We start from the raw sequence: 143,756 nt of genomic DNA on the forward strand, positions 1-143,756 counted from the left end.
GCTTTGAGAGCATGAGCCTGTTGATTGCCTATTGCTGTCTGCAGAGCAATAAAGCCTCAATTAATCATTCCCAATCCTTGTGTCTGACTGATTGGTTAAGTGGACCCAGGAACAAGCCCCATCCACATCACTACCTTAAGGTTTGCAAGCACAGGAATGAAAACTAGGAGCATGCCTGGCTCTTCTTCCCAGGCTGGGCTCTCCTCCTACGCTACTGGTGCTCATGTGAACAGGCCTAGTATAGAAATATTAATAACCATAATGATATTTTTTACTCTCCCAGCTCTTACAATCATCCACCTCCTATCATTACTATTTTTAAAAACATGCCTCACCCTCAGCAGCAACACTATTGCTGGGACTTGCTCCCTTCCATAGTGTGGGAATCAGGATATCATTACAGAGGGTTATTAGTGTGAGGCCAGTGCTACTATGGGAGAAAACTTTCTTCTGGAAAAGCCCAGCCCAAACAAGTTGTAACGTGTCTTATATCAGCTCCCCCTCAGTCCTTCCTTCCTGCCTGGAATCAGAAAAAGGCCCTTGAGTGGTGAAGCCATCTCTCTTTGCTTCTGGGCCACACTAGATGCCACATGCGAGATCTGTGAAGAAGATATTCTCCCCCCCCCACTTCTTTTAATGGGAAATGCAATTCCTCCCCTGTTTAGATTGGGCCCAGGGTGATGCTGCTGCAAGAGTAGGCTTGAACTCTTTTCCTGCCCCATTTCCCCAGCTGAAATGTTCCCAAGAAGCAGGCCCGTAGCCAGCTGGTGGCGTGGTGTGTGCCTGCCACACCAAAAAATTCTCTTTCCTCCCCAGCCTCATGGACTCTTGTCACTGAACATTTTATAACCTGCCTCCCCTGACTTCTGCAATTCCCCCCCCCCCCCGCAAAAAGAAAGGCTGGCTACAGGGCTGCCAGGAAGCTACTTGCCTTGCGTGCTGGAGTGAAACGCAGCTTGGCAAAAATAATATCAACCAGGAAAATGGTCTGTGTCTGAGAAAGTGTCCTGCCCCTTCCCAAGAGCCCCGGTCCTGATCTGAGTGCCCTCTTGTGCCTGCTGCATTGATATGAAATGGCAGGAGATCAGAAATGAATCTCTGCCATCTTGTATCGTTGTGGCCTCCCTTTCTTCCTTCTGTTTTTTGAAATAGAGAGAATATAGGCTTGCGTGTTCATGCTCCCTATATCCGTGCATCAAATGCAGCCCTCCATATAGCCCATGTATTTTAAACAGGCTGTTCTTCAGACTAATGACCAGTTCATGCAACTCATGAGGCCCATTCACACATTATAGTCAACACTTGTATGACGAGTATACAGTGTACACAGGTAAAGATCTGTGCACAGGCACACATGTTATGCTGATCCCAGGTACAGAAGTACACTTCCTATCTGCACCATGCATTTGAAGGGCCTATATCCAGTTTCATTTTTAAAATGAACACAGGTACAAGCATTCACACAAACACATGTATGAGTGTACAGACATCTGAACACTTGTGCAGCATAATAATGTCTGAATCGAGCTGTACAGAAGCATGTTTTCAAACAGGCTTGTTTCCCATCTTTTGGGCAGCTTACCACAAATCCAAATTGCTGTTTAGCCCACAATATTGATAGTAGTAGTCGTAGTTGTAGGAATGGACTGTGATTTTGTGCAGAAGAACAGATTGACTTTTATTAGAGAATGTTTAACATATGGTTTACAAAAGCAACAGTGAATAGAATTTCCCGATAAAACAAGGCCGCGTACTAACAAATGTATGGTTGCAATGGTAGAGAGAATATAGCACTGTACGCGAGTTCCTACAGGTTTGGGTAGAGTCCGGTTAAAAGAGTTCAGTGAGAGGAATGTCCAAAAGGTCCAAGGGAGCGACAGATCCCGGCCTCACCTTGCATGTGGCCGGCAGGGCCGTGCCAGTCTTCTTCTGCCAATTGCAGCCTCTGGGCATGGGTCCTTGATGCAGGGCAGAGGGTCTTCTCCAGGTCCAGGGGGTCCTCCAGGGGTGTTGTCAGCAGGAGTTCCTGGCGTGGTCAGCCGCTGTGCTGGCATGGTTCGTTTAGCATGCAGATATGTTATAGATCACGTTCCCGAGGCGGGAGGTTACATACATACGTACATACGTGCAGGTCAAGACAGCCATAAGAAAATAACTGTCCATCTGAGTTAGTTGCGAGCTGCAAGGCATCGCCAATGGTGATGGCACCTCAACTTGTGGGTGGGAGGTGGCACATTGTCTGGGGTGTCCTCTGGGGGTTTCCAGGTGGTCTGGTATCCTCCTGCAGGGAAAAAAGAAACCGCACAGGGCTTGTCCGCAGTTCTGGTGGAGCTCCTCCCTACCAGGGTAGAGTGGAGTGTGTGGTGGCTTCTCCCCCCCCCCCTCGGGGGTGTAGCAGGGCAAGCCATAGGTGACTCCCCTCCTCTGGGTTTTAGGAGGGTGAGTTGTTTCCCCATGGGATGTGGTGGCTTGGCTTGCCCCCTGTGGGCGTAGCTGGGCAAGCCATGGGTGGCTCCCCTCCTCTGGGTTTAGGAGGGCAAGCCGTTCCTTTGAGCGCTCAGTGGCCCCTCCCCTCTTGGGTTAGGGGAGCGGGCTGGTCCGGCTCCCCCCCCCGGGATGTTGGGGGGGTGCGAGCTGGCTCCTGGTACTGGCGGTGTCCCGAGATGTGTTCTATGTAGATGTCTCGGGACCACCGGATGGCGTCAGACACCATCAGTTTGCGCATGAGCTTGGCGTAGCGCTTGCCCACACTGCAGGCTCTCAGTACTGGCTCATTGGCGGGGTCCCAGCCCCCCAGGGCCCCAACCAGCAGGGTGTGGACGGAGACCTCATAGCCTAGCTCCCTGAGTGCCCGTGCGAGTGGGGCATACTTCTGGTGCTTCTTCTCTCTGGCCTCCGTCATGGCTGCTTTCCAGTTTTCAAAGGGGATGGTGACATCAACCATGATGATTTTCTCCTCCTCCTCATCACGGACCACAATGTCAGGCCGCAGCTGCCTGTCTGTCCCGGGCACGGTTCAGTTGACAGAAAGTGTGCCTTTGGAAGCGGGGATGGCCTTGGCCAGGTGGTACAGCACTGCGTTGTGCCGGTGCTGCCAAGCAGCTGAGTGGGGTGGGCAGCAGCACAGCATGTGGGGTAGAGTCTCATTGGGGTGGCCGCAGCGGCAGCAGCGCTTGTCTCTTGTGCCTCTTGTCTTGACTGCTCCGTTCAGGGGGACCACGTTGAGGCGGGCGCGATGTACAAAGCGCCAGTCTGCAAAGCGCGTGAAGTCACCTCGGGACATGAAATGGTTGCTGGCGTCCCATATTATAAGTGTGCTGCCAGAGGAACACACCCCTCACACAATTAAGGGATGTCCCCAAGTGCACTGAGATGTCCTCCTGTGACATCAGGGTGGGCGCTCTCTCAGTGCATCCCTGCCCTTATTGCACGTGGCCCACTGATGTTTCAACTGGCCGTGGTTTTCAGGAGCTTATAGAGCTCTGTTGTATAAGGGGAATGACCTTAAGTGGCGCAGCAGGGAAGTGCTTGACTAATAAGCAGAAGGTTGCTGGTTTCAATCCCTGCTGGTACTATATCAGGCAGCAGCAGGGGCGTAGCTAGCCCGCCGGTGGCCCGTGCGCGGCCGCCCCGATAGCCCTGCCCCCTGCATCTGATGTCAGACGCAGGGGATAGCCACGCCCCCACATCTGACGTCAGACGCAGGAGGCGTGGTCCGGCTCCCGAATGGAGCCTTGAGGCTCCGTTCGGAAGAAGCAGCTTAACTGCTGAAGGGGCCGCGTGGCCCCTTCGGCAGTTAGACGAAGGCTGGTGCTGTGTTCGCAGCGTAGGAAGAGCCACTTCTGGGCTGCGTTGCGAATGCAGCACCAGTCTTAGCTCCTGAAGGGGCCGCGCGGGAAGAGCTGCTTTGCAGGGAAGAGCTGCTCCTGGCCGGCGCTGCGAAAGCAGCACCAGCCTTTGTTTAGCTCCCGAAGGGGCTGCGTGGCCTCCGCTCGGGAGCTAAACTCCCGCCCCCGCGTCTGACGTCAGACGCGGAGGGCATGTCAGGGCCGCGAATGGCGGCTCCTGATTCGGCATAGCCCGGGTTTTTTGAACCCGTTCGCCCAATTATAGCTCCACCCCTGGGCAGCAGCGATATAGGAAGATGCTGAAGGGCATCATCTCATACTGCACAGGAGGAGGCAATGGTAAACCACTCCTGTATTCTACCAAAGAAAACCACAGGGCTCTGTGGGCGCCAGGAGTCGAAACTGACTCAATGGCACACTTTACCTTTACCATATTAACAATAGGGATGTGCACAGAACCGGCGCCTGCCGGTTCGAAGGTGGGGGCATATCTTTAAGGATGGAGGAGGGTGCTTTTACCCTTCCTGACACGTTCCCTCCACTGGCATTGCCTTTTAAAACTGTCTGATGGGGCTGCAGCCTATCTCCTTGCCCCCACGGTGCCTCCTTGGACGGGAAGTAGCCGGACGTGCGCACCGGGCGCTTCCGGCCACAGGAGGCATGGGGCAGCAAGGAGGTATGCTGCCATGAAGCGGTAAGAGCACCCTCCACCATCCTTAAACATATCCACCTTTGAACTGGCCGAACTGCCACTTGAACCGGTTCAAAGGCCTGTAAAACGGCCTCCGAACCGGTTCGTGCAAATCCCTAATTAACAATTAATAACAATAAAGCCTTAACCAAACTGGATTGCATTTCAGTTCCTTTCACACAAGCACCAATGCAAGACCATTGTCACTGAGGATTAGGGGAGTTGTAGACAACCATATCTGGGAATCCCTGTGACTTGACAGCACACTTTACCTTTACAGAATGGGAGCGGTAGCCATCAGAAATTCAAGGATTGCTCAAGAGTTGTGGAACAATATGCTAAGACCTATTGTCCCAAACAAATGGAATTTAATTGATTCTCATAGCAGGCAAAGTATCAGTTATTGGTGAAACACTGACAGGTCTCTCTTGAGAAAGAAGATGCATGGGATAGACTAGATGTCATTCAATTTTGGTACTGTTATGACACCTAGTGGCCAAAAACCAAAAGGATGCTTAACTTGAGCAAAATCAAGGCTGCTCACACTGTATATCACTTGCCCTCTGGACTGGAAAGTTCTTGGACTCTCTCAAACATTATGCAGTGACAAACCCAGGCTTGCCATCAATAAAACATTTAATAGGTGTTTCCTAATAAATGATGCTAGAAAACTGGAGTCCAGGAGTCTCATTTCAGAATAATACAGTTCACTTACACTATTCCTGTTCTGCCATCCGTTTCTGCAAATAAAACCATTTTGATTGACTGCAGTTTGGCTGCAGTGACTGTCTATATTTTGCTTTTTAAAAAACCTTGCTGGCCGACATCTGGACTAATGATGCGTTTGTGTAAATGTGTTGCACAAGCACAGGGTTCCGAACTGGTGGTACTCCAGATGTTGCTAAACTACAACCACCATCACCCCCTGCTACAATTTATTTATTTAGTTCAGCAACAACTGTAGTACCACTGGGTGGGAACCCTTGCACTAGATAGTTGTGCTAAGCCCAGAGCTTGTGCTGTAGATTAGCGTTGCACTAGTGCAAATATGGTTGCACTCATGCAGCATAGCATGAGCAAGGCCCACACCTCATGTTTTCCAGGGAACTTTTGTGTAAGAACACAATTTCCAAAAAATGCCCATGATTTAGCGTAGCTACGTAATCTTCCAGCATGAGCACAACTTTGTTGACTGTGCAAGTGCTTTGGTAGTCTGGAAATCAGCTGCTACGTTTTTGTTATATCTTGTTTAGCATTATTGTATGCTGTGTCTCTTTCATATTTTTTTTTTTGCGACTATGAACTTTTGCTGATGCCCTTCTTCAATATATCTGGAAGCTTGACCAACTGCAGCAGGTTAATCAGCATAGACAGGGAGAGAGCATTATTGAAGATCGGTATTGTGAATCATCATTGTGTTAGTTCACCCACCATTATGTTCATTTTATGTATGTATGTATGTATGTATGTATGTATGTATGTATGTATGTATGTAGTTAGTACATTTATATACTGCCCCCATACAAAAAGGTCTCTGGGCGGTTAACAATATAAAACCAATTAAAACATTAACCTAATTAAAACAGTTTAAAATCCAATAAAAACTCCAAAACCAAAGCTTTAAAACTATAAGCTAAAAGCCTGACTAAACAGGTATGTTTTTAGGTCCTTCTTAAAAACATTCAGAGAAGGGGGTGCTCTACTTTCAATAGGAAGTGCATTCCAGAGTCCGGGGGAAACCCTAGAAATGGCCCGGTTTCAAGTCACCATCAACTGAGCCGGGGGCAACTGCCCCCAGCCCGCCCCAGATGATCTTAACAGGCGGTGGGGTTGATGAAGAAGAAGGCGCTCTCTTAAATACTTTGGACCCAAGCCGTTTAGGGCTTTATAACCAGCACCTGGAAACTTATTGGTAGCCCATGTAATTCTTTTAAAATGGGTGTAATATGCTCTCTTTGGGCAGCCCCGGAGACCAATGTGGCTGCTTCATTCTGTACCAACTACAGTTTCCAAACGACCTACAAAGGCAGCCCAATGTAGAGTGCATTGCAGTAGACAGGTCTGGATGTTACCAGCATATGCACCACTGTTTTAATTAATATCACACTACTACTGAAGGACCAGGGTTAGCACAACCTCGGTAGTACTAAAGAGGAAGGCTCAAAGATAACTTTTCAATATCTCAGTATTCAAGCTAAAATTTAGCATGTTTAAGCCCCATTGAGTTTGGTGTAAGAGATACAAGTGCACCCTTAACGCTCCCATTGGAACTAAAGGGATTAAATGTAGCTCTTACATTCATGTCATGAGCTGGGGCAGCATTTTAAAGGCACAGTCTGTGACCAGTTTATGTAAAACTTTAAATGCAAGAGAGAAGTGCAGTGGGTGCACCCCATAGCTCAGCTATGACCTCACTGTTAACTATTTTTATATACTTGCCTGTTGAGGATAACACTTTATGCATCTGATCGATGAAAGCACATACTGAACTAAATTCATTCATAAGGTGCCACAAGACCCAAGGTTGTTTTTGTTGCAGCAGATGAGTTTTACACATTTCCTTCCCCCTCAAGGACACCCAGTGTCCATTTTCCAATGTGAAACACAGAACAATGTCCTGAATGTGTATACATTCATGTTTCATTTCAGTATCTCAATTTTCAAGGGAGATGCTGCATCACGAACAAAACCAAGAAATGGTTTTCATGTCACTTTTCTTGGTTGCTTATGCATTCAGTCAGCATGTGAAGCTGCCCTCTTCAAAAACCATTTTGCAATTCACTTGAATTGGTCGCAAACTCCAAGTTAGGAAATGAAGCAATTTTAACATGTCGGATGCAGACATTTCCTTCTCACTTGCTGCCTTCAGGCGTAATACCGAACCGCTGGTCCAATGGGCCCACAGTTCCATGCCTCCCCCCAACCCCGCTTTCCCATCCGCATCTGGATGAAATGGAGAGTGATCTAACTGCAGTTACGCTGACTGAAGAGAGGAGGGGGATCTGGCAGCCAGGCTGCCTTCCTTAAGGAAGGACAGCCCTGGAAGCCAGAGTGAGGGAGGAGCTTCCTCCCTCAGTTCCAGTTCCATGAGGGGGAAACTGCAGTGCCAATGTTTAATACTGGCATAGCACAGCTGGAGCTGAAGGGAGCAAAACTCCACTCTGAACTGAAGGTTGCCCACATTCGGACATACGGCTACGGAAACCGGAGGTGAAGTGACCTCCAGTTTCCTGTTACGTCTGAATTCAGCTACTATTTCACTACAGGAAGTATCGCCTTTTCGACTGTATAGCACAGATGGGTTCCAGTTTTTTGGTTTTTTAAAATGAATTTAGTTGTGCAGTGCTGATCTCTGTTTCTGGATTGTTCTCTTACATCACATTAGCCAATACTTTGTGCTTGTTTTAGACAAAGTAAAAGCTAAAGCTCCTCTAACAACTGTTTTATAGTTTTCAAATCACCACGTACCCACGTACCCACGTCACATAACAGATTGAGGCATCAAATTGTGTGGCATCAATATTTCATTGACACCGTTTACAGCCCAATCTACTTACTCTTACTTGTGAGCAATAACCTGACTGATATGAATGGGACTTACTTCCAAGCAACTGCACATAAGATTGAAGCATTGAGAATTGTGTCTTGAACACCAGAAGTTCTATTGTTTCCATCCGGTTGTCAGAAATCTTCTCCCTTCCTTTGACTCTAGTCCCATTTGAACCCATCATTGAGAAATATCTGCCCCCAATTTGTGCTTGTTCTTAGTGCTACGTACTCTGGGGACCCAGATCTATGTAATGGAGCCACCTCCATAATATAGGTCCAACTTTTATTTTTTTATTTCATCCCATGACCTGTTTCCTCTAACAGGGATTACCTGATGCTGTTGACTACAACTCCCGTAATCCCCAAGTCAAAGCCATTGCAGCTGGGGATTCTGGGAGCTGTAGTCAACAACATCTGGGAATCCCTGTTAGAGGGAACACTGCCTAGTGTCCATCCTAGCAGAGCATCTTGTCAGTGATGAAAACACACAGACATTTCAAGCTGCTCTGTTCTGAGTCAGACTACTGGTCCATTCAGCCTAATATCGTCTTCTCTGACTGGCAGCATCTCTCCAAGATCTCAGGCAGAGGTTTCTCTCACTTCTACCTAAGAAACTTTTAATTTGAAATTATAGAGAATAGACTTTGGGACCTTCTGCATATATCACTGAGCTATGACTCTTCCTTTCCCCTCCTCTGCAAAAGCACACACTTCTCAGTGACTGCTCTACATTAGAAGGCATTCCACCACACCTGACCCTAACTTGGGGAGGGGGCACACCTGAACACTAACACACTTACCTACCTTCTGTGCATGATTCATAGTGAAGCTTGCTTATCTGTTTGAATAGCTTTTAAATCAAGGAGTTATTGATTGATTTGATTTGATTTGTATACCACCCTTCCAAAATGGCTCAGAGTTCTTTCTTCTTTCTGCAGAGCCTTGTTCCCTTCACACTATCACCCTGATCTGCAGTGATCCATTCACGGGCAACTAATAATGCACACAACTTATAGCCAGTCTCATCCACCTGTTGCTTCCAAGTGCAGATCTCTCTTGCTGGACCAAGTGACCAATCTCAACAACTTAATTCTGCAGTCCAGTGAGCATGAGACTCATTACTCTTTGCGGTGCTACAAACTCTGCTAGGTATTTTTTCATCCCAGATTGGCATTCCAAAAAGTTTGGAAGCTGGTATTTGATTCAGGGGTGGGGGGGAAGTGTCTATAAGAAAGCCAGCATGGTGTAGTGGTTAGAGTGCTGGACTAGGACCGGGGAGACCCGAGTTCAAATCCCCATTCAGCCATGATACTAGCTGGGTGACTCTGGGCCAGTCACTTCTCTCTCAGCCCAACCTACTTCACAGGGTTGTTGTGAAAGAGAAACTCAAGTATGTAGAACACCGCTCTGGGCTCCTTGGAGGAAGAGCGGGATATAAATGTAATAATAATAATAATAATAATAATAATAATAATAAATTATTATTATATATGCTATGCAAAAGCAGTGGGAACTATGCTGGCCTGTGTTTGAAATCAAACACATTTGCCCAATGCTGAATATCATTTGGATCAGGTTGTAGCTCAGTGGTAGAGCATCCACTTTGCATGCAGAAGGTTCTGGGTTCAATCCCTGGGATCTAAATATAGGGCTAGGGAAGACTCCGGCCTGAAACATTGGAGAGCCGCTGCCAGTCATTGTAGACAACAGGAGCATAGAATGGGTGGCAGCAGCTCATGTGCAGCTGCCACCCCCCCATGTCTGACATCAGACGTGGGAGGTGTGGTCTTCCTTCCAAATGGGGCCGCGCGGCCCCGTTTGGAAAGGCGATTGGCCTGTGCTGTGTTGGGCATCATGGGCCGGAGCGACTCTCTCTGCTTTAAAGGCAGGGAGAGCCGTTCCGGCCATGCTGCCAATGCAGTGTGGGCCAATCTCTCACCTAAACAGGGCCACGCGGCTCCATTTGGGCCAATTTTGGCCACGCGGCCCCATTTGGGCCAAGTACGGGCCAATTTTGGCTCCAAACAGGGCCGTGCAGGCCTGTTGGGGACCGAAATAATGCCCCTGCATCTGATGTCAGACACGGGGTGGGGGTATGTCTGGGGCCACGCTCGCAGCCCCTGATTGGTGGCGGCCTGGGTTCTTTGAACCCGTTCACCCACTGGTGGCTCCGCTTGAATACTGAGCTAGATGGACCAATGGTCTGATTCGGAACAAGGCAGCTTCCTATGCTCCTTATGGGAAGTTCCTTCTTCACCTCTGTCAAGCAGCTGAGCCATGGACAGCAGTCACTAGGGGATGCAAGTCAAAAGCCAGGGTTGGGAGACAAAGTCAGGCAGATGGTCTGGAGTTAGTCAGTCAAAGCAGGAGTCAGGAACAAGCTAAAGTCAAGCCATAAACAATCAGGAGCCAAGGGGTCCAGCAGGTAATTATAAGTCAAGAGCAAGCCAGAGGTCACATTACGTAGACAAGAGAAGTATTAAGACCAAAGGTGCACCTAGGAAATTTTGGAGCCTGGACCTAAAGGCCTTTGGAGGGCCCCCCTCCCCTGCAAATTAAGCATCACCAGGCAACCACACCATCCGGGACAGTCTAAAGAGGATTTGGGAGCCCACAAGGGCTGTGGAGTCCCTGGACCTTGGCCCCAAAGTCCAGGGCTAAGTGCACCTCTGATTAAGACAGCCACCCCAGGAACAAGGCAACCTTGATACTGAGGCAAGGCCTGCCTCAGCCAGGAATGCCTCTTATACTTCCTGCTAGAGAGAAAGACCAATGACTGATCCCAAAAGGTGGGGCTTCTCCAGGGCTTCAGAATCTTAAGAGTCTGCTGTAATTCAGCTGGCTACCACAAGGGGCAACAATGTGCAGGGCTTCAGGGCAGGCAGAGCAATGGGACGCAAGTCATCCCCCAGTCTCAATGGGAGTTCAGTCAACCCCTGCCGCCCCGTCTCAATTACCTATTTTTCTTTGCGACTTTCAATCTAATTTTTTTGTGTGCCAAGGCAACAGCATTATGGTCTTTGGTCAAGTGGAAGTGGAGCTTGTGGGTAAAATGTCTGCTTCCCACAGGCATCACCCTGTAGGAAGTGGCCATGTCACTTGGATGGATATTGGAGTCTGTGTCTAGTTCTGTGGCTGCCATGTTGTAATGGGAATGGACTGGGGCTTCTGAGCAACTTAGGTTGGGCTCTGAGTAGTATTTCATTTCCAGGTCAGAGGTCGGGATGCCCCTTGAGGCTGAATGTGGTTCACTCTGGGAGAGTGGGTTGGTGGAAGGGGGTGTTTGCCCAACAGAGTGCTGGCTACTGGTGGATGCCCCAGTGGTTGCTGGGTAATACCATGAGCTTAGAGGAGTGGCTGAGGAATGGGTGGGAGGAGGGCTTTCAGACTCTGGCAGTGCCACTGACTTCTGGCTAGGAGAGATCACTATGGAGCTGTGTGGAGTGACCACTTCCACAGCGCTCTTGAATGTCTGCAGCACACGTTCATTCTTGTGCTTCTCCTTCTTCTGCCGTGACTCCTCCAGCCGGAGCTGTCGGCGCTGGTCACGCACCATCTGGTTCCGTGTATCTACCAAGCCTCTGCAAAGCAACAGAAAGTGAGGGGAGGGGAGAAATAAAATGAATAGAAAAGAGCAAGCTGAAGGGCTTTATGGATCTAAATAATTTATCTTTTCCCTCTAGGAACATAGGAAGCTGCTTTATACGGAGTTAGACTATTGGTCCATCTAGCTCAGGATTGTCTACACCAGGGTTTCTTAACCTTGGGCCCCCAGATGTCATTGGACTACAACTCCCATAAACCCCAAGCAAAAGCCATTGCACCCGATGATTCTGGGAGTTGTAGTCCAACAGCACCTGGGGGCCCAAGGTTAAGAAACCCTGGTCTACACAGACTGGCATTCAGCAGCTTCTCCAAGTCTGCAGGCAGGAGTCTCTCTCAGCCCTATCTTGGAGATGCCAGGGGGGAACTTGGAGCCTTCTGCACACCAGCACGCAGGTGCTCTTCCCAGAGCGGCCCCATCCCCTGAGGGGGAATATCTTACAGTGCTCACACATGTAGTCTCCCATGCAAATGCAACAAGAGTCGACCCTGCTTAGCAAAGGGGACAATTCATGCTTGCTACCACAAGCCCAGCTCTCCAACTCCAACTAGTGAGTCAGAGCCTGTTACTGGCATGCTTTTCCTTGGACCTCCTGTGGTTTTTGGCTTCTCTGCTGGTGCTTTGGTTCTTGCTGCAGGTACCCTAAAGATATCAACATGGCAGAAACTGGGTCCATCTGAGAGATCGTTTTGCACCATGTGTATTCAGCAACAGTGATGGTCTTAGATATTTTCTCACTGGCCTGAAGTGAAAAGTCAGAATTAGGCCCCCACCTCCACCCTTTCTGAACAGAAGCCTTTTTTAGCCTACTTTCCAGTAGCCTTATGAAATCATGGGGCATTCTGTGTGTCCATGTGTCCATGTCCCTATCAACTTCGCAACGCCTGAATCAGTATGAACCAAATCGGGTACAGTTGCAGGGACACATAGGGGCACCTCAACAGCGTAGTTTGTGATGATATCATCCATCCCAATCCAAGATGGCGGATGCATAAACTTTGGAGGCACAAGTGGGCTAACTTGTGAACCCCCTAACTAATTTGAACCAAATTTGCTACAGCTATAGGGACACATAGGGATGCCTAAATGGTGTGGTGTGTAATGATGTCATCCACACCAACTCAAGATGGTGGCTGTGTGAACAACTGAGGCGCAAGTGGGCTAATTTCTGGACTGCTTAACCCATTTGAACCAAATTGGGTACAGTTGCAGTGAGTGACACACAGTGACACCTCAATGGCATAGTTTGTCATGATGTCATCCACACCTCAATGGCATAGTTTGTTATGATGTCATCCCCACTGATTCAAGATGGCGGATGCATACACTTTTGAGGCGCAAGTGGGCTAATTTGTGAACTGCTTAACTGATTTGAACCAAATTTGCTGCAGCTGTAGGGACACATAGTGTCATCAACCCCAATTCAAGATGATGGATGCATAAATGTTTGAGGAGCAAGTGCACTAACTTGAGGACTGTCTAACTGATTTTAACCAAATTTGGAACTGCTGTAGTGAGTGACACACAGGGACACCTCACTGGTGAAGTTTGTAATGATGACATCTACCCTGTTTCCCCGAAAGTAAGACCTACCCCGAAAGTAAGACCTAGCAGTAATTTCTGATGTACCGCTAATTGCCCTAGTGCATTTTTGGGGGTTAAAATTAATATAAGACACTGTCTTATTTTCGGGGAAACACGGTACCCTGATCCAAGATGGTGGACACATGAACATTTGAGGCGCAAGAGATTTAACTTGTGGACCTCAATTTGCACCAAATTTAGTCCAGATGTAGAGACAGTGAAAGTAGGCAGATTAGTTCTTACTAGAACAACTTGTTTATTTTGGTATGTGATAGAGATAGAGGTTGGAATCCAGAAAAATGCTGCTGCTTTTGGAATCTGCTTACTAAAAAAGACCACTTCCTATCATTTTACGGTAATGCAGGTCCTGATCAGGAACTATAAAGCAAGGAAACCGCAAGATGAAAACAGAGTACTGGATGCAGATACAGAATCAGACACAGAAACAAACAGATACAGAAATCTGAAGTGATCTTTGCCTCCTTCCAACAGTCCAGTGCTGTCATCTTCTCACAGTTTACATACGTGAACAGATGTGACATGGAAAAAAGCTTTGAGAGAGCCTTACAGCAGCAGGCTAGTATTAACTCTCCTCTGCAGCATATTCATGACTAAAAGGTGGAAAAGATTTGCTATCGATATGTTACATCCTGGAGTTCTATAGGAAGCTGACTTCTACTGAGTCAGATCATTGATCCATCTAGCTCAGGATTGTCTATACACTGACTGGCAGTGATCCTCTAGGGTTCCGGCTGAGTATTTCTCAGCCTTACCAGGTGATGTCAGGAACCAAACCTGCAACCTTCCTTGTACAGAACAGATGCTCTTCCACTAATCTATTATCCTTCTGCTTTTTGCTGCCTTCATTTAAGAAGTGAAGAGAATCACTGGTTCAAGTAAGACTAAAGTAAGACGTTAACAGAAAATAAGAAGAGTGTTGCTGGATCAGGCCCAAGGTCTATCTAATTCAGCATCCTGTTTCATACAGTGGCCCACCAGATGCACAAGCATGCCCTCTTTCTTTTGTCGCTCTCTTGCAACTGGTATTCAGAGGAAGTCTGCCTCTAAATTTGGAAGTAGTCTATAGTCATCAAGACTATTGGCCATGGGGCGTGATTTAAATGGATAGACCTGTTTGAATTTGTCTAAGTGCCTTTTAAAGCTATCCAAGCTAGTGGCTGTCACCACATCCCATGGCAAAGAATTCCATAGATTAATTATGTGTTGTGTGAAAAAGTACTTCCTCTTGTGGGTCCTAAATTTCCCCGACTTCAGTTTCATGGGATAACCGCTGGTTCTAGTGTTGTGAGAGGGGGAGAAAAACTTCTCTCAGTCCAGTCTCTCTCTACGCCATACATATTTTTAAATAAACCTCTATCATGTCTCCTCATAGTTATCTTTTTCCTAAACTAAAAGCCCCAAATGTTGTAGCCTTGCCTTGTAAGGAAGGTATTCTAGCACCCTGATCATTTTGATCACCCTCTTCTGCACCTTTTCCAGTTCTGTGCATTCCAGTATTCTGCCTGATAGTGGCTAGCTGAATATACAGGAAAGCTTGCAAACAGAGTCATCTGGGAGATAATCATCCCTTGTTGGTTATCTAATCTGGTAATCAGAAGTATATGACTATTTCCAATCATGGATGCTCCTTTCAAGTGATCATGGCAAACAGATACAGACAGTCCTATCCTTCCTCAATCCAATTCTTTCAAAAAGCAATTGATGCTAGTATGGCATCACAATAGCCATGACAATGAATCCCCCAAGCTCATTAAGCAGTACTTCATTTCTGCAGATCCACCTGCCAATTGGCAGATGGAAATCTCCAGATGTCACCCCAGAAAGGCCATCCTTGGCAATCACAGACAATTTGGGCCATACTGCTGTGCCAGTCTTCATAGAAGGGATGGCAAGCATCCCCCTATCGAGATCCTTTAATCACCACTGGAAGCTTAGCCCGAGCTAATTGTGAACTCCAGCATAGTCACTGTAATCAGCAAAAGAGGGAATTCACCACACTAGAAACAACAGGGCTAATTAATTCAGACACTACACTTTTAGACACAAAGCATCAAAGATATTTTGTGCACATTTTAAAAAGTAGTGTGAATGTGGCAAAAACATAGGCCCATTCACATGTTATGTTCAACCCTTATACAAAGAGTATACAGTGTATACAGGTACAGATCTGAACACAGGTACAGTCATTCACATATACTGAACGCAGGTACAGAAGCACACTTTCTATCTGTACCATGCATTTATTGTTAAAATTCATATATGTATATACCGCCTTTCATTAAAACAATCCCAAGGCCGTTTGAAAGGCCCATATCCGGGTTCACTTTTAAAATGGACACAGGTACAGTCATTCACACATATGAGTGTACCAGACATCTGTATGCTCATACAGCATAATGTCTGAATAGGGCTCTTGTTTGCAACCATCACTTGTCAGGGAGACATAATTAGTTACAACTCCTTATTGAATGAATACTTAATGGAAACCTGAGATTACTTATGTGTAACATGCTGCAAAAAAAAAAAGAAGAAAAAAAAAAGGAATTATTAGGCCTATTATTTTGCCAGCACTGCTACATAATTGTGTGCAGTAACCCATAAATGGGGGAAAAAAATTAGAACTGACAGGCTATTTCTGCAACAGTTGTTTGTTCTAGGATATATCTCAAAGCATACCGGTAACACACTGGTGCAGTCCACAAGTGGCTCAGCCTAAAGAAATGGAGCCTCATAAAGAGCTAGAAATTCTCAGTGTTAGTGGTGATAAAGATGAATGAACAGCTGTTGGGGGTTGTTCTAGCACTGAAGTAGCTCCAGACACAGGGGAAATGCTGGCCCTCAGGCAAAGAGACTCCTAAAGGAACTGGCCATACTTTACCCACTACTCTCGCTGCCCAGGGACAGAAGGGATTGGAGTGGGCTGAAGCTGTGTGTGTTTTGGGGGAAGGTCGTCTGTGACTTTGGTTAAGTAAGTTTCCAAGCAAGGCCTAGAGAAGGAGCTATCTGAGGTTAGGAACATAAGAAGCTGCCATCTACTGAATCAGACCATAGGCCCATCTAGCTCAGAGTTGTCTACCATCAGCAAGGGACACCAGGGATTCTCAACGTTGGGTCCCCAGATGTTGTTGGACTTCAACTCCCATAATCCCCAACCAAAGGCCACTGTGGTTGGGGATTATGGGAATTGAAGTCCAATAACATCTGGGGACCCAAAGTTGAGAATCTATTGTCTTCACAGACTGGCAATGGCTTCTCCAAGGTTGCAGGCAGGAATCTCTCTCAGTCCTATCTTGGAAATGCCAGGGAGGGAACTTGGAGGAACCATCTGCTCTTCCCAGAGGGTCTCCACCCCTAAGGGGAGTATCTTACAGTGCTCACACAGCAAGTCTCCCATTCATATGCAACCAGGGCAGACCCTGCTTAGCTAAGGGGACAAGTCATGCTTGCTCTGTTGGATCAGACCAAGAGCTCATGTAGTCCTGCTTCCCACAGCACCCACGGCAAGGTACTCTGGGAAGTTCTCAAGCAGGGCTTGAAGGGAATAGCCCCCTCCTGCTATTCTTCCCCAGCTACTGATAATAGATTGCCACTCAATGTGGAGGTTCCATAGCAGGTTTCCCCGATAACTGGGCCAGGAGCGTAACTAGGGGAGAGTTGGCTTGTGTTCTCCCCTCTCCCTGGTGTCCCCTCATGCACACCAGCCATGCCCCTGCATGTGATATCACAAGCAGGGGGTGTGGCCAGCATTCGGAAGGGCCTGCGTGGCCAGTCGTTTCCCAGCCAGTATCATTGTCGGCTGGGTGTTTTGTTCTCTCCCCCAGCAAGGGCAAGAACATCTTCATTTTCTACCACGTTTTCAATTTTATGGTCCCACCAGTTTTTGGCTACAGGTAGCTTGTATTTTTTGCAGATGTTCCAGTGTATCATCCCTGCTACCTTGTCATGCCTTTGTTTGCAGTCAGTCTGTGCTATCTTTTTGCAACAGCTGATTAGGTGGTTCACTGTTTCATCTGCTTCTTTACAAAGGCGGCACTTGCTTTTTGTTGTGGATTTTTCTACTTTTGCTCTTATTGCATTTGTTCTTAGTGCCTGTTCTTGTGCAGCCAGTATTAAACCCTCTGTTTCTTTCTTCAAGTTGCCATTCTTAAGCCATTGCCAGGTCTTGGTGATATCTGATTTTCCACTTATATTGTGCAAATATTGACCATGCAGGGGCTTCTTTTCCCATTTTTCTGCTCGGTTCTTGACTTGTTCTTTCTTGTAGGCCTGCTTTGTTTAATTGGTGTTGAATAGTTTCGCATTATTGACCATTTGAAGTGCATCAGCTTCACTGTCCTTGATATATTCTTCAAGGCCTCTTTTCTCCTCCTCTTCTGTTTGATGGACTTGCAGCATTCCTCTTCCACCTGAGCTGCGAGGGAGGTATAGCCTATCTACATCACTGCAGGGGTGCAGAGCATGACTGATGGTCATTATTTTCCTGGTCTTACGATCCAACGTCTCTAGCTCTGCCTGGGTCCAGTCTATTATTCCTGCAGTGTATCTGATAGGTATAGCCGAGGTGTTGATGGTCTGTATGGTGTTCCTGCCATTGAGTTTGGACTTTAGGATTTTTCTAACTCTCCTGGTGTATTCACTTCCAATTTTTCTTTTAACTTCAGTGTGTGCAATGTTATCAGCCTGGAGAATGCCCAAGTATTTGTAAGGTTCTTTCTCTTCCAGGTTCTTGATGTTGCTTCCATTGGGCAGTTCTATTCCTTCTGTGTTTCTTATTTTCCCTCTGTTCATTTATTAATGCAGCACACTTGTCTAGTCCAAACTCCATTGCTATATCGCTACTGAATATACGGACAGTGTTTAGCAGTGATTCGATTTCTGACTGGGACTTTCCATACAACTTCAGATCGTCCATGTACAGCAGATGGTTGATTTTACTAGATGTTTTAGATGTTTGGTATCCGAAGCCAGTTTTGTTTAGTATTTGTGAAAGTGGGGTCATGGTGATTACAAACAACAGAGGGGATAGTGAGTCCCCTTGGAAAATGCCTCTTCTAATGCTAACCTGTCCAAGTACCTCGCCATTGATTGTTAACTGTGTACTCCACATGCTCATTGCTTTTTAATATAAATATCTGAATGTTTTTGCTGACACCAGTTGTTTCTAAACATTTTAGTATCCATGTGTGAGGCAATGAATCGAAGGCTTTCTTGTAGTCAATCCATGCAACACTTAGATTGGTTTTTCTTCTCTTGCAGTTTTCTAAAATCATCTTGTCAATCAGCAGCTGGTCTTTTGTGCCTCTGGTGTTCGGGCAATTTCCTTTCTGTTCAACTGGAAGCTGTTTGTTAGTTAATAAGTGTTGCATCACTTCATCTGCTATTATTCCAGTTAATAATTTGAACATGGTTGGCAGGCAGGTTATCGGTCTATAATTACTTGGAACTGCACCTTTTGCTGGGTCTTTCATTATGAGATGAGTTTTCCCAGTTGTTAGCCATTGTTCAATATCACCTCTTTGCAAAATGTGATTGAACTGTTTTGATAGTTATTTATGAAGGCTTGTTAGGTGTTTAAGCCAAAAGCCATGCAGTTCATTGTCGCCTGGCGAAGTCCAATTTTTAATTTTCTTTGCTCTTTCACTGATTAATTCTGGTGTTATTATTAGATCTTGCATTTGTTGGTTACATTTTTCGACCTCTTTCATCCAGCCTGCTTTTTTATTATAATCTATTGGATTGTCCCATAATTTCCCCCAGAATTGCACTCTTTCTTCTTTATTTGGTGTTTCTATGTTTCTTGCAGTTTCTCCTTCTATGCTTTAGTAGAAACGTCTCTGATTCGACTGGAATTGGAGATTCTGCCTGTGTTGTGTAATTCTGGCTTTTATTTCTGTTGTGTAATTCTGGTTGCTAATAATAATAATAATAATAATAATAATAATAATAATAATAATAATTTGATTTGTATACTGCCCTTCCAAAATGGCTCAGTAGTCATCCATGTCAAATATCCCTTGATAGACCTGCCCTCCATGGATTTATCTAATCCTCCTGTGGCCCGCTGGCAGTTGTCCCACTCAGTCAGAAGCATGAGAAGAACCTAATGGAGACCTACTGGCCCACCTTCTGCACTCCTGACTGGGACAAGAATGAATGGGCAACCCCAGGAAGATGTTAATGAAGAGGGGGATCTGGCCTTGCAGTATCACCTGCAGCTGCCTTGCTCTTCCCACTACAGCCTGTAGAGCAAGCGGATGCTCAACAAAGGGCAATCAAATGATGCAGCAAGGTGGAGGTGGACAGCCCAGGATTCACCACCCAAAGGGAAATTGCTCACCACCTCCAGGGAGGCAAAACCTTGCAAGGGAGTCTGGAAGGAAAAGTCAGGAGATGCTTGCTGTGAAGGGCAACAGCAACTGCTGGAGAAGGGGAGAACTGTGAAGAAATAAGCCATCTCAAAGAAGATGGGGGGAGGAGAGGAGGAGGCAGCGGTGGCGGAGGAGTCCGTCAACGAGAAAGGACTGGAAGAACCCTCAGGCAGCAAGGCAAAGCAAAGCACCACTAGCTGTAACCTAATAAAGGTATTGTTGTATCTGTGGTCTCTTCAGGACACTTTCCAGATCACACACTGTTCAGCAGTAAAATGCTCCGGCTTAGCAGGATTGTCTTGAAAACGTAAGTAGCTTGCACAACCTTCCCACAATGGGAAAATATAGCTCTTTTTTTTTTTTTGCGACACACATGCAACGTTGTAGGGTTCAAATGCAAGGATAAAATCTGAAAGAGGCATTGGAAATGTGGACGGCACCTTGCTGACAGCACAGGGACTGCAATGTCGAAACACAGGCAGTACGGAAGCACACTTAGTGGACAGCAGTGACACTGTTGTAGTGTGTAATCTGGAAAATGCCCTGGTTGTCCCGTGCTGCCATCATCACCGCTTGTGGCAGTGAATTCCAAGATGACTTTCTCTGCACTGGGCTTGCAAATGAACTCTTCTTTCTTTTGGATCCACTCCCCTTTGCAAATGCACGTCACACAATCCCAAACTCCCTTCCTTTTGACAATAAAATTCCTCACCTGCTAACCATCTTTCAACTAGAAGAGGCCTTTTAAGCTCCACCCTTTCCTGACTGTTTTTCCAGGCGGCACTTTCACACTAATAAGGTCTTTTTACATGGAGATGTAATTAGCAGATCCAGTTCGATTTGCCACTCAGTAATTGCTAGACTCACTCTCCCTTTTGGGCTGTTGCCTTGAAAATTAGTATGTAGCTTTACTGAAATAATCTGGTGTGACATTTCCAGCCTTCCAAGATGTGTTGATGGAGCAATCAAAACTGTTGACCCTTGCCGGACGAACTGTGCTACACATCTCATCTGGCAGGGGGTGGTTTGTGGATATTATCTCTGTCAATCAGCCCCTTTGCTATCTTTAATCAAAAGTTATGCTTATGGAAGCTTCCTTTCTTCCCGGTTGGTCAAGCCCAGGCCTGCTCAACGTAGGCCCTCCAGATGTTTTTGGACTACAACTCCCACAATCCCCAGCCACAGTGGCCAATAGCCAGGGATTATGGGAGTTGTAGGCCAACATCTGCAGGAGGGCTGAAGTTGAGCAGCCCTGGTCAAGCCTCTTTGCCTTTTCAGTGATGGCCATGACTACTGGACTAATCTTGATTGTCGACAGGGTGCCAAGGCAGGATGCTTTCCAGAAGGTTGCTGGTTTGAATCCCCACTCGTATGTTTCCCAGACTATGGGAAACACCTATATCGGGCAGCAGCGATATAGGAAGCTGCTGAAAGGCATCATCTCATACTGCGCGGGAGGAGGCTATGGTAAACCCCTCCTGTATTCTACCAGAGAAAACCACAAGGCTCTGTGGGCACCAGGAGTCAAAATCAACTTGACGGCACACTTTACCTTTACTTAAAATTGCTCCTTCCCAGAGCTGTTATTTGCTCCCAATATTTGCAGCAAATAGTTGTGTGCAATAGCTTAATGATGGTGTTCTAAACTTGGCGGCTGCACCACAGCTGCACCACCACCTCACCAGCTGCCCTTCTTCCCTGCCGACCTGAGCCCCACGCCATGCATCCACCTCCTCACCGGCCACCGATGTGGCAGCTCACCTAATGCCTCCCCTACCTCCGGGCCTCCACCTCAATGTCCTCAGCTGCAGCCGTGGCTCCTAAAGCACCAGAAATTGCAGCAGCGGCTCTTAAGCTCTGCCCGACTACTGCGCGCTGTAAGTACATCACGACCCAGTGAGAGGTCATGACATCTTTAGAGCATGCAGTAGCTGGACAAAGCTTAGGAAGCTGCCGCGGCTCCTAGAACATTAGGAGTCACTGCGGAGGTGGCAGAGGTGGTGGCTTGTGGGAGGAGTGTCTGAGGGGTGGGGGAGGCAATGTGAGTGCCCCCTGGTGGCAAGCTGTTGGTGTACATGGAGCATATCCACTTAATTGTAGTGCCAATTGTAGTGGCATCTGGTGGGCCACTGTGTGAAACAGGATGCTGGACTAGATAGGCCATGGGCCTGATCCGGCAGGGCTGTCCTTATGTTCCACCCTTGGCTCTCTCTGTGTGTGTGTGTGTGTGGTGGGGGTCATTTAAAGCCAGAAAACAGCCTGAGGACAGTTAATGCTTCCCATTCCCATGCGCCGCAGTTCCGATCTGGATTGGGACTCCCTGGTTGCATTTGTTAGAAAGACAGCCTTCGTCATATGCATGCCTCTTAATACGGCATTTATTGTCATGTGCAGTTGGCCCTCAGTCTTCCTCTGCATTAGGTGATGATGAAAAAATAAAACTAAAGGCAGATTAAAAAATGCCAGAAGCATGGCTGGAGAGAAACAGTTTGTCACTTGTAATGTCAAGGGGATATGCAGTCACTTAGTGCCCATGTGAGACTCATGCAGCTGCATCCCACACAGAAACAAAATGGCAAGCAAGTGCTCGTGCACTACATCTGTTGCACTGGCCTGGTTCACTAAGAGGCTATTCCCACGATCAGCCGAAATCGGGCTAGGGGAGCCTAGCCCGATTTCGCCTGATCGTGGGACCGTTGCCTCCCGGCGGTTAACCCACCAAACAACCCCTCCCCTTAAACCGGGTTTGCGGAGCGAGCACTCCACAAATCGGGTTTTTAAAATCTGTGCTGTGGCTACTCATGAGTAGACTGGCAGAGGGGAGGCGAAAAGCTCACGCAGGGCATACTGGAGCTTCTGGGGGCCACATGGCCCCCGATCCTCCCAGCCCCCGCTGGCTCTGTCACGCAGCCGGCAGTCATATGGGTGGCTGCTGGCTGGTCATTTGCGAGGAGAGCGGGCTTAGCCCACTCTCCTCGCAAACCCCATAGAGGCTCTTCTCCGTGATCACGAGAAGAGCCTCATAGACATTCAAATCTAGGTTTAATCACAAGAGTGTGATTGTGTGAACCCATGCCAAGGTGGTTTATGGCCCAAGATGAATCTGAGATTCCCACCTAGCCATGGGTTCACACAATCATGCTAATGTTGGTAACACACATTAAACCAACATTCAGATGATTGTGTGAACCAGGCCCCTGGGTACAAACTCTAGAGTCTGACGTGTACTGTAGCCTTGAGGAAAGATGAACAGAGAAGCCTGCTGTGCACGAACCTGGGGTAAAACCCAGGTTTAGTTTCAGGGTTTATCAGTTTTGGCAACCCTGGGTTTGGGAGCTTGCCCCCTGTCTACATAACCAGCTAACTTGGGTTGTGTGTCACTAACCTGGGTTAGCGTCATTGTGCATCGAGGCTGTGTATATTTGTGTGTGTGTGTCCACACATATAAATATAAAGGAAGAGCCTTCTGTCTCCTTTTGGATTCACAGAAGTCAGCAGCTACCTGCAGTATATTTTATTGAATTTAGACCTTTGATTACTCAAAAGCTTCTCCACCTTCAGTTCTTCTCTCAGCCTGCAGTACTTGTTTCTTGGCTTCCTGCCAGCATTTATCCTTCCATCTTTCACCAGCTGACCTGACCTCTGGGCCTGATTAGACTTCTTCCACTTCCTCCTCCTTAGGCTCCTGTACCGGCTCCTGAACTTTATAACGACTAATTTGAAAGGTGAAAGAAGAAGAAAAATGAGGGTTTGGAAGAAAGAAAGAAAAAGAGGACTAAGCTTCTCTCCCTCTTCTCCAGACTGACCTGAATTTAGGCTACGGGAAAGAACTGACCATTTGGCACATGACAGCTCAGAGGAAAATGCTTGAAAGGTCTCTGTGTATTGCTTCTTAGCCCACAGTCATGTGCACCTGCTGCCGCATGTAGGATTCAGCTTTTGGCTCATAGGAACATAGGAAGCTACCATATTGGTCCATCTAGCTCGGTACTGTCTACACAGACTGGCAGTGGCTTCTCCAAGGTTACAGGCAGGAGTCTCTCTCAGCCCTATCTGGAGATGCTATGAAGGGGACTTGGAACCTTCTGCATGCAAGCATGCAGGTGCTATTCCCAGAGTGGCCCCATCCCCTAAGGGGAATATCCTACAATGCTCACATATTGGGGCTATTCTCACAATTGGGAAAAATCAGGCTAGGAAAGCCTAGCCTGATTTTTCCCGATCGTGAGAACCACTGGGTTCGGCTGCAAGCCCGGTGGTTCTTGAGTGGGTAACCTGCTCAAGAACCCCTCCTCTTACCCCGGGTTTGTGGAGCTAGTGCTCCGCAAACCCAGGCTATCTGGTCGTGAGTAGCCCCTCGGAGGGGAGGCGAAAAGCAGGCTCCGGGGTTCTCTCCAGTATGCCCTGCGTGCTTGTGCAAGGCATACTGGGGCTTCTGGGGGCCATGCGGCCCCTGCTCCCCCAAGCCCCTGCCAGCTCCGTCACAGAGCCAGCAATCGTGTGGGCAGCCAATCCGGTCGCCCAGGGCTCCCTCTCCGCTCGTGAGCGGGGAGAGGGCTTAGCCTGCTCTCCCCGCTCACCCTGCAAAACCGGGTCTCATGGATCGTGAGACCCAGCTCATTTAGTCTCCCTTTCAAATGCAAACAAGGGCAGACCCTGCTTAGCAAAGGGGACAATTAATGCTTGCTTCCACCAGCCCAGCAATCCTCTACCACTGTCTCAAGCACTCAAAAAGCTCCACTGTAATTGTGTCCCAAAGGATTAATGTATGTACTTTGTATGTACTTTCCTGCACATGAGATTGGATGCACACAACTAGCATACCACAGGTTTGGAACCTACATTTGCTGGCCATAAATTGAGAGTAGGCTTTACCATCTGGTGTTATGTATGATCACAATACCAATGGCAGATGGCATAGCATTAAAATATAGGCTTATGAGTGCTTTCGAATTAAATCTGATGGCTATTCAGACTCTTATAAAGTACTGGGGCCAAAGAGCAGGTTAAAATGGAAACATCAGAGCTTTAAAAGGAAAAGACAACATGTAAGTATACAAGGCTGTCCCCTACTTAGGGAGATAGCTGTCCCCAAGTTAGGAAACCAGCACCTACAGGCAGGTTTGGTCTGTCTACTAGGCAGACCAAGGCAGATGCCTAGGGCACCAATTCTTTGCGAGGGTGGGGGGCGGGAAGGAAACTACATGCCTCCCTTTCCCTCTCCAAGCAAGCACTGACTTTTCTGACTTGCTAGAAGTTTGCTCTCCTTCCTGGAAGGGGAGTGAGGGATGCAGGGGAGGAGAAAAACCAGCCTTGTCTTGCTTTGCTTTGCTTTTTCTCCCAAACCACTGAATGAACAGTCTGCACGGCTCAAGTTAAAGCCGGGGATCCACACTTTCCAGTTGGGGTGAGGGCAAAGTCAGATTTTGCCTAGGGCACTCCAAATCCTCGTGCTGACCCTGTCCACAGGTGATTCATCAAAGCCCAAGTCCAAGCACCTTCTGGAAGTATAGTGGCTGAACTGGTGGAGATCAGCTACTGGGGCTGAAGATACCACAAGGCTGCAACTTTTAATCAAGTTACTATCAGATGCCTTTAGACTGAATGGCTGACGTCCTGAGTAATGAAGCATGAATGCTAGGGAAGGAGATTTAACTATCGTGAATAGCTACTGTGGATTTTTTTCTTAGCAGAAGCATTGGTACTGCTGATTCTAAGTTCTGCTAATGTAGCTCCAGCCATCAAGTGCAGGGAGGGGGCATGATTTTTGCTGATCTCTCCTTCCCCAGAAATGCTCCATGCTATGTAAAGATATGTCCCTGAGCGTCTCACAGCCCTTAGGGATATATTTTTGTGTTGCACAGAGCACGTCTGGTGGGAGAGGAGATCAGCAAAAATCCTCCCTCTGTGCAAATGACTGCTCTGTGTTTATCTGAAAGTTAGCAGCTGCGATTGTGCTTTCTCCCCAGTACCCATACTTCATTAGTCTGAATGTCAGCCAATGTTTATTCTTTTTAACCTACCGTATGACTTTGGGATAGGCTGGACTATTAACCCTGAATGTATGAATGAATGAATGAATGAATGAATGAATGAATGAATGAATGGTGCCCCAAAGAGAGACGTGATGTTTCCTGATTCTCATTTCAGAAAGAAGGGGCTGACATTAAATAAGACCAGCCGATGCTGCACAGAGCATCTGTGCGCTCTTTGGTGCCGGTGGTTCCCCCTTCCCCTGCACCTTCTGCCCCAGTCTCCCCTGCTCTCCCCCAATCTTCTGCCCCAGTCTCCAAGGTCTGCCCACCCCAGCATCTGTGCCTTCCCTGGCAGGCTGTTCTCACCTTTCCCTACCTACTGGCCAGCAGTGCTTTCCTTCCCCGCCGGACACGGTGTGGCTTCACCGCTTGCCCAGCTGGGCTCCTCTCGGCCACCCTCTTCCTCTTCCTGGCGGGCTTTCCTGGCAGCGGGGCCTCTCCTTCTGCTTACCGCAGCCAGCCCGCCACCTCCTCACTGTGGCTGAGCCAGGCCAGGCCAGCCCCCGGCCGCTGCCGCTTCCATTACCATGGCTGGGCCTGCTGCCTCCGCCTCCCCACCATGGCCGGGCCTGGCCGTCATCCTCCAATGTCCTCCTGCCCAATGCCGGGAACTCTTGCAGCATGTCGTGAGAGTTCCGCCACAAAAGCCTTGCCACGTCTCCACACATGGCTGGCCAAGTGAATTAATTATATATAGAGAGATAGATAGATCATTCCTACAAAATCTGGAACTGCATTACACCAAAGAGATGTGCAACTATTTTTAAAAAATCACATTTAACTGCTGGTCCTTCCCCTTTTTAGAGCAGGCTTGCAGAACATGGACAATTTGAAAGCTGAGCAATAGGAAAAACAAAGGAAAATTCAAACATCTAGTTTAGCTTAAGAGAGTTCTTGGATTTGATCAGTGTCAGCTCCTGGCCATTCAAAACTGGAAATAAAAAAACAAAAAAGGAAAGAAAGGATAAAAAGGTGAAACCTTCAAAAGTCAGAATTTTTTACTCACCTGTAGTCAACATGCCCTGTTTGGGCATTGTCTAACTTGCGTATAAGTTCCCGAACCTGTATCCGGTCCAGAGGGATCTTCGATTGCTTGGGAAACAAGAACAAATTGACTTTTATTAGATAATGTTTAGCATATGGTTTACAAAAGCAATACAGCAGTGAATAGAATTTTCCGATAAAACACGGCCGCGTACTAAAGAATGTGTGGTTGCAATGGTAGAGAGAATATAGGACTGTACGTGAGTTCCTGTATTCTACATTATTCGGTGTTGAATCTGGTATTGGTGGTGGCATATTTCCTCCTCTGCTGGGAGCCTGCAGGGTTAGAGTGACTGCCAACTTGCCTATCTACCAGTCTATCTAGTATTAGAGAAAGACACCATGCAATGGTGCAGGGGCAGGGGAACGTACCAGCTCAGCCTAACTCAACTTCTCAACTCTCTTAAGATGGCCCATTTACAATACAGTAAATAAAATAAAATTTGCAAGAACCACAAGGTCCACCCTTGCTCTCTATTCCTCATTTCTTATCCATATTCATGATCTGTTCTGAATTTTAGTGTCAGTATCTAGCAGCTGCCATTACCAACCCTACTTCTAGACTTCAGCCAATAATACTGCTGCATCCAGCATTTTCCAATGTATGTATGTATGTATGTATGATGTATCTTGTCGATTTCCATTGGACTCAATGTCTCCATCCATAAAATCACAATCCCTGCAGATGTCTCACTCTTCCAGCACCTTCCCCCCTCAACCTTCACTGCTTTTCCTAACTGAAGAAATGTAGATCTGTAACCAGAGAGAAGAGGGTGGCTCTTGGTGTTTCTTAAGATGTACTCGTGAATGTGAGAAAAATTGAGCCTTGATTTCAACTCACACCCTTGCTGTGTCATTGTTTGCTGATAAATGATGGGCAAATGGTGGGCAAAATACAAAATGCTGGTTATTACCTACAAAGCCTTCAACAGCTTAGGCCCTGGGTATTCAAGAGAACGTCTTCTTTACCACTTTACCATGAGCTCCACTGCCTGATAAGATCATCTGGAGAGGTTCCTCTGCGGTTGTCGCTAACTTGTTTGGCAGCTACTTGTGAATGGGCCTTCTCCATTGCTGCCCCTGGACTTTGGAATGCACTCCCTGTTGAAATAAGGGCCTCCCCATCTCTGTCAACTTTTAAAAAGACACTGAAGACACATTTATTCACCCAGGCTTTGAATTAGATTAATGGTTTTAATTTTTAATGTTGGTTTTAAATTATTTTAATGTTAATGTTTTTAATGTTTAAATGATTTTAATTGTTTAATGGATTTGATGTTTTAAATGATTTTAATTGTAAACTGCCCAGAGATGCAAGTTTTGGGTGGTATAAAATATGCTGATAAATGATAAAATAAATAAAATAGATGAGTCACGTTTAGTCCTTTACTGAATGTAGCTGGCAGGCCATGTGATTTACCGGAAAATATAACATTTACGGAGTTTCGGACATTTTCCATAACATAATGTTTCTTTAGAACAGTGCTCAGTCAACACCAGGGTCCTCCTTTTGATGACTTGCTGTTGGAATCCTAGAAGGCACATCTGTACTGGCAGACACACACTAAAAACTGAACTCTTTTTTTAAACTGTTATGGCTTCCTTCCAACCAAGAAAACCATGGGAACCATAATTCTGGTACGAGTCTCTCTAACCAAACATTCTTAGCATCTATGTGGACATACAGTTCTCAGAGTTCTTTGGGAGAAAGCCATGACAGCTAAGCCATTCAAACTGTTTTAAGTCGCTAATATAAATTTGTCACCTGAGACTTACCTGCATCATAGCTCTCCGAAAATCTGCCACAGGAATTTTCATGTTGCCATCTTTGTCCATGTTCCTAAAGAAATCCCAGAGTCTCAGCTTATGTGCATCCAAATAATTCTAGGGATAAAAAAAGTAGGAAATGCTAATGAGACCAGAAGCTCAGTTAAATAACTTTCCACCCCAGTCCACTTCTTCTTGGATAGCATTATTTGTCTTTCTGGGTTACAGTCATTCCTTGGCAACTGCAGTTTTGAATATATATGAATGGGAAATTGTGACAGGTCTTGCCAATGGCGACCCTAGCATTAGCGGTTGGTGAGGTTTTTTAGTGATTTGGGAGGGTGGGGTTCAGTGATTTGGGGTGGGGTTCAGAGGTTCGATCTGCTCATTCCTCTCAGTGACTCTTGCTAACCCTTGCTGAACTTGCTGTCCCTTGACAATTTAAAATGCCTTTGAGCGATTTGCGGGTTGGGGGGGGGGCAAGATTTCCAGAGGTCCGATCTGCTCATTCTCTCTTGGCAATATTACGGGATTTTTGGTGATTTTTAGCATCCCTCCCCCTATTTTCCCTTTATTTTTAGGTCTTTTTGTGGCCAAGGTGCCCCTAACCCACGGTTACGCATCGACTTTAATTCAGTCAAAGGGTTAAAAACCCTTCCCCCCCTGCTCATAATTAGTCCACCCACAGCTTCTGTTTATTAGAGAAAAGTTAAGCACAGCCAGCCTTAATGACATGCCTAACTGATCATTGGGCTTCAGATTCAATTTCAAAGGCAGAGAACCTTGAAGATATGAGAGTGATGCAAGGTGAAATTTGAAAGCCTTAGATGAGCAGGAGATTCACCGTGAGATGCCCTGCAAAACAAGCATCTCTATATAAAATTTGCTTGCTTGAGAGATCATGCAGGATTTCTTGATACGAACTTGACACAGAACCTGATACAAAACAGAATATGCAGTGGTGTAGCGCTGCGGGACGGGCAGAGCCGGTACTTTCCCCCTTCCAGAGTCTCAGCAGGGACACAAGGCCCTTTGCTTTCTAAATGGGAATCAGATGCTGCTCTTGCTACTCCTGCTGTTTGTTACAGGGCAGAATGTTGGACTACAATAGATTTTATTGCCACTCTTGCTGTCTTCTGTTACAAGGAGCAACCTCCACCCTTTGTGGCTGACAATCCAGATTGCTCTTCTGGGCAAATAACCATATGAGGCTCAGGCTCAGTGTGAAACGGAAACTATCCTTGACTTCTTATAACAGAACCTCCCAAATCATCACAACTATCTAAGTGGGGTGGCAGCGGCCGTTGAGGGGTGTGTGGCTGACCGGGTGGGCATAGCTTTGGGGGATGTCGCCTGCACTTCTGAATTTGCGACTACACCACTGAGAATATATAAGCCACTTTGGGAACTTTTGTTGATAAATATTGGTAGTCATAGCTGTAGAGGAGGGGAACAAAGGTGGCGAGAGGTCTGGAACCAAGCCCTGTGAGGAACGGCTGAAGGAGCTGGGCATGCTGAACCTGGAGAAGAGGAGACTAAGGGGATATATGATAGCCATCTTCAAATGTTTTGAACGAAAGGCTTTTGAATGAAAGTATTGTTATTTTTCCCCTGCTGCTGCTTTGTGTAGCCCAGCCTGGGCTAGACTGCACATGTGGAGCACCGAGATTGCTCCTGATCGCAGCATTCCTGCCCAGCCTAACCCTGCTTTTTGTCCTGGCTCTTAGCTAAGGTTAATGGCACAAGTGTGCCCTTAACCCTGGCGCCGGGATCATGTGTTTGCTAGGGCTGCCAGAGCAGACACAGAGATGGGCACTTAGAACATAGGAATATAGGAAGCTGCCATATACTGAGTCAGATCATTGGTCTATCTAGCTCAGTATTGTCTTCCCAGACTGGCAGCGGCTTCTCCAAGCGCCCGTCTGACGAGGAAATCCCCCAAGGCACCACTGTCATTGTGCTGTGCCTTGGGGGATATCTGGATTTCCCGGCCTCTGTGGATCTGTGCAGCTGGGAGTAGTGCGGATCATGTGAGCATGTGGTGGTGTGTCAAAGACATCGCCAGTGATTGTCTTGAGGGAAGGTAAGCCGGAATGCTTTCTCCCCCCTGCCCTCCCCACTATTCACACATGCCTGTGTGAATAGCCTTCCACCAGATTACTTGAGAATGAAACTTTTAACCAATGCAATAGGCAGCCAAATGGGAGCAATTTGACTTTTTGTAATGAGACATATGGACAAAGAAGGTATTCCATGTCCTAAGTCAAGCTACCTCACTTGTATCTAATAATAAATCAGTGCACTAGGTTTTTAATGCATGCAAAAGACACCAATGACAAGAGATGCTCAGGACTAATTCGGAGGTTGTTCGAAGTGTGCAGTGCCTATGCATAGTGAGTGGCAAGGCCCACTGGGTTCCACACATTCTCTCTGGAGATTCTTTGGTGTTTGGCTGTATTACTTGGTATGAGTGTTAGAAAGAATCTGGCAAACTCCAGCATGTAGCCTTTTGAAACCCTCTCTAGTACCCATTGGCTGTTGGTAGATCAGGCCTAGATATCTGCAAAATCTTGAAAGATTGCTCTATGAATGATCTGCCTTCCAGAACTCAGAGCAGACCCAAGGGGGGAACACTAAGGTGAGCCTCCCCCACCCCGTCAATTTTTCTCTGCTCTCTCTAATTTAATTTTGTTTTTAAACAAATAATACTTTTAAAATTACTGAATTGCACTTAGGACCGATGAGGGCAATTCAACACCTGCTAGGCTGAAATGCAATGGAGAACAGATAAAGAAAAAGGCAATTGGACAAGTTTAGCCTGGCAGATTTCCATTGTTAGGCTAATTATTATTATTATTATTATTATTATTATTATTATTATTATTATTATTATTATTACATTTATATCCCGCTCTTCCTCCAAGGAGCCCAGAGCAGTGTACTACATACTTGAGTTTCTCTTTCACAACAACCCTGTGAAGTAGGTTAGGCTGAGAGAGAAGTGACTGGCCTAGAGTCACCCAGCTAGTTTTATGGCTGAATGGGGATTTGAACTCGGGTCTCCCTGGTCCTAGTCCAGCACTCTAACCACTACACCACGCAATAGTTGTTAATGATTCTTAATGACCAGTAAAGATCTGCACTGGGATATCTCCCTCACGCCCCGAAGGAATCTGAGATTTGAGCCTTCTGTGTGGTACCTGCACTGAGAAAGGCCTGGGCATTTTTCACACAGCAGGCTTTAACACTTACTGAGAGGCTTTACGGCTAGTTTGAAGTTGCCCCCCAAAACTGTTGCAAAAAGTGGATTTTTTTTTACCCTGGATATTACCCAGGTGTTGACTCCTGGCGAGCACAGAGCCCTGTGGTTGTCTTTGGTAGAACACAGGAGGGGTTTACCATTGCCTCCTCCCACTCAGTGTGAGATGATTCCTTTCAGCATCTTCCTATATCACTGCTGCCTGGTATAGGTGTCCCATAGTCTGGGAAACATACCAGCGGGGATTCGAACTGGCAACCTCTGGCTTGCTAGTCAAGTCATTTCCGCGCTGTGACTTTGGGGTAAATCTGGTCGATATATGAACACACCCCCTCCATTCCGGAGGAGATGTGAGTTAAAGGGCTTTAAAAGATCAATGTGAAGAACCTCTTGGAGAAGAGGTCTGCTGTTGGCCACTTAGTCACATCCAGCAGAATGCCCAAACAGAAACCCATGACACTCATGCAGCCACATTCCATACAGCAAACCTGGTCACACAGGAGAATCACATTGTTCCTATTAGCAGAAAATGTGCTTTGAGTGCTCAGACAAGATCATATTTCTGCAACACGTGTGTGGACAGACCAAGGCACACTTGTTGCTTCCAAAACCTGAGGGTGCAGCAAGCCCCATGAAGCTGTGGTTCCCAGCCTTGGGTTCCCAAATGTTTTGGGACAACAACTCTCATCATCCCAAGCCGTGATGGCTAAAGACTGGGGGTGATAGGAGTCGTAGTCCAACAATATCTTGGGACCAGGATGTCATTAAGGGGTGACCAGGATGTCATCCACTGGGGCACATGCCCCCAACGAATGTTTCAGAGCCCGGAATCTCATCTCCCTCCTCCATGACCATGAGTAAGTAAGTGCAGCAGTGGAGGCACCTGCATAGAGCATGGGAGAGGACTCCTAACCGCACCTAGCACTTCTGCTGCTAACATACATAATTATTCAGGGAGGGACTATTATTTGGTTTATGAAGGGTGGTGGCTGTAGGCCTGGGCTCCAGATCTTTTAACACAGCTGCTGAGGACTCAAGGTTGGGGACCCTTGAATCTCATCCCTCTTTGCAGTAGTATGCCAGGATGGGACAACCTCATCAGGACCAAGATAGCCTCACCTGAATCAGCTTCATAGCATCGGGACGCTGCTCTTGCTTCTTGGTAAAATGGCCTCCAACCCCTCCAAAGATGACATCTAGTTCAGGCCGTATCTCGCAGACTAGATCCAATAACTTGATGAAGCCTTCATTCACTAGCACATTCTAGAGAAGAGCAGAGAGCAGTTCTTTGTTCATGTCAAAAGGGGCTTTTATCACCCTGCATTTCCATTTTGTCAACAATCCCATAGTGGATGTCCTTTGATATAAACATCACACATTCTGAAACTCTTCTCTTTCTGGCTCTCATTTGGTTTCTTTGCCATTCATTGATCAGAGCTTCCAGTGCACTAAGTTTTGTAATCCATCTCTTCTGTGTTATTTTAAGAATATTGAAGTTGGGAAACCAGTGTTTCCCAACCTGTGGTACTCCAGATGTTTAACTATCATATCTGTCTTGGGCTCATTTCATTTGGGCTCAATGTACTGGTTTAAAGTACTTTGAAGCCGTAGATGGCTTGGGGCCAGGCTACCTGAGAGAGCGCCTTGCCCCATATGTCTCAATACGGTCCTTAAGATCTTCTTCGGAGGTCCTCTTCTGAGTGCTCCTGCCAAACTAGGTAAGGTAGGTGGCTACTAGGGAGAGGGCCATTTCAGTGGTTTATGGAATAGCCTCCCCAGTGAGGTTCACCTGGTTTCATCACTGTGTTCTTTTAGATGCCAGGTGAAGACCTTGTTGTTCACTCAAGCCTTTTAAATTTTAAATTTTGATCTGATTTTAACTGGTTTTATTTTTTTAAATAAGTCTTTTAAATTGTTTTGTATTGTATTTTGTATCCCCCCCCATTTTTTGGTCTGTTATGTTTTAATAAGTTGTGTGTTTTTATCTAATGTTTTAATATCCCGTAAGCTGCCCAGAGAACAATTTGTTATGGGTGGCTAACAACAACAACAAACAACAACAACAACACACTTTATTTATCATCATCGTCATCATCATCATCTATTATATTTATATGCATATATATATATATACATACATATATACATATACATATATATATATATATATATATATATATATATATATATACAGGTGAAACTCGGAAAATTGGAATATCGTGCAAAAGTCCATTAATTTCAGTAATGCAAATTAAAAGGTGAAACTGATATATGAGACAGACGCATTACATGCAAAGCGAGATAAGTCAAGCCTTAATTTGTTATAATTGTGATGATCATGGCATACAGCTCATGAAAACCCCAAATCCACAATCCCAGAAAATTAGAATATTACATGGAACCAAGAAGACAAGGATTGTAGAATAGAACAATATCGGACCTCTGAAAAGTATACAGTGTACTGTGCTTGATTGGCCAGCAAACTCGCCTGACCTGACCCCATAGAGAATCTATGGGGCATTGCCAAGAGAAGGATGAGAGACATGAGATCAAACAATGCAGAGACATGAGATCAAACAATGCTGGTCTTCCATAACACCTCATCAGTGCCACAGGCTGATAGCATCCATGCCACGCCGCATTGAGGCAGTAATTGCTGCAAAAGGGGCCCAAACCAAGTACTGAATACATATGCATGCTTATACTTTTCAGAGGTCCGATATTGTTCTATTCTACAATCCTTGTCTTCTTGGTTCCATGTAATATTCTAATTTTCTGGGATTGTGGATTTGGGGTTTTCATGAGCTGTACGCCATGATCATCACAATTATAACAAATTAAGGCTTGACTTATCTCGCTTTGCATGTAATGCGTCTGTCTCATATATCAGTTTCACCTTTTAATTTGCATTACTGAAATTAATGGACTTTTGCACGATATTCTAATTTTCCGAGTTTCACCTGTATATCTAGGCAATGTACTGTATATGTTGCTGAACTACAACTCCCATCATCTTTAGCCACAATAAATTGTAGCTGGAGATTATGGGAGTTGTAATTCAGCAACATCTGGAGTACCATAGCTTGCGAACCCCTTTATTAGACTGATTTGGAATTGAAGCTAAGACTTCATATTGCCAACCTGAATATTGCTAAGAACTGGAAAATAAAGAAGACCTGCCACCCTCCTGAATTGCTAAGTGGTATTCTTAAAATATGGACTATTGACACAATTACAAAGTTGACTTATTATAAAAAGGTGCAGCCTGCATCCCAAACTAACGTATTTCATGAAAGGTGAGCTTTGTTTGTGATGTTTTGGAACAGCATGTTCCGGAAAAAGCCCACCACCCATATATTTCATTGTTAAGATTATGGCTGTTGATGGCGTTTGAATTATTTAATATTTTACATGTGTTTCTATTTGTGTGTTTTCTACTTTAATAGGCCACAAAAGGCGTTTTTAGTAGGAGGAGTTAAACATTATAAAGTCAGAGGGCTATCTATATTTCTGAACTCTCCCAACCCTAGGATCTTCTTACTGAGATGTTGATTTCCTCTATTCTGGATTTGGAATTCTTTCGGACCACTGTGACAAGTGCAATGGCGCTCGTTACTGTCATGGGGTTGTGGGCCATCTGCAAAGAAATGAAATAATTGGTTTACAAATATGAGAACAATTTCACTTGCTAAAAAGTAATGTACTGCAAGTCACTATGGTCCTGGAGTTCTTGTTGAATCTAGAAGGTGTGGACTTGCTCAATTTCTGCCATGAACTTATTGGGCAAGTCATGATCCCGTGCCATCAACTATCCATCTGTAAAATGGGAAGAATAGAGACCTGTTTGACAGAGTCAAATCTCTTTGTTTGACCTCTTTATAACATCCCCTGGACCATATGCTGACATAGAGGGATTTCCTCAGCTTCAGCTCAGGAAGTTTGTAGGAGCACAGGAAGCTGCCATATTACTGAGTCTAACCATTGGTCCATCTAGCTTACTACTGTCTACACTGACTGGCAGCAGCTCTCCAAGGTTTAAGGCAACAGTCTTTGCCCAGCCTTACCTGAGGATGCCAGGGACTGAAACTGGGACCGTCTGTATGCAAAGCAGATACTCTACCACTGAGCCATGGCCCCATCCCCTACCTTCAAGATGCGAAGGTTTCCATTGACTTCTAATCCCTTGCAGAGCTTTACAGTCCCTTCGTTGTTGATGTGGTTGCTGCTGATGTCCAGTTCAGTGAGCACGTTGTTGACCTTGAGGGCTTCTCCAAGGGCCAGAGCCCCTTCATTCCCAAAGCCGTTCCATGCAAGGTCAAGAATCTTCAGTGTTCCATTGGCCTCCAGAAAGAGAAAGGGGGGGGAGTCAGCTATGACCACTGTATCAATGCTTCTCTATGAATCTCCCTTTCATGACGTACCAGTCTTGAAAGGGCAGTGACGGGATCAGCCCAGCCAGATTGTTCTTCTGGAGCGTCTTGAAAGGCAGCCTGCAAATCATTGCCTTGAAATGGAAAGCCATGCCTGGTACTGAAGGAGCAGGCAGGCATATCCTTCTGTTTTCTCAGGGCTAAACATGATATATTGCATTAAGCCTGTTGTAAATGGATGGGCTTAACACCAGGAAAAATGTCAAAAGTGACGCTTTCATATAAAGGAGCAGCTATGCAGCGGGGAAATGACTTGACTAGCAGGTCAGAGATTGCCGGTTTGAATCCCCACTGGTATGTTTCCCAGACTATGGGAAACACCTATATCGGGCAGCAGCAATACAAGAAAATGCTGAAATAAATAATCTCATATTGCACTGTAGGAGGCAATGGTAAACCCCTCCTGTATTCTACCAAAGACAACCTCAGGGCTCTGTGGTCGCCAGGAGTTGGCACCGACTTGATGGCACACTTTACCTTTGCCTTTATGAGGTCCTGATATGACTCAGGGTATTGGTGTGCAAGAAAGTGGGGGCTGGAGACTTCCCCTTGTGCCATTTCCCCATTAAAAATACCCCCTATGACCTCAAAGCAACTACCATATTTACCTGAATCCAAGACTAGGGGTTCCCCCCCAGTTCTTTGATGTTAGAAGTGGGGGGGGGTCATCTTAAATTCGGAATCCTCTTCCTTTCAAATAAATATAGGTATGCAGTGAATTTAAAATTCCTTAAAAAAACAACCACGGGCTAAATGCGGGTATAACTTGTATTTAACCTATGTTTTTAAAGGGGTCATCTTTAAAAACATCTTTAAAGGGGTCATATGAACATAAGAACAGCCCTGCTGGATCAGTCCCAAGGCCTATCTAGCCCAGCATCCTGTTTCCTAGAATGGCCCACCAGACGCCTCTGGGAAGCCCACAGGCAAGATGTGAGGGCACGCCCTCTCTCCTGCTCTTTTTCCCCTCAACTAGTATTGAGAGGCATCATGCCTCTGAGGCTAGAGGTGGCCTATAGCCATCAGTCCTATTCTGTTCAGGTAAATATGGTATTTGGAGACAAATATCTGCCTGGGTGTGGGTGACGGGGTTGCGATTTCCAATGGAGAAGGTGGCACAGGGGAAGTATCAACCTTCACCCCGTGCACTGTGGTCCAGAGCCAGGCTGAGCCTCCATGGCTGCTTTTTTTTTTTTTAAACATCAAAGGAGCACTCTCAGCTTACTTAAGCCACTCAATTAATGATGGGCTTAATTTGACATACAGTTTGGTCCACAGAGTGGTATTCAAGTAGTACTCATAACAGTGCCAGCAAACAATGCAACAGCTGGATTTTTTCTTGATGCCGATCCAAATGCTAGTGATAGAAAACTTCCTTTCAGCAGTGCCAGGTGGAGGGCAAGTGTGCATAGTTTACCAGGAAGGATTTTCTCACAGCACTGGTTGATCTTGGTTTTTTCTTCTCAGGAATGACCTCTCCCCAGAATGTCCCGTTGAGCCCAAAACCACAAATGGCGGGGAAGGAGAGACCCAAACAAAAGAGGAAAAGATATGTCCCCCAAGGGTCTCTGTTCTATGGTCTCCGAAACATTTCAGAAAAGTCCTTTGACAGGGGCTGTGTGCAACAAAATTTTCCTTTATTAAAAAATGATTAAAATGTACAATTATAGTCATTGCTTAAATATAACAACACCAATGTATATATGTCCCAAAACTACCATGGAATGGGTTACTACAGGTACAACAAGCAGGGCCTAAACATCATTTCTTTGGGTCTGGTACAAATTTGTAACAGACACCATTCCCACATACATGCATTCTCATGAGAAAATTATTTCTGAAATTACATTTTCTGCATTTCTGAACAATGCCTCACATTGGCTTTTCTATGTGCCCACACCTTCCTCTCTCTCGCTCTCTTTTTGCTACGTTTGTTTAACATCCAGTCTGATGAAAACTTGCTATTTTGTAAATTTTTGGTTCTTGGTCAGTCCTAATAGGAACCCGCCATTTACTGACTCAGACCATTGTTTATCTATCTCTGTATTGGCAACACTGTCAGTAGTCCTCCAGAGTTTCAGACAAGGGTCTTTCCTTGCCCTACCCAGAGGTGCATTTAGATAATTTTGGAACCTGTACCCCTTTGGAGTGCCCCCACCCACCGCTGCAAGTTAAGCATCATCCCCCCCCACACACACAGAGAGGCAGGATTTTTTAATATGTGGCTTCTTGAAGGCACAAACAACAACTGAACTCACAAGAATATAAAACAAGCATATTTATGCAAATTTGCATTAGCAGACACATTTCAACATGCAACCTAACACATATTCCTATCCCACATATTTCTTTCCCCATTCCCCCTCTGTCTCCAAAGCAGTAGTCATGCTTGGCTGCCCAGTGCAGTATGGGCCAGCAGCGTGGTGACCACATCACCCGGGACAGACTGAAGAGGATTGGGGGGCCCCCAGGGGGTGTGGAGGCCTTGGACTTCGGCCCAGAAGTCCAGGGGCAAGAGCGCCTCTGGCTCTACTTGGGGATGTCAGAGCAGAATAAACCAGTCTCTTGGTATCTTATTCCTACTGGAAATTTTACATTTCAGAAGAAATGCAGGAAAATTATGCCTACCAACATTTTTTGGCATTGACTGTTAGCTTCCACATTTGTTCAAAAACCAGGACAGCACACAGAACTAGTTTGATGGACAGAATCTGTTCTGTGTTCAGGTCTGGGTCTTTGGAAAAGGATGGATCAGATAGTGTAGCACTACTCCATCTCTCCTCTCCTAATATTTAGGAAAGCTTCCCAGTTTGCTTTTTTGGTTGGGCAACAAGGAGACTTTGTTGCTGCTGTTCTCTGCCACAGGCCTGGCTGCTTCAACTCTGCCTCATCACACACAGCCCTGCCTTGCTCCCAGGATAGTGGCCCCCTTCTGACTTGTCAGGGAGAGTCTGACAGATTCTTACCCTGAGGCCAGCACTGAAGGCAACAGCCCCTTTCATCCGCAGGTGATTCCAGCTCAGGTTCAGAACCTCTAGAGACTCATTGTTGGCTGAGGAAAAGGAACAAAGAAACGGGATGAGGTAGCGAAAGGATGCCTCTTCAGAAGCATCAGAGGGGCGGTGGGGTCTTGGAAATCCCAAACTAATATGAGTATGAGTTTTGAGATCAGTTACAGAGACCTTATTATTTGGCCTGCTGTTAATAGAGATTTGTTTGGGATGAGTACCAAGGACAGGGCCTTTTTTGGTGGTGGCACCAAGTTGCAGAATTCTCTCCCCAGAAAGAAGTCTTCTTCTTGCACCTTCCAGATGTTGTAGCCCTGGAAAAGTTCTCACAGGATGGAAGATGACATCACCTGAACACAGCCACAGTCTTCGTTTTTAAAGCTGTGGCTTCATCTCACATGTGAGCTTTTGACCTACTGAGACATCGTAGGTACCATACAAAAAAGGCCAGGGAGTCAACAAAACAATCTGACCTAAAAAGCGAGTGATTGGCCCAACTAGCAAAGAACATCCCCATTTACATGTGGTTAGCTACATCATCTCAAGTTCTCAGAATACATCGTGCCCTCAGGTATCTTGGGGGAAAGTATTTGGCACCGGCAGTTGGTGGCTCCGTAGAAATAATGATCACAGTTACCCAACATCTGCCCCAGTAGCTCTCCTCCCTTCTCGGCAAACTCATTGTGGCTGAGGTCCAGCTCAGTCACTCGGTAATTGGTCTGTGGAAAGAAATGGTTGCATGGACTATGAGCTCAGTTGCTGCTTTCAGACAAAGGGTCAGAGTTAATCATTTGACTTCCTGGTGTAGAAACCCAGGGCCCATTACTCCCTATGTACATTTGTGGAACACATCATTATGTTCCTCAGAGGTAAGTGTGATGACCAGTGTTCCCTGTATCAGGGATTCGCAGATGTCGTTGATTCCAAATCCCATCACTCCCAGCCAAAGAAGCTGGGGGTGATGGGAGTTGGAGTCAACAACATCTGATACAGGGAATACTGGTAATGGCACTCCAAGATGGTGCCCTATGTGCATGCAACCACTTTAGGACACCATGATGTGCCAGCATATCATATGAAGTGTCTATGTTGATATGGCACCATCTCAGATGTGTTCTTGCTGCACCCCTTGTCCTGCCCCCACACTCACTGCTTGTGGGGCAGGTCAACATGTTGTGTCCCATATACACCATCCCTGTAATTGCCACTCAATTTGCCTTTTGATGTGGCAACGTCAAAGGAAGTTCTATACATAGTAAGTAAACTCCTCTACTGGTTAGATCCTCAAACAGATGCATGAATGGGACAGTTGCTTGCTTGCTATCTTGTCCACCCCCGCTCCCCAGCACTGGTAGTATTTTGCAGGGTATGCTTCAGAATACAGGGTAGTTCACATGATCAATGTTAGGGTAGGAGAAACCTCCTGTGCACACTCCCATTTGCTGATCATCTGTCAGTGAAAAACAAGGTCGGAGGCTAGGAACATGATCATGAGCTAACCCCCAGCTGGGTGGGACAAGCACACCCTACCCAGGTTCTGTCCCCAGCTTCCTGAATGAGATAGAAGAGAAACAGTCCTACCCAGCTGGGGCTTCACACATCATCAAGCCTCCAGCCTCCAACTTTGTTTTTAACTGACACACGATCGTCAAACAAGAGCATGCACAGCTCCCGTATTAACCTAATGTCGATTATGAACTGTCTAGCACTGCAAATATCTGGAACTTTTTCACACTGGCTTTTAGTTTGCATTTCCTCCAAAATTGAGGTGTGCATTCACATATCCACCAAATTTACCCGGAAGTCCCTGTGAGCAATAAGGGAGTATTTCACACACAATTCGTATTTTTCATCGTGCATTAGAGTGTAGCCGTTTTTTTTATTTTTTATTGGCAACTTTGCACTTGCAGTAAAGCCTGCTGTCTGGGAAAACTCCTGGTTTAAGGATTACTTGATTCATACCTTATCCCAAGTTATTTCCCTGATGAGGGTTTACATCCAGATTTGAGGTGTTGATAGTGAAAGATAATGAGGCTATTCTCACGACCCGCAGAAACCGGGCTAAGGGAGCCCAGCCCAGATTCTGCAGGTTGTGTGCTGCAACGGGAGCCGTGTGGCTTCTGGCAGCAAGCCTGCATAATTGCCCCCCCCCAACAAGGTTAGCGGGGCGCATGCTCCGCTAACCCCATTTACCTGATCGTGAGTCGCTGTGGCGTGGCTCTGCAGTGTGGCAACTCACAAGGAGACCCCTGACAGGAAGGCAACAACAAACCTCCTGTTGTCGGGGGGGGTTCTCCAGAATGCCCCACGCACTTGTGAGGGGCATTCTGGGCCAGGGGCCCCCAATCCCCACTGCCCCAACCGGCTCCATAATCGTGTTACTGATTACCGATCCCAGGGCTAGCTGCCTGATCATCTGCGGGGAGAGCGGGTCAAGCCCCCTCTCCCCGCAAAACCTCTTACGGCTCTCTCCACACTGCTTGTGTGGAGAGCCTCCACATCTCATTAAAGATGAGCTGCTTGGGTAGGAGCCATGACAGAGGTGTGTAAAATTATGGATGGAGTAGAGAGCGCGGACAGAGAGAAATTGTGCTCCCTCTCTCGCAACAATAGAACCTGGGGCCATCCCAGGAAACTGAAGGCCAGGAAATTTAGGAGCAACAATATGGGCCTGCTTGGGTAAGAGGGATTTTGGTCAAGCAGCCCTTGTTGTGTGAATGACCTTTTTGTCTTATGACCTTACACACATTTTTGCCCTCTTCCAGTTCCAGACTCCTTCCACAGTTCCCCTGCTGATGGATTACTCACCATTAACGATTCAGAAAAGTATATTGCTGACTCGTCATTAAAGTTGTTTCCTAAAGATGAAAAGAGCACATGAAAACGACTGAGAGCTGTTTCACAGAAGACCATTTCCTACATAGATCTCACCTCCATGAAGGAACATTACATGCACAGTATATGCAAAGTACACACTGGGAAGGAGAACTGGTCTTGTGGTGGCAAGCATGAATTGTTCCCTTTGCTAAGCAGGGTCTGCCCTGGTTTGCATTTGAATGGGAGACTACATCTGAGTACTGTCTGCTATAAGATATTCTCTTTAGGGGATGGGGCCATAGTTCAGTGGTAGAGTGTCTGCTTGCATGCAGAAGGTCCCAGGTTCAATCCCGGGCATCTCCAGGTAGTGCTGGGGAAAGATTTTGCCTAAAACCTTGGAGAAGCCACTTGCAGTCAATGTAGGCAATTCTGAGCTAGATGGAGCAGTGGTCGGACTTTGTATAAGGCAACTTCCTATGTTCCAGTGTTCATATGTCTCTCTCACTTCACATATGCATGGCAAGATTTTTTTCATAATCAACTGGTGGAATTCTTTGCCACGAGATGTGGGGGACAGCCAACAACCTGGATGACTTTAAGATGGGTTCGGATAACTTCATGGAGGAGAGGTCTATCATCAGCTACTAGTCGGAGGGCTATAGGCCACTTCCAGCCTCAAAGGCAGGATGCCTCTGAGTACCAGTTGCAGGGGAGTGACAGCAGGAGAGAGGGCATGCCCTCCATTCCTGCCTGTGGCTTCCGGCGGCATCTGATGGGCCACTGTGTGAAACAGGATGCTGGACTAGATGGGCCTTGGGCCTGATCCAGCAGGGCTGTTCTTATGTTCTTAAGAAGCTGTGTGGTTTGGTGGTGGAATCCTGACATGAGTACATGTAGAGCATCATTTCATTCATCATTACCACACAAGTAGTGTATTCTGACATTTAAGAAGTATCTTGTGTGAATTGCCCATTGTGTCTTAGAAGAATAGTTGGAATCATACATCAAACCAAACAATGCAGAAAAAAGCCATGGAGTAAGATGCTTTCTGAAGGGCTTTCCATATTACTTTCCATATTACTTCTACTGACTGGGCAAAGAGATGCCTTTTAAAGTGCTGGCCCTCTTACACTCTGCAGGAGAGAGTAACCTTCCCTCTGCCTCACTGCATCCATCCTCTTGGTGGCTCTTGCTCAGGGTGGGTCAGAACCATCCATAACTTGGTGTGCAGGAGCCAAGCTCAATTTCTAGCACATTATTACATTAAAATTAAAAATATATTATTAGTTACGTGTGGATATATTCTCCTTGTCAATGGAAACATAGTTTGGACCAAGGATAGTGGCCAGAAAATAGCTCTTGTCCCTGCTCAGTCAGTGGGGCCCCTGGAGTGCATGCCAGCCCCAAACAAATGCCAAGTCGTCTCCTCTCCCTAAATTGTCCTTGCATTCAGGCTGCTATCCTAGGCATGCTCACATGGGGGTAAGCCTCACTGGGTACACCATAACATATTTCTGAGAAAACAGGCATAGGATGGCGCTGTAAGGCAGTTTCCAGCTCCTGTGCGGCTGCAGGATTCCTGGGGGCCAGTGAAATAGTCCCTGTGGGCCAAACCCATCTGCAACTGGTACTTGTGTTGTGCAGGCCTGCTCTTGCTGGTGTCTCCTTTGTTTTTCTTTCTTGAGTTTGTGAGCCCTTTTGGGACAGGAAGCCATTTTCTTATTCCTTTTGAGCCATTTTCTCATTCCTTTAACACTATGTGGACTTTTTGCTGAAAAGTGGTACATTGATATTTTACCTACGTGCTAAAAAATTATGCAAGGCATCTGTACCAAAGGTAAGTGAGTCAGTACATTGATCCATTAAGCCCAGTTTTATCCACTCTGACTGGTAGAAACCCTCCAAAGCTTTCCAAACCTGCTTCTCAAGAAACCTGGAACCTTTTATTAATTTATTATTGTTATTATTTACACAGTCAGACAGGTGTTATTGACTGGTTTGTTTTATCCAGACATCGAGTCCATCCCAAGGACCTGGGATGGCTGAATTTATTTATTTTTATTATTATTTATTTTACATTTATATCCCGCTCTTCCTCCAAGGAGCCCAGAGTGGTGTACTACATATTTGAGTTTCTCTTTCACAACAACTCTGTGAAGTAGGTTAGGCTGAGAGAGAAGTGACTGGCCCAGAGACAGTAACCCAGCTAGTTTTATGGCTGAAAGGGGATTTGAACTCGAGTCTCCCCGGTCCTAGTCCAGCACTCTAACCACTACACCACAGGGGCCACAGAAATCACCGTCAGCCAATTACAAAAAGCAACTTTACTGGGAACAGCCTATATTCTGCGACGATGTCTATAACAACAGCAACAACATTGATAATAAAATTCAGCCATCCCAGGTCCTTGGGAAGGACTCAGTGTCTGGATTAAAAAAACCAGTCAATAACACCTGTCTGTGTGAATAATAATTCAATTTCTATACCACCCTTCCAAAAATTTCTTATGGCGGTTTACACAGAGAAATAATAAATAAATAAGGTGGATCCCTGTCCCCGAAGGGCTCACAATCTAAAAGAAACATAAGATAGACACCAGCCACAGTCACTGGAGGTACTGTGCTGGGGGTGGATAGGGCCAGTTACTCTCCCCCTGCTAAATAAAGATAATCACCACGTTAAAAGGTGCCTCTTTGCCCAGTTTGCAGAGGTCTATCCTATCCTATCCTATATCCTATCAATCTATTTGCAGGCCTGAGGTATAACAAATGTAGATATTTTGTTGCCATCTACAGAAGCTAGTCAAACATGCTTTCAGTTCTCTCTGGACATCCAGAAGTACCAGCACTGTTGCATTGCCCTACCTCAGTCTTTGTTCATAGGTGTAGGAAGCCCACCTGCAAGCTGAATAGCCCGGATATTAGAAATATTATTGAAGAACATCCTGCAGATAGCTTCAGCTCCATCTGTGTCAAGACGATTATTGGAAATATTCTGGGAAAAACAAAAGCCAAGTGAAAAAAATAGGAAAGAGGAGAAAACCCTTAAGAGAATGAAGCTGCTTCATCCATTTAAAAATTAAAATTTAAATCATTTAAAAAGCAGCCTCCAGAATTTACAACTTGGAGCAGAACAACAGTGACAAGGAGAGAAAGTGTTTACCCTGTTAGCTCATTTCCCATTTAACCCCCCACAGCTACTTTTCTTCCCATGGAGAAAAATGTTTACCCTATTAGCTCTTCTTTTCCCATTTAAGCCCGCTCCAGCTACTTTTCCCCCCATGGAGAAAATACACTGCCCTTTTATAAACACTCTTGAAGAGCAGCTGTGGGGAAGTGGCAGGGGTCATTCTTAGCAAACATCAGAACAGGAAAGGATTAAGCAACCCTTCTGCATGGGTCCTCTGCTCCCAACTCAGTCTCCTGTAGCTGCAAAAAATGATGGGCGAAGGACCGTGGAGCTGCATGTCATATCTGTACCATTTCAAAGTCTTAGGGGCAGTTTTGACATTCAGTAGCATCATGTGGTAAGCCCCCCCCCATTGTACTGCTATAGGTTGGGGTCGCATGTTTGAATGCTCATCTGACTTAAAAGGAAGCAAACTAAAACTTTCTGCACATCAAAAATCAGCATGTCAAAGAAAAGAACTTAGCCTTCCCTTCCCCCTGGCATGCTATGTTTTTATGCTTATAACTCTGCAGTGTGGATGGTTCTTTTGCACTGGAGAACATTTAAACATGTAATTTGTTTTCTACCTGAGGGGGTACAGCCCAGAAACACTCTTATAACCTGACTGTGCTGCAGGCTTTTAACTAGCTCTTAGCTTGACATTGTCATCTGACATGTATGTCCATTGGGCAGCATCCAGACGAGTCATTCATAATTAACCATCATTGAAATCAATGAGACAACTTAATCATGAGCAGTGTTCCCTTTAACGGGGATTCCCAGATGTTGACTACAGCTCCCATTACCCCCAGATGTAAGAGCCTTTGGCTGGGGATTATGGGAGTTGTAACCAACAACATTGGGGAATCCCCATTACAGGGAATAGTGGTCACACAACTAACTTAAATCCCCATTCATTTCAATAAGAATTAGTCATGACTAGCAGTCTGGATGCTGCTCTCTAACTTCAATCCAAGTCTAACACAGGTATTGGATTAGGGTGGGAGGTGAGATGAGACACTGGGCGGGTTCACACAACCTGCAGAAAGTATGTAAGAGGGAACCAGATGTTCAAGGAAAGTGTACAGTCCAGGCAAGAGTCAGAAGTTGTGCACATTTTGTGTCATCTGAATGTCAGGTTCTGTAGTGACCAGCCTCCCCTCCCTCTAAAGAGTTAACTGGAAGTGAACCCTGTCTTGACTGACAGGCTGGTGAACTCCAGGGCTCAGCCAATCAGCACACCGGGTGGGTGGGACCTAGAGAGCTGTTGCCCTGAAGAAGGGCGTTCTTTGTTAGGAGAAGAGTGAGGCTGGAGGTGCTCAGGAGGACATGTGGCCATGGAGTTTGGCTGTAGGAGAATAACTCTGCAGATCCTTGAAAGATAGGAGGGCAGAAAACTTGAATTCTCATCAGAGTTTGGTGAGTTCAAGGAAAGGAAGCCTGGGCTTTGGCTTCAAGAAGATTAATTTAGGGGAAAGTTTGTTTAGTCAGACTTTGCGTTAGGGAAATTATATTTATTTGTTGTTGGTTTTTTTTGCATATTCCTGATATTATTCTATTATGGTTTACCTGTAATGTAATTGAAATAAGAAACACTAGCCTACGCCCATCCAACCTAGGGCATTGCAAAAGACTCTATAAACATTTAAGCATGCATTAAGGCAAACTATTTTTGTAACCCTACTAAGTATTCTTAACTGTATCTAAAAGCTAGAAGCCTCAGATGGAAGCAGTCTGTAGTAATTGAATAAATTACTGTTTTTTAAGTTCTTTTCTTTTTACAAGCCTCCCCGAGTTGGTTTTTTACTCAGAAAAAGGAGTGGCAGAATGGGATTTCTCTGGTGCCAACATGTCCTCAAACAGTCAGCAGATATCAGTTTTCTCACAATGTGTAGGCTTCCACTGGAAGGTTTTTGTATTTATCCGATAGCAAAAAAAGAGAGTTTTCCCTGGGATTCCACCCCAAGCCCAGAGAGATTCAAGCTCTGTCAGGAGAAGGGGTGGTGGCGGCAGCATTTTGAACCTACTGATAATACAGAAGAGTTTTAGGAGAAGCCTAGCCTGGCAGTGTGGCAGGGATGATTCAGCATTTCTTTCCCTAATGTGAGCTTGCTCTGAGACAAAGGCTTTAATCTGCTACAGGTTCCCTCCACCATCTGACATCCGCCCAACTTCAGATGTCAGTTACATATGTCAGGTGGCAAGAGGGAACCCAAAATTATCAACCTGACACTGATGGTTCAGATGACACAATATGCTAGCGTGCACTTTCAGGGAACCTCCAGTTAACTTAATCCACTTCCTCCTCCCCAATGACAAAGTGTGTTCTTGTGGTCAAGTTGTTTGTTCTCTGTCCCTTTTACTCATCCTGACGCTTATCTCCTGTTCTTGCTAAACCTTGTTATCTGTGGTCAGCTAGCTTGACTCATCCAGTTATATGGAATAAAATGTTCTTCATCAGGACAAGCACAGGTCAAAGGCCTAGCTGCTCTTGTGTGTTGATTCCTTTCAACCCATCATACTTTATTAATACATACTGATTAAACTGTGCACAGATCTATTCAGATTTTCCTTCAGTGGGTTCAGATGCCACAAAATGTGTGCAGCTTCTGGCTCAGGCACTTGTTGAGAAACTCCGGTTCTCTCTTGCTTCTCATGGGTCATGTGAACCAGTAGCGGCTGCTGTGGGCACTAGAGGTGCACCTAGGCAATTTTGGAGCCTGGACCTAAAGGCCTTTGGATGCCCCACTCCCCTGCAAATTAAGCATCATCATGTTCTGCTAGGCAACCACGCCACCTGGGACAGACTAAAGAGGATTTGGGGGACCCCAGGGGCTGTGGAGGCCCTGGACTTTGGGCCCCGAAGTTCAAGGGTAAGAGTGCCTCTGGTGGGCACCACTGGGGCCACTCCTTTAAGAGTAAATTAGGAGGTGCTTACCTCCACTACCACCGCACCTGAAAGATGCTCTGAGCAGCGGTGCGCTGCCCAGCACTTCCTGTGGCAGGGAATCAGCTCTGTCACTCACCTGGCGGAGGCCATTTGCATGGCCAGCAAATGGCCTCCATGTATGTGCGGCGGCCAGGTGAGTAGCAGAGCTGATCCCCCGCCACAGGAGATGCTGGGCAGCATGCTGCTGTTTGGATCAGCTTTCAGGTGTGTTGGTAGCAGAGGTAAGCTGCACCTCCTAATTTGCTCTTAAAGGTGCCTCTTGCTGCCACCCTGGTGGTGCCTGAGCTGGCCACTACTGGTGTGAACCTGTGCACTGAATTATATATAAATCTCCAGAATAATACAGGCAGCCCTCATTATCCATGGGGATTCCATTCTCGGCTACAGCAGTGCATAACGAAACCATGCATAATGAGACCTTGAGGCAATGGGAATTGGGGGGTTGGATTCCTGGAGATGGGGAAAAAAGGCTTTAAATGGCAGAAATAAAATAAGGTGTTGCACCGTACACTCCAGGTCTCCAGCTGCCCAGCAATGCCCCCCCCCCCCAAACTCCCAATTCCACCAATTTCCCACTAAAAAAATCACAGGATTTTTTTTTTTATTGAAGAGGCAAAAAATAGCTCAGTTCAGCAAAATGGTGGCCAGAAATGACATCAGAGGTCATTTCCAGAACTTACAATTCCGCCGATTTTCCATGAAAAATAGCATGAAACCTTTTTAAAAATTGAAGGAAGAGCCACAAAATGGCCCCGTTCAGCAAAATGGTGGCTGGAAATGACCTCAGAGGTCATTTCTGGCCACCCAGGAACCATAGATAGGTGAATTTTTACTATTTTTAAAACTACATATAATGAGGTTGGGTTGACATTGCCAGACCGTGGATACGCAAAACTGTGAGTGCTGGGACCATGGATAATGAAGGCCACCTTTATCCCCACACATGGGTTTGCAGCTCCAAATTAAATCTTATGGCCATACGAGAAAAATGCAATTGACAGAAAGATCATACAATAAAACTTACAATATAATAAATCATACAATAAAACTTTGGGTCCCAAGATATCATTGGACTGCAACTCCCTTCATCCCCAGCCACAATTGCCTCTGATATGGTAGGAATTGCAGTCCAATAACATCTGGGAACCCAAAGAATCATCCCTAAAATTAACACTGGATAAAGAAGAAAGACTATGGGTGGGTTCACATGGGGTGTCAAACCTGAGGTTCAGTGGCACAGCTGGAGCCCTGGGCAAACGCATGCACACATGTTCTACTACCAGTCTTGGGAAGGTTATGCCAAGATTGGGAATGTCATATGAACATATTCTGCCCTACTTGCAGTACGAACTCAACATCAGTGACTAACATCTGAAGCGAGGGACAGATGTCAGATTCCTTACAAGCAGGGTAGAATATGCCAAGATCTGTGGGTTTGTACAACACATCCAATCTCAGCATATACTTCCAGAAACTGTATGTAGGATGTATGTGTGTTGCCAGGGCTCCAGTCATTCCACTGAATCTTAGGTTCGGAACTACATGTGAACCCACCCTATGCTTGAGCTTGGGGCCAACGACAGCTTTGTTATCAGTGGAAGAGGGTTGCTACATTAGATGCAATTTTCAAATCAAGGTTCTTTTGTAGATAGTGGGAGAACAGTCAAATGGAAAAGGCATTTGTAATCTCTCTCTTTTTTAAGTTGAAGAAAGCAAGAGTGAGACACTCTTTCTGGACTGACATGGTAAATGATCGATCTTCTTTTTACTTATAGAAAGCCTAGTTAATATAATAAATATATTTAATAAATTTGGTGTGGGGCTTGATAAGTAATTTGGGCAGAGGCGGATGGAGTACTCTCTTTGTCCACAGACAACTTATTCTCTGGCTCGCACCAGATAAAGGGGCATATTAATGATATCTTGCCTGGTGTCACCCCAAATCCTGAATCTGGAATCAAATCAATGTTCTATTCATCGAGTTCACCAATACTGTGACTCGTAGTGGTGCTGACCAGGGTCTCAGACAAGGGCCTTTCCTATACCTCGTATCCCAGAACATTTAAGAGAAGATATAGGGGACATGGGTTAAAAGTGGAACTTTATAATTACAAAACATGTTTGACAACAGAGCAATTCTTGAAAAATGAGGATAACCGTGAATAGTTCACAGGGAAGGGACAAACAAGAAAAAGATTGCATAATACTTTGCATCATCATCATCATCATCATCATCATCATCATCATCATCTTAGTAGAATGGTTGCTAAAAAGCTCATTCTACAGTCAAGTATTTGCAAACAGCTTCATCCTCCATACAGGGAAAGATTGGATACCAGCTCCTGGATGTAGCAGTTCTCCCGTAGCATTTGCACCAAATATGTAGTTCCTTCCCCCAGAATCCAGTTATCCTCTAGCTCTAGGTGAGTGATGGTTGTATTGGACTACAGAAAGAAGAATTCAAAGAGAGTCAGAGGATTGCAAGCAGATTAGTTCAATGAACTGATGGAGAAACTATTTGGGTATTTCCAGACAAGGGGATATTCCATTTGAAAATGGAAGCTCTCTGCCCAGACCACGTAGCTCCCTTTCATGCTACATATTAGCAATTGTTAACAAATAATTCAGACAGCTGATTTCCTCCCTGTGCTATTATAGAGCGCCATCCACGATGAAAGTCGTGGCTTTTGAAACAACATAGGAGTACTACTACTTTACAAGTAGTTTGACTTTCATCCAAGGGCAGCTTCAGAGGGGGGAAAGCACCCTCCCAGACAAATAGTTTGCTTCCTCACATGTCTCCCATTTCTGTTTCAGAAATCTAATATGCAGGACACAGCTCAATCACCCATAAATGCACTTTGCCCCTTCTGTGACCCCCTCAGTTTTCTTCTGGTGCCACCACTGCTTTCATCACGGATTTCCTGCAGATGACCAGCAGGTGGCACCACATAATAGCACACAGATGAGGTCAGCAGTCTGAACAGACCCTTTACAACAGCTAATACATAGCAGGAAAGGGAGCTACGGAATCTGTTTACTGAGTAGGTAAACACAAACACAGCTTCCATTTCCAAATGGAACATCTCCTCATGTGGAAATAGCCTTTCTTAAGGCGGCCCTAAAGATTACTCTTCACAAACCATTGCTCACCATGCAACACACCACAGGCATGTCAGCCAAGCCAACACAAACTGTTTTCCGTGCCATGGAAATACACAATCAAATAGACGTGGTTAGCGGAGCGCTCGCTCTGCTAAACTCATCTAAGGGGAGAGGGAATTAGGAGGGTTTGCTGCTGGGAGCCACGCAGCTCCTGTGGCAGCTCACGACCCTCCAAAAGTAGGCTAGGCTCCCTTAGCCCACTTTGGGTGGATCGTGGGAATCTCCTCAGGGGCTATTCACATGTGCAGGCAAAAGTGGGCTAAGGAAGCCCAGTCTGGTTTTGCCGGTGTGCATGTGAACTGCCGAGAGTTGTGTGGCTCCCGGTACTGGTTTGGCAGCAAACCTGCTTAGGGAACCCACCTCTTAGCCTGGGTTTGGGGCATGAAGGCACCCTTAAACCAGGCACAGAGCTCGTGTGTCAGTGCCATGCAGCTCCGTGTGACACCTACATGTGAGTAGCCTGGCCAGTACTGGGAGGATCCTTATAATGCATCATGCATGGTGTATTATAGGAGTTCTGGAAGCTGGGAAGATGTATCTCAGCCCCCAAGCCTCCACACTGCCGGCAGTAGCTGGCAATTGTCTGGGGGGGGCGATCCCAGGAAGGAGCCCTCAGTCGTCTGCCAGGGAGGTCAGCATTTTAAGGCTCCCTCCCCTGCAGGTTGGAGCCCTTACTCACTGATCGTGAGAAAGGGCTCATGGTCTTATTGGTTGGGCAGCAGACTATACTACACTGACATCTCCTATGCGGGGATGTTTTTAACAGGATATGGAATATTTACCCTGACTCCCCCTGATTTCTTTAAGTTTAAAATTAACCACCTGGGGGCTAAAGTTTATGATTAGCTAATGTTAACCCCATACTTGCCAACTTGCCCCTATTCTCCCATTCAACTGAGTCGGAAAATAGGGACATGTTGGCAGGTATGTAACCCCTCCCCCATGCTATTTCCCTAAGCTAAATCCCCGCTCTCCACAAAATTGCTATTAGTCGCACTTGAGGGGAAAGATAGGTTTGCTAGTATCTTAATCCAGCAGGGCTAATGGCAGTTTCAGGTGTGTGTGTGTGCGTGTATGTGTGTGTATGATTTTGACTAGTGTGTGTAGGGCAGGGCTGCACATCTATGACCCTCCAGCTGTTTTTGGACTGCAGCTCTCATTATCCCCAGTCACAGTGGCCAATAGTCAGGGATGATGGGAGTTGTAGTCCAATCAGGATCTTCCTTATCACATGTAGTTTGGCCCTGAGGGACTGCAGCATAAAACTGAATGACTGTTTCTGATGGCTTCTTCCGATCTAGCAGTCTGCTAGTGCTCTACACTCACCATTGTGGGGAGCAAAATCAAGTTGCATTTCCTTCATATGGCTCCTTAACCTTGACCAAGAAAAGAGAGGCAAAGGAAGACACTTGGGGCATCTACTCTTCATGCTCACTGATTTGCAATCAATGTTGCAAAATCCATGGCTAAAAATGTACCATTTCTGAAGCCAATGTCTTGTGCTATTTGAAAAGTGAATAGGAAGCTAATGTTAAAAATGCTTTGAGATGCTGACAACTATGAAAATTCTTGGCCACGGTAATGTAGAAATAAGGAGCCTAATAATTTGGGGGGATCTGGAAGCACAATTTTCTTCCCTACTTTTCAACAGAGACATATAGCAAAACTTCCATTCTGTTAAAAGGAACATAAAAGTCTCTCATTTCCATTCTGCATCATAGTGTCTGTGTAGCAGCCATTAAAGTCCCTGTGTCAGCCAGCTACAGCTCTTGCAAAGCCATTAACACCTTCATAATGTATCACTAAGCATATTTTATGGCTTAATTTAGTTGGTGGAGTTCGTTCTTCAACTCTGATGTGATTTGAAATGCACCATGTGGTTGTTTCTTTAGTATTCAGCAGATGGCACTGTTTCTTTACTCAGTTATGCTGTAAGAAAATTTTCACCCTCTCTCACAACACTAGAACCAGGGATCATCCCATGAAGCTGAAGGTTGGGAAATTCAGGACGGACAAGAGGAAGTACTTTTTCACACAGCATATAATTAGCCTATGGGTGATGGCCACTAGCTTGGATGGTTAATGACACTTAGAAAGTTATTCTGGGCTTAGACAATTTCATGGAGGACAGGTCTATCAATGGCTACTAGTCTCGTGGCTATAGGCCACCTCCAGCCTCAGAGTCAAGATGTCGTGGCGCTAAATACCGGTTGCAGGGAAGCAACAGCAGGAGAGAGGGCAAGTCCGCACCCCCTGCCTGTGGGCTTCTTGGAGGCAACTGGTGGGCCACTGCGTGAAACACGATGCTGAACTAGATAGGCCTTGGGCCTGATCCAGCAAGGTTGTTCTTATGTTCTTATGAATATCACAGCCAATCCAATATGCTAAATGCCTCTAAATTTAGAGGAAAATAGGGGGGCTCTGGGAAGTATGGTAGTATAGCCAAGCCTTACTGCATTCATGCAGTATGGCTATACTAGATCTAGAGATGAGATAGCTTTATTCTCCCTTTCACATGCAGAAATACATGCATCCCTTCCCCCACTGGAACAATATCTGTGTTTTTGTGGACTTCAAGTGAGATAGCACTGACTAAATTCTCCTCCAGTACTTACAACCAGAGCAATGGCAAGGGCTTTGGTTCCCTTGGTCCCAAGCCCATGGTGGTTAAGGTTCATGATGGGCTCCTCCATATTCCGAATGAAGTACGAGACAGGAACCACTCCTACCAGCTTGCAAGCTTCTATGTACAGATCGGCACCTTTTATGTTTGTAAATGATCGCTCAACATCTGCAAAGGCAAAACAGTCTGGTTATTGTTATTTTTTGTTGTTGTTATTTTTACATTTATATCCCGCTCTTCCTCCAAGGAGCCCAGAGCGGTGTACTACACTTAAGTTTCTCTTTCACAACAACCCTGTGAAGTAGGTTAGGCTGAGAGAGAAGTGACTGGCCCAGAGTCACCCAGCTAGTATCATGGCTGAATGGGGATTTGAACTCAGGTCTCCCCGGTCCTAGTCAGTACGGAGAAAATTTATCAGTCCCTGCTTAAAGTTCAGAGAGAGAGAGTTATTAAGGAAAAAATGGAAGGTATGAATGGCTGAACATCTCTGAAGTTTTTCCTTATGCCTTGCAAATGGTCGGGGGAGGTCACACCAAAAGTCTCTACCTTTCTTTTAGTTATGCCTGTGTTACAATTACAAGCTACATCTGTAGTCAAACCAAGTCATATTTATGCTCAGAGGAACTTCACACAATATAACCCCAAAACAAGCAGGGGAGATTCCACATGCGGAGCTGATGCTGATGACATCTGGTCCCCAATGAATTTGATGGGTGTTTATTACAGATGTATCTGTGCATCATCTGGGGCCAGTAGATGCTTGCAACAAAGTGCAACTAGAACTGGATAGGACTCATATATTTTCAAGCACATAATCTATTCCCAAATCCTGTGCTCCATTTAATGACTCTCAGAGTTTTGTGGCTGATCCATCTGGGCATTTTGTGGCTTGATGATCTTTTGCCCTGATGAGCTAACATGAGTGCAAAAGAAGCATCCCTCACTTTAGCAAGAGAACCCACCATTTTAAGGGGATTGCAAATGGATGACCTTGGGCCAGCCAGTCTCTCACAGCCTAACTTCTTGCACAAGGTTACTGTGAGGCTCATGGGTAAGGTTTGATTGGAAGAGAGGGACAATAAACCATCACCTTCTATCTCAAGATCCGTGTCAGAATTCTCATCCTTCTCCTTCTCTTCCATATTGTCGGTGGCATCAGTAAGAGATCGTGTTTCCGCAGGTGTGCTGCTTCCCGACATTTCACCATACTGGTCTAGAATGAGATTGATTGCATTCATTCTGCAAATGTGAATGCAAGACCGACGCAATGCCCAATATACAACGTGCAGCATAAGACACCCACCTTGCCCATTCATGAACCCATCAAGGAACCCCAGAGGACACTTAAATGGCACCCATACTCCATACTTTTCTGTGTCACACTCACCATGAAGTTGTCACAGGTCAATGGATACTCTCCATAACTGGAGTCAGAAGATCCAAGCACTTGCCTTTTGGCAGAACCCCTGCTGGAGGCCTGCAGTCCAGCTTCATTGCTCTTTTCAAATGAGCTTCTTGTCGTCTTTGGAAACCTTCTGTTGACGCATAGCTTGCACTGACAAACAGTCACCACTATTGTGTTCCCCACATTTTGTAGATTCTCCACCTACAGTTACGATGATCACCCCCACCCCCTTTTTAGAACTGTATTCCTGCCACTCTCTGGAAGACACACCAACACCCTTTCCATCAGTCTGAGAAGACTTTAGGATGCTCTTCCCCTAATAAGGTGAAATGGCTTGTACGCCAGTGCGCAGGGGACTCGAAGCAAGATTTGTAACTAGATGCCACTCAGTGTGATACCGCCCCTCTCACCTCCAATTCATAATTTATTTTACAATTAGAAAGAAATAGAGTTTGGAAAATTGCCCCTTAAGAGAACCCAAACCATACAAGGGCTCCCAGTGGCATTGCTACTATACCTTGGTCCTGCCTAATGAATGGAAAGAAAAACTGCAACCTTTTTTCCAGGCTCTTTTTTGTGCAGAATGTTCCACCGATTCCTCCCATTCATTGGGTTACTGACCTGCATTCTTGTACCCTCCTTAAGTGTTATTCAATATTCAGATCTGACATGAGATCCACAGTTCAGTCATCCAGCCACAGATATGTGTGAAAGCACAGAGTGCTGGCTGAGGCCATTGACAGGCATGTCTTATTTCATCAGATCATCAGCGCTCCATAGGTAAACTATCACCCTGTCCAATTACTCTTTTCTTTCTTCCAAAGGATAGTGTGTGATGGGAAAAAATGAAGAATCACAACTCAAAATGAAATGGGGCTTACAAACGGTACTAGGGCAGAATCTGGAAATAGGTGAATGGTTCATATGCAAAATAAAACAATTGGCTGACATCCTCGCAAAGCTTTTGCCAAAGGATGTTGCACTAGTGCAAAGCTACCAGTGCTAAGTCTAGAGCTTATGTTCCTTCCAGACTAATGTTGCAGTACAGTAAGCATGCTTGCACTTGCACAACCTGTAGGACACCTCTTTTTTTTTTTAAAGGGAGCTTTTGCACAAGTGTGTTATAGCACCATTCCACCAATCCACATTTTTAAGTGCAGCTATGCAGTCTTCATGTGCTAGTGCAACTTTGCTTCATATTTGAGTGCTTTGTTAGTCAGAGTGTAACAACTGTGGGCAATAAGGGCTCCAATACTGCCCACATGTAGAGGTCATTCACACAATCAAAAACTGTGTGCTACCCAGGTTTGGGAGCTGTGCGTGCTCCCAATTTTCAATTGTGTGGAAGCAAAGTAGAAGGAAAACCTGGGTAGAAGTGATTGTGTGGAAGCAACGCAGGAGGAAAACCTGGGTAGCTTTTCCTCTTACTTTGCGTTCACATGATCACTTCTATCCAGGTTTTCCTCTTACTTGCTGCCACACAAATGAAAACTGGAAGCACACACAGCTCCCAAACCTGGGTAGAACACTGTTCTTGATTGTGTGAATGACCTTGTAGTCTTTCTTAGTGGCCAGGTCACCCTGGTTCCGCTCCACACAAACTACCTTTCTCTTACTATGATGTTATCCTGTGTTTGTAATAACGTTAGTGGTTCATCCTTGTTCTTATGAGGCAGAGTGCTGCTGCTGGCTTTGGCCAACTTATCTGATTCCATCAGTTTGCACTTCATCTCATTTTCCGTCATGCATTCTCCTTGATTTGCACCCTTGTTTCTGGCTTGTTCTTCTAATCACCAAATGAGTGGTGTGGAGAAGGAGAGCTGGGATCTGGCCTCACATAACTTAAGCAACATCATAGTCTTGCAGAGACCATCTTGAGATGCCCACCCCATCCCCATTTGGTATCTCACACATACCCTGACGGAGTAATTGTATGATTGCTATGATAGCTGCTGAAGCTCTAATGGAACTGATTGGGTGGTTTTTATTTTAAACAACACGTTCATAACAATCTCACCTTCATCCTCATCAAAGTTAAATTTAACAAAATCCATAGTGGGAACCAGGCGTTCTGCTTATGGCCTTCTTACTTTTTCTTCCTGGGTTATCAGCAATTCACAGTACTCTCTTTTTCTTTTTAAAACAAACCCCTCTCCCCAAGTCATCCAAGCATAACACTTATACATCACAGATAATTTCCATGACCTCTGGTGTCAGCTGGCAATGTGGAATCCTGAATGATATTGTTTCTGATTAGGAAGACCACATTTCCTAGTCACCGGGACAGCCACTTTGTTATGCATGCTGCTTGCCCCCTCTTCAGTTCAGGTCACTTTAATTTCATCTCAAGTATTCCATGACCTCATCTAGACATTGTGACTCAAGGTATATGGCATCTCCTATGGTCACATAGCCTCAGACCTGCATCAGGTCTTCTTTAGTGAGGTGGATCAAAATGGATCAGAATTCAGGTGAGAGATCTTGTTTTGGAAAATGTGTTCAGTGTTGATCACTAAGGGGTAGCAACAAAGGTGGCTCTGTGGGAGGGGGGACAAGGGTGGGCAAGCACCACCTCAGAAAAGTAGTTCCCCCACACAGCTGCCCCTCCCATTTTTGTTCTATGTGGGGCACAACTCATCCGCCCAGAAATGCACTTTGCCCCTTTTGTGCCCCCCTCAGATTCATTTTCTGGCGCTGCCGCTGGATAGCAGTGTTTGGTAGTTAAGAGAAACAATACTTGATTGTGTATATTAATGTTGCGAGCTTCCTTGACCAAAATACGAGGTTTTTAAAATTGTCATACCCCCTGGTCATGGTTTCTTTCTCTACAAATTTGGTAATAGTTCACTCTGTAGAAGACACTGCTAGAAGAAAAATTTGAGGACTATGTGAAGTATATAAACTGCTATGAAGATTTTGTGAATTCTTGGATCCCAAGCACACCTGGTTGATAATTACAAAAATAAACTCTAAGCGGTTTAAATATAACATGCAGAAAACAGAAGGCAACCAAGCTGCACATGGCAGTGGTAGCTCTCTCCTCCCACCCCTCAAGCTGTTTAAAAATGGTCAGTGTGAGGTGTTGTTTATACACACCTAAACTCTGCATTGAAATGTGCTGTTTAGCTCTCAAGCCTCTTTTGCCTGATGTATGTTGTGAGCTTCCTACAACTCTTAACTGCTTTGTAGAGAGTGTTTTGTTGTTTACAATGACAGCTGCACCAGATATAACTGTTAGGCAAAGGAGAAGCCTCCAATTATCACCTAATCTGACCTCCAGTTTACCCGGTGAACCCGTAAATAAATCCAAGGCTGAAGCCAGTGACAGAGTTGTTATTTTGGGATAAGTGCTTATGCAGACAAAAGCAAGTAGTACATTTAGTAAAACCAACCCACATGGGTCATGTAAGTGAGCCATGTCCTACGTGACAGGAAAAGGCACAGAGTATAATGAAAATATAAAGAGAAACTGGTCAGAACAGATGGCAGGACTGTGCTTCTTTTCAGGAGCTTCTTCAGCGGGAGAGTTTAAAACATGAGTGCTAGAAGCCTGATCGCTTTTTAATATTATTTTTAGTCCTACCCCTCGTGACTGGGGTGGGGATGGAAAAGGTTGACACTAGGTCGACCTACCAGTTCTGGCGTGGACTCCCTACCCTAGCTTCGGGCCTGAGAAGAATGCTTCTCTGGGCACATAAGACACGAAACCATACACCTGTTCCTTGGGGTTTAATTAACTGGGAGGAACTACTGATCCAAGATCGTGCACTCCTAATGCGTATATATCACACAAATCAGACATGAGCTTTGGGCAGTGTAGAAGAACCTGATCGTTCATGGGGGAGGGAGATAGCTTTGTGTACCCCACCCCCCTCATTCTGCGCAACCTGGGACGGGAGCAGCTCCCTCCCGCTCCCCATCTCAGAGCTGTGCTTGTTTTGGAGGCTTTCCTCCACCCTAACCCGCCCCGCAGGAAGGAGCTGAACCAAGGCTGATTCACACTGGCGGCGGAGGGCCGGCGCTGGAATGCTCGACGCCCCGGCCCGCTCCCAATCACCCTCCGGGCGCTCTTCGAGGCGGAGTCAGCCTCCCGCGTGGCTGGCAGCAGCAGGGAGGGGAGGAGCGGGCGGCATGATCGGGACCGTGCTCTATTACGTGCTGCTTCCCGTGGCGCGGCTCCTCCAGGCTTTCCGAGGTAACTCTCCTCCTCCTCCTCCTCCTCGATCCCACCTCAGGAGGGGCAACTTCGCCGCGTTTCCCTTCTAATTACGGGCTGAGGCGGATCACACAGACCCGTCCGCGGCTCTTCTCACCGACCCGGAGGAGGCCGTCCGCCTGCCCGCCCGTCCTCAGTTGAGGCCCCGGCCTGCCTGAAGCCAGCTGGGCGGGCGGCCCAAGGCTGATGGGAATCCCGCGGAGGAGCAGGACGCCCTCTCCGCGCTCTTCCCGGCTCAGGAGAGGGGCCTCTGGGGTGGCGGCGTCCCTTGAAGCCTCCCCACCCACCCACCCCCCGGCCGGGCCGCCCCCCACCCCCAGTTATTCTCCCTCCCAGTGTCTCTCCATGAAATCATCCCCGGGGAGGTCCTAATAACACTTATATTGGAGCCCACCCATGCTTCCAGTGGCGCTGTGTTTACCCCTCCGTGGAGCACCCAGTGTTGTGGTTAAGGCCATTGGAGAAGCCCTGAAATAAAGAGACAGGTGGCTGCAAAGCAGGGGAATGCGAATACTTGGTGTTTATGTAATAATAATAATAACAACAACAATAAGGGCGATATTTCGCATTTATATAGCACTTTTTGAGTGTACAGAAGTTCACACGCACTGTTTTTGTTGCCAGTCTCACAACAACCCTGTAAGGTAGGTCAGAAAGTGTTGCTGTTCTGGTGTTGCCAGTGGAGAGCTGAAGCTGGGTGGTTTAAGGCCTCCTAGTGAGTTCGTGTCTGAGGCAGTGAACCTGGAACTGGAGGCAAAACTGAGGAGAATGGCCGTCCCGCAGCAGCAGTATCAACAAGCCTAAAAGTTCTTCATATAATACACAAAGGAGTTATTCCGTTGAGCATCAGTTTTTGGCCATTAAACAAAACAAAGCTTCACAGGTGTCCTAGGTATTGTACAGGACACAGAATTGCCATAATCTCTCTGCAAAGAGCTTGCTTATAAAATTATGGATCATTTATAGTTGATTAGAGTCAAAATCTACTTGACAGCACACTTTACTTTACTTTAGTAAAGAAAGTAAACATGAAGAAGTGCTGCTGTTGACCTTTAAAGCCCTACATGGCCCAGAACATGGTTAATTTAAGGACTGCATTCCCCCACAGGAACCTGCTCAAGTCCTGATCTCTGGCCTGCTCTCATGCAAATTGGCAGATTTCAGGGACAGCACTTTTTTGGTGGTGGTTCCCATCAGGTTCGCTCCTTGTCTGTTTTTAAGCAGGAACTAAGCAGAACTAAACCCTGTTATTCCAGAAACCGTTCATCTTGATTTTAGCTGGTAATCTGGGATTAACTGCTGCCATTTGGCTTTTATTTTATACTGTGATTTGATCTATTAGCTGTTCTGGGAGAACTTGCCATAATTAATGGGTGTGTGTGTGTGTATGTATACTAGGCCTGCTCAACTTTGGCCCTCCTGCAGATGTTGGCCTACAACTTCCATTATCCTTGGCTATTGGCCACTGTGGATTATGGGAGCTGTAGTCCAAAAACAGCTGGGGGGTGGTGGAGTTGAGCAGGCCTGGTGTATACACATATTTAAAGTCCTTTCCCCCCCAAGTCCAAGCCTGATTTAAGCATGTGAGGAGGCAGTGGAATTCTCTCAGCCCAATATTCCATCCTGTTTGTAGCTTGGCTTGCTCTGTGCTGGAATGCTGGCCTCTTTTATGAGGTAAACTTCATGCCCTGAGTTTTAATTGTGAAGTACAAAAATATTCCATTTCCAAACTTTATTAGTAACCAGTGTGTCTTGGACAGTTAATGTTTCCTGTTTCTAGGGAGAGTGAAACCCTATCCAGACATTACATTGTACATGCATGCATGTCTCTGTACACATGTACATGTTTTTGTGTGAGTGACTATACCTGCATTCATTTAAAGAACAAACCTGAGTGCAGACCCCCTCCCCTTAGTTGGAGAGAAAGTAAAAGCGTTCTTAAGCATCCAAAGAAAAAGAGATTAAAATTGACTTGGCCACACTCCCCCTCAGCTAGCCAATAAGGTTTGCAGTATTGGCTGGAAGGGAGAAGCAAGCCCAAATGCTCAGAGAGCTACTTCAAATAAGCCAGTAGCTCCTGAAATACCTGAGGCCTGCACCTGCTCTAACGCATTAGGAAGTACACATAATTTCCAATAATTGCTGTCAGCATATGAGACATGAATATTGTTAGTATAATAAATACCAGCTCCCACTGTGTCAGCATTTCATCACACTCTGGAGCAGGGACCTTCACTATTTTTCAAGTGGGGACCACTTTAGTAAAAAATAACATCCAGAGCCCTTTAATAGCCCTATTCAGACATCATGTTGTATAAGTGTACAGATGTTTGTACACTTGTACATGTGTTTGTGTGAACAGCTCTCTCTGTGTTCATTTTAATAGTGCACCTGGGTACAGGTCCCTCACATGTCAGGTACAGATAGGACGTATACTGCTGTACATCTGTTCAACATAATGTGAATATCTGTACCTGTGTACAAATGGTGACCGTGAATAGGGAAAAGAGAGCAGTTCCCTTCCTGCTGGCCTCTGCATAGTGCTGCACTTTCCCCAGTATGGGGGGTGGAGGTGGGGTTAAGAGAAATGGAACCCTCTTGAGCTCCAGCGATATCTGGGTGGATGTGTATGGAGCACTGGGAAGTGTAGCCCTTCCCAGCATTCCCTGCATGCTTTCCAATATAGCACTAGGGCTTGAGAGCACTCTGTTTCCCTTAAAAGGCCCTACTGGTGCTGGGCAAAGTGCCTCGCAGTTCATTGGGACTTGTTACCTTTGTGTGGTGTCAGGTAGGGATGTGCCCGAACTGGTTTGGTGCCTCCTTAGGGAAGTGCGAACTGGCTCTCGGGCACCCACATCCAAACCGACTCAGCAGGGCGGGGATTGGTTCCTTTAAAAAGTAGGTAAGCAGGTCCTTATCTGCTCTGCTGGTGCCCCACCACTTTTCTGGTGCGGTGCCTGCTTTCCAAAAGGCCGCACGGCGGCAACACTGCTTCCAGCAGCCTGCATACGGCATCAGCACGCACAGGCTACTGGGAGCAGCGCTGCACTGTGCTCGGCCTTAATTTAGTAAGTTGTAGCTGGGTCAGGACCATGATATGTGGGGAGAGGGTGGGTTAACTCTCTGCCAACACTATCACCCTGGATTCATACCCCCTGACTGCTCTTTACCCTGGGGGAAAGAAGGCCTTATTGTTGCTAATGGGAGCTCTTTCCCCCGGGCAAATAATAGCTGCAGGGGGCCCAATCCACCCTAGGACTGTGGTGAGACCACAGACCCAATCCACCCTAGGACTGTGGCGAGACCTATCCTGCATCTGCAGTGCTCAGTCTGGCTGCTATTTACTGAATAAAAATCAAGCCTGCTAGCCCCAGTCATATGTTTAAAGTGATGTCTAATTTGATCCTGGCCAAGAGCAGGTTAATCCTCGCCTCAGAAGGGTTGTTTGGTGTGACTTTTATTTTCACTATATCACTGACTCAATAGCTCTTTCCAGACATACTAATTGTGTAGGATCAACATGCATACGCAAGGGATGACATCACTATGGCATTCCTCACCGCCGGTATACAAGAAATAATTTTACTAGTCCTCTTCAAACATTTAAAAGTGCTCCTTTAGCTGTGTACAGTGGAGCAAATGGGTTGGAAGTCTACCCAGCCTACCATGCACAAACTCAAGTCACACTTAGAGCCACGTGTGTCTGAATGGGAAATTACACTATCCGTTATGGTGGATGCTTCTGTGATTGTGAGGTTGTATCATACCACTCTAAGCATGAGCAGTGTTGTGTTTGAGCGTGAGGGGTTGGGGTTGGATTTCCAACCCATTTGCTCCACTGTACACAGTTACAGTGGCACTTCTAAACGCCTGAAGAAGGCTACTGTGAAATGAGCTGATGTGTGAATGAGTATATGTATATAAGCAGTGACTACATCATTTATACTCTTCTCTGTGTGTCAACTACCTTCAGACAATGCAACAAAGATGTGTAGATCAGTGCCAGAGATTGCTGTCACAATGTTCCCTCACCCTGTTGATCTTATACGATCAAAACATCTAAAATCAGCTGCTGCCATTCTGTTTTATGGAGAGAGGTAAAGTTCTGCATTTGGAAACATAGTTGTGGTGAAAGCAAAACTTGCCATCAACCTTAACTTTCACTATCCTACAAAGGATGCTCTGTGCAGTTGTACTGCTGACTTCTCCCCCATGCAAAGTATAAGATCTACCTCCATGTGCATTCCACCCATCATAATGACAGGCATTTTGTATAATATTGGCAAAAATAGGAATGTGAGAGGGAATGACAAATTCTAAACCAGAGAAGAGAGTTCATCTAGGGGCCAAGCTAGATGTGACACAGGAGAGCTGTGATCAGGATCACTTTTCTTTTGAAAAGTTAATAGCCCCAGGAGGTCTCTGAATCAGATCAGGGCCGTAATGTTCAGAGGAACATTTATTTCCCTTTCCCTTCGCATCATTTTCCTGATTATAATTCCCCCTCACCTGCTACTATTTGCCCTGCTGGGCAAAACAGACAGATGCTAACTAAATAGCCAAGAAAATAACACCTCACATTATGTACTATGTCATTATGTTCCATTTCTTTTATTCCAATTAATGAGATAATCACGTTTTCCCTGCTTAACTTCTCTGTCTTAGCACCTCTGGTCTTGTTGGCAAATATTGAACATGGATGTCAGTTAATTTATACTTCAGTTTGCAATTACTAAGAATCAAAGATGGAAACTGTTAATACACATACTATGTGTGTGAGAAGATTGTTCCAGCAGTTTGTGCATGCTGAGCAGTACAAATCTGCACTTGCTGGCTGAGACTTCAAGCCAGCTGAAGTGATCAAGAAACTCTAGTGCTTCTAAACCCATGTTCTCAAAACCATGAGTCAGGCCCACAAAAATATGGAATTGTTTTTGACCAATATAGAAAAGAGTAGCTTGGACTACTTCCCCCCCCTTAGGAGTGTTAAAAGCTGCTCTGATCTACTTTAGCTGATCACTTTGAATGGTCTTGCATTGAAGTAAAGAGTATTAGAGTAAATGCAAAGACAATCCAAAGTATCAGCTTCAGATAGATCAGAACAGCTCTTAACATACCTAAGGGGGGGAAAGTAGTTCAAGCTACTCTTTTCTGTATTTGCCTAAAACAATCTCGTTTGCATTTAAATAGTTCTAATGCACCTAATTTTGTTACCCTTAGGAAGGCAGTAGATTTTAATCAGTATCTGATGTTGGTTTGTTTGGCAGATGCTTTCTTTACTTGTCGAAAGAATGTGCTTCTGGCGAAGAGCCCAGCCACCTGTATAGATGGTCTTTCTGCTCCAGTCAGTGGGAAGCCAGTCTCAGAGGAGCAGCAAGCCCTGCTGCAGCAGTGGCTGGAGGAAGGCGCTGGGGGACTGCACACCAGTGAGAGTCCTTCAAAAACAGAGAAGGTATTGGCCATTTCAACTGCTGAGTGGCTGGAAGGCCCTGAGCTACTGATGACAAGTTTAAGCGACCTGAACATATCGGCACAGTCAGATGGCCAGGAGCAGCAGCATGTGGTCCAGACTGAAGCATCCCCTGAACTACAGGAATTTGTAGAAACCACCCTGGCAAATTTACCTGCAGAGGAAAGAGAGGCTGAAGGAGACAGTGCTCTGTGGGCAGCAATAAGGACGCAGGCTGATCCTCAGATTATTGATGCTGCTCCTCTGTCTACAGAAGTGTGGATTGAAGACCCTGCTGTGTTGGCCTGGAGTCCTGCATTGGAGACTGATGTGGTGTCAACAGAGGGAGCAGTGTGGCCTTTTCAGGATGTGGGTCAATTTCAGCCATTCCCAGCAGAGATACCTTATCATGGTGAGTGCTAGTGTATTTCACCTTGTGAAGTCTGGTCAACAGAATATGAACAAGTGATTTATACCACATGGGCATTTCATTGTATAAGATAGTCTTGAGACACCACTGCCAACCTTTTCGTTAGAATCCTTCATCGCTTCCACAACTTCCCCACGACAGCTTAATCCATTGCTCAGTTTCTTTGGTGCTTGAAGTTCTAATTTAACCTGCTCTCGAAGTGTACAGATTTGCAGTCTATAAAGTATAGGCATGAGCTTTTGTGACCACCTGTCATCAGATTGGCATGGCAACATAGTTCATGTGAGTTATTCAAATAGTATGATTGTGTGTGCAGTAGATGAGGTGGCAGAATATAGTTTGTAAGAAAAGAATATAAGAATATAGGTTTGCTTAGTGACCACTTTCCCAGACTACTAGTTCCTAAGTCCTAGAGCTGCAGTATTTAACTGATTAATCATTTAAAGTGTTTAAACAACGAAAATGTGCCCCTGATTAATTGGTCAGCTTAAACAAAACAAAACAAAAAACAGTGAGTGACATGATGCGCATCCCGCCATCAGTGGTAGTGAGCGACTGTGCAACATCAAAGGCATCTCCCATGATGTAACAGTGGAGCTGCTGGATGATGCTGCCTAGAAACTGCTCCTGGGTAACAGCATGGTGCTCCTGCCCAGGAATGGTTTCTGCATCAGCACCTTCGTTGCTTCATGGCCCCAGCTGCCTTTGACATTGCACAGTAGCTCTGGCAGGTTACAGACTGCAACACTGGGGGAAAGGGACTCAACCCTTTTCCTTGTACCTTTTCCACTTCTAAAGTCCAAGCCCCAAAGTTGCTATTTGCCCAACAGAAGAAACCATAGAGGTACTATACAGAGGGATTCCCAACATAAATCGGACATTGCTTGTCTTCTCTCTTTCTCACTGCGCAGAGATTCTGTGGCGGGACTGGGAAGACCTTTCTGCTCAGGACTGCATCCCAGAGGAAGGCCCAGAGGCTGGATCCTTATTTGAATTCAGAGTTATGTCCTACAACATTCTGGCCCAGGACTTAATAGAACAGAGTCCACACCTCTACATGCATTGCCACCCAGACATTTTGAACTGGAGCTATCGTCTCACAAATCTCTTACAGGAGATTCAGCACTGGGATCCTGATGTGAGTATCACTTGCCCATCTGAATTGGACACTATGAAAGTTTAAGATGTACAGTTGATCTATGCACACTGAGGTACTGGGATGGGATATCGATATGGCATTGCACAGTTTAGAGATTGGGAGTCTCTAGTCTTGACTGTGGCTGGGCTACTCTCATTTCCCCAAGCATACCCCTCTAAGATGCTCTAAGAAAATAAGAATAAACTTAGGAAGAGTCCATATGTAGGCCACCCTCCTATTCTCAGAAATCTGTTGCTATTGAGGGGCACTAAGTGCTTTCTGAGTAGCACCGATCAATGGCTGTGAAGTTGTGAGCATCTCCACGTGCAGTCTCCCATCCTCTTAAATGTCTTTCACCTTTTCTCCCTGTTTTGGAAACTGTTGCTTAAATATGTAATTGAATGCAGTCTCAGCAGAAGCAAGGGGAATAGGTGGAGGGAAAGTATTCAGGCATAAGCAACAACAATGAGGACACCTGCCCTCTTGTTCTGCCTGAAAAATAGAGTTGCTAAGCAGTGTGCTCTGTTTCCTTTCAGGTTCTCTGTCTCCAGGAGGTTCAAGAGAATCACTATTGGGAGCAGCTGGAACCAACACTTATGATGATGGGTATAATGACCCTTTTCTGGAACTCTGATTCTAAGACTAGCCTAGGAACATTATTCTCAGTCCCTCCAAACTGTATCTCTAGAAATGCAGTGTATTTTATTCTAGTGACAAGTACATTTTTTAGATGATTTGTGTTATCCCCTGAGTGATAGCAGAGTTGTGGGTTTGACGTGTATCCTGGTGCCTTCCTTGTTCCTTTAGTCCCTCCCTTAAACAGTTAAATAGCACCAGGGAAGCTCTATGCCCAAACATTGTTCCCTGCCAGCATGTGCTCTTCAGTCCCCTGGGATAATCAGGTATGTTTCTCAAGGTCAGGAGGAACATTTACATTAGCCAATACAAACAAAAGGTTTGTAGAATAAGATCTGTATCTTTCTCTGCTTTATTTAAAGACTTGAAATCTAAATCTATGCATGTTTACTCAGAATTAAGTCCCACTGACTTCAGTGAGGTTTACATCTGTGTATACGAATACAAATACAACAAATATTTATATACTGCTTTTCAACAAAAGTTCCCAAAGTTTCAACAAAAGTTTATTTATTAACTAACTAAATAAATAAATTAAAGTGGCTCCCTGTCCCCAAAGGGCTCATAATTTAAAAAAAGAAAAATAGGATAGCCACCAGCAACAGCCACTGGAGGTATTCTGTGCTGGAGATGTTTACGTTCAGATGCATACATTTTGAACTGCAGCTGTAGGCTCCTAGTTGTCTGAATTACCCTGAGAAGAGCTTTTGTTTTTTGGCTAGGCTTTGCCTGCATCTACAAGCGGCGGACAGGAAGAAAGACAGATGGTTGTGCAATCTGCTACAAGCAGAGCAGGTTCCAGCTGATCAGTACCAACCCTGTTGAATTCTTCCGTCCTGGCTTGGACATCCTCAACAGGGACAATGTGGGTTTGGTGTTACTGTTGCAGCCCTTACTTGAGAGCTTGGGAGATAAGGCAATCAGGCCCTTGTGTGTGGCCAACACTCACGTGCTGTATAATCCCCGTCGGGGAGATATCAAATTGGCCCAGATGGCTCTACTCCTGGCAGAGATAGACAAGACTTCAAAAATGGCCGATGGCAATTATTGCCCCATCATCTTATGTGGGGACCTGAATTCTGTGCCTGACTCGCCACTGTACAAGTTCATCCGGAATGGTCAGTTGTACTACCATGGGATGCCAGCCTGGAAGGTAAGCAGAGAAAGGGAAGAGCAGGCAACAGCTCTTTGCCTGGTTTAGCTCTTAAATGTATCTTTCGTTCCTTTATGAATTTAACACCTCTTGAGATTATTGCTTGTTTTTCTTTCCATAACTGGTGCCACCTGGTCAGTTCATATAGTGAAACTGAACTAGCTAATTGTGCAAGAAGCCTCACTGTTGTATTTCAATCGTGTGACTTACAGGGGAAAACTCCAAATTCAAACAAGAATCTGCGTAAATTTAAAGTGTGTCTGCCTGTCATCTTTTTGTCCTGTCACTTCAGCTTTTTTCATGCTGCCTGTTTTGTGCCACATAAACAAAATAGGTGCAGAAATACGGAAGTATTAAAATATAAATTTATTAGCAAGTTAAGCAAAAAGAGAGAGAGTGGATGGAATTTAAGATACTGCTCTGTTAGGATTAGAAATTAAGTTAAGTCTAGTTGGCCAGTGTACTGAATCCTCATGTTTGATAATATTAAGTAAAGCTTGTTAAAAGCAGAGAGAGCGAGAGAGAAATCAGACATCCTTTTCTGTAGTAAAAATGTGAATCCTGTTGTGCAGACTGCACAACACATGCTGCTTCTGCAGGATGGCCAGGTGAGGATCCAGATAGGCTGAAGCTGCCAGAATGTGTGGACTGCAGGATTCATGTGTGCAGCTGTGCATGTAAGATTACTGGATTCTATATCTTACTCTTTGGGCAAGTTCAAACTCAGTTTGAAACTGAGCTCTGCACAACAGTCCACAGCCCCAAGAGCACACACTCCCATCACCATCCTTATACAAGTGTATAAGTGTATAAGGGTGTATAACCCTTTTGTAGGTTAGGATAAGCTGAGATTGGTCATGTCGTCCAAACCCATCAATCTCTGCTTATTCTTAGGTATTTGAAGAAAATAGGGAGAAAATGGGAGACCAGGGCAGAGGGTGACATACGTGTGCCACAATTCAGGGGGCGGAAAGGGGAGTCAGAATATTCTTATGTCAGGTGTGTGGAGCAGGAAACTCGGCATGTGCTATTCCTCACCAAAAATCAGCGTCAGTGTGAGTCTTAGAAAGAAGAGCCAATTGAAAAAAATCCCAGAAGTAAAAAGAGTAAGTATTACTCTTGAATTAACTTGCAGCACTGGGCTTAACCACCCAGAGAACTTGTGTTTGGGGCGGAATAAAAATGTGATAAATAAATAAAATAAATTAAGGAATGCTGCAGTTGAACTCCTGAGGTGAGACTTTTGCTCAGACAATGAATGCTAAATTTGACTCCAACATTTTGGCTAATATTAGAGGAAAAGAGGAGTTGGAGGAAGATGGCAGACCCTCACTACCTGTGAAAGGTTGGTATACTTTGGTGATGCCATCATAACTAAATATGTTCCCCGTATTAATACAAGAAGTCTTGTGTACGTCTTGCTTAGTCCTAAGTAGGAGTGCAAGAAGTAAAAGGAGGATTGAGCCTCCTCCTAAGTAAGATATGTGGATGTCAGCTAGGTCTAGACTGGCGTTTACTGCATATCTGGGAACAAGATTAGGGCCATATAGCAAAATTAAATGGTTTGTCTATTGAAGAGACTGTTACAGACCAGGCCTGATCTATATACCAAACATGCTCATTAGCTAGTATATAAAACAGGTCTGGGCCATAATGTCATCAAGTTCTTTTATATCAGTGACCATGTGTGATGTGGATTGCGAAGAAGGGAGGAGATCAAACCACTCAAAGATTCAATGGGCTTTATTGAGTATAAAAGATCTAATCTAGCAAGGCAAAAAGCAGAACCCTCTATCAATTTTAGCAACAGTAATTAAACAGAATGTCCTAGCCAGTACCAATATTCACCGTGTGCCTAACTACATATGTGTGCATTTAAATCTTCCTAGATTCTAATACATTTCAGATACAGGCAGAAAAGAAAGGGGGGGGGATGAAGGCTGCGGGCTGGTATGATTTTGGGGAGATTCGTAGAAGGGAAGAAGGGGGGGAACGGAGAAGGGGGCAGTAAAAGAGGAAGGGATGAGGGAATTTCAAGGCTTGTAGCATATTACCAGGATCAGAGGCTGGAGAGAGACGAATCACTTCAGCTGAAGGGGTGAGGCACTGGCGGAGACAGGAGTTGTGCAGTTGCTTCAGATCATAGCTGAGAGCTCCATGGCTGGGGAGCCTTGACTTCTCACTGCGCAGTGGAAGTCACAGCCTCTGAGCACGGGCAGAGTTCCTGCTTAGCCCCGCGGCTGGGCAGCAAACTCTGGGAAAGCGTGTGAGCAGATCTTGTTGTAGGCACAAGCATGCTAAACTCTCTGTCCAAAAAGCCTCATTCTTATAGTGATTTTCTCTTTGATCCTTGAATAGAATCTATTCAAGATCTCTTCTTTTCCTGGATGTCCAAAAGGTGATAAGTCGCTGCTACCTTCTGAACAAAATCTTTATTATTCAGGATATCAGCTAGTCCAGCGATATCTCTGGATCTCATCATCTGTAAACTCTGTGCGCTTCAGGAAGGGAGGGAGGGGGACATTGCCCACAGCAAATCTGCATCTAAGATGCTGCAAATTACATCTTGGCAGTCTGGCCCCCAGAAGGTGTTAAGAAGTCAAGAATTAGTAAGGGGATTCAGGATATTCTGTGTGAGACAGCAATTACATATGTACCTTTATCCAGTGTTTTTCTTGTAATTGAAAACGAGAATATTTACATGTGTGGGACATTCAATACATTTTGGCTAGGACAGAATCATCAGTGAGAGAATACTTAAAGCCTGCAAGTATTTTCTCAGTATCCATTTGGCTATATTGAACTTCCATGGAGAACAATACAAGCATTTAACACTGATTTCTTGTAACAGGAAAAGGGGGGTGGGTGGGAGGGAATCAGCCCCCTAGCAGACTCTTCCATAGACATAGTGAGTCAGATGCATTTTAGCATATGAGTAGCCCAGGCCAAAGCCTTTGTGTTTCTTGCATATCCATTTTAGCAACACAATGCTAGATCACCTCCTCCCTTCAGAGCAGGGAGAGCAAGCAGTTCACCAGAGTTCAGGTGTGATTTCATTTCTTGATATAAAACGAATTTAGACACAGGCCTGTATTCCGGGCCTATATTTCATATACTTCTGAGTTGATACCTCTGGTTCTGATAGGTGGACTGTTCATAACAAGACATATGTCTCTTTAATGGATACAACACATTCTTTCTTTTAATCAAATCTGTTTCAGCTACCTTAATTACTTTACCTGTTTGGAGTTCATATTTGCAACAGCTTGATCCTGTGCATAAGCGAGGAGAGCTGGTCTTGTGATGGCAAGCATGAATTTGCTAAGCAGGGTCCACCTGGTTTGCATGTGAAATGGGAGACTACACATGAACACTGTAAGATATTCCTTTTGGAGGATGGTGCTGCTCTGGGAAGAGCATCTGTATGCTTGCATGTCAAAGGTTCCAAGTTCCCTCCCTGGCATCTCCAGATAGGGCTGAGAGAGACTCCTGCCTGCAATCTTTGAAAAGCCTCTGCCAGTCTGTAGACAATACTGAGCTAGATGGACCAGTGGTCTGACTCAGTACATGGCACCTTCCTATGTTTCAGAGAACCTGAGATCTGAAACGCTTGAGTTAAGATCTCGGTTTCTCTGAAGTGGGTACCTAAGAATAAGCCCATTTTGGTTTATCCTAACTTGCAAAAGAAGTGGATGCTTGCACAGGGATGAGAGCAGAGAGCACACGTTCTTGGGGTTGAGGGACATCTCACGGAGGGACATCTCACGCTTCAGTGGATGTTCCGTGCTATGTCTGAACCCACCCTGTTATGAAACAGACATTAGGGATGTGCAAATCAATTCGGATTCAAAATTTTTCAACTTGAATCTGGGTGATTTGAATCTGAATCGAATCACCGCTTAAAAGGGAAATTAAATTAGAATTTGAATCAAATTTTCCAAATTCAATTTGAATTCGATTTGAGAGTTGTTTGGGATTTTTAAAAAAACCATTCAGGCCCATTCATGGTTCAAAAAGGTGCCGAAACAGGGTGAAATCGGTTAGAATTGGATTTGAATTTGAATTGAATATTCGGACCAGATTTGAATTGGATTTGGATTCGAAATGAATCAAATTCATTTCATGCACATCTCTAACAGACATACATATTTGTTTCTGTGCCATTTTCTACCTCAAAGTCAGATTTATTTATTTATTTACTTAATACATTTTTATACTACCCAAAACCTATGTCTCTGAGTGGTTTACAATAAAATACATGTTAAAACACTAAAACAATAAAGTAATTTAACATTTGACACAATGTTAAAACTGTTAAAAACTGTAAATCTAATTAAAAGCCTGGGCGAATAAATCTGTCTTAACTGCCTCTTAAAAGGTGGGGAAGCTCTTGTTTCAGCAGGGAGCTCATTCCAAAGCCTTGAGGCAGCAATGGAGAAGGCCCGTCCCTGAGTAGCCACCAGTTGAGCTGGTGGGAAGTTCCTGCAGCTGAACCTCTCCAGATGATCTCAGTGGGTGGTGGGGCTCATGGTAAAGAAGACATTTTCTTAAATACACAGGGCTTATGCTATTTAGGGCTTTAGGTTATAACCAGCACCTTGAATCTTTCCTGGATTTCCTGCCTTTTAATGGCAGCCAGTGCAGCTTTTTTAGTATAGGAGTAATATGGTCTCTCTGAGTTGACGCAGAGACCAACCTGGCTGCCACATTCTGTACCAACTGCAGTTTCTGGACTGTACAAAGGCATCCTCACATAGAGCACTTTCCAATAGTCAAGTCTGGAGGTTACCCTCATATGTACTGCTATTCTGAGGTCGTTTATCTCAAGAAATGGATGCAGATGGCATATCAGCCAAAGCTGATAGAAAGCACCTCTGGCCACTGGTTCAACCTGGGACACTAGGGAGAGATGTGAATCCAGGAGCACTCCCAGATGGCATACCTGTTCCTTCTGGGGAAGTGTGACCCCACCCAGAACCGGTAGATCAAAAAAGTTCTCCTGAGTTCTGACTCCACACAATAAGTACCTCCATCTTATCTGGATTCAATTTGTTATCCCTCATTCATCCCATCACCATCTCCAGGCAGGCATTTAGGGAGGTTTTGCTTTCTCCTGATGATGTTGACATAGAGAAATAGATTTGGGTGTCATTAGCATACTGATAACACCCTGCACCAAATCTCCTGATGATCTCTCCCAGCGATTTCATGTAGATGTTAAACAACATTGGAGACACTATGGAACCCTGAGGAACACCATATGAAAGTTCAGCAATGCCAAGCAGTGCCTCCTACTCCCACCTGCCTCAGAATCTCCAGAAGGATACTATGATCAATAGTATCTAAAGCCATCGAGAGATCCAAAGGATCAACACTCCCTCTTTCAATTCCTAATTGGAGATCTTCTATCAGGCCGACCAAGGCAGTCCACCCCATAGCCTGCCCGAAAGCTCCATAGCCTGCCTGAAATGGGTCTAGATAACCCCTGCTAACTTGACAAAGAGGCACCTTTGAACCTGGTGATTCTCTTTATTTAGCAGGGGGAGAGTAACTGGCCCTCTCCACCCCAAGCACAGTACCTCCAGTGACTGTTGCTGGTGTCTATCTTGTGTTCTTTTTAGATTGTGAGCCCTTTGGGGACAGGGATCCATCTTATTTATTTATTATTTCTCTTTGTAAACCGCCCTGAGCCATTTTTGGAAGGTTGATACAGAAATTGAATTAATAATAAGAATAAGAATAAGAATAAGAATAAAAAATAATTCAGCCATCCCAGGTCCTTGGGAAGGAGTCGATGTCTGGATAAAACAAACCAGTCAATAACACCTGTCTGATTGTGTAAACAAGAAATAATAAGAGTTGTTAGCCATTGAGGCTAACAGCCAATGAGGCACTACCTTGGCGTGGTTGTGGGGCTTGTGTGCTCTGAGGAAGGTGAGAGCTATGCCAGAGGTCCAACCATACTGGACAGGTCTCACCAGAGGAGCCAGACAAAGAGTGCCTCTCCCATCAACAATATGGTGAGACGTAACTTTAATAAATCTATACCGGATTGGTCGTCGCCTGGGTCAACAAGGACCACGCCAGGTGCTATAGTCCCTGGACATCTGGTGGCAAGTGGGCAACAGGACTCAGGATCTTCAGTTGAGCAACCAGGGCTGAAGACAGCAAAGTTACTGGAAGAAACGTCGCTTAACCGAAAAAAATATACGAAAAATGCCAACAAGGAAATAATGATCTGCTATTACAAGTCTAATCCAGCTAGAAGAGGTTATTTAAAAAGAATGTACCAAATTTGGAAAGAGAAGCATCCAGATACAGAAATAACAGAACAAAGGCTAGCAGACCAGAGAAGATTCATAATAAGAAATAAAGTATTCACAGGAGTTGAGCTGGAAGAACTGCAAAGAGCAACACAGGCTCAAGATATGGAAGAAGAATTACCACCAACTGAAGCAGTTGCTCAGGCGCAGGTGGAGGAGGTGTCGGAAATCGAGGATGCCACTATTGCTGAACTGTTTCAAAACCAAAACCAGGCAACCGCCCCTTTGCCTTCACCTCAAAAACCCAAATGCCATTTAACAGAAAAGCAACAAGAACTAAAGCAAAAAATAACTGAGCACATGAACCAAACAACCACCAGAGTTCGACTTCCAGCTCTAAAAACAGTTGCCAAAAAACAACTTGCTCAGGCATTAAAAGATGTCAATGCTGCACTTGCAGAAATAACAACCAATAATTTGCAAGAAACAAACCAACTAATGTACAGTGCAGCAACAATAACAACACAAGAGCTCGGATATAAGATCAGTGGACCTGTAAAAAAAGAAAGCAGTACATCACCTAAATGGAAGATTCGATTAGAAAATAAAATCTCCAGGCTTAGATCAGATGCTAGTAAATTGAGAGATATGAAAGACAAGAAGCTGAAGAATGAAAACACCAAACAGTATCTGATCCAAAAATACCACCTAGATTCAAGGAAAATTAGAGAAGTCCTGGAAATAATAAAGCAGTAAATAACAGCAGTGTCAAAGAAGATTAGCAGATATGAAGCCAGAATTACACAACACAGGCAGAATCTCCAATTCCAGTTGAATCAGAGACGTTTCTACCAAAGTATAGAAGGAGAAACTGCAAGAAACGTAGAAACACCAAATAAAGAAGAAACAGTGCAATTCTGGGGGAAATTATGGGACAATCTAATAGATTATAATAAAAAAGCAGGCTGGATGAAAGAGGTCAAAAAATGTAACCAACAAATGGATGATCTAATAATAACACCAGAATTAATAAGTGAAAGAGCAAAGAAAATTAAAAATTGGACCACCAGGCGATGATGAACTACATGGCTTTTGGCTTAAACACCTAACAAGCCTTCATAAACAACTATCAAAACAGTTCAATCACATTTTGCAAGGCGGTGATGTTGAACAATGGCTAACAACTGGGAAAACTCATCTCATAATGAAAGACCCAGCAAAAGGTGCAGTTCCAAGTAATTATAGACCGATAACCTGTCTGCCAACCATGTTCAAATTATTAACTGGAATAATAGCAGATGAAGTCATGCAACACTTATTAACTAACAAACATCTTCTAGTTGAACAGAAAGGAAATTGCCCGAACACCAGAGGCACAAAAGACCAGCTGCTGATTGACAAAATGATTTTAGAAAACTGCAAGAGAAGAAAAACCAATCTAAGTGTTGCATGGATTGACTACAAGAAAGCATTCGATTCATTGCCTCACACATGGATACTAAAATGTTTAGAAACAACTGGTGTCAGCAAAAATATTCAGATATTTATAAAAAAAGCAATGAGCATGTGGAGTACACAGTTAACAATCAATGGTGAGACACTTGGACAGGTTAGCATTAGATGAGGCATTTTCCAAGGGGACTCACTATCCCCTCTATTGTTTGTAATTGCCATGACCCCACTTTCACAAATACTAAACAAAACAGGCCTCAGATACAAAACATCTAAAACATCAAGTAAAATCAACCATCTGCTGTACATGGACGATCTGAAGTTGTATGGAAAGTCCCAGTCAGAAATCGAATCACTGCTAAACACTTTCTGTATATTCAGTAGCGATACAGCAATGGAGTTTGGACTAGACAAGTGTGCTGCATTAATAATGAACAGAGGAAAAATAAGAAAAACAGAAGGAATAGAACTGCCCAATGGAAGCAAGATCAATAACCTGGAAGAAAAAGAACATTACAAATACTTGGGCATTCTCCAGGCTGATAACATCGCACACACTGAAGTTAAAAGAAAAATTGGAAGTGAATACATCAGGAGAGTTCGAAAAATCCTCAAGTCCAAAGTCAATGGCGGGAACAACATACAAGCCATGAACACCTGGGCTATACCTGTTATCAGATACACTGCAGGAATAATAGATTGGACCCAGGCAGAGCTAGAGATGCTGGATCGTAAGACCAGGAAAATCATGACCATCAATCATGCTCTGCACCCCCGCAGTGATGTAGATAGGCTATACCTCCCTCGCAGCTCAGGTGGAAGAGGAATGCTGCAAGTCCATCCAACAGTAGAAGAGGAGAAAAGAGGCCTTGAAGAATATATCAAGGACAGTGAAGAAGATGCACTTCAAATGGTCAAGAACGAGAAACTATTCAACACCAATGAAAGAAAGCAGGCCTACAAGAAAGAACAAGTCAAGAACCGAGCAGAAAAATGGAAAAATAAGCCCCTGCATGGTCATTATTTGCACAATATAAGTGGAAAATCAGACATCACCAAGACCTGGCAATGGCTTAAGAATGGTTGCTTGAAGAAAGAAACAGAGGGTTTAATACTGGCTGCCCAAGAACAGGCACTAAGAACAAATGCAATAAGAGCAAAAGTCGAAAAATCAACAACAAACAGCAAGTGCTGCCTTTGTAAAGAAGCAGATGAAACAGTGGACCACTTAATCAGCTGTTGTAAAAAGATCGCACAGACTGACTAGAAACAAAGGCATGACAAGGTAGCAGGGATGATACACTGGAACATCTGCAAAAAATACAAGCTACCTGTAGCCAAACATTGGTGGGACCATAAAATTGAAAAAGTTGAAGAAAATGAAGACGTAAAAATATTATGGGACTTCCGACTACAAACAGACAAACATCTGCCACACAATACACCAGATATAACTGTAGTTGAGAAGAAAGAAAAACAAGTTAAAATAATCGACATAGCAATACCAGGGGATAGTCCCAGTGGTAATTGGCGCCCTGGGTGCAGTTCCAGAAGACCTTGAAGAGCACCTCAACACCATAGGGGCCACAGAAATCACCATCAGCCAATTACAAAAAGCAGCTTTACTGGGAACAGCCTATATTTTGCGACGATATCTATAATAATCAACAGCATTGACAATAAAATTCAGCCATCCCAGGTCCTTGGGAAGGACTCAATGTCTGGATAAAACAAACCAGTCAATAACACCTGTCTGACTGTGTAAACAAAAAATAATAATAATAATAATAATAATAAAAAAAAACAGTATCTGATCAAAAAATACCACTTAGATTCAAGGAAAATTAAAGAAGTCCTGGAATTAATAAAGCAGCAAATAACAGCAGTGTCAAAGAAGATTAGCAGATATGAAGCCAGAACTACACAACACAGGCAGAATCTCCAATTCCAGTCGAATCAGAGACATTTCTACCAAAGCATAGAAGGAGAAACTGCAAGAAACATAGAAACACCAAATAAAGAAGAAACAGTGCAATTCTGGGGGAAATTATGGGACAATCCAATAGATTATAATAAAAAAGCAGGCTGGATGAAAGAGGTCAAAAAATGTAACCAACAAATGCAAGATCTAATAATAACACCAGAATTAATAAGTGAAAGAGCAAAGAAAACTAAAAATTGGACTGCTCCAGGCGACGATGAACTGCATGGCTTTTGGCTTAAGCACCTAACAAGCCTTCATAAACAACTATCAAAACAGTTCAATCACATTTTGCAAGGAGGTGATATTGAATAACGGCTAACAACTGGGAAAACTCATCTCATCATGAAAGACCCAGCAAAAGGCGCAGTTCCAAGTAATTATAGACGGATAACCTGTCTGCCAACCATGTTCAAATTATTAACTGGAATAATAGCAGATGAAGTGAAGTAACACTTATTAACTAACAAACAGCTTCCAGTTGAACAGAAAGGAAGTTGCCCGAACACCAGAGGCACAAAAGACCAGCTGCTGATCGACAAAATGATTTTAGAAAATTGCAAGAGAAGAAAAACAAATCTAAGTGTTGCATGGATTGACTACAAGAAAGCCTTTGATTCATTGCCTCACACATGGATACTGAAATGTTTAGAAACAACTGGTGTCAGCAAAAACATTGCCATACAAAAAGCAACTTAACTGGGAACAGCCTATATTTTGCGACGATATCTATAATAACCAACAATATTGATGATAAAATTCAGCCATCCCAGGTCCTTGGGAAGGACTCGATTACCTGGATAAAACAAACCAGTCAATAACACCTGTCTGACTGTGTAAATAAATAATAATAATAGATAATGATAAATAAATAATAATTTATAATAGATAAATAAATAATAATAATAATAGATAATAGATAAAGGAGAGGAGAGCTGGTCTTGTGGTAGCAAGCATGACTTGTCCCTATAGCTAAGCAGGGTCTGCCCTGGTTGCATCTGAATGGGAGACTTGATGTGTGAGCACTACAACATATTCCCCTCAGGGGATGATGCCGCTCTGGGAAGAGCAGAAGGTTTCAAGTTCCCTCCCTGGCTTCTCCAAGATAGGGTTGAGAGAGATTCCTGCCTGCAACCTTGGAGAAGTCGCTGCCAGTCTGTGAAGACAATACTGAGCTAGATAGACCAATGGTCTGACTCAGTATATGGCAGTTTCCTATGTTCCTATAATCGGTTTCCTCCAAGACCGCCTGTAGCTAGGAGGCCACCATCCTCTCAATTACCGTGCCCAGCCATGGAAGGCTGGAGAGAGGCCTATAGTTGCTTTACTCCGAGGGATCCAATGCAGGCTTCTTCAGAAGAGGTCTAATGATTGCCTCCTTAAGACAAGGAGGGATCCTGCCCTCTCTCAGTGAAGCATTTTTAATATCTACCAGGCTTCTACAACAGCCTCCCTGCCTGATAGTATAAGCCATGTTGGAGAAGGGTCAGGAGAACAGGTGGTAGGCTGCACCGTTCCAGATAGCTTGTCCATATCCTCAAGATTCACAAACTGAAACTGAGCCAACCTAACCACATAAGAGGAGTTGCTGGACACTTCTGCATCAGACACTGTAGAAACTGTGAGCTCTGAATCGAAGTCGGCCCGAATATGAGAGATTTTATCCATGAAGAACTTATTAAAAACGTCACAGTGGGTAATTGACGGTTCCAAATTCTAATTCAAGGGAGGAAAGGCACACACTAGCCCTCTCACAACCCTAAACAACTGGGCATGATCTTATTGATGCAATACGAGCTGAAAAGAATCACTTCTTTGCTGCACGTAATGCTGGTTACGCTCTATTTTGTAATCTGTCAGATTCAAGTCGAGTCTTTCTCCACTTGCGCTCCAGTTGTCTACCTTGCCACTTCATCCCCCATAGTTCTTCCATATACCAAGGGGCCAGCTTTGAAGCAGGTTGGAGAGGATGCTTAGGAGTGATCATGTCTATTGCCCTGGTGAGTTTGCTGTTCCAATCCTCCACCAGGGCATCAACAGCCTCACTGTCAGAGCCAATACAAAATCCTTCCAAGGCTTCTTGGAATCTTATTGGATCCCGTAACCTTCTCGGGCAAACCATCCTAATAGGCCCTTCACCCCTACGGAAGTGGTGTGATTGTGAGTCCAACGTTAACCAGATGGTGATCCATCTATGACAGTGGGGGAAACCACAGGAGTCTCCACCCACAGAATACCACCCTGATCAGAGTGAAAGACCAGAGCAAGCGTGTGACCAACAACGTGCATCATGGCTGCTATGTACACTTGAACTGCCCTGGACAAATTGGTCCCAAAGTAAACATTGAAGTCCCTCACCACGACAAGCCTGGGGGACTCCAATGCTGAACCCAAGACCCTGTCTGTCAACTCAGTTAGGGACTCTGTTGGGCAGCAGGGTGATTTGTACATCAACAGAAGTCCCAGTCTATCCCTAGTCCTCAACCATAAGTACACACATCCCATTTGGTCATACACTTCAACAGGGATCCTGGCAAGGGAGATGTTATCCTTATAGACCACAGCCACCCCACCTCCCTGCTCACATCCCCTCACCTGCACCTCAACAGAGTACACTGGAGGGAGAAGCTGGGACCAGCCTCCCCCAGTCAAGTCTCTGTGATACATACCAGGTCCATCCCTTCATTCAGAATCAGATGATTTCTGACTTATTCTGGATCAACCTGGCATTACAAAGGTGAGCCTCTGTGGATGGATGGCACTGCCCCCCAAGTTCATAGAGCTGGCAGGACAGCCAGTAGGGGAAACAGCTATTAGATTAATGATTTCCCTTCCCCTGTAATGATCTGCTGACTTGCCAACATTACTACTTCTATTTCCCACCACCTCCAGAATAGCCACCCCATAATCAGTGGATACGCCCCCTGTCTCCCCATCTCCAGACAAACTCAGACACATTATAAACCAGTCTCACCCATGCCTTAAAACAGAAGCCAGCATATAAAATATCCATCCAGCACTACCATAGACATGTACAGTTCTGGGCCAGGAAGCCTGGTCCTTGCTCTCATAGGAACATAGGAAACGGCCATATACTGAGTCAGACCATTGGTCTATCTAGCTCAGTATTGTCTTCACAGACTGGCAGCAGCTTCTCCAAGGTTGCAGGCAGGAATCTCTTTCAGGCCTATCTTGGAGAAGCCAGGGAGGGAACTTGAAACCTTCTGCTCTTCCCAGAGCGGCTTCATCCCCCAAGGGGAATATCTTGCAGTGCTCCCATTCATATGCAACCCATTCATATGCAACCAGGGCAGACCCTGCTTAGCTATGAGGACAAGTCATGCTTGCTACCACAAGATGAGCTCTCCTCTCCTAATCACTCTACCCCTTTGGTGTTGCCCCTTTGTTGATGATCTCGCCGCCACAGGCTACATCCCTATACAGTCCCAGAGTTGGCTAGTCTGTGCAGGCGGTACAAAGAAACTGCTGACTCACCCTGGGCCCCAGTCCTGCACAAACTCCCCCACAGGGCAGTCTAAATAACTTAACTGGAGAGGACAAATCTAGACTCCTCTATTCTAATCACTAATTCTTCCTGCTTGGAAATTGCTTGGGTTGCTCTGAGATGCCTTTTTTCTGTGGAATTGGTTTTGGCTTTCTGACTTAATTGTGTGTGTCAAAAGTTGTAAGGTTTGATGTATTTGAGAAGAGTGTGTGTTAGTATCTCAACATCCTTGTGTATGTATGGAATGGCTCTAACTTATATAAAAAAATAGTTTTCTTTTTGTGTTCCAACCCCTCTGCCTCTGTAGGTGTCTGGGCAGGAAGAGTTCTGTGAGCATCCATATCAGCGGAAACTGCTGACTCCTCTTTGGCCCAGTTGTCTGGGCATAACAGATGATTGCCAATATGTCACTCATTGCCAAAGCAAGACATCAGGTGAGCTTCCTGGTGAAATTGAGGATATGTGTGGCATAGTCTTGCCCTCTTCCATTAATGTCCTGTCAAAAAAGTGGCACACTTTCCAGTCTAGAGTCCTCAGGCTTTAGCCTCCCGTTCTCCGCATGAAAGACACACGCAGATTTCAGGTGGTTCAGATAAAGTTTACTGAGCTTTAATCGAAGTGACTCATTACTGAAGGAAACACAGTGAGTTATTTCCCATGTCTTTGCACCAGCATGTCTTGCTTTGGTGTATATGAGTTAACTTTCATGTTGTATATTTAAAATCACATGAGCTTGTAGGAACAATCATCTTGAAGGGCACTCATTAGTTACACAAATAAAAGGATGTTCTTGAGCAGAGGGCCACTAATTTTGGCTGGCTTTGGTAGCCAACCAAAAAACTTGTTGTCACAATACCCTGTCCTTAAGGGCAGAGTTTTGTCCCTGACCTGGTGCTACACCCCCCAAATTCAGCACAAGTTACGAACAATCCTCTGCTCCAAACCTGGGTGGAGGGCTGGAGTTGTCTCGGGTACAATGCTTCTGAGACATTAGAAGTTCCTCAAAAAATGCAGTGCAACATGGAGTGCATGGTGGGGCATTATTCCCACAGTTGTGCTTACAAAGTTCTGTTACCTCATGGAGATCAAGCTACAAATATCTCCAGTATTACTTTTAAATTAAGCCATCTGGACAGCATCCTTCTTGAACACCCTGTTTAGAAAGAAATTGTTTGTTCTTGATACGCCCAAATCCCAAAATGACAGCAAACCTTTGTATCTTTCATGCCATTGTGGTTTCTGAGCACTAGTTGCAAAGGTGTGCCTATATCAACTGGCTTGTGTCATTTCATTTCAGTTGTATCCCTCAGTATCCTTAAATATATGAGCACTCCATCCATCCAGAAATGAGCATTTATTTTGGATAACTGCAGCCATACAAACCACAGGATATGAAGTGCATATCCACCTCATATAAATAGTTTTTCATCCAATATGTTGCTATCAGTCTGGACACACTTTAAATATCTCATTTTATTTCCTCCTTTGATCTGGCTTTCTCCCTGCAGACAGACTCAAATACAGCCGTGACTTTCTGCTTCAGTTCCATTACTGTGACGCTGCCTGTGAGCGGCCTGCAGAGTTGATCTTGTTGGAAGGTGTGACAGATGCCAAACCAGGTATCCAGAAAAGGTTTCCCCTGCACCTCACCCCCCCCGCCCATTTTCTGTGGCTACAATATCCTCATTGTATGAGTCCTTGAATAGATGCTGGCTTTAAACTCCCCGGAAAGGCACTGCAGATGATGCTCAAGCATCACTGCTTTCTACCCTTTGTCCCAGTGGATCTTGTAAGAACTCCACAGCAGCTCTTGTGTTCATGAAGGATATCACATCTTGAACTTTGCCGACATTTCCTCCAGTCCTTGAAATCTCTTTTCTGTAACCTTCTGATATAGTATGTGAGGAATCGTTTCATATTCTCTCTGCCCCATCTGGTGTCATCCTTGTATGGTTTGGTAATTATAAATGTGCCAATGAAAAGACTTGGGAGTCCATATAACAAAGAAATAACTTTATTCTGTTTTCCATGCCAAAGAACCAGCGTGGTGTAGTGGTTAGAGTGCTGGACTAGAACCAGGGAGACCCGAGTTCAAATCCCCATTCAGCCATGAAACTAGCTGGGTGACTCTGGGCCAGTCACTTCTCTCTCAGCCTAACCTACTTCACAGGGTTGTTGTGAGGAGAAACTGAAGTATGTAGTACACTGCTCTGGGCTCCTTGGAGGAAGAGCAGGATATAAATGTAAAATAATAATAATAATAATAATAATAATAATAATAATAATAATAATAATAATATGGCAGGGGTCCTCAGACTTGGGTCCCCTTTGACCATTGTGGTTGGTAATGATGGGAGTTATAGTCCAACACCTAGGAACCCAGAATCCCTTTGTTGTTGGGGAGAACAAAGGGAGAATCTCTTTGTTGTTTGAGAACATCTAGGGATCCAGGTTTGAGAATCTTGGCAAGCAACGTTTAAAACTGAGGGGATCTTCAAAAGCAGTTTGGGATATATAGTGGGAGTCTCCTTTTGAAAGACAAAATCCTACTGGGCATGGCCAAACTCCTGGGCAGTCCTCAAGTAGTTCTTTCTATCTTAAGCCAAATCAAAGAGCAGCATCTTTACTAATCTGTTAACTGCTACATTGGCTGACACAATGAGGAAAATTACTCAAAGTAGTCCCCATTCAAATTAAAAGGGCAAGTTAAGAATTTCTTTATTTGACCTTTAATTTCATTAGGACTACGTTGAATAATTTCCCACAGTATATCAGCCACTATTTTTATCTTGTTGTCCACACATGAGTTCTGTTAAGTGGCAGAGCAGGCTGGGATAGTTTCCAACTATGGTAGAAGTTATCTTCTCTGATAGCCTCTCTATGCTGAACTGCTGTTTGTATTTGGCCACAAAAGATTTGGAGGCCCTGATGACCTCCTGCCAGGAGCATCATAGTAGTTTGCATTCAGTATTGAAGTATGACTTATTTCACATCTCTTATTTCATCATTTTGTGCCTTCCTTACTACGTGAGATGTAGGCAGCACCTGCTTTGTGTATGTAGATCAGGGGTTCCCAACCTGTGGTATTCCACATGTTGCTGAACTATAACTCCCGTCATCCCCAGCTACAGTTTATTGTGGCTGGGAGTGATGGGAGTTGTAGTTTTGCAACATCTGGAGTAACACAGGTTGGGAACCCCTGGTGTAGATCAATGTGTATTTGACCCAAAGTGCTGCGGGTTCAGATTTGATCAGAATTTCTTTGCAGACCGTCCTCCACATTGGCCTAAGAAACTCACTGTGAATAACAACTCCGATCCAGAACTGTTTTGTTCAAGGTAAGCTGAAGGGATGGGGTGGAGTTGTGTGAATGAGGCAAGCCCATAACTAGGAAGACAGAAAGATTAACAGACTAAAGAATACTTCAAGAAGATAATGCTCATCTTGTGTGACAAAGTAGAGTCAGCTTTGGCTGAAAAGTGTTGTTTGAGCCCAGTCACAAAGCTCATGCTGAAGCACGGCACTAACAGGGTGATAGCAGTTTCCCCAAGGAAATCTGATGTTCTGAGTTGCTGGGGTCAAGGACATCTCGATGGGTTATGCCCCTCACATGCTCTTAGGCAGGACTATGTAAATTAGATTAAAGAACAGAAGCCTCTAGAGTGTTAGAGGAATAACCCCGCCCCCAGTTCTTTCAGTTCTGCGTTGCTCCAGGCAGACTGACTTTTCTCAAATATTCTTTATTATTCCTATTGTTAATCTTTAATTCGTTCTAACCTAATTCCTTCTAATCTATACCTTTACAAAATTCAAAAAACCACAAAAATCCTCCTTTGTTTTCCTCAGTGTTCCCCCCCCCTTCTCAGTTTCACTCTTTCTTGTGCACTTTCCCCTGCCATGGAGCACGCAGGGAAAGAGAGAAAGATCTGTGTACTGAAGGGAAAAGGGCAGAGCAGCTTTCCAAGGGCCACATGAGTGCCCGGATCACCCCTTCCAACCATGTTGATACCAGCCGCTTTAGAGCCACCTGGCGAGACGCTCCAGGAAGCCGTGGAGTCTCCATCTTCAGGCCGTGAGACTCACAGCCACATGGCTAAAAACATTCCAGGGGAGCATGGAGAAGGCGTGCATTCAACATTCCCCGTTCGAACCTCTCTCTCATCGCTAGGTTACTGTGGGGAGCAGCAGCCCCTCCAGCAAAGCTGCCACCAACAGGAGCAGAGCTGAGGGTGTGAGCGGCTGGATCGGGCTCATCTCAGTCAGCCTTGATTTCGGCCGTGCAACACAAGGCCCGAGATGGTGGCCGCGGCAAAAATGACGCAAACTTGCCCTGCACTTTGGGAGGACCACAGAAATCGGCCTCAGGCAGCAGCAAGGACCAGACCCTGGACCAGGGACAACAAAGATTGCCGGTGAGACCTCTCTTTGTTGAGAGTAGTCCCTCTTCAGGTCCCTCTAAGTCAGCTCCTGGTTTCCCCAAAAAGTCCGTCCGGAATGGCAGGCATGGTTCAAGAATGCCATTGTTGATACAGTTCACCAACTCAAGCCTCATATAAAAAGTAAAAAACCTAAAAAGTGTAGACAGACCTCATCATTTGAGGAATCTACATCCTCAAAATCAACTAGCCCATCTCCTAAAAAATCAAAAAGAAGACAAAGCACACCTGGGGCTATCATTCAAAAGGGGCAAGGGTTTTAAATACAAAAGAAAAGAGCAAAATTCATCAGATCAGTCAGGCCCAGACTCGGGGGACCCTAACCCACTGAACCCCAGGCCTATTCTTCCTGACAAGTGTAAAGTGCCGGTAACCCCACTGATTGACCTGGAGGCAGATGGGGGACCCTGACATTGTCCCTGACAAGGAAGGGGGTGAATGGTTGAGGCTGGTGGGGAGGACCTAGATTCAAATAATGTTTCTCAGTGACTGTTTGTGTCTGAGGACTTTAATCTGTTGATGACTAGGGTCATAGCAACTGTTGGATTGCAATCAAAAATAGTGTCAGAATCTACCCAGTCAGCAAAGGGAGACTTGGTATTCCCTAAAGCTAAGCCTAGGGATATGTTTTTACCAATGCCAGAATGTTTTACTGAGGCAATAAAACAGAAATGGCTCCTGCCAGCGGCCAACAGGAAGCCAATGGCGGTGGCAAATCATTATTACTCCTTCTTACAGGAGACCCCAGACTTATTAAAAACCCCAAATACGGATGCACCTGTGGTGCAATTAGTGTCGGGATCTTTACTCCCGAGGGATAGGGAGGCAACATTGAAAGATCCCTCTGATAAAAGGCGGAAATTTCCTTTAGGAGAGTACACGATAACTCTTCTTTGGCAACACACTTTTCTGTGGCAGCTTCAGTGGTGGCTAGGGTATCCTTATTGTGGGTTGATGACTTGCTCAGTGATCCTCCCTTAGATCCAGTTAAGATGAGTCAGCATTTGCTTAAGATCCAGAAGCCTCAGGCCTTTGTGGTGGATGCCATGCTAGACTCTGTCAGATCCTCCACAAGAGTGTGTGCTGCATCGCTTATGGGCAGGAGGCACCTCTGGCTAAAGAGCTGGCAGGTGGACTCAAATTCTAAGACAAACTTGACTGCTGTACCATACAACAGCACAAAGCTGTTTGTAGAGGAAGCACTTAAGGACACCCTTGTAGAGTCCAAGGATAAGAGAAAGACCATGCCATCAGCACCGCGTAAATAAGAAAGGCCAGTGTCTAAACGACCTTTTCAGCCCTTTCGGAGCTATTGGCCCTCTTTTAGGGGCCGGGATAGGGAATTCAGACCTCAGTGTGGCAGTTGGAACTGACAACATTTCCAGACCAGGAACAACAGACAGACAAGCAAAACAACAGCCATGACTCAGGACATGCCAGGTTGGGGGCCGCCTGTCAGACTACTTTTACACTTGGGAGAAATCCATAATGGACAGGTGGGTCCTCAGCATAATACAAAACAGCTTATACAGTTGGATGCCCTTCCCTTCCGCAGATTCTTCCCAACCTCACACTCTCACTCTATTTCCAAGCACTTAGAGTTGCAAAAGGAAATTCTATGGCTCGAGGAAATAAGTGCAGTGGAACCCTTTTCTCGGTCAGGGGAAACTTCTGTCTTGTTCACTGTTCCCAAAAAGGATGGTTCCAGAAAAGTCGTGCTAGATTTGAACAGGTATTACAAATGCAAAAGATTCCAGATGGAAGGAGACATCAGGTTTAAGTATGCAGGAAGACACTACCAGTATGCGGCACTCCCGTTTGGCTTATCGTTCCGCCCCCCCCCCAATCTTTACGAAGGTCTTGGCACCCCTGATGGCTTACCTCTGCTTCCAGGGGATTCAGATCTTCACATGTCTAGACAATCTTTTAATCCAGTTGCCACCCAAGGAAGTAGCAGAGTCCAACTTCCAGAGGACACTTCAAACGTTTCGGGAACATGGGTTATTGGAGGACCTCAAGAAAAAAACCAGCTAATTCCATCACACAGACTACAGCATCCAGGTGTGGTGATAAACATGGCGGAGGACCGATTGTTCTTGCCTCAGGACAGGTACCAAATGATTACCATGGAAGTCAAACTGATGCTTTCCACTCCAGCAGTACCACTACTTTCATTAGCAAGGCTTCTGGGATTGATGGTGGCAATATTGGAAGCTGTTCCATGGGCAAGATTCCACTGCGGAGAGTTCCAGTGGTTTCTCCTTCCATTTCAAAAAGCCATAGCCAGCAAGAGGCATTTGCTACTGCCACTCTCTTCCCAGGTATGTCACTCCCTTCAGTGGTGAAGCAGATTTTTGCCTCAAAATCTGCTGAAAGGAAAGCAATTTCTGAAGATGGAGATGCTCTGGGAAGAGCAGAAGGTTCCAAGTTCCCTCCCTGGCATCTCCAAGATAGGGCTGAGAGAGACTCCTGCCTGAACTCTTGGAGAAGCCGCTGCCAGTCTGTGTAGGTAGTACTGAGCTAGATGGACCCCTGCTAACTGGGCAAAGAGGCACCTTTTCAATGTGGTGATTCTCTTTATCTAGCAGGGGGAGAGTAACTGGCCCTATGCACCCCAGCATAGTACTTCCAGTGACTTTTGCTGGTGTCTGTCTTATGTTTCTTTTCAGATTGTGAGCCCTTTGGGGACAGGGAGCCATCTTATTTATTTATTATTTCTCTATGTAAGCCTCTTTGGAAACTTTTGTTGGAAAAGGGGTATATAAATATTTGTTGTTGTTGGACCTATGGTCTGACTCAGTATATGGCAGCTTCCTATGTACTTGTGTTCCTAGCACCAGGGGCTGGGGGGTGCATTGCCTTCAACATTCAGCACAAGGGAAGTGGACTGTAAGCAAGCAAAGTCAGAGCATAAACTGGCTAGAGCTCAGGGCTATCCTCTTCACCCTGTGCGCATTTGATCAGGAACTGCGGGGTCGAGATGTACCGATCAGGACCGACAACACAACAGCGAAGGCACACGTAAACAGACAAGGAGGCACACAATCAAAAACTCTGCATGCGGAAGCGGTTCTGCTAATGAGTTGGGCTGAACTACACCTTACATAGCTATCGGCACATTATGTGAAAGGGGATCTAAATCAACTAGCCGACTGGATCAGCTGAGAGGACCTGACGCCGGGCAAACGGGCCTTGAACTGGAGGGTCTTCCACCAAGTAACTCAATGATGGGAGAGACCAGTGTTAGATCTGTTTGCTACACTGTGAAGTGCCCAGCTTCCAAGGTTCATATCCAGGTTTCCATGCAAACAAGCAGTGGACCCAGACGCCCTATCAGCAAATTGGCCCAAGGGTGTGCTTTACGCATTTCAGCCAACTCCACAGTTGGCAAGGGTACTGAGGTGAATCTGGATGCTACAAGCAGAAGTGATATTGGTGGCCCCATTCTGGCTGAGGAGACCATGGTTCACGGAGCTACTACACTTCGCCACAGGAGACTGAGCGGAGATTGTTGAAACAACATGGTTACTCAAACAGTGTCTCAGACCATCCTTGCATTCCGTAAGCTTTCCACAAACTGGGTGTACCAGTGTACATGGAGAGCCTTTTTAAGGTGGCCAGCATGTCACAAGGTTCCCTGAGGGGAGTCCTCTATTCAACACCTACTGCAGTTTTTACATGACCACCATGATATCAAGAGACACACATAGACAAAGGGGATGTGTGCCCCTTGATATGTAGCTGAGACCTAATATGCTGAAAAGACATGCAGCATCCCTGGTGGGCCTCATCTCGGGCGTTTTGGCGAGGGCTATTAATTCACATCCTCACCTGAAGAGGTTCCTCAGGGGAGCTACACTTCTGACCACTGATGGAACACCATCTCCCCTCTTGGAACTTGGGCACTGTGTTGAAGACCTTACAGTTCCCACCTTTCGAACCACTGAAATCCATTCCAATAAGATTGTTAACGTTTAAACTGGTATTCCCAGTGGCAGTTACTTCGGTGAGACGCATTTTGAAACTACAAGCTTTGTCAGTACACAAATCATATTGCATATTCACAAAGGACTCTTGTGCATCTTATACCTGACCCATTTGTTTGTCCTAAGATTGCTTCTCCTTTTCATCAATCGCAGGATATTTTTTCTACCATCATTCTGTCCGCATCCTAAACATCAAAGGGGAAAAGCATGGCACAAGTTGGACATTAGGAGATGCCTTAAAATCTGTGTAAAGCAGACAGCATCTTTCCGTACTACAGACTCCATGATCATATCCTTCCTACTGGGATCAATGGGAAAGCTGACGACTTCATTAACTATCGCCAGATGGATCAGAGCATGTATAGCGCTGGCATATGAGACACAGCATCTGCGCCCAACTACAAAGAATAGTGGCACATTCCTCAAGAGCGGCAGCTACGTCGGCCACTTTCTCCACTAATGCACCTGTACAGGAAATCTGTAAGGCCGTTACATGGAAAAATCCATCGACGTTCATGAGGTGTTATAGAATGGACATGTATGTCTCCGCCCAGGTGGCCTTTGGAAGATGGGTGTTACAACAGGTGCTTTCCCAGGAGTAGCCAAAAGCGCTCCCTCCCTAGGTGCCATACAAGCTATGGTATGTCCCATCAAGATGTCCTTGACCCCAGCAACTGAGAATGGAGCATTGGTTCACTTACTGTGAAGGCTTCTTCTGGTTGCTGGAGTCAAGGACATCTCTGTCCTCCCGGCTTGGCACGGTTGTCCGCTGCTGGGGTATCAAATCATTGATTTTTAAAATATTGGTTGCAAGCGACTGAGGGTGACCTTGCAAGAACTTTGTGAGACAGTACTTTTTGGAGGAATGCTTGCTGTTGCCCTTCATGTATCATGAAAAACCGTTTTTTTTCTAGTTGTTAAGATGGTTTTTCTGTCTCTTTCTGTTTATATGTTTGTTGGATCACGTTGTTTGCAGTCATACCTTTCAAACTTGGCCTTAAAGAACTAGGGGCGGGGTTATCCCCCTCAGGCTCTAGACACTTCTGTTCTTTAATCTAATTTACATAGTCCTGCCTAGGAGCACATGAGGGGCATAACCCATTGAGATGTCCTTGACTCCAGCAACCGGAAGAAGCCTTCACGGTAAGTGAATGAATGCTCCATTTGACCTCCCAAGGAAAAGGGTTTGCCAGAGGCAGGTACTTCCTAAAGAACTGCAGGGTGGTTCGCATGATGATTACTAGGGTGGGGCTTAGCACATGGTCAAGATTCCTGCCTCTGACCTTATTTTACAAACACAATTGATCAAATATCAGGAGCACACACAGCTCCTGAACTAGGATAGGATGGTTGCCCTACCCTAGTAATCACTGTGAGAATAGCCCTACTATTTCTGAACTGTCATGAACTCTTTTTGTCACAGGAGGGAATGTTGAGTAACATTTGTTAAAGTGAAATCAAACAAACCCAGGATGGTCTACGTGAGGTATCTCTTTAAACTAAAGGGGAAACCTCAAATGAGAGATATGTGCCAGGTATAGCATCTGCTCTTAATTTCTGAAGGCCCCTTTTCTACCTATGCCAGTCTGGTTCAGCCTGACTCTTCACAGGATTCAGGGTTCTTATCAAGTTAGCAAACTCTTTGAAATTAGTCATGTAGCAGATCTGCTGCTGTACTTTTGAATAGTTAAATTTTTTTCTAAGGGATAATTTCCCTTGGATAAGTGAGTAATAGCAAAGCAAAGTTCCATCGGTACTCAGCAGCTCATGTGACTATGTTGGTGCTTTGAACGGTAATTAAGACACATCAGACACCTGTGCAATATGTTCTGCAGGAATATTGTGAAGCATTATGGCTGGAGGGACTTCGGTCAATAGTTTTCCCAATAGTCTCGATTGCTTAGGGTACAGCAGTAATACTGGCTTGTGCAGAAGTCTAAAGTAACTAGTTGCATAGTATAGTATACTATTCTCGTATAGTATTGGACTTTGGAAACATGTTTTTCTCTCTTATCTCCATTAATTTTTATATCCTCTTCCCTTTGTACAGATATCCAGGCAATATTCAACATGGCCTCAACCTGACTTCTGCCTACAATCACTTTCTGCCTCAGAGAGGTCGCCCTGAGATCACAACCATGCCACTGGGTGTGGGAGCCACAGTTGATTATATCTTCTACTCGGCAAAGCCAATCAAGAATGAAAATGAAGAAAGTGAGTGTGACAAATTCAGTCTCCTAGAAGGCAGATAGCATGTTATATATACATGTCGTGAGAAGTGACCTGTCCATTTGGCTCTAATTCTGGTAGTGAACCACTGAGTGTGGAAGTGTAAATAGTCATAAGATTGGTGTCCCACCCCGCCATTTTTCATCTGTTTCTTATTTTCATCTTATTTTCTTACAGCCTCTCCTTTCATTATGATCAGAATAGTCTAGAATGTTAACTTCCTATTGCATTTGGTTTCAGTTTCTCCACTACTTGCTCTGGAAGGATCCTTGCTGAATTCTCCAGTCTGGCTCATAAGAGGCTCTCAGGAAGGAGGTGCTAGTGTCAGTGTCTGACACTTTCCCGTGCCTTGCTACGTTTTGTCACAGGAAGAAACTGTGCTGAACTTCTTCAGGCACTGTGCTCAGCTTTTCTCCCTCTTTGATTTGAGGTCTTGGGTCATGCAGGGAGAGGTGAGAATTATGGCACAGTGGGGAAGCAACCTGCCTAGAGAGCAGGAGGCTGTTGGTTCAAATGCCCGCTGGTGTGTTTCCCAGAACATGGGAAACTTCTATATCAGGCAGCAGAGATATAGGAAGGTGCTGAAAGGCATCATCTCATACTGTGTGGGAGATGGCAATGGTAATGGTAAACCCCTCCTGTATTCTACTGAGAAAACCACATGGCTCTGTGGTCACCAGGAGTCGACACCACAACCTAACCTTTCCTTTCCTTTCCCAAATGAAGCCTAAATGTACTAGCATGGAAGCATGCCCTCCCTGTGAAACATCCCATGTTTGCCTGCCTCACTTGTTCACTTTCTCCTGAATGGTGAAAAGTAAAGAGAATGAAATGTGTGGGCCTTTTGGATCTTGCCACGTCAGTAGGGGAAGGTGGCAGAATTTAAGACAGAAAATAAATGTGTGAATGGGACTGATTGGCTGTGTAAATGCCTGAGCGGCATTAACCTCTCCTGCCCTGTTCAGATGTTACTTTGTACAAGTGCACAGATGTTTGTGCACTCGTACATTTGTTTGTGTGAATAACTAGCCCTATTTGCATGTTATGTTCAACACTCGTACAATGCGTGTACAGTATACACAGGTACATATCTGTACACAGGTACAGTCATTCACACGTTATCTTGAATGCACATACAGCAGTTCACCTCCTATCTGTACCGTGTATTTGAGGGGCCTGTACGCAAGTTCTCCTTTAGTATGAACACAGGTATAGTCATTCACACAAAAAATGTACGAGTGTACAGACATCTGTACACTCAGACAACATAATGTCTGAGTAGGGCTACTGTATCTGTTCATTTTGAAAGTGAACCCGGGTACAGGTTCCTCAGTTGCATCATGTTGTTGATGATGATGATGATGATGATTCAATTTCTATACCGCCCTTCCAAAAACGGCTCAGGGTGGTTTACACAGAGAAATAATAAATAAATAAGATGGCTCCCTGTCCCCAAAGGGCTCAGAATCTAAAAAGAAACATCAGATAGACACCAGCAACAGTCACTGGAGGTACTGTGCTGGGGGTGGATAGGGCCAGTTACTCTCCCCCGCTAAATAAAGAGTATCACCATGTTAAAAGGTGCCTCTTTGCCAAGTTAGCAGGGGTTGTAACAGCTGTACCTATGTACAACATAACATGTGAAAAATGCTACCTGTGTACCTTGTACACTCATACGAACGATGAACATAACATGTGAATAGGACCTATTGAGAATGTTTCTTGCGTGTCCATGATGGCTGTTTCTAAAAATATAAGAAGAGCCCTGTTGGATCAGAGCAAAGGCCCACCTAGTCCAACATTCTGCTTCCCACGATGGCTAACCAGATACTTCTGGAAATCTTGGAAGCAGGGAATGGAGGCATTAGACCTCTCCCATTATTGCTCCTCTAGTATTCATGATTAACAGCCATTGATAGATCCACCTTCCATAAATCTGTCTAATACTCTCTTAAACCTTAAAATTTAGTTACCATCATTTTATCTTGTTTTAGCGAATTCCATAAATTAACTTATTTTTTCCTCTTCTGAATCTGCCATTCATTTTTAAATGGACGACCCCAATTTCTTGTATTGTGGGAGACAGAGAAAAATCCACTGTTAGTATGTAACTTCTGACATTTTCATTCTTCCACATTTCTCTGTGTGTGGTTGAGCTCATCGTTCCTTTGGAGTCTGCAAATGGGGCTTGAATGTGCAACTTCTGTCTCCCTCTGACATATGATTCCTGTTCCTCTTCAGGTCGCAGGATGTACCAGGATGGAGCCCTAAAGCTGCTTGGCCGCCTATCCCTCCTTTCTGAAGACATCCTTTGGTCAGCAAATGGCTTGCCTAATCCTTTTTGTTCTTCTGATCATCTCTGCTTGCTGACCAGCTTTGGTCTAGAGATCTCTGACTTCTGATCATGTGCCAGATCTCTAGAACTCTCCCAAGAGTTGGTTTGAATGGGAAAATCATGCCGTTTAAGTTTGCATCATCTTACAAAAACAAAAAACAAAAAAACAAAAAAATCTGTATCTCCCCCATCCTCCTCCCCATCTGTTTGAGATTTCCTTGTTCTTCTCTCCCATGCTCCTTTTTCAGAGCTGCAGTTCTAGTCTGAATTTCCCTGCCAGTTCATGCCTCCCTGTACTCTGGTTGCACCATCTTCTAAAGGACGTTTTGTCAGCAAACTTCTTTATTTCATCGTCGTCTGTTTGGCAGGGGTATTTTAGTTGCCATGATCTAGAAGTCACCAGAGCTTTACCATTGCGCACCACCAAGCTCTTCCTGAGAAGGACACAAGCTGAGTTGAGCCTGAATCTGGATGTGGACTCTTAATTGCCCCCACCCCCTTTTTTCCTCTTCTCTGCAAATAGCTTGGGGCCATGCACGCTGGCTTCCCAACTGCATTCAGGCCAAAAAGGTGGTGGTATTGGTTTCTGCAAGTGTGCAAAGTGTAGCTTTTTTTTTTTTAATAATGGTGGTGGTGCTGCTGCTGCTAGCAACCTCAAGAGGTATAGACTGGCCTGTTCCTCTTTTCTGTTTCAAAACAGAATTAAAGCAACCTGCATTGAGTGACTTTGGACAAAAAGAGACTTTCGATCAGGTTTCCTCTGGCTGGACTTCAACTGCTGCTTGAGCAGAGGCGTTTGGAAGCCCTCAGCCTACAAAGGAGTTTTCTGCTGCTATGCAAGCTCGATTGCATGTTATACTCTGAGGTTCTTCAGAAGACTGTTTTTTCTCGCTTGCCCATCAGCTTGGTGGATTTTTTTTTTTTTTTTTTGCATCTGATGGCGTCTAGAGTTGCAGGGAAAGGAGGACTGCGCACATTAGTAGAAGATGAGAGCTGCTTTGTTTTCTTTGCAGCTTGGAAGCCACATTGTCAGGTGCCTCAGCTGGCCTGGCAGTTGCTGCTCACTATTTATTATCCATGAATTGTGCAAGGAATATGTAATTAGAGAATAGCAGTCAGCCTCAAGATTACTCCCACCTGTTCCTTGATCCATGGAAATGACACAATCCAGTTCAGCTGTGTGTGGGGCATGGCACGACCTTATTGGGGTGGGCAGAAAATGCATTGGGAGTTCTCAATATTTTTAATGTTTTCTTAAATTTGAAAAAATAAAATTTTATAATTTCAGCAAAATTGTGAGCTTAACTGCTTGGGACTGTGGAAACAAGACTGAACAGAAAAGTGCTTTTTGAAGGCAAGGGTGTGGCTGAAGGAGGGCCCTCTGTTGGACACAGGAGGAAATGCTGCCTAAGATATACATAGCTGTCATGCCTCAAGGTTTTCTTTGCCATGAATGCTAAAAAATCCTTTAAATAAAATTAATTTTAAATAAAATTAACTCCATAATCCTTCTGGATAGGAAGATCTGTTTGAAGGTATATCAGTGCTTAGTGAAATCTCAGAATCAGGGGTGGGGAATGAAGGATGAGTAAGATGTCTAGACCAGTAGTTCCCAACCTGGGGACTTCCAGATGTTACTGAGCTAGAACACCCAGCAGCCCCAGCTATGATTTATTGAGGCTGGAGATTATAGTCCAGTGACATCTGGAGGCCCCCAGGTTGGGAACCATTGGTTTAGAAGTTGATGGGAACCTGGAGCCTTCAGCGCTGTGTGTAATGGCTCCTTGACATCCTTTCCATCCCCAGCAAACACAAAATCAAATGATGCATGTATGCCTAGGTGCTTAATCTACACAAGTGATAGAGTTTGTGTTACCTTTGAATATCTTAAATGATTCTTTTTAGTGCCAAGTATATGCGCACTAGGGGTGTGCATGGAACTGGTTTTGGCGGTTCGGTTTGAATTTGAACTGAACCACGGGGTCCACAAACTGGTTCAAGGGGTTCTTCTTGTAAAGGGAAATCCAGTGAGGATTTCCCTTTACAAACAAAGGGGAACCCTGCCTCTAAAAGAGTTCTAAGCATGCCTGGGAGGTGGGGGTGGCAAGAGTGCACCTTACCGGCGGCTCCTCTAAACCCTGCCAGTGCTCCTCCCCAGCAGCATGGTCTGGTGGCAGCCTGCACTCCTGTGGGGGGAGTGTCAGTGCGGCTTAGAGGAGCTGGCAGCGGCTTTCCACGGTTTCAGTCGGGGTCTTCCTCAGCCCTGCTTGAAGATGCCAGGGATTGAACCTGGGACCCTTCTGCATTCAAAACAGATGCCCTACCATTGAGCTACGGCTCCATCCCAGTTATGATTGAAGTACTGCGTGCTACAGTGAAGACATCGGGTAACTATTGGATAGTGACTGTGAGATCATCAGTGATGAAGCATTGTCATTTCTAGATCTCGGTAATGCTAGTGTCTCTTCTCTTCCAGTATTCCCCCACATTTAAGGACCCATTTTGTCCTTAACATTTCATCTATTGTTAAGTGCTGTAGAGCATGCACTCCCTCTGTCCATGCCTGAGGTGCATGTTCCTTGTTTAAGGAAAATATGCATGATCTTAACATAATTGCAGACCCCAAGTAGTTAGGGCAATTTTCTTCTGTAACTAATATGGGTGGGGTGAGGGTTAAGCTCATGCTATTTGACAATGAAAAGCACTAGCAGCATCCATAAGTACCAATGATTAAGTGCCGTCAGCAGGTCCCACCCCCCCGTTCAAACAGCACCCATGGGCAGGCAGCATGATCCAGTCTGTAAGCATAGGGGGACAAAGTATTGCAACAAAAGAAGAAAACAGCTGCTGGGAGCGGAAACAGCTACTTGCATGCAGAAGGTCCCAGGTTCCAGCTCTAATATCTCCAGGTAGGGCTGGAAAAGACTCCTGCTGCCTGAAATCTTGGAGAGCTGCTGCCACTCAGTGTAGACAGTACTGAGCTAGACAGACCAATAGTTTAGGTGTGAAGTACCTTCCTATGCTCCTAATTCCACCCCCGCCCCAAGGAAATACTTGTTACCTCACAGACTAGTGCAGTGGCAAACTTCTAACAAGTTGAACAGTTTTCAATTTGTTAGAAGTTTGCCACAACAGTTCCATGAAGAAGTGGAAGATCTCATTCAAAGTGTTGGACACATGAAGGGGGAAAAGACATTCCAGCAGCTGATCTGCTTCATGTTTCAGCTGCCCTCACCGCTCTTTTCTTGCAGTGTTACACCCTCCTGTCCCCCCCACCAGGGTCTCTGTCTCGATTGGGCCTCCGCATCAAAAAGCCATTTACAAAAGAAAATAGTCCTTCCATGCTTGCAATGGTGTTCATGTCAGGTAGTTTGGCCAGAATGCTATCTGCAGAGCAAACAATCCCACCAATCAAGACCATCCCCATATGCCGTATGTAGGGTCTCTAAGCAGATTTAGACTAGGCATTTAGGGAGAATTTCCCAACTGTAAGCACTATTTGACAGTGGAACAGCCTGAAGTGATGGGTGCTCCTTTGCTGGAGGTTTTCCAACAGCTACTGAACATCCATTTGTCTGAGATGCTATAGTGGTTTCCGGCACTGAGCAGGGATTAGAAAACCTCCAAGGCACCTTTCCATTCTAAACTGTGTTTCCATGATAGATACAGTGCAATTGTCTTGCAAAAATTCAGATGCTGGATTACATACTGTGCTGTGCCATGCCAAACCAAGAGAAGAGCAGATGTGCATTGTTTCTGTGTATCTCTAAAAAGCTGGCACACTGCCAGCAAGTGTGGAGCAGCTTGTGGCCACTAATTGTGCTGGTGCTCTAGTGACACTTAGGAATGAGGAGGAAATTGTTGCTAGAATGTTGATGCAGTAGCTAGGGAACCTCCCTGCACTTGCTAGCAGCATGCACAGGCTTTGGAGATGCACAGAACCAGCACACACACCCCACTCTGGGATTGGTAGGGCACTGTGCAGAATGTTTGTTCCCATAGCTAAGCAGGGTCTGCCCTGGTTGCATCTGAATAGGAGACTTGATGTGTGAGCACTGCAAGATATTCCCCTCAGGGGATGGAGCCACTCTGGGAAGAGCAGAAGGTTTCAAGTTCCCTCCCTGGAAGCATCTCCAAGATAGGGCTGGGAGAGAGACTCCTGCCTGCATTCTTGGAGAAGCCGCTGCCAGTCTGGGTAGACAATACTGAGCTAGATAGACCAATGGTCTGACTCAGTATATGGCAGTTTCCTATGTTCAGTGGTGTTTCATCACTTTCTAGCATAGAGGGGAGTCATGGATAAAGAAGGCACATAACAGTGGTATTCTAGAATTTCTACTTTAGTGGAAAATGCTTTGAAAATAAGCATTTGTTAGGGGTTTAAGTGGATTTGTACAAAACTCAATTTTGTGAGAGTCAACCTAATTTCAGCATGCTGCAACAAGAAAGCTGCACTGTTACATACATACATACAAACAAACTTCAGGCTGCCAAGACATGAGACTTGTGGGTGCCTCGGCTGAATGTTTGCCTGTCTATTGCCTAGAGCAGTTGCAAGAATTTGCCACATCCAGGACAATGTGGACATGTCATGAATAGGCTGTGTTCCGTGAGACCACTTTGAGCATAAAGCAGCTTAAACTCAATGAGGACAGCCTAGTTTGATAAGAGATGGATTGCCATTGCACATGCAGTAGGGCTGTTGTGGACTCTTCAAGGCAGCCCCAGTGCTATGCTACTGCAATTTCCCCTCAATCACTGCATTGAGAAGGACTACAATAGCACTACTTATGCAACCTCGTTCTCAACAGCGTTGGGGCTGCCTTATGAGCCCGCAACAGCCCTGACACTCCACTGTGCAGCATGTCTGCTACTTTTCCTCCTTAGGCACTGCTCTGCACTTGTAGGTGCACTGTAGTCATTTCTATCAGTGTCACTCAAGTATTAAAACACCCTGGTTGCTCTCTTCCATGCATCTAACCCCTTCAGTGCAATAACACATTTAGACAGCCAATGAACCACAAATGCTGTGGCTCAATCGCTGTCTTTCAGAAAGGGCCCTGGAGGGTAAGATTCTTTCTTTGGGGGGAGAATAATTGTTTAATTTGTCTTAGCACAGAATGCAAGATGGACTGCTTACATTGTCCAAAGTTTACTGCACACATTTTACTGCTCTTCTAGACTTAGTGGTCACCAGTGCTTTCCCCACTTCAAGGATGCTTAATCCCTGATGAACACAACGCCCAATGCTGTATGTATACTGCTGTTCAGACATGGTCCTTCTGACACATGTCAGTACTGAGAAACCCCTACATTTGGCCCCTCTAGTTGCTGTAGTTTCCACTACTGACTTTGGTGCAAGATCTGCTTCCAAGGATCAGTCTGTAAGCAGTCTGCAAAAGGTGCCCAGCTACTAATTTAAGGATTATGACCAAGAGTATCCTTCGGTTGTATTTGCTTTTACTGAGTTTTGTCAATTTTTTTTTAACCCCGTTTTCAATGTTGTCATGGAACATACCACCTTGTCACATGTCAAACTGACAGATGAAGAGGGCACGATGAAGGCAGCAGAGGCAAGCGTGGTACTTTTCACTCATTCTTTGATTTGCGGCTCAAGCAAAACACATTGTCACTGTATATCTGAGCTGTTCCATGATTCCATCCTTTTCTGAGACACTCTAGGCAGCTGGACAACAGCAGTAGTCAGGAGTCTTAAACTATTGCTTCTAAGCAGATTTAAGAGAAACATTTTCAAAAGTGTGCAGTTGACAGACAGACAACTTTCCCCAGCTACCAGTCATACCTCAAGAGGGTGGCTCTGGAGAAAATTCCAGTCTCTTTTTCCTCATCCTGAAGGCAAGATGGTCTTTTTTGAATGAGGATGGGGAAAGAAGTTGGGTCCTTCTAGGCACATAAATGGGTGTTAAATCCCAGTGGAGGAGTCTGCCTCTTGCAGCTGATGGTGCTGAAGCATGTTTCCATGGTTGGAATTCAGCAAAATGGCAGTGTTTCTTATGAAGCCAGATTGAGAGTGCTTTCTTGTTTGATTAAGTGGGGGAGATGTCTTTTTAATGGCTGTCAAAGCTAATTGAACAATCTTAACTTTACTGGAAATAACATTGTTTCCAGCCAATGTGCGAGGTTGCCCAGAGTCTTCATCACCAGCTTGAACAGCTCACCCCATTTTACAGTCAATGGATTGCAGTAATGAGGACTGTTTTTGCAATCAACAGTAATTACAACAGGAAAACACTGCCCTGAGTCAGGTCATCCTGCTATCTGGCAGTAGTATGATTTTATTCACCATGAATCCTTATCCCAATATATTAAACAGCCTGAACCCAGTTTTGATTGGGGGAGAAAGAGGGAGACATCCATCAAAACTAGTTTTAACACACAATCCATACCACTTGCCAACTTCAATAAAGACAGATTTGCTCCCCTTCTGGGGTGGAAAGTGTGCAGATAGGAACTTTATTTTTTACTCTGAAAAGTACAGTTTTGAGGGGCAAAAACTAAACCTAAGGCAAGTCTGTGTTATCTACTTAAGATCACAGATCCACAAGTGGCACTAATTTACAAAATAGACACATGATAGTCCATGAAAAAAAGAAAGCCTTAATTTGTCTGAGTTCTGTGCTGCCATGACAACAGAAATGAACACAAAATCTAGCTGCCCAAACTGGATAAAATACTGAAGCAAAACCACAGGTCTCGTTAGCACCATCTGGATTCTGACTGATCTGGACATCGTTTTTCAGGGAGTCACAGTTGTTTAAGTCAGGTGGTCAGTGTACCATGCCAAGGGGGCTTGGGGGGGGGGGGGAGAAGAGTCATTTTCACTGATAAGACATAGGAAGCTGCCTTATATGGAGTCAGACCACTGGTCCCTCTAGCTCCGTATGGTCTACCGATACTGGCAGCAGCTTCCCTGAGGTTACAGGGAGGAGTCTTTCTGACATCTTGGAGATGTCAGGAAGGGAACTTGGAACCTTCTGCATGCAAGCATGAAGGTGCTATTCCCAAAGTGGCCCCATCCCTTAAGGGGAATATCTTACAGGGCTCACATGTAGTCTTCCATTCAGAAGCAAACCAGGGTGGACCCTTCTTAGCAAATGGGACAATTTATGCTTGTTACCACAAGACCAGCACTCCAAGACATCCACAACCTAGATCATAGTTGATTTAGAATTCCCCGAGGAGCTCAGTGTGGCTCACTTTCACAGGACAAGAACTGCAACTGGTGGCCAGGAATTGAGTCAAACGCTTTGCATACACCTTAGAGAGGGTAAATGCAAGTTTTAGTCATGTACAAGACAAGTGGTACTAAGAACTACATTGCAGGTCCTCGTTTATATCTCCCGGCCAGTGTTTATTAAAGTGCTCTTGGACATTCTGGAATTATCAGAGGTTCCTCCATGAGAAATCAGTAGTGGCAGGCAAGTTTCTGTAACACCACAGACCTTCCTCTGCAAGGTCCAGCTGCAGGGGAGTTTCATGTGCATCCTGGGACACACACAGTTCCAGAATGAGCAACAGGGATGGAATTCAACTCCGTATAAGCAGAATGTGTGTCCTATAACACTGTCCAGAACCCACTTCAACTAGGGATATCCACAAACGGTGGTTAGAGCACATTTCAGGAACGGGGCCCGGGAGCTTTGAGAAAGAGGAGAGCATGTCTACCACCCCATGCAGCTTCCTGCTGGGGCGATGCACATCCCAAGAATCCCCATGCGGCATCAGTACACAAATGGTGCCCTTGCATGTACAGGCGCCATTTGCGTGGTCAGCAACACCATGCTGACCACACAAATGGTGCCCCTGCACGTGTGGACACCACATGCATTATGATAAGCCTATGTAGGATAGATTTCCTGAAGGTTGGAAGTTTGAGAACCACTGCAGTTCCAAGCTGGGGCTAGCCACCACTGAAGAATCCAAGAAGCATCCAGAAGCAATTTCTATTACCCAAATACCATGGGGCAACTCACATTTTTATACCCTGAAGATTTCATTCCCCATGTTTAGTCCCAGAGAGCCTACCAAAATCAGATTGAATTTTATATTCTGCCATCTAGAGTGGCAAATTTCTTCTTGTATTGAATGGGGCGAACTCAGAACTCCATTATACCAAATCCTTCTATCTCAGCAAGCAAGTTGCTATAGCAATTTGTCCATTCATGACAAATGAAACACTGACAGGCTGATTCAGTACTAAAGAACAGGGCTAGATAGGAACTGAGATGTTTACCAGACAAGCCTAGATGGGAGATGGTGTAACACAGGGGTTGTCGTCGAACAACATCTGGGGACCCAAGTTTGAGAACCTCTGGTGTAAAAAGCTATTACACCATACACAAAATTTAGCCAGCCTGCCACATGACTCGGGTAGCATTCCAGCTAAGGTTTTTTGTTGGGGTTTTTTTGCAGGGGGGGGGGAAGGGGGGTGTTTTTACCAAATACAGCTGACACACATTATGAAGCAGGTCTGGTAATACTAACACAACTACTGTGCAAACTAACTTACAGGCTCATGTATAAACACCATCCACATTCTGTCTGCTGTGAGCAATTTTGGCTTTGAGGGGACAATATGTATTACAGTAACAGTTCCCAAATGGAGATAGTGATGGACACGAGGGAAATAACAGCATCCTTTCCTCATTGCTTTCTTCCTGTAAACAAAGGGATTTTTTTGCTCTACAAAAATTATATAGGATAGGTGCAATTACTTGCTTTCTTCTGTGTGCCCCAGAAGGCAAAGGGAATGTATTTCCTTGCTGGATGCAAGTTAAGAATGTAACTGCCCTGCTGGATCAGGCCCAAGGCCCATCTAGTCCAGCGTCCTGTTTCACACAGTGGCCCACCAGGTGCCACTGGGAAACTCATAAGCAGGAGCTGAGGGCATGCCCTCCTTCCATCTATTTATTCCTTTCCTCTGTTTGCATTTCCTTAACACAGTACTGCTTGTTATTCATGACACAAAATTCCAAATAAAACCATTCAGATACTGCGTGACAGTGACAAAACACTCAAACATGATCAGCAGCCTCACATGACATATTGCTTGTTGGATTGTATTATCTCAAATCCACTCTTTCCTTCATCATCACAGCCTGAATTGCTCCTTTATATTAAAGGAACACCTGCTAGCATGTCAAGGAAAAGACTAGAGTGGGACCTTCTAGAGCTGTGCATGAATGAAGTTACTAGACCCAATCAGATCCGATTATCGAATCATGCATCTGATAGCTGCACCAGCCCAGATCAAATTGGTTGATGATTGTCCCATAGGCTATAATGGCCTATTGGAAACAGGAAATCAACAAAATTTCTTATTACACGTCAGAATGGGATGAAAGTTTCAGGCATGGTAGAGCTTTCTTAGTTGATGGTCAACCCTTGTTAGGGCTCGATACCACCAGCATTTCAAGCAGGAGTTTTGAGAAAGAGGCAAACCTTCCCCCACCCCTTTCATACTTTTGCTTTGGATAGGTACTTGCATCCTTGCATTACTTGGATGCATGAAGGCATTTGAAGCCCCTGCCAAGAGGGCTTTGAGGAACAAGAGTACATGGTGATATGTGCCAGGGTGTCTGAGAAGGCAACTCCCCTTCACAATTCCGCTTTGCTTAGATGAGACTGAGGTGGGCATGCAGAATTAATGCAAAGGCTAGCAGGCAGGAAGTATAATATTTCTATGTCCCTCTTCCCAAGCACTGTGATTGGAAGGCAACACAAATGCAGATAACCAACTGCAGTATTCATGGAGCAGCTGGAAGCCTGATGAGGCACTGATTTGAAGCAAGGATGTCAATCATGTAACTGCTCTCCTTTCTGCTCCTCAGCATTTAAATGGCACATCACCAGATTCAATGACATGCAAGTTTTGCGACATCAGCAACAAGAAAAAGTCGCATGAAAATAGCCATCTAATCATCAGATGGGGCTTGATACAGTTCAATACAATATGGAAAATATCATATTGGTCAGTGCTGATATTAAGAATTTCAGGTCAAAACCAATACGATGAAAATGTTGCCGGTAGGGATTGCATTGAACTGGATCCAATTACTATTCCGATTCAATGCACACACGTAGAATCTTCTCTTACAGGTTAATATTCAAGGGAACAAATTTTCAAATAGAGTGGAACATTCAGTTCTTCCATTAGCACATAGGGATGCTGGTCATGTAGCTTGATTCTGCACCTCATTTTGACTACTTACTGATGTACTGGCTTCTACCACACCACGTGAGATTTTATATCAAAGTCAGCAATGCAAGATCTCCATCCTCAGTCTCAAAAAGTTCCATGTCACTACTCAGAACCCAAATGCCTTAGCTATCTAAACCCTGAGTAGATTCACTTATCAGTATAGGAGACTGCCTGACGGAACACTAACCTAACAGACCCAGCTCTTGACCTTTACCAGCTTCTTGAGAAACTTCTATGCAATTTATCTCCCATTCTCATACCATTGTATCCTATACCAGTGGTTCCCCTATGTTGTTGGGGTACAATTCCCATCCTCCCCAGCCATTATGGCTTTCAGCCACTGTGGCAAGGATGTGAGTTGTAGTTCAACAACATATGGGGAGCCAGTGTTGGAAACCCTTTCCTTATACAATTCATAATCAGAAGGGACTTAAGGGATCTTCTAATCTACCCATCTCAGACATAAGGTAGTTTGTGTGTAAACCAGGGCTGCACAACTTTGGCCCTTCAGCTGCTGTTTGACTAGAACTCCCATCATCCCAATCCACAGTGACCAATAGCCAGGGATGATAGGAGTTGTAGTCCAACAGCTGGATGCTGAAGTTTTGTAGCCCTGGTCAAGAGAATCTTCAGGTGATGCTTGGCCAACCTTTGAGTTAAAGTAGGGGTGGGCAAACTTGGACTTGCAGATTTTGTTGAACTACCGTTCCCATCGTCCCTAGCCACAATAAATTATGACTGGGGATGCTGGGAGCTGTAGTCCAAAAACATCTAGAGGGGCAAGTTTACCCACTCCTGGGTTAAAGCCTCCAAAGGAAAAGAATTCCACAGAGTCCCCCAGACAAGCCTACTGCATTCTATTGAATTGTGGATTCTATTGCAACTGCAAAGTTCTTCTCAGCACTTTACAACAATCTACATTTCTGTAGTTTAGAATCCTTGTGGAGAACAGCTGCTGATCTTCCTCCTCTCGAAAATCCTGTACAAACCAAAAGCATATCCCAGGACCCCCTTTTACTTAGACCAACCATATCCAGCTCTCAGCCAATCCTCACAACTGCCAACTGTAGCCCTCCTCTGAATCCTTTCCAACTGGTTAACCAAGTTCTCTTCGCTTATAGCCAGTCCATTTAAAAAGAGGGGCAGGGGCAGGGATTGCTACAGTACATGCTTGGCAGAAGAACACATCATGTTCCAATTATGTTTTATGTTTGCTTCACATTAGTTGTGGTTCATCACCATGAACAGAGAAAGGTTAGGTTGCCTTGTGATGTGTCCTCCCTGCTAAGGGACTGCTAGTGTCTCACCTCAAGGGCTCAGCCATATGAATGGCCTCTCTCACTTACAACCTTCTTTACATTTAATCTTGGAACCTGGCTCCGCTTTCAAAGACCTGCTCTGCACCTTACAAGGCCTTGATCAGCCACTAACAGATCATGGTCCAGTAATTAGTATTATTACCCCACCTCTCTACCCACCACTACTTGTTGGCTTGCTTTCTTTTGCAGAGGGACTTGGCAGCCAACAAGCTGGGAAAGAGATAGACATGAGGTTGATGAGAGGATTTGCTATTTTAAAAAGCAGGGAGAGAGGCTTAAGATACTTTGCATAGGCAGGTTCTAATGGAATAACACGGGCTTCGTTTTCAGCAGTTATGTTATCTAATCTTAGACTCAGTGTAAGCTAGGAGAATAGCAGCCATCTTTAAATTTAATTATATTTAAGATTTTGTTCTTACTGTAGAGACAAAAATGAGTTTGTAAGATGGCACACTAAAACTGTAGCTGACAGCCTTATTTCTTTCCTGTGGGCATATTCTAGCAAGACAGGTTTCTGTCTGGTTCATAAGTGAGGGCACACTTTTCACGGTGTGATTGCATGCGTTAAATATTTCACTTGTAAGTAATGACTGGAGAGCACCTCCAGAATTCAAGAATGATCTAATTTCTTCCCCTCAAAGTCAGAGGGGGGAAGTTCAAGATTAGGAAAATTCAATTATTTTTCCACCGGCCTGCCACTCTTCAAGGACTGGTTCCCCTACCCTTTACGTACAGTCCCCAGGATGGCTTCACTGCAGCAGACTTCCCCCGACCCCAAGCTTAGCTTCCTCCCAGGGGAGGAGAGGCACGTGTAATCTTTCTAAAGGCTGCAGACATTGCAACAACCTTTGAAAAGTCTATTAGTCCCCAAAGCCCCCACCAGAAGAAGCTATGTTTAGAAAAAGTGTTTTCTGCAGTGCCATTTTAAGCAAGCTACAGAAGCCACCACCATTCCTACTCACTTCCCTGGACACCATGAAGTAGTGAGTGGATTGCTGGCAAACTTCTCCAAATGGAGAAGAAATATGGCCATCTCTCCTTTAAGGCGATCGCGTTTGGACACTCAAAACTCTTATCCCAGACTGCACCTGGAAAATGTTTTAGGCGTCCTTGGCTCCAGGGATGTAGCAAGGTTGGAGAGGACCATGAGGTAAATGGAGTGTAGATGGGCCTCTGCCCCCACTAATTTTGCCATCCCCATTTCTTTGCTGCAGAAGACCTGTAAGGACATGGTGAAAAGCAAAACATTTTCCTCATACTTTCCCTCTCACTCCGATGCAAATATCACCACACTCCCCAAGCACAAGGGCAAACTGTTGCCCAGCCAGCCCCCACCCAGGGGCATCCATCCCACCTGGTTCAGTTATAGCTACACCTGTTTGGCCACCCTAATTTATGCTACCATCCTGCAGACATGGCCTCCTCTTTTGGGCCTGGAACTCTCATCATATTCTCTCTCCATCACTACTCCCTGCACCTATAGGCAGAGACTCCACATGCCAGTGCTCCATCCCACCCACAGCATCTCATTTTCTGATAGGCTGAAGTAAGCCATGGCAACTGACAAGTCAGGAGGAAGACCAGCCCTGTCCTGCTACAGAAAGGCAATTCAAGTGTTGTTTTTTAAAAGACACAGATAAATAACGGCTTTCAGAAGGGCAGAAGGCACTCAGGCTTCTTGGAATGACAATAGCAAAGCTACAGCCTGAACCGGCCATAATGAATAGGAAAACGGAGAAACCCGATATTAGGGAGCAAGCATTCCCTTTAAAGCTATCCTCCCTACATAATATATGACCTCCATCTCTCAGCATTCTTCTCCACTCACAAAGCCAGCTCATCTCTATGAGACAATAAGCTAGTAAAGTGGTATGATGAGAAGCCAGAGTATCATTCCCTACAGCAGCCTCCCAGGTTAACTGCAAACCAAAAAGGCCACCCACAATCTTTTCATATATAAGGACCATAAGAAGTTGCTGCACACTGAGTCAGATCATGAGTCCATCTAGCTCAGTAACATCTACACTGACTGGCAGCAGCTCCCCAGAGTTTCAGACTGGGGTCTGTCCCAGCCTACCCAGAAATGCTAGGGATTGGATTTGGGACTGCTGTATGCAAAGCAGATACTGAGCTATGGTCCTTTTAAGGTTATGGCCACACTAGCCCATATCATTCATTTCAGTCTGGTTGCTCACCATTCCAGACCACGTTTTCTGCACATGCATTACCTCCTGCAATTGCAGACTTAAGAACATAGGAAGCTGCCATATACCGAGTCAGACCATAGGCCCATCTAGCTCAGTATTGTCTACACAGACTGGCAGCAGCTTCTCCAAGGTTGCAGCCAGGAATCTCTCTCAGCCCTATCTGGAGATGCCAGGGAGGGAACTTGGAACCTTCTGCTCTTCCCAGAGCGGCTCCATCCCCTAAGGGGAATATCTTACAGTGCTCACACTTCTAGTCTCCCTTTCATATGCAACCAGGACAGACCCTGCTTAGCTAAGGGAATAAGTCAAGTTTGCTACCACAAGACCAGCTCTCCTCTCCTCGAGGACTTTGCTGTCTCTAATAAACACTGGATCTGTGCAATTGCCCTTATAATCACCACTCTCACCTAACCTGGCAACAAAGTCATGGGTAGAGCCTTAAGAGGTCATATGATAATCAGGCATGGCTTCTGCTAAGAGTTGTTACTGTATTTCATTAACAAGTGAGCCTCAGTGAAAAGGATGCAGGGGTGCAAGTTCATTGTTAAAAGTATGACAGGTAATACAAGACCTCAGTTCAGACCAGACACAGAAAACCATGCACCTCTAAGCATTCAGTCTGAAGAAGAAGAAAGAATCAGAAATGAATGCACAGACAGATTCCAAAACATGATGTACCCTGCACCCCCTTCTTGTATGAATACCTGCAGAGTCTGCTGTTGAAACCACTGGACATACCCCTAAGAATCCTCACCAAATCATCTTTGTGTACCAAGAATGAATGCACTCCTGCAGGGGAGAGTGACACTTCAAAAAACAAGACAGCGAGACCACCACCTTTCTTTGAAAAAGGAATGTGCAAGTATGGAGTCTAGTCACATGGATCATCTTTTAATCTCTTCATTCTATTGAAAGGCTGTGATGCCCTGCCAATGCATTTCATACCAGAATAGCACCAGATAAATGGAGATGGAAAGCTAATCTCCAGCCACCCCTGAATGCACCACAGTGGGTAACTACTGTTCCCAGGCAATTAAGACATCACTGTCCTCCATTCTGCTTTCCTGGACAATAGCACAGGCACCTCCTGAGCTGCCTTCCTTAAGAAGAATCACTCTCTGGGGACCCGGAACACAAGATACCCAGTTTGCAGCAGGAAATGCACAATAAGGACCCACCACCATCACCACACAACATACAACTCCATCTTTAGGACCAGCAGGAGGAGGATTAAGTTGGTGGTTTCAGAACACATCTCAAGATATAGTGATTTCCACCCCCCTTCCCCACTTCAGTAGAAATATTAAAATGCTCAGAAGGTACAAATAAAATTAAAAAACCATTCTATGGAAATCCTTTTGTTTAATCCCAACTCTCCATCCTCATGCCAGCTTCATCCTTCAGATGTAGAGAGACAGTTGCCCACGGAGGGACTATGCCAAGTCAGAAGAATTCTAGCTATGCATGGGCCAATGGACAGTAGCCTCATTGTCTCTCCATTTAAAAAAAGGGTTATTTTCCTTACCAATACTATACTGTACAACACTAAACCAGTAACTGGTAGGTCTGTTAGAGTTTTGTCTGTGGATCTAGAAACCCCTCCCCATAGAAATCAGAGAGATGAATGCCCTGGATCAGCACTGCAGGAAATACCTTAGAAAACCAGCAATTTATGCCCATCGTGCCTACCCACCCGCTACCCAAAATAAGCCCTCTGTAGGCAGACTTGGCCCAAATGCTGCCCAGCGAGCAGTCCATGAGTGGAGAGAGATCCTTTATACTCTGATTTGGTAACCATTAAGATCTGGCATGGCTTTGGCCTCTGTGGGTTTCTTCTCTCCAGATGGCCTATAAAGAAAGGGGAACAAGGAAGAAGGAGAGAATCATTATTCAGGATCCTTCTGAGGAAGAGCCCCAGTTGTGAGGAGGTGCTTCATCCCCTCTTTTGGATCCTACATAGCCACAGCAATATCGATTTATCTATCATCATCAACTTTGTTGGCTGCCCCATAACAATCATTCTCTGGGTGACTCACAAAGCAAAACAATTGAGCAAAGCGCGCAATTAAAAACACATTAAACCCAAAGATTACAAGAACTCTTTAACACATTTTTAAAAGGCCTGGGTGAACAAAAAGGTTTTCACTTGGTATCCAAAAGAACACAGTGGCAGTGCCAGGAGAACCTCACTGAGGAGGCTATTCCATAAAAGGAGTACAAGGGTGTGGATTTTCAGCCCTCCCAAATGTTCATGTCTAAGTTCTAGACAAACTCAGGAAGGGTTCACAAGTTTGGGCTTGGATTAGAAACTAGGGATGTGCATGAACCTGTTCGGTGTTCTATTCTTAGGACGCCGAACAGGTTCGGAACCCGCACGTTTGAACCGGTTCAAACGTGGGGGCGGGGGTGGCTTTAAGGACAGGGGAGGGTGGCTTTAAGGACAGGGGAGGGTGCACTTAACCCCCCCTCCCTCCGGCTGCACTTCCCCCTCTGGCTGTGCTTTCCCCTCCAGAGCTCTGAGTAAAAACAGTCCGGCAGGGTGGCAGCGTACCTCCTTGCCGTGCCATTGTTTCTGTGACCGGAAGTGCTGCGTGTGTGCACACGTGCTTCGTAGGCACGTGCACGTTGTTCATGTGTGCGCTGTGCACCCAGCATTTCTGGTCATGGAAACAATGGGGCGGCAAGGAGATACGCTGCCGCCCTGCCAGACTATTTGTACTCAGAGCACAGTGTGAGAGGGGGGCGAGGTGCGGGGAGCGAGGCGCACCCTCCCGTCCTTAAACTACCCCCGCCCCACCATCGGCTTGAAGGGAGCCGGTTCTGTGCACATCCCTATTAGAAACCAGGAGGCGAATATTCAGCTCCAACTATCTGAAGCCAAATAGTGTGCACAGCCCTCCAGCACCGCAGGGAGGTGAAGTTCCCCATGGTCCTCTCCATGCACTGATGTGCTTTTCCCAGAACCAGTGGAGTCTCTTAAAGGGAAATGGAGGCTGGCCAGCCCCTGCTGCACACCTTCTCAGATAAGTCCTTCCCAGCTGTTTCCCCAAAGAACTCTATAGGGAAAGTGCTGGAAATTCTTCTCTCTCAATGTGGGGAGTGCATATTCTCAGACGTTAATGGGACCTGCCGGGCTCTGTTTCACTTTAAGGGCGCCACTTATCCACCGAGATAAGTGCAACAGTGCACAGAAGTGAGCAGTGGGAATAGTTGCCTCCACTCAGTGCTGAGGGCTGCATGCATTATTCAGCTTTGGATATTCAGAGCTGAACAGGTCTAGTGACCTTTTTTTTTTTTTTTAAAGTCACCATTAATAACTCTCCTCCAGTGTTCCCTGTAATAGAGATTTCTAGATGTTGACAACTACCACTCCCGTCATCCCCAGCTGCCCTGAGTTCAAATCCCCATTCACCCATGAAATAGCTGAAATTTGCGTGGTCAGCATGATGGATGCCATGGTTCATGGATGCCATGTGTGTGCTGGCACCACATGTGGATTCTCAGGCCAAGCGCCACTGAAGCAGGAAGCTGCATGTGGCAGTGGAGAGCAGATAAGGACCTGCTCTCTTTTAAAAAAAGATCCCGCTCCCTGCTATGCCGAACTGGTTCAGACCTCATCTGAACCTGATCCTGTGCATGAACCGAGGGCCAATCACATATCTATCAGCCTAACCTAGCCTTCAGGGTTGTTGTGAGGACCATGTCCTCACAACAGGGGTTGTTGTGAGGACCAAGATCCGGCAGTTGTTGTGAGGTTGTTGTGAGGACCATAACCATTGTTGTGAGGTTGTTGTGAGGACCATAACCATGTTCGGGCTCCTTGGAGAAAGAGTGGGATATAAATGTAAACAAAACAAATCATCTGGGAATCCCTTTTGCAGGGAACTCTGCTCCCCTCCCCTCCATCCTCTGGCACATGCAGGGACTGGGCAGTGCCAGTAGCCCTATTCAGACATTACACTACGTTGTATATACATGTAGTAGGGATGTGCACGAACCTGTGTGGAGGCCTTTTTATGGGCCTCTGAACAGGTTCGGACACCGGGTGGTTCGGAGGCTCAAAGGCGGGCAGGGGGACAGCTTTAAGGGTGGGGGAGGGTGCACTTACCTCTCCCGCTGCTCCCCCGCCCCGGCAGCCTGGTTTGTAAAGACCCCATTAAGGCAGCAGGAAAGCTCCCTGCTGCCCCATTCCCTTCTTGGCCAGAAGTGCCGGGTGCACGTGCACACGCCAGGCACAAGTGCGCAGGTCAGGTGGACCTGGCCCTTCCAGCCAAGGAGCGAATGGGGCGGCAGGAAGGTCTGCTGCGGCCATAACGGAGTCTTTACAAACCCAGCACCAGCAGGGGAGAAAACGGAAGGAGACGGAAAGAGGAAGGAGTAGTAAGTGCACCCTCCCCTGCCCTTAAATTTGTTCCAACCCCACCATCGAGCTGGTCTCTGCCAGTTCCGTGCACATCCCTAGTATGTAGGTTTCTGTGTGTTCCATGCCCTCTAGGGATGTACATGGAACCAGTTTTGAAGATCCGGCAGTTCTGCCAATTCGAAGGCAGTGGGGGTCTCTCTTTAAGAGCGGGGGAGAGTGCACTTACCCCTCCCACCACTACTCCCCCCCCCTGCCAGCATCCATGTTTTGCAAAGCCGATCGGGGCGGCAGCATACCTCCCTGCCGCCCTATTGCCCTTGTCTTCTGGATATGACCGGAAGTCGTTGACACACAGACATGCGTGTGTGTGTGATATACGTGTGCTTGTGCGCGCCTGTGCATCGGCGACTTCCGGTCATATCCGGAAGACAAGGGGAACGGGGCGGCAGGGAGGTATGCTGCCGCCCTGCTCGGCTTTGCAAAATATGGACACTGGCGGGGGCCCATGGTGGGAGGGGTAAGTGCACCCTCCTCCACTCTTAAAGAGAGACCCCCACTGTGGTTCCGTGCACATCCCTAGTACGTACGTACACACACACACACACACACAGTGTGAATGACTGTATATGCATTTGTTATATAAGTGAACCTGGGCACAGGCACCGTCAAAAGGCAAGGTACAGATAGGAAGTCTACTCTTGTACCTCTGTTGAACAGAACTTGTGAATAATTGTACATAGATTATGCATGTATTGAACATATCATGGAAAGAGGACTCGTTCCTCACACTATAGTCCCATTTACACATTATGATCAGCACTCATACGAGTGTCCTCTGAGGGGCCTGTGCAGGTCCCTCAAAGCAAGTACAGTCATTCACACAAACACATGTACGAGTGAGTGTACAGATAACTGTACAACATAATTTCTGAATCGGACTTATGCCAAACTTTTTAAAGGACCAGAAGCAGCGCCAGAATACCACAGATCTGTCAGTGTGCAGCAGGAGCTTCATGGAATCGATTCCTTATCATACACTCCATCATTACAACCAGCAGTGCAAGGATTAAATTGGCAGTTTCAGAGCATGTGCTACAGTTTTCTCTTTCCCCACAGGAAGTGCGACACGAGACCCTGCTCATGCCAGCGGGCTCCTCAGGTGGGTGGGAGAGCATGTCTCTAGCATTCATTCATGGTTTTGCAATATTCAAAGAACTTAAGGCAGGGCTTGACAAATATCCCGGAGGGCAGGGAGCCTTGCTGCCTAGAAATTTAACAGTGTCAGGCTATTTATTTATATAATGGCTAGACTAGGCTGTTCAGGGTAGGGTTGTTTAATGAAGTCTTTATTTGTTCCAGGCAGTCCTGTTTCTGTTCTAAGCAAATTATCTGTAAAGGAGATAATGAGAACCACATTTACCCTCCCCCCCCCATGTCCATCATAAAGTCTAGTGATTTTGTCATGTGACCATTATCTGGCTTCTGAGTTTTTGGGCTGGCTATTAGATGGAAAGCAAATTGGTCAAGGCCTGACTTAAATGGTATTTGTAGATCCCGCTCCCCCAGCAACCACACACTTCCACAACCAAGGAGCAAGCGTGAGCATCTGTTGCAACCCATGCTGAACATTAAGACAGGAAGGTTCCACTCAGGGAAGGATCATTTCCAGCTGCATTTAGAAGCCTGAAGATGGCAAAGAAAAAGAGAACACTCTTCTAAAGGAACTGTGACCAAGTCCACAGCTTCCAAGAGGAGGAAAAAGGGGAGGGCATTGCTCAAGAGTTTAAAGAGAGTCATGCAAAAATGTGCACCAAGAAAACTGAAAATGCAATTAAGTGAAATATGCCTTGAGTCACAGAGGTCTACCAAAAGGAGGATGTTATGTTTGAGCATTTAAATTACAGTTTGGGAGGAAAGAGAGGTCAGCCACAAGAATCCCACATGTATACCAGGGTGGGGTCATCCACACAATGCAAACAAGAAGCCTTGTGCTCACCGCCTCTCAGTCCGGCTGTTGCGACGATGTGGACTGGATTGGCTTCGCTGTGGGGAGGACATATCCTTCTTCCTATCCTTGGTAGGGGATGGCGGCCCTGTTCCTTTGCTGATCTAGAGAGAGAAGGAAAAGGACAGTGAGCAGTATGAGCTATTAGCTAGTAGTTATGCTGCTTTATGTGCCAAAGGTGGAGGAAGAATGTAGTAACAAAGAAAAAGGGAGAAGGAGAATACAATGGGGTACCAAATACCAGAGGTGCACCTAGGTACTTTTGGAGCCTGGGCCCAAAGGCCTTTGGAGGGTGCCCCTCCCCTGAAAATTATGCATCGTCATGCTCGGCCAGGCGACCACACCACCCGGGAGAGAGTAAAGAGGATTGGGGGGGCCCCAGGGGCTGTGGAGGCCCTGGACTTCAGCCCCAAAGTCCAGGAGTAAGAGCACCCCTGCCAAATACTTCTCATTTGTTTTGCTCTTTGAGGATGTCCAAAGCACTTTACACAGGGTGGCTTCACATGACACATGGCAAGTCTGGTTGCCGCAAACCACTGGTTCCCGGTGAGTGCTGCAAGTTTCAGTCCCGACTGACATCCCAACCACACTTCCCTCACCCACCCAAGATCCACACCCAACTTCAAATCTTGGTTACAAATGTTGGGTAGCAGAGGGAAGAGTTGCTCCAACATCTGACATTTCTGGGTTCACAAGACACAATGGGACCAAAACGTGTGGCTGGCACCGGAGCACAAGCAGCTCACCAGAAACCAGTAATTGGAATTGCCATTTGTCATGTGACGTTGCCCACGATCTCAATCCTTACAACCACCCTGTCACTTCGGCTAGTATTGTCTCCACATTAGAACCAAGGCTGAGTGGCTTGTCCAAGGTAAGTGCATAACTGCTGTGAGGTATGAACTAGGGACATCCCAGCTCATGCTCTCATCCACTTTGCTGGACCAGCTATCGTGGATGCTATGCATCTCCTATTGCAACATGCAGTTTGTTATGGTCTCACACATCTCTCTACTGTCAATAAGCATCTTATCCATACCTGCCCAAATCCCAGACAGACATCAACAGAACAAGATCCAAAAATGCAGCAAAAAAGATGCTGCAACAGTGTTTTGGTGTTTTTATGTTTTTAATTGATTTTAATATTTTAATGTGATTTTATGGAACTGCATTGTATTAAATTTTGTGAACCGTGTCAGGATATATTCCTGTGAGGTGTTGTAAGCAGCACCAACCGCCTTGGGGAAAGTGGTATATAAATCTAACAATACAATTAAAAAACACAAAGATCTGAGGCCTGGACCAATGGATGAGCAAAAATAAAAATAAAAATACTTCTTTCCCCCCATTCTACTTCTGTCCAGAACTAAACACAAAACAGTTTCTTCATGCATCACTCTCACCACAGGAGCCGTAAGCATCAGCAGGACCTAGAAAAACTGAACAGAAAGCCTTTGGCTTGAGGCATGGATCCAGCAAGTGGGACTTCGCTATAGATCCTGTCACATAGCCCAGCACCTCCCACAGTCTCACCTTCAGCCTCATGTCACGGGAATGCCTCTCAAGCTCCTTGCGGAAGTCCTCTCGGCCCAGCTTCTCCAAATCCAAGATGGAGTGCTTCCACTCAATCTGTGCCACACTGTGAGGATCATGGGAGACATACTGGCCAAGCTTCACCTTGTTTAGGGTGTGCCAGCAGCGCCGATATGCCGCCTCGTAGTCGAAGATCAGCTCGCTCAGTGTGCGGAAGACGGGAGCCTTATACATGAGTTCCTCACGCCGACTGATGCCCAGTGCCCCATAGCGGCCCCCAAAGTTCACTCCCAGCACAATATGGCGGAAGTAGTTCCCTGAGAAGTAGGTTTTGAAGCTGATGGGGAAACGCTCCAGTGTTGGCATGTTGTTGGTGAGGTAACTGTTAATGATGTATTCAGGAAATCGGTGGTATGACAAAGGAAACAAAAAAGTAACAAGAATTATTCTCCACATCTCCTGAAATATCCTAGTCCAGGGGTAGACAATCTTGGCACTCTAGCTGCTGTTGAACTATAGCTTCCATCATCCCCAGCCACAGTAAATTGTGGGTGATGATGGGAGTTGTAGTTCAGCAACAGCTAGAGTACCAGGGTTGCCTACCCCTGTCCTAGTCAGTTTGATGGGTTAGGTTAGAGGCTGAGGACTAGCCAAACCTAGCTATCAAATTCCATGCAGAGAGGAGAGCTGGTCTTGCCATAGCAAGCATGAATGGTCCCCTTTGCTAAGCAGGAACTATCTTGATTTGCATTTGGATGAGCAACTCCATGTGAGCACTGTAAGATATTCCCCTTAGAGGATGGAGCCATAGTTCAGTGGAAGTGCACCTGCATGCTTGTGTGCAGAAGGTCCCAGATTCACTTCCTAGGCTCTCTTGGTAGGGCTGGGAGAGATTCCTGATTGAAACTTTGCTGCTGCCAGGCAGCATAGACAATACTGAGCTAGTTGGACCAGTGGTCGGTATAAGGCAGCTTTCTGTGTACCTCATTTAAAGATATAAGGCACCAAAAAAGCTTGCTTTGGAAGGACCTTCTTCTCCTAGTGACACCGAGCACAGTCACACGCTTTGGCTTGGCTTGGCTAACAGCACAAGTCAATGCCCAAAACAATCTCATTTGGTTCAAGGTCTCTTAAAGCACAGCATCACAATTCCAAGTGCCAACTCACCACAGCACCTGAACTAGGTGACAGATAGACGCAAACAGGAGGAGGAATGAGCAAGTGCAGGATGGCAGGGTTCTCTCCTCCTCCTCCTGGTCACATTGGTCCATCACCTGCCTGAGCTAGATATATGCAACTGGGTGGAGGAGTGAACAAACATAGGAAGCTGACTTATACTGAGTCAGACTACTGGTCCATCTAGCTCAGTGTTGTCTACACAGACTGGCAGCAGCTTCTCCAAGGTTGCAGGCAGGAATCTCTCTCAGCCCTATCTTGGAGATGCCAGGGAGGGAACTTGGAACCTTCTGCATGCAAGCATGCAGGTGCTCTTTCCCAGATTAGCCCAAAGCAGGGCATATCTTGCAGTGCTCACATGCAGTCTCCCATTCAAATGCAACCAGGGTGGACCCTGCTTAGCAAAGGGGACAACACAAGGCAGTGGGGTGGGCAGGCAAGCAAAGCGGCAAGTCTTCTTTCCCATGAAGTAGAGGGCATTACTGGGGGCGAGGGGGGAGCCGACCCCCTCCAATGGAAGAGAGGCAGAGAGTGTAGTTAGAACAATCCCTCTGTGCCCCTCATGCATTTGCTCTCCCTGAAGAGGACTACGTAGGGATTCAAACGTGAAATAGTTTGACAGCAGTAATGTTGAAACTACTAGGTTTAAGCAGGTTATGCATACATTGTTTTAAGAGAAAAAGGATACATTCCCAGGATCACAGCTTCCAAACACTTGATTGGCAGGGCCTCTTTTGTCATGTCTTTGGCCAGATCCATTAGCCTATGGGACAAGATGAGGGGAGGAGCAAGAGGAAAATCAAAAAGGGCTTGTGTTGAGCAGAACATAGGCAGCAGGTGGGTCGAAAGAAATGGGAAAGGATGGGAAGGGGACAGAATGATCTGTTCACATAAGGACAGAGGAGAAGTCATTTGTTACGGTCAGGTTCAGTTGCTCATTGCATTTTCCCCCAACCCACTCACTGATGACAAGAACTTCCCTCCAGTGATTCAGTAACAATTCATCCTCCAAGCTAGATGACAAAGGCTGTGCAGAAATCTGGATCACCAGGTCAGTTCAGCTCTATTTAACATGGCCTGATTTGGTGATCTGCAGCAGTAAAGAATCCCACCCCCTTTTTCCCAGGCAGGAGACTGGCAAAGTATTCATTACTTTGTTCCTGGTGGAAAGGGAGCAGCAGGAGCTGCAGCAGTTTCATTTTCGAAGGAACTCCCAGCAGAGGATTTTTTTCCCAACTCTGCAGTCCTGAAAAAGATACAGGGCCTCTTGGAAAGTTGTCATTTCAGAGGCTGCTGCAATGGGTCCAACCCCTGAAAAGACTACAATTCCCAAGAGCATCTGTCCCTTTTACAGGACTGCAGGGAGTGAAAAAAACCTTCTTCCAGGTGTCTTTTGGACAGTGAAGCCACCACAGCCACTGGGAGCACAATAAATTTAAGGAGAGAGAATGCCTCACCTGTCTCCTGCCCAGTAAGTATAGGAGTTGGAAAAGCGTGGATTATTTATTTGTACACTACCCCAAACTTGCATCTCTCTATTCCTTGCACATTCTGACAGATTTGAGGCAACCCCTTTGAGCTGTGATGAATCAAGGCATAGCACTCTAGCAAAGTACTAAATAAGATCGGGGTGCCTCTGAAGTGACATCCAAATAGATCCCTTGCCTGCTTGCACAGGCCTACAGATTATACTCTGTGTATATATTTGGAAGAATTCCTATTATATTCAATACTCTGATGTTCCTCTGCTTTTACGCATAGATGCTACAGGTCAGGAGACCAAGGGCAATACGGAAGTGAAGCATGCAAGAACCGCACTTTCTGGGTGTCTTCTGCAATTAGGCATGTGCAGCTCCACTTACGTCAGGGCTGCCCAGCTCCGGCCCTTCAGCAGTGTTTGGACTACAGCTCCCATAATCCCCAACCACAGTGGCCAATAGTCATGGATTATGGTAGTTGTAAGCAACATCTGCAGGAGGGCCAAAGTTGAGAAGCCCTGATCTACATTCAGTACATCGCGTTAGAAGTGTCCAGGGCACTATGTAACAAGATTTCAGCGGCATACTAGCACTACAGGCCTCATTTACATTAGAAAAAGATATGGATAGTCCAGAAAACCACGCAAGGTCTGTGAATCTAGGAAGAAAATCAGAACCTAAGCTGCTGCTTTGCTGGCTCACAGGAAACTTTTGCTGTTGCTTATTAATGGATCAGCAGCGGTTGAAAGAGAGTTGTGCTCTTGAATGAGGGCCAGAAGTTATCACTCTGAACTGCTGCGTCCAAAGCAGAGTTCAGCTTTTGTGCTGAGCCTCCTCAGGGAGACCCAGACACTGGCCAACTTGGAGTAAAGCCGAAGCTTTTTGCCAAACTCAAAGAGGGGAAAGAGTCTCCCGAGTCTCATAGAGCAGCTCCCCTATGAGGCCACATGAGGAGAGAGACTCAGGCAGCGTGTGCCGGGGGTGGCCCAGGGTGTGGTCCTACTTGCCTGCCACCACCCCTGCCTCTGTACTTTTTTTTAACCCTTGCAGGCCTCTTCGGTAATGTTGAGAAGTCTGTTCTCTGGCCAACGCTGCTGCTTGCTGTAGCTGGCAGTGGGCACCCAGCTTGCTGCCGTTGCTGTGCTGGCTCATGTCCTCTCCCCTCCCACTCTAGCAAGCTTGTCTGCTTTGCCTACCCCATTCTGGGAGACAAAGCAGGCGAGAGAGCGAAGGTTGGAGTTGGTGGCAGCAGCAAGAGAGACCAACTGGCAATGCCTACTACAGCAAACCGCAGTGCTGGCTGGAGAACAGAGCGCTGTGCAGTGTTGGAAAGGTCAGTGAGAGGGAATGGGCTGGCGATCAGCACGAGGCTTCCAGCCTCGATTGGAGCAGCAAGTCAGATTGCTAGGGAGTGAGGTCAGCAGGGTGGGACTAGAAAGGCAAGGGGTGGCGTCAGTGGCATAGCCCCAGCCACACTTCCTGCATCTGACAGAGGAGAGAGAGAGCTGGTCTTGTGGTAGCAAGCATGCCACACCTCCTGCATCTTGGAGAGGAGAGCTGGTCTTGTGGTAGCAAGCATGGCTTGTCCCCTTAGCTAAGCAGGGTCCACCCTGGTTGCATATGAATGGGAGACTAGAAGTGTGAGCACTGTAAGATATTCCCCTCAGGGGATGGAGCCGCTCTGGGAAGAGCAGAAGGTTCCAAGTTCCCTCCCTGGCTTCTCCAAGATAGGGCTGAGAGAGATTCCTGCCTGCAACCTTGGAGAAGCCGCTGCCAGTCTGTGAAGACAATACTGAGCTAGATAGACCAATGGTCTGACTCAGTATATGGCAGCTTCCTATGTTCCTATGACATCAGCTGCAGGGGGCATAGCCACAGATGGGCCTCCCCCTCATTTGCAAGTAAACTTCAGCGGGCACCGCATTTGCAGTGTGGCCAGCTTGCAGTGTGGCCAGTGATGGGTTCCCAGCCTGGCCGGGAAGATTCAGCCCATGATAGGTTCCTAACCTGGCTGGGAATGGGCCTCTCTGCCTTTGCAAGCAGGGAGAGGCATTCCCGGCCGCACTGCAAACGCAGTGCATGGCCCTGTTTCCTAACGTGGCTACGGCCCTTGCATCTGACGTAAGATGCAAGGGGTGTGGCTGGGGCGCCAGGATATAGCAGCCCAGGTTTTTTGAACCCCGCCCCAAGCAATCATGATGCCGCCCCTGGATGGAGTAGCATCAGTGCTGGGCTTCCTCAGGGGACAGGGTGGTGCATTGCAACTTGAGCAGTGACAGGCAATGAGCCATCTCTGAGAAGTCAAGATTCCAACACTGAGGTCTGGAGTGACAGCACTTACCCAGTCAAAGGCCTGCTTTTCTTGATTTCAAAGAACTGTGTCCCAGTGTGATTGTACCTGAGAACAAGGAGTTAAGGGCTACGTAACTTGAAAGAGCGGATATGAGAAAAATACACCCCTACCGATGCAGTACTCTTTCTACTTCTGGTGCTTCTGCAACAAAGCAGCACTCTCAAAATATTGAGGTGCCCATAAACAAGTTATCGGCATCAAAAGAAAACAATGAAAAGCAGTCAGATTGCTTAATTGCGGGGCCTCTGGACCCCTGAACGGCTAAATCCAGCAGTGGGGTTCCTGGTCCCATGCAGATGCCACACTTCTACCTAGTAAGACAGATACCAGCTATTCCTTGGGGCAATACTCCATGCGCCTCATGGTCAGGATGCAATGCAGGTCTCTAGCATCGCCCCCCCCCACTCCGCCCCTAACAGTAGCAAGGAGGCTACAGGTGCAAGAGTTGGAAAATTTACACGCTTCCTTATAAGAATCTCTGTATATGGAAAGCTGGCATGAAGGAGAAGGGTTTCTGTCTGTCCTCTTCGACACACTAGCTTTCATCATTCTTTAATTACTGATGGGGGGGGCAGCTGATTGCATTTCAACATGCCACACACCCCGCCCCCATTTGTAGTGCTACAGTCCTGAGAACAGTGTACTGCATAGCTTTTCCTGGGCACCTGGATCTAAGAGTCTGAATCCCAGAACCACTGCTCTGCTGAAGTAGTCAGGTATTCTTGGCAACCATTTTGCCAAGGTGGTAAGTGAAGTATTCCAGTCGGAAGACTGAGTTTATGCGCTCCTGTCAAAACATACAGTATTTATATTTTAAGATGCCCACCACCAAAGCTCTGTACCCAACTCTCCCCATTACACTAAAATATGTATCCAGGTCCCAGCTCCACATTAAAATGCCCTGCACCAAAAGGTGACCCAAAGACCCATTTTCTGCATCTGAAACCTGGGTAGATTTCCAGGTTTGGCAGTTCTAACAGTATCTAATCACTGTGATAGCAATGATGTCTTAGCACATGGCCATATGCTCTTTCTGCTTCCAGCTCAGCCTGCTGCCCAAAAGATATGCAGGACTTTCATTCCCAGGGGAGGAATCTACAAAAAGCTATCCTAGAAAGAGAGCTGGTAGATAACCATGGTTGAAAATTATGCACAAATGCTATTGGCCTTCATGGGCATTCAAGAACACAAATCCCTTACCAAAACTGAGCAGAACCAGTTGCATCTTTCCTACTTCCCCCGATTTCCCTCAAAGAGTTAAAAGCACAGGTCTCCTCTCCTCTCCTCTGGGATGAAAGATGAGCACTAAGCAGAGAGCCTTCTGAATACTGTACACTTGATACTGGGCAGGGGATCAACACTGTCTTACTCACATGGATGACAAGTGAACTGACAAAAGGAAACCGGCAAGCCAACCTAAGACAGCAAAACCACAGGCTCCAGCAAATAGCCGCTTCCTCTGGGAAGGAGTGGGGCAGTTTCACATCCCAGTTTGACTGAAGTGCCAAGGAGCCGGAAAGTCTCTCTTGTGGTCAGGCGGGACAAATTGCCTTGCTTCCCCTTTCATTCCTCGGTGACTTGAGAGAAGCTAAAAGGATACTGCAACTCCCTGATATAGCGCTGTATAGCTTCCAGGCGCTCAGGGATAAGAGTGGATGGCTGGAGCGTAGGCACACTTGGTATGGGAATCTGTATGTAGAGGGGGAGGGAGAAGGAGGCAAGATATGAGATCACCAAACAGACACCAACTTGCATACACACAGCCCACACCCAGACACAGCACTGGAGGCAGATTAGCTCATCGTCCCACAGAGCCACGTGCAACAGTCCATTTTTTATGGCTGGTCACCTGACATTAGTCATGCTGAGAGACAGTTCACTCTTCCGTTTTCAGAGAGCGAAGAAGGAAGCCCGATTGTTTTAAACTTTTGAAACAGAGGGGCATTCATATCCAGGACAAATATGTCACAAGCTTAAACCCTGTATGGGGCCATGGCTCAGTGTTAAGAGAAGCTGCTTGGCATGCAGAGATTCCCAGATTCAATCCCTGGCATCTCCAGGTAAGGCATGGAAAGACTCCTCCCTGAAACACTGGAGAGCTGCTGCCAGTCTGTGTGGACAGTGTTGCGCGAGATAGACCAAGGGTCTGACTCAGCATAAGGCAGCTCCCTATATTCCTATGTAAACCTGCACAGCTAATTGCTTGTGGGTTTGCAGTACATCTTTGCAAATATTACGGGCACAGGTGAACTAAAGAGAAGGCTGCTTCATAGCTTTAACCTGAGGGGAGAGACTGTTTCCAGATTAGTCTAGTTTGGCTGCTGAGATGCTGAAGAAATGTTCCAACAGGAAGTTGAAATCTTTGCACAAGAGTTCTATGCAGAGAGGAAGAAGTTCTGGACTCCACGATCCCTCTGCACCAGGAGGCAGCCTCTGGGCAACAAGACGTCACTTTCCTTATGTTTTTCCTTCCCATCTCCCCTTCCCAGAGTGTGCTTCAGTGCCCACCACTGCTGCTGTTCCAGCTTCACCATGACCCACTGGAACCAGGGCTGCTGCTCAAGCAACAACCACCGGTTTGCTCATTCGGTGGCCTGGACATCGCCCATCTCCCTTCACTGCACTTTCCTGTTTTCTTCCCCCTGCACCAGGAAATGCAGTCTGGGGGACACAGAGGCAACAGGTATCGGGAGCATGACACCCCATCAGGCTGGGGTGGTGGTGGTGGTGAATTCTTACTCAAGGTAATTTTTTAACCTTCACTTAAAACCATTCTTTGTTGAAGCTCTGAGCAAGAGCACACTTGATCGATTTGAACACTTTCCCCATAGACAAGAGATGCCTTCCTTCCATTTTTCCTATGGTTCTTCTCCCCTGCCCCACATTGGGGTTTTCTTTTTTTAAAGGGGACATGCTTAAGTAACACACTTTCTACGTATCTGAATTCACAGCACTTAAGTTATTAAAAAGGCACAAGGAGATCTGATCCCCCTCCTCCCTTCATATGAGTTTGCTGGCACTAGCCTTTCTGACTAGGATATTTGGAGGTAGAGTCATTTAAAAGAATCTTCATTTGTTCCAGGCAGCCTGTTCCAAGAAACTTGCAAAGGGGATAAGGAGAAGACCATTTCCCCTCCCTCCCAATGGATGGTGCCAAGACCAGCAATTCTGTCAAGTGTTCATCATTTGGCTCCTAAAGCTTTGGCCGGCTTCGAGAGTCAAAGAAAATGTGTCAGGACTCTAGCTAAACTAACCCAGGTGCTCTTATACCCAGCCACCGAGCCTAGCTCCTAGGCAAAACAATAAGAATGAGCATGACCTCAGATGGGTGCAACGTTTAATAGTTCTTCATTTCTCCACTAAAGGTACATACAGGAACAAAAAGAGCTGGAGGAACTTCCCAAGCAAAACCACAGAGCAAGCCCTGATAACAAGAGACAAGAACGGCAAGAGGAGAGAACAAGTCTGGGAGATTCCAGAACACTTTTTTAAAAAGTTAATCTGTCCATATTGCTTAAGCCAGTGAGCCAAATTGCACACAATGAAAGGGGAGAAAGGCCACAAACACAATTCTCTGAAGCATTTAGTGGCAATCCAAGTCAAACTGACCTGCAAGGGGAAAAGAAAAGAAAAAACCCATGGCATCATCTAAGCTGTAGCTGGATTAACAGAATTCCCCACTTCTCTTAGTTGTTCCTTTCTCTACTGGAGGAAGCAGAAGTTGTTGCTGCTGTTCCTCCTCTGGGGTAAATGCAATACTCCCAGACAAAACATACATAAAGCTACTTAACAGCATGGCAGATTCTCCTACTATTACTAGTCCCTCACTCAAGCAATTAGGCTGATGAGGAATTCAGGACAATCGGGTCTGGGCCCGCAGCCCAGAATAGGCTAAGGTTTCCTCTACATCCAGGATTCCAGACTTTTGCTTAGAGAAAGGTTGTGGTGGGGGAAGGAGGAGAAAGGTAGTAATCAGTCCCACATCTCAAAGCTAATAGAGTCATGCTTTGTTGGGATACTGCCCTGCCACAATTTCTTCCACTCTAGACGTTAGAGCAGAAATTTTAATTAACAATGAATATGTATATACCACTTTCCAACAAAAGTTCCCAAAGCTGTTTACAAAGATATAACTAAATAAAATAAAATGGCTCCCTGTCCCCAAAGGGCTCACAATCTAAAAAAGAAACATAAGATAGACACTAGCAACAGCCACTGGAGGGATGCTGTGCTGGGGATGGATAGGGCCAGTTGCTCTCCCTCTGCTAAATAAGGAGAATCACTTTAAAACTGTGCCCGCTTAAAATCTGGGTGAAACCTGAAATTCTTTGGGGCATGGCAACTCTAGCTAAGGGTGATCTTCAGTGGGGTCTCAAAAGAGGCAATGCTTTGCTGGAGAGGCCACATTGCAGAAGATTTGCAGAGCACGGCTCTAGACTGCATTATCTTCCAAAAGGCAAGATACTGAACATCTGGTCCTTTCCCAGTCACCCCCACAGCTTTAGTAAGGCAGACACAACCACAGCCATAAATCTATACGTGAATTACTGGCCCTGGACTACTAGACCTGCCAGACGCCCGTATCTGATTCCAAGACTGGATCTCATCCAGACATGAAAATCTTCAGGACCCCTATCAATCACCCCTATTGGGTCATGGAACTAGGGAGATTTGGCAGGTCTATCATGTTCTGGACACTCTGATAGTACAGCACTAAATTCTAAAGCATCTGGGGAAAACAAAGCTTGGCAATAATGAAACAAGAACAAAACAAACCAGATACAGGGGAGGAGTCCCCCAGGCCCCTCTGCATAGCAGTGAACAGAGACTACAGTTCAGCACTAACTCCTCAACACACTTCTGTTCACCCACAAGCTTCTTTCAGAAAACAGAACGTGAGTCATTTTATATCCTCTATGAACAATCCTAGGAAACTATCCATACCTCTTAAAAGAGATGGGAAAACAAATACACACAAGTGTATACAAGGAAATGCAGCAGCATCCTCACCCTACCAGGGAGAGCAGAGCCAGATTGGTTGGCTTCCCAACAGGGAAATCCCCATTAGGGCAAGGCTGGCATGGAGGTTGAATTACTACCTATAACTAGGGAGGATTGCTGGTCTTGTGGTAGCAAGCATGACTTGTCCCCTTAGCTAAGTAGGGTCTACCCTGGTTACATATGAACGGGAGACTACATGTGACTCTTACTCTGTCAACCTGGATACTGAGAACTCAGATTCAGCTGCTGAAGTAAGGTAAACTCAGTGAGGTCATTCACATGACCAGTACCAGGGTGGGGATGGTACGGGGTGCGGGGGGAGGGCAGGGTTCAACCTACCTTCCCCCAAATGATCAATGTTTGTGTCTTTGGGATATGAACCCACACGATCCACGCTGCCAGGAGCAGCACAGACAACTATCCACACTACTCCTGGCAGCATGGAGCAACAGAGGCCGGGACTTGTTTTTCCAGATATCACACAAGGATATCACACAAGGCACCGCGCAATGAGCGCAGTGCCATGGGGGATCCTCCCTACAGATGAGTACTCTAGGCGCCCGTCTCTATGTCTCCTTGGACTGCATACAGCCCAAGGACACACATGATCCTGGCAGCCGAGTTAAGGGAACACTCCCTCTCTTAACCTCGACTAAGAGCCGGGCTAGGAAGTGGGGTTAGGCTGACCTGTGTAGATCCTGGCACTCTACACAAGCAGCCTAGCCAAAGGGCTAGGCTGCTCCTGAGAACAGCCTCAGTATGTTACTGTTTCGTATCCTCTTACTCTTTCCCCAATTCCCCTATTGTGTTCAACAGTCTAATAAAATGCATGTTTAGAAGTAGTTTTAGTCCAATTTTAAATTTAAAAGGTTCTGGTGGTATATTTGCAATACTCTCCCCTGTATGCTAGCACACTAATCATGCCACCATGTGCAATTGCCAATGGAAGTCTACCTTTAAACTATAAATCTAGACTTAGATTTTACAGACTCTAGTTGTGCCATGTCAAGATTCTCAAGCTGGACAGTTCTTGGATTTGTTGAAACAGCATCTGTCTCAAGTTAGTAGCTCTGGACCAGTATTCAATTGGTAGCAGTCTTCCTTGCAGGAGCAGTGTCCTACCAAAGTGGAATCCAAGCATCACTTTACTGAGGGGAGATCTCAGAGGAAAGTAAGAGGCCACCCAATCTATCACAAGCCCTTTAGCTTTGATAGTGACAAATACAGTGGCATTCAATAACCTGACCTCCATTGAAACTGAAAACGTTTTCCACCCATGGGTGCACAATGGGAATCTCTTTATGCATTTCTGATGAATCTCCCTAGACCAGTGGTGAATGTTCTTGACAGAAAGAAGAACATCACATCAAATTCTTATTGTTCAAGATCTCTCTCTTTCCCCTAGGAAATGTAAATGTTACACTCTCAAAGTTTGATACAAGTTGGCAGTTACTTAAGCCTTCCGCAACTCAAGTCTTTCTGCATGCTTATTTTCCAGAAACTGCCCGAATATGAGAAAGCAGGTTTGATCCCATGGAAGCTCATACCACCACAAGCATCTGCCCAGACCATAACTCCTCAAAAGAAGGGCCTCTGGTGTGTGCCATCAACAGCTGAGCTTCATCTGGCAGATTCACAGAAAAGGGCCTTCCCAGTGGGTAGACCCTTCTTGTGGAATGCCTTCCACCCATTTTAACCTTCTGTCACCTTTTAAAAACTCATTTATTTTGGCAGGTCTTTCTTTCTTAGTATGGGGACTGCATTGGTTTTAAGCTCTCTCAATAAGCTGGTGCTTTTTTATGTTGTAATTTATAGTACAGTATTCCGACTGCCATTTTCATCTGATGCTTGATTTATACGTTTGGAAGCTACCTTGGAACTTTTAAGTGAAAGGCATATCAAGTTTTAAAAAACAAACACACAAACAAGTTAGACTTTCTGGTTTCTACAGTCATTCTTGCCACAGTATACCAAGATGGCTGCTCTTTTCTGGAATGAAGTTTCCTATGTTGGTTAACATAGTTGTGTCCTTCAACCACACAACAGCAAGAGCAGTCTTCCATCTGCAAGTCTGTGGGAGAAGCATTTTTAATATATACTCCGAGTGCCCGTCCTTCCCTCCCAGCCGGAAGCAGCAGACTCAGCCTGGAAAGATGTGGAGGCTTCCAACAGCAACTAGAAACAGTCTATGAAACTGAGGTAACTGAAAGCATGGCACTGGAAGAAGAAGAAGTGTCCTGTGGAGACACTTACAGAATTCATGTAACCTTTTAAAGAGTACTCTATTCACCTGGATCCAAGACTAGTTGTTCCCCCTCCCCCTCAAGTTTTTTGCTGTTAGAAATCAAGGGGTCATCTTAAATTCAGAGACCTCTTCTTTTTGGGTAAACAAAGGTAAAGTTGAGCTCTCGAGTTGATGTTGACTCCTGGTGCCCACAGAGCCCTGTGGTTTTCTTTGGAAGAAAATAGGAGGAGTTTACCATTGCTGTCTCCTGCACAGTTTGAGAGGATGCCTTTCAGAATCTTCCTATATCGCTGCTGCCTGATATAAGTGTTTCTCATAGTCTGGGAAACATACCAGCGGGGATTCGAACCGGCAACCTCTTGCTCCCTAGACAAGTTACTTCCCCGTGGCGCCATTAGGTGGCTAAATAAGAGTATAACCTGTATTTTTAAAGTGGCTCATTTTAAATTTATAGTCTTGTATTTGGGTAAACACAGTAGTATTGGAGGAAGAAAAAACTAGAATTATTACCTACCCTACTGTTAGACCTCTGAAAGGTGCATTTTAATACTTCTACCACTAGAACGAACATGCTATAATGTATGGCTGAACATTTCCTAAAGCTATTTTAGGAGCGCTGGTCTTGTGGTCGCAAGCATGAATTGTTCTCTTTACTAAGCAGGGTCTGCCTTGGTTTGCATTTGGTTGTGTGACTATCAGTGTTCCCTCTAACAGGGATTCCCACGTGTTGTTGACAACAATGCCCATAATCCCCAGCCAAAGGCCATTGCAGCCGGGGATGCTGGGAGTTGTAGTGAACAACATCTGGGAATCCCTGTTAGAGGGAACACTGGTGACTGCATGCAAGTACTGTAAGATACTCCCCTTAGGAGATGGGGCTGTAGCTCAGTGGAAGAGCATCTATCTATCAAATTTGTAGACCACCCCAAACTTCCGTCTCTGAGTGGCAGAAGGTCCCAGATTCACTCCCTGTCCCAGATTCACTCCCTGGCATCTCCAGGTAGGGCTGGGAGATATTCCTGCCTGAAACCTTGGAGAGACACTGCCGGTTAGCGTATACAATACTGAGTCAGACGAACGATAGTCTGACTCGGTGTAAGGCAGCTTCCTATGCTCCTATTTCCTCCTCCAGCCGCAGACTCTAGGGATGTGCACGGAACTGGCTCCCTTTGAGCTGATGGTGGGGTGGGGGTGGCTTTAAGAATGGGGGAGGGTGCATTTACTCCCCCGCCCGGCACTCTGAGTACGAATAGTCTCGAGGGGCGGCAGCATACCTCCTTGCCGCCCTGCTGTCTCCGTGACCAGAAGTGACTGGAAGTGCCATGCGCAGGTCGTGAGCGGGCGCGCATTGCACGCATACATGACGTGCACCCACCCGGCACCTCCGGTCATGGAGACAACGGGGTGACAAGGAGGTACGTGGCCACCCCGCCGGACTATTTATACTCAGAGTGCCAGAGGAAGCGCGGTGCGGGTGTGTGTGCACACTTCCCCAGCCTTAAAGCCACCCCGCCCCCACATTCAAACCAGTTCAAATGCGGGGTTGTAAGAATAGAATGCCAAACAGGTTCGTGCACATCCCTACCAGACTCTTCCACTTTGTTACGGCTACTCCAAACAGCCGTTCCAGAAGTTGTTCTCAATCTCTCTTCTTCAGAGCTATGAAACCTGATGTATACATTATTCAGTTCTTTTCCCAGCATTGATCCCATCACCCCATGTTTTCAACATTTGAATTAGTTATTATTTTAATAAGTTGTCCAAAACAGGACAGAGCAATCAAAGGCAACTTGAGTCACTTCAGCCCCTCAATGCACACCACGGCTGAAGCCAATATAGGTTCCCAGATGTACTCCAAGACCGTTTCATTCTGGCAAGTTCAGATCTTCAGCCACAACTTCAGCCAGTAAAGATAACTCAATACAAGAACAAACAAACAAACCCTGCCTATCCTTTTCTGCTCAACAAACTGTCATATACATAGAGGCAGGATGCAGTCACTTTGGATGCTCCATCTGCAATTTTTCACCTATGCATTGTTTCAAGTTAGAGCCTTGTCAGTAGCCCTATTAACATCTTATGTTCAACATTCACAAAGTGAGGCTATTCTCACGATCAGTTAAAATCGGGCTAGGTAGCCTAGCCCGATTTTAGCGGATGGTGAGAAGCACCAGGCTCGCTGGCGAGCCTGGTTGCCGCAAAGCAGATAACCCGTTTGCGAAGCCCTCCCCTAGGCCCGGGTTAGCGGAACAAGCGCTCCGCTAACCTGGGCTCTACAATCGTGTGTTGCCACAGTGTGGCTCCACGCCATGGCAACTCACGAGGAGACCTCCGACTGGGAGGCTAAAAAACAACCTCCCGGCTCGGGGGTCTCTCCAGCATGCTCTGTGCACTCGTACAGAGCATGCTGGAACTTCCGGGGGCCGCCCAAGGCTGCAGCCTGCTCATGTGTGGCTCAGGGCGGTTTACACAAAGATATAACAAACAAATAAGATGGAACCCTGTCCCCGAAGGGCTCACAATCTCAAAAGAAACATAAGACAGACACCAGCAACAGTCACTGGAGGTACTGTGCTGGGGGTGGACAGGGCCAGTTACTCTCCCCCTGCTAAATAAAGAGAACCACCACATTAAAAGGTGGCTCTTTGCCAAGTTAGCAGGGGTAACTTTGCCAAGTTAGCGGGGGATATCAGGAGGCCAAGATGCATTGTCCCGGCCTTTGGAGATCTACACTGCCAGGAGCAGCACCGATCATGTGGGCACATAGTGATGGGCCAAGTAATGGACCAGCAATTGTCTGGGGTAAGGTAGATTCATCCCTGCCTCCCCACCCCCCACGTGTCCTCCCACCCTCCCTCCGGATCGTGTGCATAACCTTATTGTCTGAATACAACTAAAGCAGGGTTTTAGTCCCAGATCGGTTGCCATTTTCATTACTCCTACTGCCGGTGGTTTGGCCAGCAGTTCTGACATTTGAGCCTACTCATACATCCTTTCCTCCCCTCCCACCCAGTTCTCTCACCTTGGGCAAGTCAGTGGCTCCTCGGATCCTCAGAGCTACCCTTTCTCCCTCAGGGTGGATCTTAGTCACATGTTTCCACATCCTTTCCCAGGTGGCCTCATTGATGGGAAGCCCTCCTCGGTTCACAAAGAAAGGGACTCCACCATCTTGGAGATCTTCATCACCATCTTCTTCTTGCTCCTCCTCTCTTTGTGCTGCCCCTTCGCTGGCCTCAGACCTCCTTGCGCTGCTGGCAGCACTGCCACCACCATCCACTTTGCTGCCCGACATCCCAGCATCCATCAGCTTGACCCGCTGCTGATAGCACAGCACCTACAGGGTCTTCAGGTTACTGGAGACAGAGAGAGGGATGCTGCTGAAGACATGGCAGTTAGAGAGCAGAGGCCCTTTAAGAAAGACAGACAAAAAGGGTGTGGTTCATTCAGAAGAGCCCTGCAACATCCAGGCTTGTATTTTCACCTCTCCAGACAGCCGCTAGCAAGAGACTGTAGACTCAGGAACTTTTTTCCTTTTCCTTTTTTAAAGAGAAGCTCAGAAAGAAGTTCAGGAGAGAATGGAGGAGAATTTTGTTATTTAAGTTAACAAACAAACCACAAACACAAAGGGGGAAAAATCAGAAGAAGCAAAGGAACAATGATATAATGCACGGTTGGGTTATTAAGAGAAAGCACAAGGGAAGTGGCAGGGGGAGAGAGAAAAAGGAGATTGCTTGTTACTTTTAAATAAGAGAAGAGATGCCACTCACCTAGCAGGACATGGCCAACTGTTAGAGCAGCGGGTCCACGAAATCATCCCCAAGGGCAGGAGAAAAAACCCAAAGGGGAGGGCAGAGAGCCGGAGAAGAGGCTGCTAGCCAAGCTTGGGCACCTGGGGGCCTCCAGTCCCCCTTCCGCAGGCAAATCAGACAAGACAGGCAAACAAAAGAGGGCGAAGGAGCGAGACGCGGGCGCGGCAACGACGCGCTCTCAGCTGCAGTGGGAGAGGGAGACGCCGTCCTGGGGCCACTGGGGGTGCCTTGCTGGGGGGAGGCGGCGGCGCCGGCAGCAGCAGCAGCAGCCCCAGCTCCAGCCCTGCCGGCGGCAAAGCAGGTGAGCTCAGCGCGGGTCACAATGCCCCAGGCGCCGCCAGGAAGGGGAGGCGGGCGCGAGAGGGCGGCCGCCGCTGTCTGAAGACAAGGGAGCCTGAGCGCTTCCTCCTCCCAGTCGGACCCGTTAGCTCTGCGGGAGAGCCGGAGGGACAAAGGCCCGCCCGGTTTGAAGCAGCGGCGCACTTTGCCGCTGGGCGAGGAGGAGGAGGAGGAGCCGCCGCCGCCTGGGCAGATGCTGGCGCTGCATGCGAAGACTGAAGCCGCTGGGCGAGCAGCTGGAGGAGGAGGAGGGCCGCGCTCTGCAAAGTCTCCAGGCGACGCCTCCGGCCCAAGGACAGAAAAGAGCCAGCCTGGCGCTGGGGCTTAAACACCCGGGGGCTGCACTGAGGGCGGCCACCTCTGCTTTCCCCCCGCGACATGCCAGGAGCCAAACACTGCGTGCGCATGCGTCCCTTCGTGCGGCTGTGGCTAGTTAAAGGGACAGAGATCCCCCACAATTACCCGGCTAGCCTGCTGCAAGTTAACGTGGGAGCCGGCGAAGGAAGGACTACTCGGCCTGGCAGGCAGCGGGGTTAGGGTTAACCAGGGGTTAAACTCGTCTGGCAGCCGCATGTTCTGATTTACCGACCTAATCCCAAATATTTGATGCTTATTGCGGGTTGGGTGTTTAGTAGAGAGGGAAAGCTCTCTGTGCATGCTCAAAGGCACTTGCGTCTTCCTTCATTTTGCTCTAGATTTCCGGACGGAGCTTTGGCGACGCTTACCTCAGACGAAGTTCTTTTCAAATCAAATGATGTGCTTAATTAGGGTTAATTATTGAAATCGATATGCAGTATCAGGGTTTAACTTTAGACACGAAGACATATGCTAGGAGTCTTATTAAAGCTAAGCAGGCTCCTCTTTGGTCGTGTCTGGATGGGAGATAATGTATAATACTACACTGAACTCCATAGAAGAAAGACAAGCTATAAATGTTAAAAAAAAAATAAAATAGAAAAGAAAAAAAGAAAGAAGTGGGATGTACTTCCTTTAGCAGAGAAGAACTACAGCCCAGTCCTGCAAGCCTGGATTAGGGAAATGAGGCCAAGAGTAAATAAGGGGGAAATAATATATGTGATTAGTACACAGTTATCCATAGTTACAGTAGGGTGTGGCTTAGGTCCCAGATGTTGTTGGCATTGTTCCCTCTAACAGGGATTCCCAGATGTTGACTACAACTCCCAGAATCCCCAAGCAAAAGCCATTGCAGATGGGGATTCTGAGAGTTGTAGTCAACAACATCTGGACATCCCTATTAGAGGGAACACTGGGTGTTGGACTACAACTCTTATCATCCCTTTGGGCCTTTAGCCATTGGAGCGGTGGTGGTGGGGGGGGGGGGGCTGGGAGCTGTAGTCCAACAATATCTGGGACCCAAGATTGGGAAATCCCACAGTGGGATATGGGGAGTCTTGGGGATGACTAGGCAGTAGTGCCAAAGGCTTCATTAAAAAGGTTGACTTTGTTTCAAAGCAGGGATGGTTAGTGAGACAGTGATCTGCTCTTCTCAAAGGCAAATGAGATTGGTTCGATGAAAACCAATTCATACAATAAAGTCTGCCTGCACACTGAGGATGCAAGAGTTTATTATTATAGGGTTTTTTCCCATGGTTGGGACATTTTTTTAAAAAAAAATCTTTACAGCAAAATTGCACAGTGCTCCTCCCTTGTCTTCTCTTCTTCTTATACAATTGTTGGTATCTAACACTGGCAAATAGTTTCTCTCTTGTTGCCCTCTCAAACACCCCTGCCCGTCACCATCCTGTTCGCTTGCTTCAGGTTGTTGTTGTTTCACCTTTGAGACTGAAGATTGGGTGGATCCATGCAAAATTTGGCACACCTAACAATGCAAGTTCTTCTGCACAAGCCCAACTCAACTCACAAAGCCAGGTCACACTGTGACCCTACATTGGTGTAGAATCCAAGGGAAAGAATTGTGGCATTTATGCAAGGACAAGTTAGTGGAGTAGAATCAAAAATATTAATAGTTTAATGAAATAGATATTACTAGCTGGGCCAGGCACAGAGCATCTGCTGCTCTAGTTCTCCCCACTCCTTCTCCCCATCCTCTCGGTTTCCCCCTTTGTTCTCAGCCCCAACCCCACTGTTTTCATTCCCCGCCCACTTGTCTGCCACCACCGCTTTCTTCCCCCGCTGGCATTTTTCTTCCCCCCCACTGCTTTCTGCCCCCCACCTCCCGGCGCTTTCTCCCCCCCGCCCGCCCTCCACCGCTTTCTCCCCCCCGCCCGCCCTCCACCGCTTTCTCCCCCCCGCCCGCCCTCCACCGCTTTCTCCCCCCTGCCCGCCCTCCACCGCTTTCTCCCTTCCACCACCTTCTCCCCCCCACCTGCCCTCCACCGCTTTCTCTCCCCCGCCCGCCCGCCACCGCTTTCTCCCCCCCCACCCTCCACCACTTTCTGCCCCCTGCCCACCCACCCCCTGCTGTTTTCTGCCCCCCTGCCCGCCCACCCCCTGCTGCTTTCTGCCCCCTCGCCCACCTACCCCGCCCACTTTCTGCCCCCCTTTATTTTCCCCCTCGCCTGCAAGTCTGTCTGCTGGCACTGCTGCTTTCCTCTCTCCCTACCAGCAGCTCACTCGCAAAGTCTCGCATGAACTGCCACGCATGGGATTAGCGACGGGCATGCCTTAGAGAAATATATAGATAGATGTACAGAGAGGCAAGTGCAGACTGTTTTTTAGTGCTGTTGCTGCTGGCTGTTTGTTAGCCACACCTATACTCCAGGACTAGAATACAAGTAACTAAAGCCCCATTCAAAAGCTGGCCTGGATCAAGGAATGGGTTAACCCAAAACACCACAATTGGCAAACTGCACTGCAAACTTGGTGATGTGGCTTGCCCTGGGAGAGGAGGACCTGTAAGATTAAGGGTGCAGTTCTAAACACATGAATAATGCCTATTCACTGATCTCAATTGGACGTAATCCTGAATAAAGATGTTTGGGAATATACTGTAAATTATGGAAGAGACTCTTGATCAGTGATTCTCAAACTTGGGTCCTCAGGTGTTATTGGACTTCAACTCCCATAATCCTCAAGCAAAGGCCACTGAGGCTGGGGATTATGGGAGTTGAAGTCCAATAACACCTGAGGACCCAAGTTTGAGAATCCCTGCTCTAGATAATACTGAGCTAGATGGACTAATGGTATGATTCAGTATAAGTTTACTTCATTTACACTCACACATATACTCTGCCTTCATTTCCAAGTGGGTGGGATGTCAATTTGTGGCCCTTCTGCAGATGTTGACCTACAACTCCCATCATCCCTGGCTATTGGCCACTGTGGCTGGGGATTACGGGAACTGCAGTCCAAAAACAGCTGGAGGGCCACAGTTTGACATCCCCCTAGCCGATGAGTCATCATTATACATGTCCGCCATGCACTTTAATGCAACTCAGTCTGTCAACAGGAAGGATTCTATGACCCTTAAGATTCTGTTTTCATTTCCTACATTATTGGTGCTTGCATAGCCCCATCATAAGCACATTGGAGTTTACTCTGAAGAACTTTCTTCCTAACAAGTTTGCTTTCGGGCGGGGTGGGGTGGGGGGAAATGTTTGTTTGGGATGTCTGAAAGGTTGATGACAGGCTCAGCTCTGCACACACACATGCATGCACACACACACGCACACTCACTCACTGATGGGCCCTAACTACTTGGAAAGTGGTTTAATTAAAATTACTGGCTGACATCCAGACAAACGTTGTGTGTGCTGAAAAATATTTCACACACTCAATGGGAAAGGGGTCAATTTTGCTGATCTCCCCTTCCCTTTTCAGTCCACTGTGTCTTGGGAAAATTTGTCCTTAAGGATTGTGGGGCCCTCAGGGACAATATTTTGGGAGGCACAGTGAGCCCCAGAGGGAAAGGAAGATCAGAGAAAATTGCCTTTCTCCTGTTGTGCACACTAAATGTACAAAATTTAAAATTAAATTTTGGTACACACAACATTCAGTGCATGCCAGAAGCCCTGCAGCAGAGGAAGAGACCATCTATTTCCCAGATGGCTCAGGATGAGAGCCTGCATTGCTGTCACGCTGTTGCTGCTGTTGCTGCCTGCCACGGGTGATCTTTAGAACTGTGGCTGCTTCTGCTTTGTGGGGAGTTTGTGCAGGACTGGGGCCCAGGGTGAGTCAGCAGCCTGAATGCCACTTGCCCAGACTAGCCAACTGTGGGCCTATATAGCAACACTGCCTGTGGTGGCGGGGTCTCCAACAAAGGAGTGACACCAAAGGGGGTCACCTCTTTGGGAGAGCTACTTCATGGAACAATGAGGGCAAGGGCTAGCACCCCTTGCCAGGAACCTTTGTGTGTCCTGGTAGTGTGGTAGTGGTGGGTGGGTATTTTATATTTTCGCTTCTGTTTTAATTCTAGGGTGAGTTTGGTTTATAATGTGTCTAGGTTTCTCTGGAGATGGGGAAACGGGGCATATCCACTGTTATGGAGCGGCTGTTCTGGAGGTGGTTGGCAAGTCAGCAGGCAGTGACCAGGGAAGGGAAATCAGAAATCTACTAGCTGTTTCCAAATTGTCCGGGGTGGCTCAGGAGTTCATAGCGGCCATGATGACAATGGGCCTATCCCAAGCAGTCTTGGGACCGACACACTTTGCTGGTCACATGCTTGATCTGGTCTTTTACTCTGATCAGGGTGGTGTTCCATGGGTGGGGATTCCAGTGATTTCCCCATTGTCATGGACGGACCACCCAGTTAAGGTTAGACTTATAACCATGTCTCACCTCTTCAGGGGTGAGGGGCCTATTAGGATGGTCCACCCAAGAAGGTTATTGGATCCAACAGGACTCCAAGTCTTGGAAGGATTTAGTGTTGGCTCTGCCAGTGATCCTGTTGATGCCCTAGAGGAGAATTGGAACAGCAAATTCACTGGGGCAGTAGACATGATCGCTCGTAAGCATCCTCTCCGACCTGCTTCAAAACTGGCCCCTTGGTATACAGAAGAATTTCAGGGGCAGAAACAAGGTAGACAACTGCACTGGAGTGCACAAGGAGAAAGACTTGACGTGAATCTGACAGATTACAACATAGAGCGCATGTGTAGATCTATGCTCAGGCTATATCTGTGGCAAAGAAGCAACTCTTTTCTGCCCGTATTGCATCCACAAGTTCATGTCCAGTGGAGTTTTTCAGGGTTGTGAGAGGGCTAGTACGTGCCCCTCCTTCCTTGAATCAGGATTTGGAACCATCAGTTACCCGCTGTGACATTTTAAATGAGTTCTTTGTGGATAAAATCTCTCATATTCAGGCCAACATTGACTCTGCCTGACAATTACTGCAGTGTCTGATGTGGTATCCAGCAACTCTTCTTAAGTGGTTAGGTTTCATGTTGTGAATCCTGAGGATGTAGAAACACTGGAACAGTGCGGCTGACCACCTGTTCTCTTCACCCTTGTCTGACATGGCTTATACTATGTGGCGGGGGGGGGTTGTTGTAGAAGGCCTGGTAGATATTATAAATGCTTCTCTGAGGGAGGGCAGGATGCCTCCTTGTCTTAATCATTAGACCTCTTCTGAAGAAGCCTGCATTGAAGCCTCAGAGTTAAGCAACTGTAGGTTTGTCTCCAATCTCCTATGGTTTGGCAAGATAATTGAGAGGATGGTGACCTCCCAGCTCCAGGAAGTCTTGGAGAAAACTATATATAGACTTGTTTCAGTCTGGCTTTTGGGCAGGCTATGGGGTGGATACCACCTTGGTCAGCCTGATGGATGATCTCCAATTAGGAATTGACAGAGGGAGCGTGATTCTGTTGGTCCTTTTGGATCTTTTGGCAGCTTTTAATACTATTGACTTAGTATCCTTCTGGAGTGTCTAAAGGGGTTGGGGGTGGGAGGAACTACTTTGCAGTGATTCTGCTCCTACCTCTTGGGCAGATTCCAGATGGTGTCCCTTGGAGACTGTTGCTCTTCAAAATCTGAACTTTTATATGGCATCCCGCAGGGCTCCATATAGTCTCCAATGCTTTTTAACATCTACATGGAACTGCTGGGAGAGATCATCAGGAGATTTGATGCAGGGAATTATTAGTATGCTTATGGTAGCCAAATCTATTTTTCCATGTCAACATCATCAGGAGAAGGCATAACCTCCCTAAATACTTGCCTGGAGGCAGTGATGGATTGGATGAGGAATAACAAACTGAGACTGAATCCAGATAAGATGGAGGTACATATTGTGCAAGGTCGGAACTCAGGAAACAATTTTGATCTGCCAGTTCTGGATGGGGTGACACTTCCCCAGAAGGAACAGGTACGCAGTCTGTGGGTGCTTGGGATCCCTGGTGTCCAAGGTTGTGGCGGTGGCCAGAGGTGCTTTCTATGAGCTTCAGCTGATACGCCAGCTGTGTCAATTTCTTGAGATAAACCACCTCAGAACCGTGGTACATATGCTGGTAACCTCCAGACTTGACTTCTGCAATGCACTCTATGTGTGGTTGCCTTTGTACATAGTCCAGAAATGGCAGTTGGTACAGTATGCGACAGCCTGGTTGGTCTCTGGGTTATCTCTAAGAGACCATATTACTCTTATACTAAAAGAACTGCTCTAGCTGCCATTAAGTTTCCAGGAAAAATACAAGGTGGTGGTTATAACCTATAAAGCCCTAAACAGCTTAGGTTCTGGGTATTTAAGAGAACGTCTTCTTCACCATGAGCCCCAATGCCCATTGAGATCATTTGGAGAGATTCATCTGCATTTGCCACCAGCTTGTCTGGTGGCTAGGCCAGGACAGGCCTTCTCTGTTGCTGTTCTGAGATTCTGGATTGCGCTCCCTGCTGAAATAAGAGCCTCCTCATCTCTGACAACTTTTTAAATTCTCTAAAGACTTGTTTTTTCACCCAAGCTTTTTAACTGGACTGTGGCTTAAAAATGAAAACCTTAAAACAATTTAAATCTGTTTTATGTTGATGTAAGCCTCCCAGAGAAAGAGGTTTGGGGTGGTCTACTGTAGTGACTAGCCTCCCCAGAAGTGAACCCTGTCTTGACTCACAGGCTGGTGAACTCCAGGGCTCAGCCAATCAGCACACTAGGTGGGTGGGACCTAGAGAGCTGTTGCGAGGAAGAAGGAAGGTTCTTTGTTAGAAAAAGAAGCTAGGCTGGAGGTGCTCAGAGGAGGACATGTGGCCATGGAGGATGGCTATAGGAGAATAACTCTGCAGATCCTTGAAAATCAGGAGGGCAGAAAGCTTGAATTTTCATCTGGAGTTTGGTGAGTTCAAGGGGAAAGGGAAATTTAGTCTAGGTCAAAGTTTTAGTCAGACTTTGCATCAGGGAAGTTATATTTCTTTGGCGTGTGTGCTTTTGCATATTCCTGATACTGTTTTGTTATAGTTTACCTGCAATGTAATTAAAATAAGAAACATTATTAACCTATGCACATCCTACCTAGTGCAATGCAAAAGACTTTATAAACACTTAAACATGCCTACGACAACCTATTTTTGTAATCTACTGAATATTCTTAACTGTATCTAAGAAATCTAGAAAGCCTCAGATGGAAGCAATTTGCAGTAATGGAATGAAACTCTTTTTAAGTCTTTCCTTTTTACAAGCCTCTCTGAGTTGGTTTTTAATTCAGGAAAAGGCGGGGCCAAAGGGGGAATTTTCTCTGGTGCAAGAACATCCCCAGACGTCCAGCAGCTATCAGTTTTCTTATCCTGTGTAAGCTTACACATGGAAGCTTTTTTTTTTAAAAAAAAAAATTTGCCCAATACCCAGTTCTGGAGGGACCTTGGATTACAGCACCCAATCCACGGGTCCAGTTCTCTGCAAGTTTTAGGGTGCTTGGTGGCAGCATTTTGAACCTACCGATAATTACAGAATAGATTTAGGAGAAGCCTAGCCAGGCAGCTCAGCAGGGATGATTCAGCATTTCCTTCCCTCATGTGAGCTTGCTCTGAGACAAAGGCTTCAATCCACTACATCTACACATTTGAAAAATAAATAAAATAAATAATATATAAAATAAAAACATTGGTGTGGATGTTAATCAATAATCCCTCCCTAAAAAGCAAATTTAATTACTACTTAACATTTGGTGAAATTAATTGGAGCTACTTTTGCAACTACTTTTAAGAGGTGGAACATAATAGGTCAGTAGAATTTCAGGACTTTACTCAGATAATCTGTGCAAATTGTTCTGCACAAGTATCCATGAAGTAATAGGTAGAAACAAAATATGATACGGTGCTTTTTCAGGTAGTTTTCTTTTTTTACTTTGTATTATTCCTCACTATTATTTACAGGACCAGTCACAGAGAGAAACTGAATGTAGGGCATTGAGTTTAAAGTGATTGTGTAAAAAAAAAAAAAAGGAAAAAATATTTTCAGAATAACCATTTTCTCATACAAGTTGTCTGAAATCTTACACCTTCTTGGTATGAGAATTTGTCCTGCCAAACTTAATAGGCTTTCTACAACTGTGTTGATTGATGAAGACAAATTGTACTTGACAATACACTGTTTGATGTGTAGATAGTTGTTCAGGCTTGAAGCAGTTCTTTCTTCCTCTCCTACAATTAATGATTATTCCTAGTAATTAAGTAAAAACTTGGGAAGTATTTTTGTCACTTTCTACTTTTTGCTACAGTAGTTATCTATCTACAGAAGTATTTTAACTATGTAGTCTGATTTTTTAAAAATAAAGTAGTTGTAATTACCATTCCAGTACATGAAAAGTAGATTAACACCTACCCATCACTGCTTCCTTCCTCCACAATTCAAGGTACTTTAGGACTGCCTGCTTCTGGCTAAATATACCCATCTGACTGGGTTGAGCACAGGGGCATAGCTAGGAGAGAGGGGGATCATGTCCGCTCATCTCCCCGGTGGCCCCTCAGAGTGAGACAGAGAATGATGAAAATAAGGAGGGGTGGAGCTGGGGGCCCCCAGGTTCTTTGAACCCATCTGCTCAGTTATAGCTACGCCCTTGGTTGGGCAAGAGGGTTCTACTCTGCATGCCAAAGGCTGCTGAAGCTCATTTGTCAAGTACACAGGACAGGGCCTTTTCGGTGATTGCCCTTAGACTGTGGAACTCATTTCCAGGTGAGATTCCCATGGTTCCCTCACTCCCAGTTTTTTGCAGATGACTGAAGATGGCCCTTTTCATTTAGGCCTCTGATTAATGAGTAATTGCAGCTACAAACAAATTTTAGTTGGTTTTGTAGCTGCATCTGCTGGTTTCTTTCATTGCATTTTTAATGAAGTTTTCATGTTTGTTTTGATTAGTTTGTTTATTAATTTGTTATTCATTACCCTTAGGAAGAACAGTATGGCCACATTCACACATAATGTGAAACCAGAGTGAGCTGAACCCACGGTTAATTTTGTAAATGTGAATTGCATTGCAGACGTTCATCCAACCTCAGCCAGGCAACCTCCAGTTTTGGGGTAGGGGAGCCCCTCCCTCTTCCTTGTCCACCAAAGCCACATCCCAGCAAGCTCCGTAGTGCTCGTGTCCCCAGACTGTGGGCAAGACATCAGAATGTCTGCAGGGTGGCAGCCATTGACCATGATCTTCAAGTGGGGGCATGCCAAACACGATAGTGTATTTCTGGAATGAATGGATTGCCCACCCTCGGAAGGGAAAGGGCGTTTAAATCCCTTTAAATGGCATGCAAACCCTTCTTCTGACAGCAATTGCACTCCTGCCCTTGTAAGAGCCTCATACCCAAACTGTCTTGCACAAGCACAATTGCTGACAATGGGGGTGGGGATGCTAAGGGGCATTATTTTTCTGTAACTCTGGGAAGGGATCATGATGACTTCCTAGGAAGGAATATGTATATGGAGTGTGTGTGTGCAAAGGGTTCTGGGGTCTGGTCCACTGTGACCAAGGGATGCTCTTGCAATGGCAGACCCCAGTTAAGCAGTCCAGGGACACCAAACCAAAGTCCTGCCCCCATGTCGGTTTGCCGCCTGGGGATTAGCCTTCTCACGAGAGGGCCAGTCCACTGGGGAGGAACAGAGGCTCGGTGAGCTTCAGGCCTCCTTCGGCCTCTGCTCTCATGAGGTAGACCTTCCACATAAACACCACCCACCGCTTGTGTAGGGCCCCCATTCCCTTTGCTTAATAATAGAACTTTCACACAGTGATCCCTCCTCTACAGGCAACCCTTTCATGGACCCAAAGGATAATTCGCTGCTCCATGTGTCTGGACGGTACCAGGTGGGCAGACTAAGGAAACAACAGGACTGGGGATAGAGCTTCTCCCTCTTTCAAATTTCCTGGGTTCAGACCTGCATTGCAGCACATGCACATAGGCTGTCATGGGGAATCACAGGAGAGGGGAGCCCTGATTCTCAGTGATCCCAGGAGAGTAGGGTTGCCGTGCTGGGCAAAAATAAAGACAGATGGGCAGCCAGATTGGCAGAGGGTCTGCTTGGGCTGATTCTATGCAGCAGTCACTAAGACAGGGAGAGGTGTTGCCAGGGTACCTGTCCCCACGGCTTGCTTGTGTTGAGCAACCAGGCAGGGCAGCATCTGCCATCTGGCAGGCATGCATATCTCCATGGCCTTACTCTCTTGTGAGAGAGCAGTCCTTGGGAGAAGGGGCATTGTCACACACTATTAGTGATTCTGCCTGATCCCCACGTACCCCAGGGCAGTTCTTCTTTATCAATTCATTTCTGGCGAGCAAAACACATTGTGTCTATCTTGCCATCCCGTCCCCTTTCTCTTCTGATTGCCAGAAGGGGATGACGACAAGGGACACAGTGGGAAGCGGGGATCCCCCCCATGTGGCATTTCCATTTAACAGTGTTAGAAGCTTGGGATGGGATGTGGCAGCATCCCTGTTGCCGGGCAACAGCTTGAGTAGCTCGGAGATGGGGTGGGACAAGTGCTCGGAGAGGCAGCCATCAAGAAGCGTGGCAGGCATGGAGTGGACACATTCCTGGGTGGGTCTGGGCCACCCTCTCTATGATTTTGGTTCTAGAAACAGCGCATAACCATGGTAATGGAGGCATCTGCATTCTGATGTAAAGCTGCAGTCCCAAACCTCAGGTTGGAGCAGTGAAACTCACTACATTCTAACCTCTGCCCCATTTAACTGTGGTTGAGCGTTATGTGCGAATGGGGCCTTTAATAAATAAACCAGCACTTTGTCCAGGTTTGACACTGTCTAAGG

The 143,756-nt window shown here is 45.9% G+C and overlaps 3 protein-coding genes across 12 annotated transcripts; 1 reads left to right on the forward strand and 2 right to left on the reverse strand.

The window, feature by feature from the left end:
- Window positions 1-23,160: 23,160 nt before the first annotated feature.
- LRRC74A (leucine rich repeat containing 74A) lies at window positions 23,161-59,740 on the reverse strand. Of its 5 annotated transcripts, none has more exons than XM_053283186.1 (14): window positions 59,650-59,740; window positions 55,022-55,144; window positions 53,924-54,099; window positions 50,480-50,587; window positions 44,923-45,019; window positions 42,017-42,066; window positions 39,846-39,927; window positions 39,167-39,252; window positions 35,917-36,111; window positions 35,312-35,407; window positions 32,890-33,033; window positions 28,521-28,628; window positions 26,707-26,792; window positions 23,161-23,378 (listed from the first exon to the last, which is right to left on the reverse strand). In XM_053283186.1, the coding sequence occupies exons 2-14, from the start codon at window positions 55,128-55,130 to the stop codon at window positions 23,318-23,320; spliced, it is 1,398 nt and encodes a 465-aa protein (XP_053139161.1). In that variant the 5' UTR covers window positions 55,131-55,144; window positions 59,650-59,740; the 3' UTR covers window positions 23,161-23,317. The 5 variants fall into 5 exon arrangements, with proteins under 5 accessions (XP_053139161.1, XP_053139157.1, XP_053139160.1 ...); XM_053283182.1 differs by lacking the exon at window positions 59,650-59,740 and adding an exon at window positions 58,433-59,187; XM_053283185.1 differs by lacking the exon at window positions 59,650-59,740 and adding an exon at window positions 57,354-59,187.
- ANGEL1 (angel homolog 1) lies at window positions 57,770-95,838 on the forward strand. 3 transcript variants are annotated; one of them, XM_053283180.1, is made up of 10 exons: window positions 57,770-57,807; window positions 64,820-65,413; window positions 66,343-66,569; window positions 67,106-67,175; window positions 67,928-68,358; window positions 81,867-81,993; window positions 83,068-83,178; window positions 84,828-84,897; window positions 92,032-92,195; window positions 94,452-95,838. In XM_053283180.1, exons 1-10 carry the CDS (start codon window positions 57,792-57,794, stop codon window positions 94,610-94,612), a joined length of 1,971 nt encoding a protein of 656 aa, XP_053139155.1. In that variant the 5' UTR covers window positions 57,770-57,791; the 3' UTR covers window positions 94,613-95,838. The 3 variants fall into 3 exon arrangements, with proteins under 3 accessions (XP_053139155.1, XP_053139154.1, XP_053139156.1); XM_053283179.1 differs by lacking the exon at window positions 57,770-57,807 and adding an exon at window positions 59,363-59,531; XM_053283181.1 differs by lacking the exon at window positions 57,770-57,807 and adding an exon at window positions 60,075-60,196.
- Window positions 95,839-109,163: 13,325 nt separating this feature from the next.
- VASH1 (vasohibin 1) lies at window positions 109,164-133,005 on the reverse strand. 4 transcript variants are annotated; one of them, XM_053284225.1, is made up of 8 exons: window positions 132,215-133,005; window positions 131,470-131,855; window positions 122,802-122,890; window positions 121,190-121,246; window positions 118,035-118,133; window positions 116,195-116,576; window positions 114,653-114,765; window positions 109,164-110,141 (listed from the first exon to the last, which is right to left on the reverse strand). In XM_053284225.1, exons 2-8 carry the CDS (start codon window positions 131,749-131,751, stop codon window positions 110,069-110,071), a joined length of 1,095 nt encoding a protein of 364 aa, XP_053140200.1. In that variant the 5' UTR covers window positions 131,752-131,855; window positions 132,215-133,005; the 3' UTR covers window positions 109,164-110,068. The 4 variants fall into 4 exon arrangements, with proteins under 4 accessions (XP_053140200.1, XP_053140201.1, XP_053140203.1 ...); XM_053284226.1 differs by having other exon boundaries at window positions 131,470-131,800; window positions 132,215-133,004; XM_053284228.1 differs by having other exon boundaries at window positions 118,059-118,133; window positions 132,215-133,003.
- Window positions 133,006-143,756: the final 10,751 nt, after the last annotated feature.

The sequence above is a fragment of the Hemicordylus capensis genome, chromosome 1, assembly GCF_027244095.1.
Source record: "Hemicordylus capensis ecotype Gifberg chromosome 1, rHemCap1.1.pri, whole genome shotgun sequence".
Classification (NCBI taxonomy): domain Eukaryota; kingdom Metazoa; phylum Chordata; class Lepidosauria; order Squamata; family Cordylidae; genus Hemicordylus; species Hemicordylus capensis.

Bases quoted from the DNA above. Each gene is read 5' to 3' on its own strand.
- VASH1 (XM_053284225.1), bottom strand. From the start codon at position 131,751: ATGGATGCTGGGATGTCGGGCAGCAAAGTGGATGGTGGTGGCAGTGCT. The intron at 122,891-131,469 runs GTGAGAGAACTG...CTCTACATACAG, and splicing joins GAGCCACTGACTTGCCCAAG to ATTCCCATACCAAGTGTGCC. The intron at 118,134-121,189 runs GTAAGTGCTGTC...CTTGTCCCATAG, and splicing joins AAAAGCAGGCCTTTGACTGG to GCTAATGGATCTGGCCAAAG.
- LRRC74A (XM_053283182.1), bottom strand. From the start codon at position 58,754: ATGGCTCACTTACATGACCCATGTGGGTTGGTTTTACTAAATGTACTA. The intron at 45,020-50,479 runs GTATCCAATCTT...TGTTTTTCCCAG, and splicing joins ACTGCTACATCCAGGAGCTG to AATATTTCCAATAATCGTCT. The intron at 33,034-35,311 runs GTAAGAAGATCC...GCTCTTCTCTAG, and splicing joins TAGAGGAAATCAACATCTCA to AATGTGCTAGTGAATGAAGG.
- ANGEL1 (XM_053283179.1), top strand. From the start codon at position 59,363: ATGCTCGACGCCCCGGCCCGCTCCCAATCACCCTCCGGGCGCTCTTCG. The intron at 68,359-81,866 runs GTAAGCAGAGAA...CTGCCTCTGTAG, and splicing joins ATGGGATGCCAGCCTGGAAG to GTGTCTGGGCAGGAAGAGTT. The intron at 83,179-84,827 runs GTATCCAGAAAA...ATTTCTTTGCAG, and splicing joins TGTGACAGATGCCAAACCAG to ACCGTCCTCCACATTGGCCT.